The sequence below is a fragment of the Chanos chanos genome, chromosome 3 (genome assembly GCF_902362185.1).
Source record: "Chanos chanos chromosome 3, fChaCha1.1, whole genome shotgun sequence".
Classification (NCBI taxonomy): Eukaryota; Metazoa; Chordata; class Actinopteri; order Gonorynchiformes; family Chanidae; genus Chanos; species Chanos chanos.
Window position 1 is genome coordinate 27462810 of NC_044497.1, and position 140222 is coordinate 27603031.

At 43.3% G+C, this 140222-nt stretch overlaps 11 protein-coding genes across 19 annotated transcripts in view; 7 read left to right on the top strand and 4 right to left on the bottom strand.

Annotated features, from left to right (window-relative positions):
* Window positions 1-2555, bottom strand: part of dhh (desert hedgehog signaling molecule) — a 4797-nt gene extending 2242 nt beyond the window's left edge. Inside the window, exons 1-2 of the mRNA XM_030768839.1 lie at window positions 2388-2555; window positions 1568-1947 (exon numbers count right to left, since the gene is read on the bottom strand). Coding sequence (XP_030624699.1) covers window positions 1568-1882 — 315 coding nt within the window. The 5' untranslated portion in view covers window positions 1883-1947; window positions 2388-2555. The remainder of the gene's footprint in view (window positions 1-1567; window positions 1948-2387) is intronic.
* A 5962-nt stretch (window positions 2556-8517) lies between these two features.
* Window positions 8518-23353, bottom strand: lmbr1l (limb development membrane protein 1-like). Of its 3 annotated transcripts, none has more exons than XM_030768835.1 (17): window positions 22984-23353; window positions 16845-16929; window positions 15380-15413; window positions 14995-15134; window positions 14017-14120; window positions 13742-13865; window positions 13402-13470; window positions 13105-13169; window positions 12717-12789; window positions 12518-12601; window positions 12333-12409; window positions 12152-12229; window positions 11660-11673; window positions 11281-11371; window positions 11132-11198; window positions 10590-10751; window positions 8518-9818 (listed from the first exon to the last, which is right to left on the bottom strand). In XM_030768835.1, the coding sequence occupies exons 1-17, from the start codon at window positions 23044-23046 to the stop codon at window positions 9733-9735; spliced, it is 1416 nt and encodes a 471-aa protein (XP_030624695.1). In that variant the 5' UTR covers window positions 23047-23353; the 3' UTR covers window positions 8518-9732. The 3 variants fall into 3 exon arrangements, with proteins under 3 accessions (XP_030624695.1, XP_030624694.1, XP_030624698.1); XM_030768834.1 differs by having other exon boundaries at window positions 11660-11733; XM_030768838.1 differs by lacking the exons at window positions 14995-15134; window positions 15380-15413 and having other exon boundaries at window positions 11660-11733.
* A 601-nt stretch (window positions 23354-23954) lies between these two features.
* dnajc22 (DnaJ (Hsp40) homolog, subfamily C, member 22) lies at window positions 23955-26120 on the top strand. The gene is made up of 4 exons (XM_030768840.1): window positions 23955-24149; window positions 24502-25078; window positions 25325-25617; window positions 25767-26120. Exons 2-4 carry the CDS (start codon window positions 24529-24531, stop codon window positions 25947-25949), a joined length of 1026 nt encoding a protein of 341 aa, XP_030624700.1. The 5' UTR covers window positions 23955-24149; window positions 24502-24528; the 3' UTR covers window positions 25950-26120.
* Window positions 26121-28423: 2303 nt separating this feature from the next.
* Window positions 28424-32320, top strand: ikzf4 (IKAROS family zinc finger 4). 3 transcript variants are annotated; one of them, XM_030768831.1, is made up of 8 exons: window positions 28439-28478; window positions 28693-28797; window positions 29035-29076; window positions 29146-29340; window positions 29518-29685; window positions 30639-30791; window positions 30906-31037; window positions 31500-32320. In XM_030768831.1, exons 1-8 carry the CDS (start codon window positions 28439-28441, stop codon window positions 32318-32320), a joined length of 1656 nt encoding a protein of 551 aa, XP_030624691.1. The 3 variants fall into 3 exon arrangements, with proteins under 3 accessions (XP_030624692.1, XP_030624693.1, XP_030624691.1); XM_030768832.1 differs by having other exon boundaries at window positions 28424-28478; window positions 29035-29340; XM_030768833.1 differs by having other exon boundaries at window positions 28436-28482; window positions 28697-28797; window positions 29035-29340.
* A 4065-nt stretch (window positions 32321-36385) lies between these two features.
* rps26 (ribosomal protein S26) lies at window positions 36386-37903 on the bottom strand. The gene is made up of 4 exons (XM_030768410.1): window positions 37876-37903; window positions 37044-37221; window positions 36668-36798; window positions 36386-36490 (listed from the first exon to the last, which is right to left on the bottom strand). Exons 1-4 carry the CDS (start codon window positions 37876-37878, stop codon window positions 36455-36457), a joined length of 348 nt encoding a protein of 115 aa, XP_030624270.1. The 5' UTR covers window positions 37879-37903; the 3' UTR covers window positions 36386-36454.
* Window positions 37904-47128: 9225 nt separating this feature from the next.
* On the bottom strand, window positions 47129-50982 carry wnt1 (wingless-type MMTV integration site family, member 1). The gene is made up of 5 exons (XM_030768734.1): window positions 50973-50982; window positions 50425-50530; window positions 48272-48525; window positions 47772-48037; window positions 47129-47620 (listed from the first exon to the last, which is right to left on the bottom strand). The coding sequence occupies exons 1-5, from the start codon at window positions 50980-50982 to the stop codon at window positions 47129-47131; spliced, it is 1128 nt and encodes a 375-aa protein (XP_030624594.1).
* Window positions 50983-54244: 3262 nt separating this feature from the next.
* On the top strand, window positions 54245-57489 carry wnt10b (wingless-type MMTV integration site family, member 10b). Its single transcript, XM_030769675.1, has 4 exons — window positions 54245-54318; window positions 55521-55783; window positions 56354-56787; window positions 56998-57489. The coding sequence occupies exons 1-4, from the start codon at window positions 54245-54247 to the stop codon at window positions 57487-57489; spliced, it is 1263 nt and encodes a 420-aa protein (XP_030625535.1).
* A 1672-nt stretch (window positions 57490-59161) lies between these two features.
* On the top strand, window positions 59162-64813 carry arf3a (ADP-ribosylation factor 3a). Of its 2 annotated transcripts, XM_030770131.1 has the most exons (5): window positions 59162-59176; window positions 63292-63391; window positions 63535-63645; window positions 64146-64270; window positions 64652-64813. In XM_030770131.1, exons 2-5 carry the CDS (start codon window positions 63295-63297, stop codon window positions 64811-64813), a joined length of 495 nt encoding a protein of 164 aa, XP_030625991.1. In that variant the 5' UTR covers window positions 59162-59176; window positions 63292-63294. The 2 variants fall into 2 exon arrangements, with proteins under 2 accessions (XP_030625991.1, XP_030625990.1); XM_030770130.1 differs by lacking the exon at window positions 59162-59176 and having other exon boundaries at window positions 63244-63391.
* Window positions 64814-70464: 5651 nt separating this feature from the next.
* phf8 (PHD finger protein 8) lies at window positions 70465-78828 on the top strand. The gene is made up of 21 exons (XM_030769412.1): window positions 70465-70623; window positions 70752-70837; window positions 71121-71244; window positions 71451-71611; window positions 71801-71942; window positions 72044-72230; window positions 72549-72711; window positions 73032-73119; window positions 73373-73479; window positions 73709-73800; window positions 73957-74046; window positions 74198-74506; window positions 74947-75038; window positions 75138-75310; window positions 75502-75587; window positions 75714-75832; window positions 76000-76322; window positions 76601-76696; window positions 76820-76929; window positions 77288-77663; window positions 77833-78828. Exons 1-21 carry the CDS (start codon window positions 70526-70528, stop codon window positions 77919-77921), a joined length of 3111 nt encoding a protein of 1036 aa, XP_030625272.1. The 5' UTR covers window positions 70465-70525; the 3' UTR covers window positions 77922-78828.
* A 2272-nt stretch (window positions 78829-81100) lies between these two features.
* On the top strand, window positions 81101-118881 carry huwe1 (HECT, UBA and WWE domain containing E3 ubiquitin protein ligase 1). Of its 4 annotated transcripts, none has more exons than XM_030770023.1 (82): window positions 81101-81142; window positions 84782-84831; window positions 85244-85313; window positions 85450-85548; window positions 85680-85886; window positions 86032-86184; window positions 86381-86443; window positions 86581-86658; window positions 86816-86863; window positions 87011-87179; window positions 87336-87436; window positions 87755-87905; window positions 88081-88208; window positions 88340-88480; window positions 88590-88695; window positions 89049-89156; window positions 89247-89348; window positions 89506-89586; window positions 89790-89896; window positions 90407-90584; window positions 90788-90879; window positions 91037-91239; window positions 91428-91485; window positions 91726-91902; window positions 92113-92358; window positions 92560-92693; window positions 92931-93034; window positions 93309-93485; window positions 93742-93958; window positions 94175-94297; window positions 94408-94645; window positions 94800-95144; window positions 95314-95436; window positions 95596-95691; window positions 95938-96207; window positions 96487-96639; window positions 96846-96973; window positions 97246-97327; window positions 97551-97727; window positions 98892-99051; window positions 99555-99961; window positions 100163-100358; window positions 100569-100736; window positions 100906-101054; window positions 101316-101382; window positions 101508-101731; window positions 102122-102333; window positions 102542-102724; window positions 102950-103122; window positions 103222-103361; window positions 103585-103660; window positions 103926-104024; window positions 104406-104533; window positions 104668-104827; window positions 105126-105354; window positions 105943-106121; window positions 106251-106340; window positions 106460-106620; window positions 106781-106826; window positions 107687-108064; window positions 108449-108659; window positions 108815-108939; window positions 109072-109295; window positions 109405-109799; window positions 110142-110808; window positions 110933-111617; window positions 111813-111907; window positions 112051-112207; window positions 112401-112533; window positions 112717-112919; window positions 113125-113393; window positions 114422-114524; window positions 114806-114955; window positions 115252-115497; window positions 115684-115801; window positions 116198-116338; window positions 116684-116971; window positions 117113-117218; window positions 117319-117436; window positions 117654-117835; window positions 118031-118221; window positions 118351-118881. In XM_030770023.1, the coding sequence occupies exons 3-82, from the start codon at window positions 85269-85271 to the stop codon at window positions 118451-118453; spliced, it is 13743 nt and encodes a 4580-aa protein (XP_030625883.1). In that variant the 5' UTR covers window positions 81101-81142; window positions 84782-84831; window positions 85244-85268; the 3' UTR covers window positions 118454-118881. The 4 variants fall into 4 exon arrangements, with proteins under 4 accessions (XP_030625883.1, XP_030625887.1, XP_030625885.1 ...); XM_030770027.1 differs by having other exon boundaries at window positions 113125-113207; XM_030770025.1 differs by having other exon boundaries at window positions 111816-111907.
* A 6525-nt stretch (window positions 118882-125406) lies between these two features.
* Window positions 125407-140222, top strand: part of l1cama (L1 cell adhesion molecule, paralog a) — a 37588-nt gene continuing 22772 nt past the window's right edge. The window contains exon 1 of the mRNA XM_030768294.1: window positions 125407-125527. The gene's annotated coding sequence lies outside the window, so the exon portion shown is untranslated. The remainder of the gene's footprint in view (window positions 125528-140222) is intronic.

The following is a 140222-nucleotide window of genomic DNA, read 5'->3' on the forward strand; positions in this document are numbered from 1 at the left end:
AGCAGGGGAGCTTCTCCGTGCTCTGAAGACAAGGCAGTAACCATGGGAAGGGGCTGTTTTTTGTTTTGTTTTTTAGTAATTACACAATACGGCAAATTAGAGAATATAGAGGCCATTGAGAAAGCAAGTGAATGAGTAAAACGTGAGAGATGGGAGGGTGCAAAAGGCAAGGGAACAGTAAAGGATCAGGGGGTTGAATGTTTGGGCATGCACTCGGGAATGTGACAGCAAGAGTGAGAAATCAAGAGGGCCAGAAAACAAACTGGGGACATTTTTCTCGCAACGCTCTTTGACAGAGGCGTTTCATTGTCAATACTACAATAGAGGCTTTTCCGACGGTGCCATTACTTCAGCAGGCGGGAATTCTGTACAGTCGACCCCGCAGAGCCTTCAGAAGACACACAAAGGATGGCATTCAACGCTGGGCAAGAAGAGGGCACGTACATGCATATACATACATCAAGAGGGTACACACACTCAACTGTAGACACACACATATCGTACTTAATGACTCTTAATAGACTTCCAATGGGAAACACAGACCACCTTCAAATGTCATTGGACCCAAATGCTACTTGCAGGGGTAAACCAGAGTATGTAAGCTGCAGTAATGACTCGGCGACCCAGCTTAACTGAAGTATTTGTGGATTTTTATGTTTCATGTAACTGATATTGCTATGGCTGTCTACATATCAAAGTTTTTCTTGTGTGAATTTCCCTTTGAATTTTCAGTCTGACTGCCAACATAACATGCAAACATGTCCTCCAGCAAAGGCAGCAGAAAAACTTTGGGAGCCCATTTCAGACATCTCGGTGAAATCACAAAACAGTTATTGTTCCATTCCAACAACTGGAAATGCAAAACTCACACTGCGGTTTCCCCAGCAGTCATGAATGAGTAAAGTCTGGACCTGTATGTTTTACCCCAACTCATGTTGTCCCAGACAGAGACAGCATAGGTGAATTCCAAACTCACTAGGCTAAACATAAGGTAATCTGCCTCATCTACAAGTTCTCCTCAAGAAAGTACACTCTCAGACCAGGCAAGTGGAACTGGAGCAGTCATTTCGTAGCTGCGCAACAAAGACTTTAGTTAAAGATTAAATGCTGCTCTCTAAGAAAGTACTGTAATGCTGAATGACTTTTTTTTTTTTTTTTTAGATCTTTCAGTTTGAAGGAATTTCCCATTCTCTATAATGTCAGGTGGGGGGGGGGGGGGGGGGGGGGGGGGTCACACAATTATTGTTTCCCTCACTTAAAATTTAAAATTCAAATTTACATTACGCCGCCTTTATTACGGCTAAGCTGAAGTCTAAGTTTGCCTTTTCATCTCTGTATTTTGTTTATTGTGTTAAGTGCAGCCTTCACATGGATGGTAGAGCATCCTCTTCAATGACAAGTGGCACGTATATACTGATTACACTGCTCTTGGCAGCTCTGAAGAATCTTATATGGGTTTCCTGAAAGAGCTGAAAAGACTATAGGAACAGTCACACCAAATAAAAAAGCAATTAAACAGCTTATTAATAATTAAACTGTCCATGCCATTAAACATGTTCTCCTTTACCTTGGTCATGAACCGGTCAGCCTTGGTGTTTTCCTCGTCTTTGAAGATAATGTCAGGGTTGTAGTTACAGACCAGTTCGTTGAAGCGTTCCGAATTGCGCGTGATCCTGCCCTCTGCCCTGCCGCTCGCGCCAAGGTTGTTCTCCGAGAAATTGGGGAAGTATTGCTTGTAGGCCATAGGTGTGGGACTGCGGTGTCTAGGGCGGGTGCCATAGCCAGGACCCGGCCCGCAGCCCCGAACCAGTAGGAGCCACGTGTACGTACATGCTGTCAGCAGGCCGAACTGAGTCAGCTTGAGCCACGGAGTCAACGTCATTGAGTCTCTGTGTGCCAGGGATCAACGTTCCGCAAAGCTCGCACTATGAGCTTCGTTTCGGATACCTGCTGGCATTTTAACAAGAAACATATTTTCCCACGTCCATATCACGTTTTGGAATTAGTAAGGATATTTTCCTTAAGTATGACTAAATTTTTCACCATTTTTTTTCTCACGACAAACTACATATTAGCACTCTTAATTCAGTCTACCGAAAAATGACAAAAATATAATTGTTTTTATAATTCCTAAACTGTCCAGTTAAATGAGTAAATAAACAAGTGTTGATTTTGTTTAATATCTGATAGAGGCTTCAGATATTCAACTTGCGAATCAAGGAACTATATCTGCTTACTAAATAATTTAAACCGATCTAGTTATGTTTTCTTGTGACAACAGGTTAAACGGTGCTGAAAAAGATAGGTTGGTTCCCTCTGCGTCCTTATGATGTAGACTTGGTAACAGGTGTTTAATCCAGTCATCCACCCCGTCATGATTTCCCCACCTTGGACAGCTCTTGGTTGGATACTGTCTTGTCATGCACCGTTTAGTACGTCTTCCTAAATCATTTCCCTTAGGAACTCGCTCCAGCATAATTTCATTCCTTTAGTCCTGAAGTATTTTTTTCAAATGTTCCCCGTGAAGAAGTGTCCGTCTGTTGTCACAAGCTGAAAGTGAGCGCTCCCAAAGGTTTCGCACAAACCATTGAGTCTTATGTGTAACCGGACAAGATTGCCCTCCCTTCCTGCGCGCTTTGAGGGCGACAGAGGCGCACACGCCTCCAATTCAATTTAGCGCGGCATACAGGATGGCTCGTGTTGCGACCTGACGTTTCCACTCATTCTGCGTAGGTCATTAAACAAAGATTTGGCATCTGCAATGATATATTAAGTTCTTGCAGGCTCATTGATTTAACCTTTCATTCCATAATGCCTCGTAATTCTCAAACCACGGGCTGATGTTTTGGGGAAACCCTGGTTAAAAGCGAGCTCATGGCGCAGGATAGGTTGAGCTGTTTTACTGCGTGGTTTATTAATAGTGCAGACTAAAAGTGAGGGTCTATGAGTCAAAGCCAACTCTCTCCTCAGGAACAGTTTCCTGCTTAAAAACCACACCAGCCCTGACTCAATTTTTCTCTGATTTACTGATCTTTCCCCTTTTGTTTGCCCCTGAACCAAAAGACACTGGCTGACACTTGACATATGTGTACTGAAGACCTTTTAGTGAGTAACACCCACTCTATCCATCAACATAATATTTTTATCCCCTTCAGAACAATAGCTTGTTTTTTTTTTTTTTGAGGGCAAAAAATAGCTACGTGTCAATGATACTGCATGAGAAAGATGACACAAAAAGACAAAACAGCACAGCATTAAAATGACATTAACTTAATGATTGTATCTGTCCAGGTGGCCTAGAGTAAGGAAAGTTTGTGCATACAAACTATCTCACTGCTAAGAGTCTGCTTTCAACTTTACTGAGATAATATGTCACATCCACAATCAATTTATGTCTATGCTTGGTATATTTCATGACACTTTTTGTTTTGGGAGGTAAAATCAAAAACATGACTAAAATTCAACCTCTAATACAAAAGGAACCCTACATTGCTGTAGGAAACTTAAGAAAGTTCTAGATAGCTCAGTAATGCTGAAGGGAGGGGTGTGGAGCAGCATCTTCCTGTCTTTATGACATTCGTTGACCAGAAGAACAACCGGGGCTAGGTCCAAGCACAGAGATCAGAGATATCACAGAATAGCAGCAAAAACAGGGAATGCTATAATCAAAAGAAGAAAACACTTTCATAAGTACAATCAGCAATACAGACGTCGCTCTAAAGGGAAACAGAGAAAATAGAAGCTATTGAACATTAAAGGCATGCGATAACAATGAAAATAAACATCTGCGCGTTTCAAAATGGAAATCGTGTAATTGTTATTAGTTTGCATTTCTGTAGTCCCTGGGCCCCCACCTTCTCCCGGCTCTTAACTGGCCTCACTCCCCCACTTCAGGATGGGAGTATATGGCAGTGTGAATGACCAAGCTTCCTGCGCAGCCACAGCAGAGAAAACGAGATCTTTCCTGCCTGGTTTACGCTAGACTTCTTTGTTCCCCGTCAGCCTACGTTTACACCTGGGTTTACAATCGCAGAGAACAGCAGAGCTTCTCTCGTAGCGTGGCCTTTTGCCTCAGCAAGAATAAATTGCATTGTCACGTGACAAAAAAAAAAGCAAAAAAAGCAAAAAAAAACCAAAAAAACAAATTGTAAGCATTGAGCTTTAGGGCGCCCCACAATTTCAGTTGGCCCCATGAACCCATGAACTTACCTACATAAGATAATCAACATAGAGATATTTCATTATAAAAATGTCAAATCACAAGACCCTCCCTAAAAATATGTGTTTGTGTAACCCAGGCCTGTACGCAGCACTGGTCATGACCATTTGAAAGGGTGTTGGTTAGATTTGTTTAAATAAGAAGCTGAATAGACACTCTGCAGGATCTGCTTCCTGAGACAGAGAGGCTGTTGGCAGGGGCTGGGGGGACGGGGAGGTAGAAAGTCAAGGAGCTGACATTCACCCCCCTCAAACCCCCCCACCCACTGTCAAATCCACCAGGCTATTCCACTGTCTCTTACCCAGTTATCTGTGCCGGAAGAGGGAGGGTGGTGCGTCTTACTGTGCTACACTGAGAATACATGATTTCCGGCTTGAGAACTTCACAGCAACCACACTCCAGCCTCCGATGCCACATTCACTTACAATAACACACTTATCGCAGTTCACAGTGCTGAGGCCAGGGTTTGGTAATAAGTAATGAATGAATAAATAAGTAATAAAATAATAAGTAGCTTTCATGTGACTACCTGGGTTTGAAACAAGCCTGTTATCACTGCCCTGTATCGCTCACAAGCTGCATATTCACAAAGGCTGCGCATAAGTACAACCATAAAATTTGCCAGCGCCGTGACTGCTGTAATGCTAACAATGGACAGGACAATAGCCCACCAGGGTGGATCTTTTGACCTGAAACATGCAGGTCAAAGGTCAGAGGAAGAAAATATGCCTCAGACAATAGACCTGCTATCATAGTCGCCAGATTTACAAGTCCCAGTGCTCCTTGTTAACCTTATATCAAATCGACCATACATCAGCCAAATGTAATTCTTTCCTATTTTACAGTTACTTTTCCAAAGTTATATAGGATATATATTATATAAGATATAAGGATGGTTAAAGTAGATTAATGCCATTCATCTAACAGATGCATATAAGGGTATTGTCTGTTAGGCCTGCTGGCTTGGCTTTAACAATAGTAGGGATCGGGCATGAGCTGGAGAGAATCTGTGCTGTGCATTTGTTGATTGTGTGAAGTGAGTGTGCCATGAGTGTGCAGGCAGGGTGGGGGTGTCCCGGGGCAGCTGGACAGTTCGGCCCATTATCAGTTGATTAGCGAGAACGTCTCGCCTTTTCCTGAGACTCGTTTTCTATTTGCCAACAGTGAACAGTAGGAAAAATAGGTCCTAATGCACTTTGGCACATACTTCAAACGGTCAACTGTCAGGAAAGCTAATCTGCCCCCCCCCCCCCCCCCCCCGCTTCATTCTTGTGTTTTGACAATAAAGATAGCCTATCTCATCCCGTGAAAGGTTGGCTGTCTCCCGCTTTGTGTCTGATACGCTAAAATAATTCTGACCAGTCAAATACCTTCTGTTACCCTGCAGAATGACATATGCATCCACCACCCTCTAACACTGATAATTTGAAGAACAATGTTAACGTCTTAGTTTAAACTATATTACAGCAGGATTTGGAGGAATATTGCTCGTGTCCACATGCAATACAGAAAATATAAATCATGTTCATTCATGATAATTCATGTTATAAACTACACGATACTATAAGGAATTACAATGTATTTCATCAACAAAAGTGAGAAAATTTCAAACTTAGAAGTAGTTCAATCAAAAGACAGCATCATGTCTGGGTAAGATTAACCAGAACACTAATTCCTGGTATGTGTCAGATATAAAATAGATCTGACGGTCAGCTCTTTAATATGCAGATTTCTAAAATACAACTCGATCGAAAGGGGTCAAATATTTGGTGCCTTAACTGCAGATGCATGAATCCTAGAAACTGCACCATTATTTAATAAAATGATGAGACGTGGCTGTGCACTGAACAATGAAAGGTGAACAGAATGAAAAATTATGACAACATCAGCCAAGTAAGTAACCAAAGTAACCCAAAACTGGCTAAGGTTAAACTCACCAAGATGTTCAGACAGACACACAACGGGTGTGCCATTAGAAACAACAAAGCGCGGTCTCAAAAATGACCAAAATGACAACTCTGCGACCAGGTTACAACAGAGACAGAAGACTTTAAGCTTCGTAAGGCTGGTGTTTAAGATAGGCCTCTCGTTCAGAAGTCACATGTAACCCGACCAACGCACCTTGGTGTGATGAACAGACCTCTGATCTCCTGGGCAGTGGAGAAAAAAAAAGTAACATGACCTGCTGAGATGTCTGTTAGTTGTCTCCCTCTATCCAGATGGAATCTTTTTTTTTTTTTTTTTTTTGGTAGAAGGTAATCCACATTACCTGTAACACTCAACTGTTAATCAAAGTCTGAGGTCAGCTAAGGTACAGACAACCATTTTATACAAATCATGGTGTCTGGTGAGCTCTTTGAGCGAATTAATATAACATGGATTCTACTGACTATCTTGCTCACTCTTCAGCACAGACTGAAGAGCTGACTTCCACTTCCTTCATCCCTCAAAGAATTAGAGACATTCCTCCTTGAAAAATAATTCAGTACCTACTAGACACAAATCAGAACTTGTACATGAGCTTTTCAAGAAGGACTAAAGCGGTTCTGAAAGCAAAAGGCAGCACAGACCCTTATTTGTTTCATGTATTGGTTGTGTGTTTTTTTAAATTATTATTATTATTTTTGTCCACCAGTTGTATGCCTACATAAAGACAAATGCAATGATGTTTTCAAGGTAACTGACAATGCAGTATACATTAAAAAACTATTCTTTTCCTTGGTATTTAGTTAATGTCTCCACTGGACACGTTTCCGACAGTTTTCTTACGTCATTTTCTGGGAATGCTCATTATAGACAAATGTCTTGCCAGCAAAGGAAACACAGAGCAAAAACAACAGCAAAATCAAATGAGTTCAATTAAGACATCCAACAAAAGAAGAAAAAATAGAAATGAAAGGCAAACAAAAATCAAGAAGGAGAAATTTAATCAGGGGCCAGGATTTCTTTTTCTGACCAAGAAGAAAGAAAAAAAAGCAACAGCAGGAGAAAAAGGAAATGAACACACAGCAAGGAAAACGAGTAGACAATAAAGGGGTGGAGGGTGAAGGAGAGAAAGCAAGTGACTTGGACTGTCTTCACGATGTAGGATTTTATCTGCCAGGAGCATCCGTGTAGGGAAAACGTGGGCTACAGCGTCTCCATAAGAGGGGCTGCTGACAGACATGGGGCAAAATAAAAGTCCTGATTAAAGCCGGAACCGTGAGGGGGAGTGTATGAGTGTGAGTGTGTGTGTGTGTGTGTCACCAATTTTTGAATGACAGAGCTGCAGTTTGAGGTTGTTGGTCACTGGCCATCTGGTCAGTGACTAATATCATATGTGGTTAACTCAAATTGGATTAAGTTACAGTGGATATTTAGTGTTTCACTGACCTCATATCCATGCCTCATATCCACTGAGTTAATGTTTGTGATGACTTTACAAAGAACGCCGAGTTTAGAAAAAACATCTCAAGTACATTTATTGTTTCATGCTCAAACCTCATTACATTCACAGGAAATATTTAAAAAAAAAAAAAAAAAAAGATTGTCCCATTTTCTAAAATAAACCATTAAAACACTTCAAAGGCCTTATGACATTAAAAGATTTCAACCCCTTTTCACTATTTTCACTGAACGCAGTTCATTTTTTTTTTGTCACTGTGAGTGAAACATTTAAGAAAGCCGACACATTCAAGTCTCATGTACTGAAAAAGAACGTAACTTCACCCTTTCACACCTCCCCATCTGTGAGTGACAAACACAAAGTCTGACTGTATGTAATCCCTCTACCCACACCCAATGTGTGCCACATTACAGCCCTTATCCCCATTATGAAACTACTCTCGTTTCTTTGATGACATCTAGACTTTACTCCTGGATGCCTGCAGCACTATCACTCATTTTCACTACAAGACTCAGATGAGGCTGAACAGGACCCTCAGAGACAGTGGTAACAACCTTTTTCACTCGATTAAGAAGTCACCTGGGACATGGAATTATACCAGCATGGAATTATATAACAGGCCTGTTTCATTGTGAAGAGGGGCTTATAGGGTATGTAAGAAAGGGCAGAGTGGAGATGTGCAGAACAGAACAACATCAGGATGAATTAGAGCTCAAGTATTAGACATGACGGACTGGCTTCTGATGCATTTGGAAGACACTGCCCCCTGCTGGCCACAGCCTGAGAGAAATTATTCTAGGCATGCTGATACAGCAAATAAAAACTTAACCAAAACAAAACCAAAAAAAAAAAAAAAATATTATAAAATAAAATAAAACAAAAACCAACCACCTAACAAAAGAAAAAATATAGATATAAATAACAGTACGTCTCCCAAAAAAAGACAAATCCCATTCACTGTTTAAACAGAACCATTTGAAACATAAGACCAGAGACAGGGACACAGTAGTGTACAGGGTCATTTAGGACGCCCACAGATCACTGGGGTTATTTAAATGGTCCTTAAATGTGCATATCAGACGTATTTTTCCTTATTGCACCGTTCTGCTGAGCTGTTCTCATTCACAAGGTTGAGATTACTTTATTATTTGTTGTTGTTTTTTTTAAGTGGTACCGATGTCACAATTGTCATGTTATCTCCAACCCCCTTTACAACATTGCACATGAGTAAAAGCAGTGAATATCAAATAAACAAACGGAAAAAAAATCAAATGTTCACAGTTTCTTTAGTTTAAGGCAGCTGAAAACCTATACAAACATCTCTGACCGTAGAACCTCAACTATCCACATCACCACAGTAACTAACACTGTTCTTATTTAGTCGAACATTTCTGTACAGATCCTCTTCCTCTCTCGTTTCACGGACATGCTCAGACTATGGAAACCATCCCCTCATCCTGTTCTCCTTAAAGCGCTTACCCTCAACTTTGACACCCTAAAACATCAGACAGTCACAGGACTTCCTCTGATTAACTCCCACTGGCAGTAATGTAGAGCTCTGCTGAGAATTGAGAATAGGACTCTGCAGATTATCCCTAAAAATAGTGATGTTAAAGGGGAAAGCATAGGGGGGGACAGGGTAACAGGACAGAACTCAATCAATTCACAATCAGGAAAAGGAAATGATGTCACAAATATGATGTCATCCACTAAAATTAACTTTGCAGTCACAACATGCATCAAAATTCCAGCTCAAAATCCCCGGCCGTCGTGTTTCTCGCAAGGCATTTGTTTGAGAGTTGTCAAGTGAACTGACATTTTCAGAGACTGGATACAGCCCTGATCCCTTTTTGAAGCACTTAGTGTCTTTTTGGAACCATATCCATACCTGTGACATTTAATGGTAAAAACCACAGTCAAAGAACAAAATACAAAAGGTTTCTCAGGTCAGCCTGCTTTGGACACCCATTCAGTGGCTCTTCTGTTCACCAGACTGCATAAAAACGTTGGGGACCGTGCACCCAATCCACCTTGTGCACCTCTGGTCCAATGAGAGAGGCTTTGGAACTCATTCCGGAATCCTCGGCTTTTTGGCAGCCAATAATAACGGTCAAAGGGCAACCATTCATCACTGAATCTTTGACAGTCCACTGGCTAACAGGAGCTTGAGGGGAATTGTTGAGCGAGACACAGTTCGAGGCAATCGGTCGAGACCTGGAAAAAAACCAAAAACAAAACAAAACCCAATGTAAATGTTTCAATCAGGACCTAAAACAGAGCGCAAGAAGAAAAAGAGCCAAGATTGGGTAGAAAGAAAGCAAAATCAATCAAGAAACAAAAGCCACCAGAGAGGCAAGGAAAAGAACACAGTGGGAGATGCTATCTGGCTCACAGGGTGGGTGGGTGTGCAAGTGTGTGGCGTATCCATGCCTCAGACTTGTTGTTTGTGTTGGGTGGAGGGCAAAGGGTGTGTGTGCTCCAGAAAGGGGCCTGTCGGCTGGGGCTGCTGGCCCCAGGGGGACCTTACTCCCCTCCTGTCCTCTTGCGCTTTCCTGAGAGAATTGTGCTCTTTCTATCTGAGGAAAGAGACCAGCCCATAGGGAAGCATGGCCTACACTGAGAACACACCTAACTTACAGGCTCACTGAAAACACTGACATCCAGCAGTGTGGAACACTCTATTGTCACTCATTACGCAATTCGCCTCGTACTTATCATTCACACACACACACACACACACGCACATGCGCACACACACACATATATACATGCATACATGCGCCAGAGGTCAAATACATGCAGTTCTTGTAACTGTTCTTGTTCTGCCTAACTTGTGAAATATCAGTGACAGCTTAAGCATAATTGAGGGTTTGGTTTTCTAAGATGGAAAATGACAATATCTCCTATCCATTGTGATTAGCAATGTTTTCTTGTTGTTGTTGTTGTTACTGCAGACAGGCACACATGTGTGGGTTACTGACTGACCGAAGGCACTGATGAGCTCTCTCTGCACGGCCCATGTCACAGTCTTGATGAGGCAGGCGGAGGTGAGCCCTGCAAACACCATGTTGTACAAAAAGACGATGTAGAAGTTTCCCAGCCAGTTATAACGTCCAAAGTCTCCAAGCAGATCAAACCTTGTGATTCCTGAAAATGAGAAATAGAGAGACGCCATCGGTTATTTCACTTTCAGTGCAAATGTTCAGTTTGAGTTTGAGATGTCTGTGTTACGGTCATATTGCAAAGTCTGCTACCAACTGCCCTCTAGTGGCCAAAAGCAACAAGTTCAGAGGTTGCGATGTTACTGTCCATGTCTTTCTAATGAGACATGTGTATGACCACAAATCTGTTCATCATTCATGGACCATTTTCTCTACTGTTTCTTATCACACACTCAACCATCCAATACTACCATTACCAAAAAACCTACAAACAAACTCTCTTTCTCACACTCGCGCGCGCGCGCACGCACACACACACACACACACACACACACACACACGGAGTAAAATTCCTAACAAGCTCACCCAGTGTGCGGGAGAAGACAGGAAGAGCAGAGCTGAGAACCAGGAGGCAGACACAGTTGACAATGATCTGTGGACAGGAGCAGAGTGGTGTTAGGGCCACCGTGAGGACCTGCGTTCAGCTGCGTGTGAGTGCACTATCACTACTTTACCTGTGTTAGAGTGGTGTCCCGTGCTCGAGGCAGCAGACTGGTAAAGAGAGGAGAGCTGTAAAAGCCTACCAGTGAAGACACCATCAGATAACTGGCACACGGAGTTAAGGCATGAACAGAAATAGAAGGCAGTGGAAGCAGATGGACAATTGTACCTTAATCTTTTTCCAACCTCTGTGTTAGTGTTGTTGCTGTTACTGCTACTTGTAATCATAATGATGCAAGAGCCAAAAACATAACCACAAAACGACAAAGGCATATGATTTACAGGCATGTGGTGTATTTTGCATAACTGTATAGCCACACACACACAGACACACACAGATTCAGATTATGTGAAGCTGATCTGAGGTGTTACTGAGTGACCGGGAAAGGATACAGGATCAGAACCACCTGCACTGCTGCTCCCAGAGAACCAAACATAGAGAAAGAAGCCATGCCCAAGTGAGGGTCCTGTTTGAGAGGGAGAAACACACAACTTAGTGCCTCATCTGGACTTCAAAAAACCCACAGTTCTATTCTCCATTCACCACTGATAAAACAAATACATCAACTTGTTTCAGATGCTTGAAAATATCATAGGAGAAAGCCATCTACAGTGGATATTATGGAATGCTTCGATGATAAATACAAACACAAGAGGACTTTGCACTAGACTGTTACTTGTCCCTTACAGGTTTTATATATTGCAGGTAAACTTACAAAACATCTATATCTGTTCTTTGTCAACGCTCTGTGAAGTTATTTATACCAAAGCAGAACCTAGGACTTCTGCTTATTTCTCCCATTTGACTACATACGCAGGTGTTTGAAGAAGGTGTCACACTGTAGATTTTTTTTTACAAGCTCATTTCTTTCTCTTAAGTCTCACCTCCATCCCTCTGGGCATGGCAGTCTCATCAAAGAGCAGTTCCAACACGTGGAAACACACCATGAGCACACAAACCATCTGAAACAAGACAAGGAACATTAGAGCCAGATCTATGCCATTCGAATATATATTTAGCCCAGGTGTGGTATGTTCGTGATAGACATCTGCAACTCGGCCTTACCGTTAGCGCTAACAGCAGAAGCATGGCTAGCGGGTAGCCGAGGTTCCGTTGCCATGGAGACGCTTTCCTCCGCATCTCTGGAGAGGAAAAAGAGCGAGAGAGAGAGAGAGAGAGAGAGATGAGAGTCTGCAACTGACGCTTGGTTTCGATCATCTGTAAATACCTCAGCTGGGTCAGGTCCTCACCCAAAGCTACCCGCTTGGCATGCACAGCCAGGTACTGCATCTTCATCGCCTCCACACTGACGCTGAGCCAGCACGGACTGTTACCTGGAAACAGAGAAGGCAACGGATGAGAGGTCAGAAAGGTCCCGTCTGGCCCGATTACTCATTCAGACACTAGACTACATGCCCACGTCTGTCTCGCCCACGCTCTCATACTCACCCTTCAGCTTCCGGGACAGCGAAGCTTCCTCTAACACGGCGCAACTCAACGTTTCCTCCACGTTTTCCAACAGCTGAAGGGACAAGAGACCACAGCGTCACGACTTTGTCACTTCTACTATGTGCTAAACTGATGTTTATGTAACGTTTGCTCTAATAAAATGATATGATACTGATTCAAAGAAAATTTAGTGGTCTGAAGATTTCAATAACTCCTTAAGTATTTTACTGTTGTAAACTTTGTGTTGGCACAGGAAATAAATCAGATAATGTCTGAAGCCTAAAGCATGCTGTCAAAATGCTACATTCTAAACTCAATTTTACATCTCTTAAAAGAGTGTTTTAAAACCCAGCAGGGGGTTAGCTTTATCAAGCTCTCCCACACATACCCTTGGTTTGACCAGTAAGCTCCCGGTGACACTGAACATGCGTGAGAGGCCGAAGGGCGTACACACTGTTGATGGAGGAAAGGAAATGAGATGGTATTGCACTGGATTCACACAGGAAGTACACATAACAAACTGAATCCACAAACATATTATTTCCTAATTACCACTGTAAGGGAAAAAATTCTGTGTCATTTTCCCCATGTGTATGAAAGGGAGTCATCCCATAAGGTCACTTCACGACACACATTTCCAACATGTTTCTGTGCTTTGCAAAAGGGGCATTGACGGTGTACTCACATAAAAGCAGTAGAACTCCGAAAAGAGATATGCCAGAGTACAGATAGGGCAGGTAGTACTCCCACAGGTCTGAGAAAGAAAACAAACAAACAAAACAAACAATACAAAAAACAGACAATTACTCACCGTATAATGCTATTGCGGCTCACATTCCACCAAACACAAATTTACACTTTATAACTGAAATATACACCACTCATATACACCAGCTTATATCTGGAAAAATGTATCAATTATATCAACTTAGATCTGAAATACACTTGTACACAACAGCAATCAAACAAATCACGCTGGAGCTACGCTTGACCCATAGAGAAGAGGATAACCTGGACATACTCACCGTACAGATTCTCCCTGGCGGTGTCACGGTGGAGAAGGGCGGAGGCCACCCACACCATGCCCAGCACCAGCAGACTGAGGAGCAGTAGCATCACAGCCGTCTCATACACCCGCCCCATCACACCCTGCACCAAACACACACACACACACACACATACACACAGACGCTTACTCACTCACATACACGTTAAACGCCGGGATCGGGATGAGGAGGAGGAGGACGTCACAGAACGTTGTCAGTAAAATGAGGAGTCATATTCTGTATGCTGACATTACCTTTTTGGAGCCCACAAAACCCTCTGACTCAGTGAAGAAGTAAGCAAAGGGCATGAGGAAAACGAGGGAGAGGTTGGAAAAGAGGAAGACGAGGTTCCACAGACCTGAAAGACAGCAAGACAAAAATACATGTATAAATATATAAAAATATGCAGCAAAAATAAGTCAGTGTAATGGAACATAAACAAATATAAATATACAGTAGTCAACATCACAGTCTTCAATAAAAGTTCCTGCCATTTTATGCCACTAGGGGGCAAACCTCAGCCAAAACGTGACTGAGCATGTTCACCTGAGAGGCCCATATGGCTTCTTGTTGATGGTTAGCTCTTTTCACTATTACCAGTTTATATTATGTTAGTAGCTGTGTGGACTCTCTACAGCTAAGACTGGACATGTAATTTAAGATAGCCTGCAGTAAAAGGAGCTCATAAAGTAAATGTCACTCTAGATCAGGAAACAATGACAGCTGAAAACACTCTTTTGCAAAAAAGTAATAATCTTAATTCGTCTTCAGAATTCAGCCTCGATGTTTCCGACTACTTGGATTTTGGAATTGAGTGTTTTTCACCTCTGCAGGTGGGTTCATTTCTGTGAGTCACACTTGCCAATGCTGTGTCTCTTAGATGTTTAGGAGATTGGTGTGGATGTCACTTCACAGATGACATTTAAAGGTCACACATACACTTACATACACACACACACACACACACACACACACACACACAAACACATACACACAGTGAGATGCAAGCGTGTCTATTGCCCACATATTCTGACACCATCACTGAGACTTAACTCAGTAATAAGGTATTAAGTATAAATGTGGTTTGGGGAATGGATGCAGTTTTCAATTAATTGCAGAGCTCTGAACAATCCCTTCCTGTCTCAAATGTAATTGTGTGATAAATGGATCTGACTTTGACACTGTAAAAAAATGTGAAATTTCTGTTGTGTGTGTGTGTGTGTGTGTAATACCGCGGATGAGAGATCCGTTCAGCCACTGCATGTAGTAGCTGTGTGGGAAGGTAAGCAGGACTTCATTGGACAATATTGAGATGGGCAGGAGAAGGACTGCACAGACAGCCACCGACAACGTGAAAGTGCATAACCAGAGCCTAGAGAGAGAGACACACACAGAGACAGAAAGATTGACATGAATCCAACTGTGAAGAAAGGGTGATGCAAATTGCCACGGTGGAAGGCCAAAGATCACTCCCGGCCAGCTATAAACATCTAGGGCACACAGATAAGCCAGAAAAGGAGAATGAATACCTGCTCATTTTGTCACTGTGACCAACTCTCTCTCCTAAAACATAGCAATAAGTGGCAGGGCAAATAAGTTAAGCAATCAGTTACTTACGCAATTTTGTTAACAGTGGCATCTTCAATGTCATCTGAAAGATACAAAATAAAAAAAAAAAAGATTAACGGACAGATGAATGACTCTGACCTTTCCAAGCTTCTGCAGAAGAGTTTTATACCTGAATCAGTATATTGCCAAACACTTTCTACCTAACTCAGCAGACATGCAACGTAACAACAACAGAAAATGTCAATACAGTCTATACATATATAAGACATGCATGAAGCTCAGGAGGAAGATAGGGCTTATAGAATCACTAGACCCTTTAGAACTTGGAAGTTATGAGAGAGAGATAGTGTGTGGAGACTGATAACTAAAGGAGACAGAGATAGAATGGAGCAGAAAAGAGTAACTAGCCCATGATGCCAAGATATGCAAGTGTACGCGGTGGCCGAACACACAATTCTAGGGTCAGCAGTTTGGAAGAAAAAAAAACAACAAAAAAAAACAGGTGATTTTATGATGAAAGAGAAACAAAGGTGATCTTCAGATGAGAAGGGGCCTCCCAGACACCTCCAAAGATGTAACCTGACCAGCGTTTCACGTGTGAAAAGAAAAACAAAACTTGTACAGTTCGATAGAGCTGCAAGGCAGCAAGGTATAACTGAAAACACTCGCTGGGAATAAAAAACAACATACAGTGCTAGAGCAGGTTTTTGTAGACTTCCTCAAAGAAAAAGAAAAAAAACAACGCTTATCATGTTGTGACAGCTCCAGTCAAACCTCTGAAAGCCTATAAACACTTGAGGCAGACGTACTACAACATGTACTTCGTTTTTTCAACCTGAGAAGTTAGTGAAGACCAACAGTACATTTTACTTTTGCAAGTGGAAAAGATCTTTTTTTAAAAACTGTTGTGTTAAATTCTGGCTTAACTGAAATCAAACAAAACACATTTTAAGAATAAAAAAGAAAATGAATAAAATACAGCAAATTTGTGACAATTCTGCAAAACTTTTGTTGCATGCGTTATTTTTTGTCGTTAAGGGAAATCAGTTCTTTTACTCATTTTGAGTGTGAGGCAGGGTGAGATAGTTGAAGGAAAAGAGTTTGGGGCAAAGCTTGAGGCCGTGCTAGGTAATTGTCTGTTGCTGTGTTGCATGCCTCACAAACCGTTGCTGACATTACAGAAAACGGGGCTGAAGCTCTTACACAACAGGCTCCCTCAGTAAGCCAGGGCACTGGGTGTTTACTCCACAGAACTACCTTCAGTCAATACAGACACGCTGACATGTCCAAATGTCACAGCACTCAACAGTCATTCAGAAAAGTGGAATGGGTAAGAGCAAACCAATGCTGCATAGAAGAAAAAAAAATGTATACTGAAAGAAATTAGGTAATTGGGAGATAATTGACTGACTGTAAGAAATTTTGAAAAAGGCTGCTGATTACAAAAAACAACAACAACAAAAAATCATAATGAAAGAATTTCAGTTATGAGTTAGTTGAAAATCTCACTTACCAGTGACAAATTCAGCGTTCTTCTTGAAGTGAGTGAGAATGAGGTATGACAAGATGTACAGGCAAATGAAGAGAAGGACGCAAATCTATAAGAAAAAAAAAAAAATTTAGTGTCAAATCACTTCTCCTCTTTTTACACTGGGTTCAGCACAAAGTCACAGAAATTGGAATGATTTTTCTCATGAAGTAGGATCATAAGCAAATCTTAACAGTAAACAGACACACACACACGCAGTATATATATATATATATATATATATATATATATATATATATATATATATATATATATATATATTCACACACACACACATATATACATATATATATATATATATATATATATATATATATATATATATATATATATATATATATATATATATATGTGTGTGTGTGTGTGTGTGTGTGTGTGTGTGTGTGTGTGTGTGTATATATATATATATATATATATACACACACACACACACACACACACACACACATAGCGTTGGAACATCTATTCAAACATGAATGACATCATAAGAGAGAAAAGATAACGAATTATTCTAGGTTATCGGGTCCCCTGTGTTCTTGTATCAGTCAGGGTAGAGTACAGCAGCCACATTGTGTCTGCTTATCACCTCACTCTGTACCGTTGGGCTCATTTACAGCGGGCCCGTGACATAATAATGGCTTATCAGGGTGTATGCACGTCGCAGGGTGAACGAGCACATTTACTGTAGTGGCGAATAGGGCCAGACGAGAGAGAGGGGCAGAGGGTAACATGTATGGAGGACGAAACAGAACAGGATCAAAGATGCTGGATGAAGCAGACAGGGCATTCAGATAAGTCTGGGTGAGGACCAACGTAGGGTAGTGTGACTAAAGCAAGGAAACACACTTCAACACAGGACAGTCCACTGCAGAGGAACTGAGAGGAACTGCAGGTACCAAAAAGCTGGGTTTTGTTTGTTTGTTTGTTTTTTGACAGCACTTCTTTGTGAAAATTTGTATTAATTTGGACAAAAAACAAAAACCTGAGAATAGACAGATGAATGGAAAACCCCCATCACAAAGGGGGCATTAGAAAGACAGAGGGAGTGACAGATGGAGAGAGAAGATTATCTCTTTATCCCAATGGAGAAAGAACTGGGGTGAAAGTAGATAGGGGATTTAAAAGAACAGCAAATGAAGATGCAGCCTCCATTGAGAGGTAGAAATGATGTTTAAAACAATGCCTTATGAGCAAGTACCTCAAAACCTCACGTAAATCTCATTCAGTATCTCCTAGAGTCAAAAATCTGCAATTTAAAGTAATATAGTGTCATGGCCTTTGACGTTCCAAAATTAATCTTCATATTGGCCCAAAAGAGACTGCGTATTTGAATTCTGTGGTATTTGGTTAAAAACACACACACACCCCAAAACAGAACAATATCTTTCACTGTAACATTAACTGGTCTTGTGAGAGGAACCACTGCAATGAAAACATAACATGGCATTTACAGATACAATAGATCCACTTGAGCCATTCCTTTGCACAGGAAGTGAAATTTGTACATGACACTGCACACTGCCAATCACACAGCAGAAAACGGAACTATCTGCTCTCGAAACCGTGTGAGTGATGATCCAAATCTTTTAAATACACGCTGTTAAGACTGAACTCTGATCATTTACTTCCCCACCATCATCTTCTAGAAAAGCTGAGACAACATTTCATAAGTGTTTTGAACTTCAGGAGATATTTATACGTTTGGATGGGATCCTACACAAATTAAAAAGGGAGGGGGAGAGAATAACAAATCAGTGTAAAGGCACCAGACATCCTCTCACTGTTTCAGATGAATGTAGGAAGCCAGGTGAAGGAGGGGGCAGGGGGCAGGAATTTCATCCAAAAGCTGCAAATCAGCAAAAAAAACAAAAAACAAAACGCAGCCAATCCTAAAAAGCCTTAGCTTTGTTATCAAAATGCTGTAACAAACACATGACAACTTGGCCAGAAAACTCCATCCCACTGAAACTGGTTTCAACTCACCGTCCAGTAAATAATAAGAGACTGAAGTAAACAATGTGTCATTTGACCAATCAAATGTGACACTGAATATGTGTTTGACAACCAAGGAGTTTTTAAATATCATCAGATAGACTGGCTTGGTCTATCCAGTACAGTTCAAAGTGGGTTTTGGACCAATCCAGTGTGTTAACTGTCATTTCCTTTTTTTAACCAGCTCATTTGTCCTTTACTTTCACAAGTTCCTTTCGAATGTTAAAATCTGTCTTTTCCCATTTATATTACAGTCAAGGTTGTGAAATACTCTCTTTGACTCATGATAAAACAGAACCAGTGGAACTCGTGGTTAGGTGTTCTCAATTTAACTCGAAATTATTTATTTATTTATCTATTTATTTTTACGCACACAGATACCTTCTTAGAATTAAAAGATGGGACTTTTAAATGATAATAAATCAATGCTGAATGCATGTTTTTATTGGTTGTAAGAAGCCTACTGATAGATGGCTGTGATTAGTCTGTTCCACTGGGGACAAACCGATTGATGGGCAAATTGAGAACTATGCTATTCGCCCAATTAATAAGACCCAATCATATTCATCTTGTCTTTATTCATATGAACATATTTCATAAAAACATCGACTGACTTCTGTTACAGGACACAACAGCCATCAGCTCATCAGGTGTCAACAGAGACTGTACGAGACCACAGTCTTTCACTTTGGTTGATAGCATTATTATTTTGTTCATGTAACCGAGCTACAGCTCTTTTTTCAGAACCATGGTTTGTTTCCCTAAACACTTCAGAGCCTGCAAAGAGAGAGAGAAAAAAGACTGCTGGAGAACAGAACAAAGCTTGCATTTATCTGCAGTGAACAATCTTCACTACAACACTGTAAACTTGGAGTGGGGCCAGATTAACTTCATGTGTTAAAAAAAAAATAAAAATATGCTGCTTAGTAGAATTATCACAAAGGCATAAAGACGGCATTAGCATCTGACGTGTGAATTAAGTCCCACTGTGCTAGGAGCATGTGCCCAGTGCTATTGGCCAATATCATTTTGTCACAACTTCCATACCAGTTACATCAGCAGGATGTTGATGGCAGTGATGGATTCTGTTGCAATGCCAACACTTGTAAAAGGACCAGGGAGACGAAGTCAAGGACTTGAAGCTTTATTTCAGCATGCAACCTGTGCAGGGAGCCACCTCTCAGGCATAGGATCAAGAAGTGACTGCCTGGCAGTCGAAAAGGCGTTGTATATACTGTATACCACACAGATAGTACAGTCAGTATAAATCAGTCAGTCATAATATAAAGAGATGAATAACTTCTACACAGATAGCTACATTGATGCAAGCGGGAACGCTAATCTAAAGCATAGAACAGACAGCGTCGGGTTGTTCACTATACGGCTGTTCCCAGCCTGAGAACTAGATGAGCCCTTGTGAAGTCACCCCCTGGGACAGAGGGGGATGCCTGTGGAGGTGAAAGGGCAGCTGGAAAGGCATTACTTCTTTACTTTAAAACAGGGGACAGTATCTATGGCGAGAGGCTATTTTCTGGGGTACAACAGAACACTTCAATTTACAGGTGGCATAAACAGAAAACCGCAGAAGTTCAGTTCCATCAGCAGTCTAGATGCTGCAATTTCAACAGCTTTTTATATTCTTTCATCTACATATCAAAGTAAGTCATTTAGCTGAACTACCTGATATTTAGAATTAATGACTACAGTGCATATGAATGCTTATTTCCAATTCTGACCTGTGTTTGAGCAGATCCCACTGACTAACTAAAGTGGAATGCGTGAGAATGAGCACTGTAGAATGTGGAACGCTGGAGTTCCATTTATAGAGAAAAAGAAAAAGTTCCATGCTAAACTCACATTCAAATTGAACTGAGCTCCTTTTCAACATTGAAAGGATGAATTATGCCAGAGTGGGCAAAAACATGGATTGCCACATCCCCCGCTACATGAACAGACTACTGCTGCACAATTAACCACACACAGCCACACCCACACACACACACAGCCACACTCACAGAATTCAGAAAACAGTATTATTGTTCTTTGCATAGTCTTAGCAGGTTCAAGCAAGATTTGAACTGACTGAGCTCTGTGCCCAATTTGTGTAACTGTTTGGCTACAAATGGATTAAACTGATAGATTAGATTTCCACGCTGTATCCAAAATATCACAGTCCCTGAGTTTTAATTGCTTATTGTAGTCTCTTTGTGCTCCATGACAGTGCTGAGATTGATCACTCATAACATACATTAACTGAAAAAAAAAAAACAACAACATCTCAAGCACCCTAAGCAAGACGCAAAGAAAACTCAAAAACAGGTCAGTGCACCTTTCAAAGTTACATACCGTCAATTACTCAAACACACAGGAATGTTTCTCCCGTTAAACGTTTGAAATCACACTTGGAACAGGCTCAATGATAAGCTCAGTCTAAGTCTGTTCAATAAACTCTATATTCTCACCAATCCTACGGTGATGACAGTCTAAAAGAGATATGCAAACTGTGAAGTACAATAAACCACATCTTAGTAGAGAGTTTGATATTGGTTGGTCAGGTTTTATCTTTTAGAGCATAATGTCACAGTAAGGGCACTGTAGATCATTTAAAAGGACAATGAAGGGCATTTGATTTATTCAAACATCCATGTGAACTCTCCAACACCCTCCACCTCCCCCCACCAACCCCATGGCGCTTCATTACAGGCCTGATTTCATCAGGCTATAAATGACCACACAAGCCACAGGCAATAGAGTGGATCAATAAGCTTGACCGAAAAGGAACCAGCTGTCATTAAAGCCTACTGTATTCACAGCTTAAGCGAGATGAAGCCAGATTTACATTGGAAGTTGATTTCCATCTGTGCAGCCATTTCAAGTTTCTCTTTGTAGAGGACTGGAGTACCACCTTTCTTTGCCACCTCAAATTAATTAAAAAACAAAGCAAACATATCAATTAGAATCTTAAAATACACCTGAAGGGAGAAATTGGGCAACTTCTGAGATGGCTTTGTGAATACAGTGTGTCAAGCTGACTTGAGAGGTGAAAATTGCTAATGACTCATTATAAATGGCTATGTAATTATATATACATCTGTCTATCACACACAAAGACACACACACAGACACAGGGTGAAGCTTTACCACTGACAGCTTGCTTCAAAGACAAATGCAGGTAGGTTACAACAATGACCACTCACATAACATAACATGAATTCTCGGTACACAGCCGGCTTCACCACGTGTTCATTTTTATTTTAACCACGTCTCTATGATCTTCACATTGCTGACTGTTCACAGGGCGGAAAATGTGCTGTGTGTGACAATTACTGTCCAAGGACGGTACAAAGATTAACACCGGCGTCTCGGAGTACAGGTATGAAATTCAGTTAAAACTTCCGAGTGGCAACTTGGTTTGACAGCCATTAACAACGCGATCAAAGGACGACGTAACTGCTCTATTATATTACTTTCCCTCCACGTCATTTAGCATTTCACAGTTATACTCAATGACATCTTGCAAAGATTTACAAGATGAAAAAGGTATGAAATGCCCTGATCCGACATACCCGCGTTCAACCCCCAAAGGAAAACAAAGACCCCATCAATACCCCCCTGAAACCTTTGTACTGAGAAGCCACTTTCTCATACTCAGCTGTTTAATCGTCATTTCCTTTCTTAAACCTAACTCTCGAATATGCGTTTTTAACACGTCTTGCTCAGTTAGGCCAGGCATTTCCCACAGGACACCTATACAGAAAAGACTGTAAGGACTTCATAGTTTTAACAGCAGTAATTAATATTATTGAAGTAGACAATCAACCATGGCTAATTCCCTAGCGTTTGATTCCTTTAAACGGAAACATCTTTTGAAAACACCAGCCTCTATTTTCATGCATGTTTTTAGGGTTTAAAACAATTTGGGGGCGTAATCCTCAGGGAAATTCTGAAAACCGACATCCGTTTCGCAGATTTATTTAAAAGTGGAATGATTGTACAAAGCAAATATTAATTTGTGTCATCTGAAAGCTTAAAAACTAAATGTGGACGAACAGGCTTCCTAAATGTCTAAACGGCAAGAGTAAAATTTGTCTTCAGAAGAGTATGTACTTACTATGGTCTCTCGAACTCTGTCGTGGAATAGCTGCTCTCTAATCGTCACGTCGTCTGTTTCCATTCTCCGAAGACATATCTTTGGACATGCAAGTTTAGTTAAACCAGGTTTGGTTATTGGCAGATAGCATCCAGAATTTTATTATGAAGCTGCACAACTGTTAGGAGTTAGCAGAGAAAAATAACACTCCTCTCAAAGAGCATCACTTTTCAAATGGCAGTCAACCGGCGAGCTAATATTGAAAAATTTCAACTCTGAAAAGTAGACCAACAAGGTGAGCAGACTAAAACCAAGCCTGTAAACCCGTTTTAAAATCAAGATTTCATGCAGCGGACACAGACATTTCCCGAGCATTCCACTTTAGGGCTTACTACCCAGAAATCATCCTCCGTCAAGCACACCAGTAGACACCTTTTCTTGGGGGTAAGGGGTGGACAAATGGGCGGGACTACAGCCTTGGGGGTGGAGAACATAATAGAACCACAATACAGCAATGACTCGCTGTCTTGGAACAATATTCTAACAAGACAGAAAATTACATTTTGGTTAAAAATGAGAAAGCGACCACAAGGAAAAAAACAAACAAACATAATTTACGCGTCACTGGCGTTGGACTGCAAATGATGGCAGAGTTTTACCGGTGGCCAGTCGTCTTTAGCAAGAAGTTGGTTTTAGTCATCTACACTCAGCTCTTGAGATCCTTGATTAGATTCTCTGTAATTGTCAGTTACCGGGGAGGACAACTGATAGAGTCGATTTAATGAATTGGATGAAGACTCTGCCAGTATATTAAATCGGTTCTCTCAGTCGGTTCAGTGTTTGGCAACACTGACCAATACAGCAACAAGCTGAGTTTAAGAACATGCAACAACACAACGGCATATTTGGTGTGGAGGGGTCAGTCAAGCTAGATTGAAAATTAAAAGTAGATGCAATGTCACTATCGTCATCCAAAGTCCAAATTCCAATGCTGATGCAAACGCGCAACGAGATAGCGAGATTACGGAGGAGCCTTTTGACAATAAATTTGGACAAAGAGTTTGTAATTTATTTCATCATGAAAACGAATAACTGCCTAATCGCAAGAGATGATGGTATCCTGACTTTAAATATGTGAACATTCAACGATAACCCACATTTCTCCGTTTGCTCTCGTCTGTTCACAGGTAAGACAGATTTTGACTGAGAGAAAATGTCGATTCGTGTCATGCCTTTGTCTCGCTAACATAAGATAGAAAAAAGTAACACGAATGGGGGCTCACTAGTAATAATCAATAACGTGTCAGAGCGAGATCTCCCTGATCACGGACATATAGTCGATATCTTTCATTTCGTGGCATTCGCCCTTTCGTAACTCTTGAAATCCCGTTTTTACTTTGACATTTTAGAGAGACTTTTCAGTAGTTACGTGTTTCATCAAGAAATCACTGAAAACGTCATTAAAATGTAATCATGCAGCATAACATCAACTCTATATTCCTCTCAGTTAAGTGTTAAAACTATTCTTCTGCTCTGTAGTCAAGGCACTGACCCTCAAATGACCCCATGACGAAAAGGCTTGTGGTCACCTATGCTCTGTGGGCAGTTGGTGGGCCATTGGGCCTCCACCACCTGTACCTTGGGAGAGACAGCCATGCTCTCTTGTGGATGCTCACAATGGGCGGTTTTGGAATTGGATGGATCAGAGAGTTCTTTCGCCTCCCATCTTACGTGAGTGAGGCCAATAAAGAGACAAAGGGAGTAAGAGGCAAACGTCCTGACACTATCCCACTGGTTAGCCCAACCCGCTTCACTGGTCAGGTTTGTGTGGGGATTTATTTTGGGACTGTGGCCTTAATTGGCCTAAACTCCCTGGATTTCTTCTACCTTCTTGTATTGCCACTCTGTGTGGGTGCTGGAGTGCATCTAGTGTCCTGTGTTGGGGAACAGACGTCTGACCTACAGAAGACCCTCACGGCCTGTATCATAACTTCCCCTATATTTTATGGCAGTAAACTCTCCCCTCTGCCCATCAGCCTTGCTGCCAGCATCACTGCTTCACAACATCGCCGATTCAAGGCTCCTCACCCGGCAGGGACCCCACCAGAACAACTGGGTGGGATGTGTACAAATATTTGTCTAAACATGCTTTTCAGGGTTACTCTTTCTTTATTTGTCATATCAGTTTGCTGTTGTTTTAGAGTATTCTAGCACTTTGCCTTTTAGTACAAACTAATGAATAATTAAAAACTAGTCATTTTAGTATATAATTTACACCATGACTGATTAGCTGTGCTCCACAGTTACTATGTCATCTGTCTTTATTCATTTTTTCCTTTTTTTTTGCTTTTCTGTCCGTTAGGTACCCGGTTATATCGCTTGGGTCTGGTTTGGCTGGCTTTCTCTGCACCACTGGCATTCTGTATTTTCCACAATACCACCGCTACTTTGTATTACATTTCTGACTGTGTGGCAGCATTGCTAGACATGTTCTGGTTCTTTCCCTGGCTCAAAGGGGTTCTGGAGTTCTCTCTGTTGTTACCATACCGGATCCTGTGTGCACTAACAGGGGGAGGTCAAGATGAGGAGAGCTGGAGAAAGGTTCTAGAAATACTTCTCAACGTGTATAATCAAAAAGAGAGGGAAGCACTCAAGGTGAGTCTAAAATGGCTAATAGTGAATATTGCTAGTTTGAACTTTAAATATGTAAGTGTTGCATTGTTATAGACTTTACAGGAAATAAATGATATCTTCACACCCCTCTGATTTTACTTTTACCATTTTGTGACTGTATTGTGTTCTAGGTGTTGTCTGTTTCTGAGGAGGCTTCTCTGGAAGAGATTACACAGACCTACAAAGAGTTAGTTAAAGTGTGGCATCCAGACCATAACCCTACACAGCAACAAGAATCAGAACAGATGTTCATTAAAATCCAGGAGGCGTATGAAATACTGTTAAGAAGACACAGGCCAAAGTCCAGAGAGTGATTTTCAGTGTACAGTGAAAACTGCTTTCAGCAGTTCATTAGTAGACATATCAAGGTCTCCTCACCTCACTGTAAGACAAACACACTGCTCATTGCTCAGTGTTTGATAATCATGATTTGTATGAATACATCAGACAAGGTATTGAACATAAAAGCAATAGCTTTGCAATACTGTGGTGCCTTAAGTTTTCTTGCTGTTTCTAAAGTACATGCTGCTCAAAGAGGGGAAAGCGGAGGCCCTGACCCGGATTCAACTCAGATTAAAAAAAAGCTTTACTGCCATCTTGTGGGTCTAGAGTATAACGGCATGAAGAATTAGAGCTCCCATGAAAATGATTAGAAATTAAGAATGGCTTGCAAAATGTACAGAGCACCAATTGAAAGAATGTGCTCCATATGTTGAAAATAATGTTTCTTCAGTTTCCTAAATGTGAAGAGATTTTTCCTTACATTTTTTAACTGAAATTGCCGCATTATGTTATAGGCGACATAATTTGGAAAACAGTAGATATAATTCAGTCCAGTTATTCATGCTACCCCGTAATCTGGGACAACACCGCTAAATTTTAAATGACGTATATTACCAGGGTGATATAACACATGTTGACAGGGCTTAGTCAGGAGTTCGTGTTTCTTTTTTCTTCCTTTCTTTTTTTCTCTTGAGTGCCTAACTTCACCAAGAATCGATGTTTTCGGCAATCTCATCTGATCAAGGATTCCGTTGTAGGGTTATTCGGGCCTGTATCCCGGCATGGGCCCGGAAGTTGTTTGGGATTTCAGGTAAAAGATCCCGGAGATGCTGCCCTCGCCAGAGAAAATAAACAGTGATCCAGCTATATAAATATAATAACCACAGTTGATCGCCAGGTAAGGAAAGGGACAAAACAGATGTAAACAGTACTTTTTGTTCAAGGAAAAAGATAATAGGACAAATGCTGTGCTCTGTTTGGGTGAGTTTGTGTAGCTAGACGGCATCTGTCGACTGGTGGGTGCCATAGCAACGCCAACGGCTCACAAGAAACATTATTCCGCTTTAGTTAGACACGTCAAAATATCACCTATGTAGACGGCAACCGTTCAATCTCCAAATTTGCTATAAACACAGCACTTAAACCTTCTTTTGGTGCATATTTCAGCCTTGTCCCTTCCTTTTACCGAACTGTCACGTCTCGTTAGCTTGCTAACTACCGTAGCTAGCTTGTTAGCTTCTCCCAAGCCAAACTGGATAGAGCTGAATCTGCTTGTCATGACAAACGGAACACATCAACATAGTAACGATGGAACAGTGACAGTGACACAGATGCAGATAAAAAAACGTCATTTAGAAATTACCGTTCCGCCTCCAGTTATTGTCATGATGTTTGCAAACTGGTTTTGTCCAGATTCGTGGGTTCAGTTAAAATGATAAACTTTGACAGCCATCTAGATAAATGGCGCGTCCTCTTACGTTAGTTACCCCATTTGTCGTTTCCCCTAATTTGTTTTTGTAATGTATGCGTATCCCATGCTTTTCTGTCATGTTTAACTGGAGTATATGCAATCCGAGTACTTACATATTCTCAGAATTATGGTTTGAAATGTTTTTGAGTCAGATATTTAATTTAAAAGAATATGATAAAAGTTGTAATTATAAGCCAAATTAATATAAAAGAAATGTATACTTAAAGACGTGTTTTTTTGTTGTTGTTGTTTTTTTTTTGTTTTTTTACACATTGTGTCCTGGGGTGCCCACTGCACAGCTTCCTGTGTGTAACTTTCATGAACTCTTATTTCAATGTTTATTAGTATTATGAATAAAGTACTAACCTACAAAAATAGAGTATGTGGATTAACTTACAGAATGACTTGTGAGAAAATGCGAGATTGGAGTTTAGGTTTTTCTCAGTTCATTTATTTGTAAGACATGATGGGCAGTTTGATGTTTGATTTCTTGCTCATCCCTTGTACTTGACTTTCGTTTTCTTTCTCTTATCAACACGTGTCACTGATAGGTCAGAGAAAGAGAGGGGGAGTTATTCAGCTATGTACTTCACCTGCATAGATTTCTCTGCTGGGTGGCATTTCCTTCTTTTATGGTTAATAGGTAACCCTCGCTAATAAGACAACTAATAAGATCAGACTGAGACGAAACTGCGCATTTGTGATAGACAGATAGTAATTCAATTACCAAGCATATTCTGCATCAACAAGAAAGCCTACAAACTATCAGGAGGTAAATCTGTTCCTTGACTTGACATCAGAAGCAGAAGTCCTAGATTTTGAATCGTAGAAAGGGCAAGCCACGGTGAGTGGTACATTTCCTCAATGAAAATACATTGAGACCCATTTATTTTATCACTTTTAGGTTATACCTGAATGATGGTGACTGTTTACGATGCTCTAAAATAAAATCGGGATACTTCTTTATTTGGTTTTAAAAGATGTGTTATCTTGTCCGATGGAGAATTTTTTTTTTTTTTTAATTCTCTTCCATAGCCAGCTGGTGTGAGAATGAATGCTGACGATTGCAATGGCCGTTCCTATATGTCAGGTAAGTAGGAAAAAGCGATCCTCACCCAATGATATGAGACACTGATGTTCACTATGTTGGTTTGTGTGTGTGTGTGTATCAAAGAATAATCCCGTGTTGTTAAAAAACAATTCTCACACAGTGATATGAGACAATAATGTTCAGCATGTTAGTGTTGTGTGTGTGTATTGAAGAATAAGCCCATGTTGTATGTGCACTGTGTGCCTGCTCACAGGCAGTGGGGATTCTTCGACAGAAAGAGAGTTTTTCGCAGGACTTAGGGGACCAACCGTAAGCACTCCAAACAGTCAGCACTCCTCTCCTAGCCGCTCCCTCAGTGGTCAGTATTCTGTTAACTGATGTATCCATTACAGTTATCTGTATTTAGTTCACACTTGACAAGACATAATTTTTATTGCTTACGTTATTTCATATTATCTCGTTCCCAATGGCTCAGTAACTCATGCCATGTTTACTGCAGGTGTTGGTTGTTGGTTGTCATTGTTTTTGTCCAGGTCACCAACTTAAACATTTGCAATTGTCCATTACACTCCCTTTGTCTCTATCCTCCATCCAGCTAACTCTATTAAGGTGGAGCTCTACAGTGATGAAGAGCCAGGTGGAGCTCCACTGGCAGAGAGGAGAGGGGGAGAGAGGGAGGAAGGATGGAAAGATGACAAGGGGGAAGTTGCTGAGGAGGGGAATGTCGAGCTGGGTGGAGGTGTGAGGGGACAGGCAGGGAGCGTTTGTGCTGAAATGGCCAGTCCAGAACCAGCATCTCCTGGACCCATCAGACTGCCCAACGGGAAGCTGAAATGCGAGGTGTGTGGTATGATCTGCATCGGTCCAAACGTGCTGATGGTGCACAAGCGCAGCCACACTGGTAAGAACATTATGTGTGAACCACCTCAAAACACCATTTACACTCATTATTTCAAATTCCAATCAATACAAGTACATGGTGATATTTTGTTGTAAGTCAGCTCAATGAATACTGTAAAGTTGGTACTGATGCACTGTTTGAAATTTATGGACTAGCAGATAGGTCGTGTCTTTTTAGGTGAGCGACCATTCCAGTGTAACCAGTGCGGTGCCTCCTTCACTCAGAAAGGTAACTTGTTGCGTCACATCAAGCTACATTCTGGAGAGAAGCCCTTCAAATGCCCCTTTTGTAACTATGCCTGCCGTCGCCGTGACGCCCTGACAGGACATCTTCGTACACACTCTGGTGAGTCTGTGCAGTCCTGGCTGTATTCAAAGGGAATATTAGGAAAGCACAGAAGATGTAGAACCAAGAATATTTGGGTTCAGGAGAGATAAAAATAAAAGAAATTGAAAATATAATGTAACCCAACATCAAACCTTTTCAAAAAACACTTAGCATGTGCAGTGAAGCAGATCGTAAAGCAACAGTAAAATGACTGGAGCGGTTTTGTGCTTGTTCTGAAGAAGTTCTACTGAGGAGCTTTGACACGTCCTCGATTTGTGCAGCAATTAGAAGCTTTTTTTTTCTTTCTCAGAGATGTATAGTAAGATGGCTGTAACTACAGAAAAATGGATCGGCGTATAATATTTTTCAGAGGAAATCAATGGAGAATAACCTCAAAAGCAGTGTACCACATGTCATAGTCTGACATTTACAAGAACATGAAAACAGGAAATCCTGTCGCTGTTTTTAAATGTGTTATACTCAATCACCTGGTTATAGCATGGGCAAGGCAGGGCAGGGTGGGTTTCTTACTGCTCCTCCGAACAATAAAGGCGTGTATTCAAAGAAACGGCTGTTGAGAGTTATGGATTTCACCGAAATGACGCACGCACGTTTCCCTGAGAATCGGGTGGCTGCGGTCAATCAGTGCGATTTTTTTTTTCACACGTCATAGACGAGCAAATCACTGTCTTTTTTTTGGAAACACTGACAAGGGGGGAAGTCCATCACTTAACGAAATTTCACATTTACAGTAATTGCTCCTCTAATTACTTGCTTTTTTGTGTTTTGTTCCATAAATAATAAATGATGGTAAACGAATAATTAATGACGTTAAATGGTGCGTATTTGTGGTGTGATGGTACAGTGATCATTTTAATGTGCATCTGCCTAATGTAACCTGCTCATTTTAAGTAAGTCCGAGTCTTAGTAATCCGAGTCTTAGTAATGACTTGTTTTCTGCATTATCGCAGTATCATCCCCAACTGTAGGGAAACCCTATAAGTGCAGTTACTGTGGCCGCAGCTATAAGCAGCAGAGCACACTGGAGGAACATCGCGAGCGGTGCCACAGTTACCTACAGAGTCTGGACCACCAGCCTGCGCACAGCACTCAGACTGCACAGGGTAACACACGCATGCTCAGCTATCTGCCAATGTCATATCTGAATGTGTGTGTGTGTGTGTGTGTTTGGTTTCTTTGCAATTCTCAGACTCCTCCACGTTTTTCCGTTTTTCCAGGTGAAGAGCCACGTAATCTGGAGGCGATGCCCGAAACTGTGCTCCAGCCCTCTTCGGAAAAGTTAACGTTTATCGATCGGCTGGCCAACAGCATCACAAAGAGGAAAAGATCCACACCCCAGAAATTCCTAGGTAAGTTTATCCTAATACCCATCCCCAAATGCTTCTACATAAAGCCCAGTTCGGTCCTAACTGAAGGCTGTTGAGTGTTCCTCTTGATGATGATCTTTGATCAGTCTCACTGTAGGATGTCTGTGTCTCTATAGGGGAAAAGCACGTTTGACTGAACATGTCTGTGTCTCTATAGGCGAAAAGCACGTTTGACTGAACATGTCTGTGTCTCTATAGGGGAAAAGCACGTTTGACTGAACATGTCTGTGTCTCTATAGGGGAAAAGCACGTTTGACTGAACATGTCTGTGTCTCTATAGGCGAAAAGCACGTTTGACTGAACATGTCTGTGTCTCTATGGGGGAAAAGCACGTTTGACTGAACATGTCTGTGTCTCTATAGGGGAAAAGCACGTTTGACTGAACATGTCTGTGTTTCTATAGGGAAAAAGCACGTTTGACTGAACATGTCTGTGTCTCTATAGGGGAAAAGCACATGCGACTGAACATGTCTGATGCACCTTACGAGCTGAGTCTCAGCCCTGAGAAAGAAGGCGACCCGTTGGGGTCACACGCTGGCTCGGGGGGAGACACAGCCGGTCTAGTGGGCGTGGGAGGGCGCTATCTCCGGGGGCCTAGGGTGAGTGGTGAGGATGTCGACACCGCCCGGGCACTGCGGCTGCCCCCTCCTCACCCCTCCTGTCTGTCAGAGTTCACTCCTGTCATCAGCTCTGTCTATTCCCACCTCCCCCCCTTGGGTCAGCGCCTAAACTGCGGAGGGAGCGTCTCCATCAGCCTGGCGGGACGAGAAGCCGGAGAGGGTCACGAAGACACACCCTCCGGCCGCAGCCACGCAGCCTCACCCAGTAACGGTTGCCACGACTCCACGGACACAGAGAGCATGGCGGAGGAGCAGTGCACCATCGCCGCGGCGCCACCCAGCAACTCCAACCATCGTGGGCGTGATCGGCACAGCCCCAGTCAAGCCAAAGAGATGGACTTGGAAGGGGAGAGGGGGGAAAGGGGAGGCCCGGCAGGTGTGTCGGTGGGCACAGCCAAGGGGAGTCCGCGTTCGCCCCACTCCTCCAGGGAGGCCATGCAGCTGGTGGACGGGGAGGGGCGGCCGGTGCGCTCCTTCCGCTGCGAGCATTGCCGCATCTTCTTCCTGGACCATGTCATGTTCACCATCCACATGGGCTGCCACGGATTCCGCCAGCCCTTCGAGTGCAACATCTGCGGCCACCGCAGCCAGGACCGCTATGAGTTCTCCTCCCACATTGTCCGTGGGGAGCACCAGGTGGGCTGAGGAGGAGAAGGAGGCCTAAGAGGTGGGATGAAGGGGTAAGGGGAGGGAGCGAGAGGGAGGGAATACACAGATAGACGTCTGCTGCTTTAAGATAACGCGGTGTCTGGGTTTGATCTGCACCAAGTTTGGCGCGGGGCACTTAAGCACTTGTTTTTATGGTTTGTAGACATTAGGTTCTGCTATTTGAAGGCTAACTGATGGAGGTTCAAAAAATTAAGATTGCGTGGACTTGCACCCACCATTTAGAGGGATCAATTGTATAGTAGAGTAGATAAAACTAGAACAAAGGGACAAATCCCCCCCCTTTGATTGCACTCCCAAAATCAATCCATTTGGCAAGACAGCTGTTTTGCTTTAGAAGTGCCTTCCTTCAGTGAGGTTTACCTTTTATCTATAAGGTGGCAAAACGTGGTGCTTGTTAGGCTCCTTCAGGAGGCTCAATGTCTTGGCCGGAGAAGTCTGGTCTGATCAGTACTGGCACAGAGTCTGTAAGAGAGATGCGTGTGTGTGTGTGTGTGTGTGTGCGTGCGTGCGTGCGTGCGCATGTGTGCGTAAGAATATTTAAGCAAGAGACGAGCTGAAAGCTTGCTGTGTAGAGCCAACCTGAGGTTCACAGGTACTATGAAGACTGTTTGTCCAGAATTGCTTGTGGTATTTCTGGACATCTGTGGTAATGCTGGAAAGGACTCAGAGACGATTACATGTGAGAGAGAGATAGACAGTGATAGAGAGGAGCAGAGACGATTACATATGAGAGAGATAGACAGTGATAGAGAGAAGCAGAGCCTCTCTAAGGCTGGTAGACAAGGGGATAGTTGAGTGCTAGCCATATACTGTAAGCGGAGCACAGACATATATATTGCCTTAATAGTTGCTTTATCTGAACCCTGTTTGATATATAGCTGTGGAATTGCACATGGTTTTAATGCTGGACATTTTCGGGGAGATACAGTATTGTCCTGCGGCCGCTCGCCTAATTATGTCAGTCTTTAGCATTGAGATATAGCCCTCAATTTTTAAGTAAGACCGACAATTAGACATAGGCGTGGACTGTTGCAGTTTCTCTAAACTTGGTTGTGCGTTGACGTCTTATTTAAGTGGAGATGAACTTGAAACATTTTGCCTTAGTTTTTGAGTATTGCAGCCGTGGATAATCTTTGTCATAAAGAACCTGTTTGGGGCTTGCTGCTTCCCTCGTGCCTCTGATTTTGAGTGTTGTTTTCAAAAAAAAAAAAAAAAATCATTCTACAGGTAGACTTTAGTTTTACAGTAACCATAAGGTCTGTTAAAAAATAGACACCTTTAGCTTTTGATCATCCAGAGATTTCCCCTCTACCCCTTAATCAGTCTCTGCTCTGGACCAAGTCATCAGATAGAGCGATGACCAGGTCTAACTCGCTATGGCACATTAGATTCCTCATTTTGACGTGGGGTACAAAACAGAATTTGGGGAGTGAAAATGCGGTGCAGTGAAAGAAAGCCTTAATTTTGCTGGTGCAGATCAAACACAGACCCGTGTTGTGTGTGGTGACTGGGGGGAGGGGAGGGGGGACAGGGGTTGTTACCTCGATGGAGCATTGCACTTTTCTAACTCTGCTTAAATGTGAGTGTTTTGCTGGGGCTGTTTGGGTGGGCTTTTAAACCGAGGGGAGGGGGGGGGGGTCTAAAGGCTTTAGGGGATCACACGGTTCTGACTGATGACTGAGCTTTGAAACATATTCTTTTGTTTTGTTTTTGTTTTGTTTTTGTTTCTTTTTTTGTTTATTTTCTGAAATTGCTCTATTGCACTGATTTCTGATATATTAAAAAATGCTATTTAGAAGAAAAAAAAAAAACAAGTAACAATTTGATACATGAACATGTAGGTCATTAAGACCAGATCAACAGTGTGTCGTTTTTAAAGTTCTATAAATGCTATTTTCCTAAACGAAAGGGGTCATTGTCACAAAGGATGCCGAACAGAAATCTTTCCCCTCGCTGTAAAATTGGTGCTTGGTTGTTTGTGTGACCTTAATATTCGATTTAACTTGTGTCCTGTGCGCTTGTGTCTTGTGATGATGTCACTTAAGTTAATGCACCAAGGTACGCTTGATCCCCAATAACGATGAAATTGCTGCTTGATCCAAGGGAAAAGAGTGACAAAATATTGCATCATTTTGTACCGTCCTGCCAAGGTCTATGTATTGTGGCCTGTTCTACCAGAGGACATATCTTGCACAAATTGAGACAAAAACAAACATATATATATATATATATATATATATATATATATATAGTTATAACTATAACTATATATAACTATATAGTTCTAGTTATATACGTAAAACCTAAAGCACCAATGAATGAATTTTGTCAATGTCAGAGCTTTTGTTTTTAAAGATTGTTTGTTATCACCTTTTGTAAAGTGGACAGTGATTAAGGGTACCTGGGTTTTGTAGCATGCGTCTAACTTTGGCCTTTGTGAAGGTGGTCAGCTATTTCCCAAACTTGCTTGTTGTGTAATCCACTGGTTACACCTATTGCTAATTTTAAAAGCATCTGGAAACCTCTTAACATGTATGTTTGGGTTCACATACATTTGAAAGTCTATAGTGTATACTATAAATGGTTGAGTTGGGGAATATAAATGAGACCAAATTCAGTATTTATTTTCGACTAATGACTTTGCGTCCTACGTAATTTCAGATAATTTAGTCTCTTTTTCTCTGCAAACATTATGATGATGTACTTGAAAATATTTTAAAGAAAGATAAATATATATGATAGATACGAATGCACTTATTGGTTGAAAAACAAACTGATGTAAATACCTTATGTATGATGAGTGAGAAAAGGTGGCACACATGCTTGTCTGTTTGCGAGGGATCAAGACCTGTACAACTTGTGTGGAAAATTAGCTGCGAATTTTGCCCATTTCCTCTACCCCAACCCACCAGCTGTTTCTCCCCCAGATTTTCCTTCAGTCCCATTTATGTGTGATGAACTTAAATTAATTTTTTAACGAACTGTGAAAAGACCTTAACAAGCAGCAACAGAGAAAGAGAGAAAGAAAATGAAAAAAAAAAGATATTGGGGGGGATAGGGGTTGGTCTCCCTGTCATTAGATACTTGGGCTTTCTCCTGGGTTCAATGTTTTTAAATATTTTGTGAGAAAAAAAAATGTATATGACAAAGAAAAAACTCTTTACCTCAAATTTGTTAAAATATATAAAACTGCCTCATGTTCTTTGAAAAGGTGTGTTGGTTTCCAGAGGTCTTGTTTATTGATTTTGTTTTAAAGAGGAGTGTAACCCAACATTCAGTTGAAGTAATTTTTCATGTCAAATAAAGTAATATTTGTTGTAAAATATTGTCCACAGATTTAGAGAGAAACGAAAAACTTTTGGGGGAAAAAAACAAATTTCCACTCTCATTACACTGCCAATGCTAGGTCATCCTCAGAAAAACATCAGCAGGCAGACGAGATAAAATTAAAAAAAAAAAGTTAGTTCATTCTCTGTTCATTTCCATGAATACATCAGCTTTCAGTCTGTAGATACACCACACATGCAATACAGGTTAAATATTACAGATAAAAGTGCATTTAAGTGCATTGTCAACACATGCTCCATTCTCTGACATTTATTCAATTATTAAATTTTGTAGTGTTTAAGGCCTTCGTGTTCTAATCTCAAACACTGCACATTTAGTGCTTAATTCTAGTTAGTTCAAAACATACTATGGTATCCAAGGTTTTTTTTTTTTTTCTTTATCACAAAGCTCACTAAAGTCACTGCAGCAGGAACTGCTTTAATAAAAATATATTTCCTGTAATATGTCATCATTCATTCTGCTGAAGACTAATTATTTTGGTCTGAACAGGGCATGACCTGAGATAATATTCAAGGTAAGGCAGAGAATTCTAGACTGAATGCAGACAAACTGCCATCATTTGGGATAATTACAGAGGCCAAGACAAAGTTGTTCATTTGAATGTGGACAGAGCAAATGTGCAGTCTGTGAAACTTCGACCCTCCTTGTCATTTCCAATTAGAATTGCTATTCAATCATTAAACAACACACTGCTTTTTGTTCCACCAAATCTCTTTATTTTTTTTTTTTATTTTTAACACAAAAATGTTAAATTAATCCATATCACATGGGCTTCGGTGGAGCTCTTGGGGCAGCACCCTGAAACGAAAGGAGAGATTCAATGATAAATGAGGACAACAGCGAACCAGGATCTTGCAAGTTCGGTTTATTCCTTAACATAATTACATTATAATTCTAAACTGTGTGTTAATCACAGTCGAAGCAAAAAAACCCTGCAGATCATTAAACTGCACACAGGCATCAAATTCAACTTACACTGGGCCTGAACCGTGGAGGTGGGGTGCGGTCCTTTCGGGCATCACGTGAGCGGTTTCTCACTACTTTGCTGTGAATGGCACAGCTCACACAGTAGTGCAGCTTCACATACAGCTTGGGCAACACATATGCTGTTGAAAGAACAACAAGCTTTAGTTTTGGAGTTTTCCACACATCAACTTACTGTCACATTAAACCGCCTATGTAATATTCTTTTCACGGAGGCCTTCGTCTGTTTAGTGTCTATTCCACTGCAAAACAGAGACGTAGCGCACCGCCAGAACCTAAACCTGACGAAAAAAACGCTCATTCACATATTAAGGATGTTCCTGATTAGATGAAACATCTTTGTCTTGAAATGATGCCATCTACTCACCGTCAAAAACGCTGGCCTCTGAGATGTCTCTGACTGCAGCTGCCTCTACAATGTTTCTGATGACAAACTTCTTGATGGCCTTGTCCTTAGGGACACAACGGGCACAGTTAGTGCAGCGGATGGGCTGGACATGTCCACGTCCCTTCTTAGCACGTCCGTTATTCCTTCTCTTCTTGGTCTGTAAAATGAAAAAATTATTAGTTCACACTCTGAAACCCTCATCCAGCTCAATATGACGAAGCATGACTGCGTGCAAAACAGACGCAAGTGGTGATGACTTCGCTCCTTCTCCTGTGGCTTTGTTACTCAAAAGTTAAATACTCTATTTGTCGAGACTACTAAGCTACCAAGACATCGTGTAGCAATGCCCTTCCCCGTAAATTATCGTTGTAGACACACCATTTTATATCAGGGAAAGTCAGAGTTAAGGCCGGGAATTAACCACGGGTTGTTCCGATTTCAAGGGGGCATCGAATTTGAAATTAATGCCTCCGTGAGAGACTATAACGTAGTGCAACAGTAAAACAGAAAGAAATGTAACGATTGATTTACATATTTTACAGAAACTTCATTCAATGTAGCAAACTTCGTAATAACACGAGAACTGCTGAGCTAGCCAACTAGCTAGCTAATGTTCGACTGAAATGCTCGCGGGAGTAAGCATTCTAAACTCATTACACAGTGATGGCAAACTGAATAATTTTACATATTAAATTGAAGTGACTATCGAGGTTAAATATTTTATGCAAGAATATCACATTTAAGTCGATATTCAGCACGTCAGATACTAAAACGCAAGATGGACATGTGCTCGACCAAGAAACACACTCACCATCTTGATTTCAGAGGCAGGAGAAAGGACCGGAAGCTGTTTTACGTCAATTTTATAATGCCGCTCTGCTGGCGGAAGTTCGCAACGCCTCAACGCAAAATCGCATAATGCCATGCTTTGGCCAACCTATACAAGCTGTTAGTTTCCGCAAAATGCAGAATAGTTTAGATAAATGTAAAAGTAAATTCTACATTAAGGACCTTCTTAGGGAACATATACTTTGGGTAAATGTTACATGCTTGGTGCACAATCACCGCTAGATGTCAGCGGAGGTCCTGTTATCGAAAGTTAAACTCCGGGCCCGTCAATACAAAAAAAAAAAATCAAACTGGTTGCTGTCCATTTGTCATCACGTAACATGGAAGCTTATACGCACACTTTCTGCATCCATAGCACTTCTCTTCTAGAATCATGCAAACTGCAATGTCAGATATGGGGATCACGAGTTGGACAGATCAGAGACTACACAATGAACAGGTATCTACATTTCAGTAAGTATGTTGTGTACAAAAGAGAAAAAAAAGACACATGCTAAATGATTGCCTGCTGGCTAATGCCACAGTCTAAAAGAGGGACTGATCTGTCTCTGGAAACTATTATAGAGTTGGGTGTATTGAGAGAAAGTGGGGCAATCAGGGATGTGTTTGTATGCATGTGTGTGCGCGCGCGTGTGTGTGTGTGTGCATGCACGCACGTGCTTGTGTGTGGTGTGTGTATGTGTGCGTGTGTGTGTATGTGTGTGTGTGTGTGTGTGCATGTGTGCGCGCGTGCATGTGTGTGTGCATATGTGTTGGAGTGGGAGGAGAGAGATGTCCCGTTATGCAAGCGGATCTCAGCATGCATGCAGACTGGAGGGAGAGATGGTGTGGCTCCTGCGGTTGGCTGTCCCCTGTGTCACTGCTGTTAGGAAGCAGTTGCCAAAAGAAATGTCTCCTTCACAGGCTTAGCTACCAGATGCAGAGGGATCATGCATGAGATGAGAGCAAGAGTCCAATAATGAAAAAACGTCTGTGCAATCAAATTCACACCCACACATATAATGCCCCTGAATAGTTGTGGCTGTCATCTTCCGGAAAACAACGAGTGGTCTTCAGCACAAAAACATGCTAAACATTACCATCAAGACAGAGGCTTATGATACTGGAATACTGCATGTAGCAAGAGAGAGGGGGAGAGAGAGAGAGGGGAAGAGAGAGGGAGAGAGGAAGAGAGGGAGAGAGAGAGATTCAGATGGAGTGACACAGGAATGTGTCAGTGCTCCTTCAGTGTTCCTGTGAGCCACTACGTTCCTAAACTGCAGCAAATAAACATTCCTCTGCCCATGTGTCAGAGTTGAAAACTTGCCCAATGTTGCTGTAAAAAGAGCCAATAATTAAAACCAAAAAGTCCAGAACTTTCCCCCTTTGTCTTAAATGATATTTTTCCAGTGGATTTCCCTTAGGCAATGTACCACTGATATTACCCTTTTTCTAATCTGGAGCTCTTGGAGGTATATATGCAGTGTGCAGCATTAATATGGATGTGAAATAGAATCAGCTAAGGTTTGGGTAGTACTATCTAAAAACATAAAGAAGATACACACACTCTCACATGTTAGAAATCAAAGTAAAAAAGACACAGTATGTGCTGCACGCACACTCTTAAAATCTCAAAATCAGTTTTAACTGTTATGTTGAAAGAACGTGTCTTTCAATCTATCACTGCAAAACGCATTCACTTGTAGAATAACAGTGCACTGAGATGTTGTGTCTGAAGACATAGTTTTGACAGTCACATGGTTGCAGAAGATTGAGTGAAAATTGGCCCAACTGGGAACAGGCTGTCATGTCAGTGGAGTCAATCACGAGGTCGTGGTCTGTTTGTGTGTGGGGTCGATAACACAGTGTAAATTATTACAGTCACCCCCGCCCAACCTCCGCCACCCACGTTACCCACACACATGCAAGAAACAAGGATATCTCTCACACTTCTCTCTCTCTCTCTCTCTCTCTCTCTCTCTCTCTCTCTTTTTCTGTTTCTCACACTATTGTATGCACACACAAACACATTTGGAGTCCTCCCACCTAAATTACACTCCATCTCGCACATTTCGATCCTCAGAGGCGCGTGAGTGTTTAGTGTGGTCTGGTGGTCTGTCAACATTTCCCACCCTGATTTTCTACTCAGAGCAAACACATCTCCAGAAAAGTGCTGCTTTTAAAGTGTCTGGGGCCTGTCTAACAATTCTGTAAGTCTTTGGTTTTCCACAGTCTCACATCTTCCTCACTTCCTCACATGCAAACCATGCCAAGTGTGTTGTGATGTCACTTGTTTTTTTTTTTTCGTTTTTATCCTTTTTCACCTCCACTGACTCAATTCTGCTTCAGAGTTATACAACTACTTTTTACTTACTAACTAATTAACTAAGTCCCAAATTAAGACTGTGTAATTATACTCAGAATAAATGTAATTTTTTTTTAACTCCATTGGTGTGCAAACAGTCCAGCCATAATCAATACTGTTCTTTATCCATCTTTGACATGTAATAATGGTCTAAACACATAGAGGGATTTCATTGCCTGTCATGTGTGCCATGATTCTGTCTTGTTGTTCTGTAAGAAGGCCATTGATAGACTGTTGATGAGAGAATGATGGAGATGTTACCAAACCAAAGCCATTGTGATGCAAGATGACTGTTTCTTTGGAGCCACCATCTGCTGAGAGGGTCAGGCAGTGCTTAGGGCTCAATTCTTTTTTGGAGTCAGCCTGCCTCCCAGCTGCTGTGCCCGGGCACTCCCAAAAATCCGCATACGACCACACTCACACACCTCCTAATTACTGCACACTTGCCAACACGAATGATTCACGACACCCGGTTTTGATGAAAACCATGTCAGCGTTCAGTGCTATTTCTTTGTTTGTACTTGTTTCAGCACCGAACAAATTTTCTTTCTCCCCTTACAGACTACTGTGCTATCCTCTCGCTCTGGCAAAACTCAAGTACCCGAAGCCCACGCTCAGTCCTCGGCAACCTCTCCGCGGTACATGTTATTCAATGTGGTGACCCGGAGTGTATTCACATTCCACATACCCTCTTTGGCCCGTTTTGCCCCGACGGCCCCTGCCCCCTTCAACCCCTTCCACAGGCCCCGAGCCCTCGCAAGGGAAAACAATCTTCCACAATTTCACTGGAATTTTAATAAGAAGCTATGACCCAAGCTGTTGTGCTTTTTTTTTTTTCGTGGTCAGTATATCATCCTCCGAAGCCCGCCGAAATTGACCTGTTTGCTGTACGGTTCCCTCGAGCCCAATCCTGTCGAGTGATGAGAGTCTCTTTTCTCGATCTAATAACAACAGTAGGAGAAACTCTCTTCGGAAAAAAAAGCTTGTCTGAAAGAACCGCGCTCAGCCAATGCCTCTCTCTCACTCCAGGGCAGTGTGGTTTTGTCTTGGCCAATTATCAAGTGGCTTAATTTGTGCAGTTATTCAATTAGCCTCAAACCACTTTTAGCCATAAATTTTGTTGGTTTAGTTCCTTCTCAAGTCGAAGGTTCTTAAGAGACTCCTCTGAGCATTTAAATAAGAATTAACAGCGATGCCCTCCGTCCAATTAAAAGGGGGAGGCAATTAGTAAATCTTTCACTAGGGAAAGCCTAGATATGCAAAGACGGTCTTGCAGTTGTCTACCCTCTTTCTGAGTATTTACCCATCCATCCTGCATCCCTCCTCCCTTTCGTTCTTTACCAGTCCTCTTTCTCCGTCTTGCTTGTACCGTGCTATTTCTTTGGATCGCGGAGATGATGAATCGATCATTATTGAAGACTTGTTTTTTGTGTTCCTCTTAACCACATCTCTCTTTCCCAGCTTTCCTCCCTGCTTACCGCCTGGCAGGCCCGTGTGTCAAAGGTGGCTGCAGGAGAACAGACTGTGGGAACAGCCGGTCAGCCTCTCTTGCTCCCTTGCTCCCCAACCAGAGGGGCAGCCATCAATCCAAGCCTGCGTGAACCCCTCCTCCTCCTCCTCCTCCCCCTCCCCTCCTGCCTCCTCATGCACACAACCCCTCAACCCACACACCCGCTCCCCAATAATCCGCGGAAGCAATTTCATCTCCACTCGGGTGGCGGCCCATTGTCGCCAGCCCCTTCAATCTTTCCTAATTAACTCTCGCTTTGTCCCATATCCGAGCTCCTGGACTCATCTCTCCGACATTCCGATCAGGGCCGGTCCCTGCACTCCCAGGCAACCCCCGTACCCTAATCCCAACACCCCCTCCCTTCGCGAAACTCTTTCCATTTTTTTCTTCCAACCTGCCGATCACCTACTTACAGAGTTAGGTAGGGGCATTAACTCCTTAGGTTTTTTTTTTTTTTTTGAAAAGATAGACCAAGGGAGGGGGTAAGGAGGTGGGGGCCAGAAAGTGACTCCAACCCAGACAATTAGAACAATGGGCCAGGCCAGTAGGGGGCTAACTCGCAGCGTCACGCCTGGACGGTGGGGTATTTTGTCGGTTTAATGAATTGTCCGTCAGTCCTTGGCCACATCAGAGTCCGTGCAGGGAGAGGACAGCAGGGACCCAGACACTAAGTCAGTATTTATTACGCTGCCTTTGTCACTAATTGAGCTAATTATCACTGACTCCTTAGCACTCCCACAATGACAGAAACCCTCCACCACCTCCTTCATCCCTCCAGTGCCTGGGAATTCAACCTCACTTTGCCTCTTTGTCCATGCAACTCTCTCTCTCTCTCTCTCGCTCTCTGTCTCTCTCTCTCTCTCTCTCGCTCTCTGTCTCTCTCTCTCTTTGGTTCTTTTGGTGAGTGTCTCTCTCCCCCTCAAACTGCCTTTCACATGCACATCTTACCTCCTTTCTCTCTCTCTCTCTGTCTCTCTCTCTCTTCTCTCTCACTCTTTCATACAACTTCATAGTTCTTTGCAAAATAAATTCCTATCTTGGTAAATATGCAAAATTTAACATTATCTTCTCTATCATTATCGTTGTCATCATTATCATCGTTATTATTACTAGTTGTGGTCGTAGGAAGTATGGGAAGTATGTAAATAAATAAATAAATCTAAACAAAGAATATGCTTCTCACAGAGCTCAGAGAGATGTATTGGAGCAACCAGAGCAACATAACTTGTGATAGGCTAATGTAGACACTAGGAGCTCTGTCTACGAAAACATTGCCCAATCTCTATTTTGGCTTTGAAAATGGAATAAATAAAAGTTTTCAGTTGGTCAAATGACCTAAGTGTCTGGTTTGGCAAGGGCCAGGGGTTAAGAAATCATAGACACACTCTTAAACCAGAACATGTCCATCATTAAAAGTAAAGAAAATAATTTAAATCCATCCTTAAACTGACTGGTAGCCAGACAATGTGAGTGAGCCTGGGCCTTATGTAACATCTCTTTTTGCACTGGTACGGAGCAAGGACCTTGCTGTAGACCAAACTTTTGGACAGATATGTGAGGAGTTGCAGTAGTAAAGCCCAGGAGATGTAAATTTGTCAAAAACATTCTCTAAATCTGACGCTTAATGAACTAATTATCTGATTTCTGACAAAAAAATATCCAGATACTGACAAACAGAGTTTACATTTGAAATAAGTACACCAAGGTTAGATATGATTTTATTTGTTCACACACTCTTGCCCAACATCAAAAGTTCAGATTTTTTCGGTATCCAACTAATGAAAATCCAACACTCCTCAAAAAAAGCTTAAATGGTTGTGAAGATAGTACTGTGTCATCTGAATTAAAATGAAAAGGAGTGTCACATCTCCAGATGCTTTGGCCAAGTGGATGCTGAGAAAAACGGGAGCTGAGTTGAAAACAGGATGAGGTCCGTGACTGAGTATTGAGGGACGCCACAAGGTTTGCTGCTGATGATACTTAAGTCACTCACAGTCAGTGGAAAATGCCTTTCTGGGGCTTGAATCACTCGGGAGCTACAGCAGTTACGCCCACACGATTTCTTAGGGCCTTAATAAGAATGGAGTGATGGATTATGTCATAGAGGTCACTTGGATGAAAAAGGAAGAGGAACGAAGATTCTCTAACAGTCGACGGCCATGAGCAAGACACATCATTTTAAAGAGAACATTTCTAACTAAACAGACTGAAATCTCTCAAAATGTAGGATTCTGACACAGAAGAGTTATCAATTGTTTGGAAGGACCCCTTTTATTTTCCAAAACTAATCAGCTTTTTTCCGAAACCTCAGATGAAAAGGGTGGCTTTGAAATAAACCTATAATTATTCATAATGGAAGAATTTAACTTGTAAAAAAAATGCAACTGTAATTGTTAAAACAAATAAATTAACTGTCATTGTAAAAATACCCACATTTCAATTTAAAAGCTGTAAATAGTTATTGTAGAGGGCAGAGAACGTATCTATAATTAGACTTATGATTCTAAATATTTCTTATCTCATTTTTCCATTCATTCTTCTTTTAACCACAGTGGGTATATTCAGTTCCCATTCCCATAATCTTTCTAGCATCACAATCTCTCTATTTTACACATCCCTTCATGCCTACCATCGTCAAATACACAACACTCATTCATTTTTCATTGTGTCCTTCCATCTCTTCTCCTCTTTTGTGTCGTCATGGTTCTTGTCTGATCTATCTCCCTGTCTCTCTTTCTCTCTCTTCCTCACCATCTCGATGCTCTGCTCTGTGTTGCAGTGTGGGTGCGGATGTGCTGGCTATTCTCTTGGTGTGGCCAAGTGGTGCTTTTGTCTGGCTGACCCTTGGTAGCCAGCCGCTATACTGCAGCAGACTGGAGAGAGAAGTATCTAGGCTTCCAGACTCTTGTGGTTGAGTGTGCCTGCCAGGGGGCGGGGGGAGGAGGGGGGGGGGACAGGCTGTCATTATTTCTTTTTACTATTTCTTTATTTTTTTCCAACACAGAATAAATGTAGCAAAGCCGCTCATGTTGTAAAAGCACACAGAACTGATCCTCTGTATGTCTTTACCCAGGATCCCTCTGTGGTTCCCCTGGAGCTGAGATCCTTGAGTGCAGGGCAGAGTGGGCTGCTTTTGGACATTTAGTGGTGTCGGGCTTGGTTTTGCAAGAACCAGGAAACACCGTATGTTCACTTTGTGGATACATGTCAAGGAATTTCTTGCCATGTCAGAGGTGCTAGTGGTAAAATATGAGTGAGGGATGGAGAGTGGAGTGAAAATGATGTATGAGTTTGCCAAGGATCTTCGAAGTCTGAGGAAACTGGATGATTGAATAAAAGTGTGAGTACATAAGGCGCAAAAGCGTCATGACAGATGAAATCAACAGAGAGCATAACTGAAAATATAAACTTTTACTGTTCTATTACACTGTAAGAAATAACAATAGCCTTTATTCTAAACTGCTAAAATACTTCATTTTCACTGTTTTCACTGTTTTCCCCACCAATGTAGTCAACCACGGTCATAAATATTTTCTATTTACAAAAAAAACAAAAAACAAAAAAAGTAGATCATTTTCAGTGCATGTACAACACGGGATTTCGAACAGGAAACAAACATACAAGGCAGCCATGACACTAACAAATGTTTCACTTTGACTGCTTCATGAAGTCCACTTCATACTCTTGTGACATCTCATAAATTAACACACAAATGAATGACAATGTGAACTTTTTTTTTTTCCAAGAAAAAAACCCTTAACATTTTCCTCCACCAATGGACTCGATGGTCATTTCCATAAATTGCATGTCACATCACCATAAATATATAATTATCTTTGTATATTATTTACAGCATTTTGGTTCATTCAGCTGATATACAACACAGTTCTTATTGCAGTGGTTGTTTTTTATTATTATTATTATTTTTTAATACTCTTTCTGTATGGTGTCCCACACTTTGTTTCCACTGAAAACTAGAGTAGTTAGGTAGTAAAAAGTAAAAGATTATCTTATACAAATCCCATCGCTCACCTTCAGGACACATGTTCTAACTCTTCCTTTAAAACTGACATGTGCTGTTCTATGAGAGTTCTTGTGGGGAACACTGCACTTATAATTTTGAGGCATCAGAAAATATTGGTTGTGATTACATTTGTCTTGAGAGATACAATACACTACCGTATGTTCCTTCTACACTGCAGATATTATTTCAATTTTCAAATTCTATTCTCAACAACTACATCATTGCATCATGATATGTTTGCTGGATTCATTGTAGGAATACTACATTCAGACTACTCCGTGCTCTCCCTCTCTTCTCATTTTTTTGTTTCAGATATACACCCAATAATTTTCTATCAGTACCTTGGTATGGTAAACCACATCATGGTAAATTCTGGTAACGTTGGGAAGAAAATTCTGAGAATAGATTGGCAGCATGGTAAGTCTGGATGGGAAATCGTAAGACAGTTGAGACGGATCCAAAAATCCTCAACGTAGTAATTGGAAAAGGACAGCACATCCCGTGAGATGTGCTTCACACAGTTTTATGTGAGAAGAGTAGAACTGTAGCTAAAGAAAACAAAACACTGATATTTTAAATTACCACCCTAAAGTAAGAGTTTTTCACCGGTTTATGAGAGAACATGCTTGTGGTTCTCCAGCCACAGAAACATCTGTCAGACATTGTGTCCAGTTCCTTCTCCCCAGTTTCCTCCTTCCCCGATGGATCTGAGACCAAGGGAGGAGGAGAGAGGGTAGTGGAACTTGGAGATTAGTGGTATGTAGGAAAGTAAGCAAAGGGAAAAAGGTTCTGAGCTTAAATCATCAAGTACTACTGGGTTGTCTGCCACTCTCTCTCTTTCCTGGAATAGAGTGCATAGTGGTTCTTATCCCGTATCGGCCCATTGGGTTTGATAGAACTGTGTAAACCCATTTACATATGCCTGACATGTGGAAGAAAGTAACTGCGCTATTTGACTGAAATACATATGTTTTGTACATACTGTGGGGAACTGATTTTGAAGATGCACAGCAACAAAGGTACCTTCATCAGAATAAGGGATTGAATTTTTTGCCCTGTCCAACCAAACTTGGAAGTCATTATGGAGTAACAAATCCACCATTTCTAGTCAAAACTACCCCCTGTGTCTATGTCTTTCACCCTGTTCAAACCCTCACATTTTCCCAGAACTTTAGCTCCTATTTCCATATTTAATCTTCATCTGTAAAGTAACCGTCAGATACCCCTATACTGTACTGACATCAAAATAGGTTTATCAGCTTTTTTGTTGTTGTTTTGATAAACCCTTCACATCCTATAGCACCATATTACAATACTGATTTCCTTGTCCACTCTGATCAAAGGCACTGGTGTAATGTCTGTGTGCTGGTGCAGTTGAGGCAGCTGACATGGCAGCACCAGTGGAAGGTGCAGTGACATCTCTCTGTCACCTTTTCAGTCTGGGTTTTATAGCCCCTCCCACAACACAGCAGTTCACACCCATCCAGTCCCGGCGATGAACTGTTGCAGGTTCGCCCCGAAGTGCCATGAGTACCGGTTTTGCCATTGTAGGAACAGAAGTTGGGTGACTTCTCAAAGTAGACCAGGTCTCTAGCCGATGGGGGTTTATGTGCTGGGTTTTCAGGTTCCAGGTGACGGGGATCGGCCCTGTGTGAGGCCCGGTTGCTGCCCTTGTTGGCGTAAACGACACGGGAAGCTCCGTCAAACCGATCTTTCAGAAAATCTCCTACCGCCCTGAAGCTGGGCAGTCTCATCCAGCACGTGCGGACAGTGCAGGATCCCGACATTCCATGGCATTTGCATTCCTGGCGCATCTCTGAAGAAACTGTCTGAAAGGGAGTAGGACACAGGGTTTTTCCAAGAAAAAAGAAATTTCATGCCAACATTCCCAACAATATTCCCGTGCAGGAATGTTTGCTTCCAATGAAAATATCTAATTTATCTGAACATGAACTGTGTTTCAGTGGTCCTCTTCCTTACCATTCTTCCAGCCTCGTTATTGTGCAGGTTGATGAGGTACCGTAAATCCCTGCCTCTCTCGCTGGAGTCCACGAACTCCCGTCCAAACATCCTGCCAAAGTCCACATTGTCACTGCAGCCTCCCCAGTGCCAGTCTGGGCCTCCAGGACCACGACGACGGTAGTCACAGGTGCACGATTCGATGGCCCCCTCAGAACAAGACCGAGCTACTGCATGGGTAACGCCCGCACTTGTGATGGCAAACACAAATGCCGTCTCTCGGCAACCTGTCAAGACAACGCGAGCAATTCTCTTCAGGGATCCCCACTGAGCCTGTTATAAGTGGATAAACAGCCAGGCAAAGCTTCCCTGACAGTCATCCACTTTCTCACTGGAAAAAAATGCTGTATATCAGCACTTTTTTTTCTTTTCAGCTTATAGAAGTTCCAAAAAGCTCAACAGGTTGGCTAGAGAAATTCCATTATATCATGAGTGCTCAGTAAGCGACAAGATAAGCTCACCTCTGTTGACGATTTTTCCAAAGACTGTGGGACTGTGGGTGGTCGGGCAATTCCAGCGCCTGTTGCGGAACTGCCACTTGCACTCTTTTATTGCAGTATGCAGGCCTGCTGCAATGGCATGCAGAATTCCCGGGTTCTGTCGGATCAGTCTCCTCTGGCGACGACTGAGCAGCGCCAAACTTGGATCCAGAACCAACTGCACGTTCTTGGAATTGGTCAGGAGATTGGCAGACGATGCCACATTCACAATGCCCCTGTCAAAGCAAAGACGTGGTGATTCAGTTATGAAGACTTTTCACTGATCATTCCAAAACACTTCAAAGACCTCACCAAAAGTTCATACAATGAGCAATTTTAACAAAAGTTTATGTAACATTTTTTTAACACGTATGAAATGATCCTAAATAATATTATTCATAATTTCTTGTTAGACTGTTCAGAGTAAATTGCAAAAGTGCTTTGAGAACTGTGGCATGATCACTGTGTGCAAGAGTAGTAAACCTCTAGTAAACAAAATAATTACTTAATGGGAATGTCCATATGAGACAGAGTACAATAATAATCATAGTGCCAAATTCAGATTGGCAAGTGCTTCATATTAGTGACCACAAAATCAAATAAATATATTCCCGCTTCTTAACTTTGACCTCCGATTACTTTGTCATAACTGTATATTTACGGAAACCAAGTGATTTGAAGCTATAACTTTAATGAGCTCTGGAAATTTCACCATCTAAAATAATCATATTGATAAGATATTTACATTTGGTCAGCGTCGTACGATACAAAGATCGTCAGATGTTATTTTTGACCGTCAGTGGTTTAATTGCAAATATTTGTAGAATCCTCTAAATCATTTACTAACGTGGTGTCATATCTTGCTTAGAAATATACATTTAGGGAACAGGACCATTAACATAACTAGCCAAGGAGTTTTAGTGAAATTATGTAATGATCGATCGCGTTATACATGCGTTTGAAAAACTGTGCACGATAAAACACCAGATTATAAAAAGCATGATTTAAGTACCCAAGTACCGCGGTGTATCAACATAACCAATGCAAAACATGTATTTTTTAATTTCTTCGAAAACATTTTTCGAAGTAAGATCTAAAATGATGTTAAACAGTCTCTCATTTTCTTGTATTTATTTGCGCGGCTGACAAACGTTTCTTCTATAGTGTTTGATGTGAGGTATGTCCTATCTACACTAATAAACACGATCGTCATTAGCCAATTCGTTAATAACAAATCTCTGTAGATGTTGGCAAGTATAAGCACATGTAAGTTACAGTTTAACCTACACTGGAATGTTCAGCACATTTCGAAAATACGACCCCCGAATACGACCTGGAATGGAATTGCTTTCAGCCATGTTATAAATCCACATTTAATTTATCCCACATTGGACTGAAAAATTTTGTCTCGTGTTCAAGCCACACTGTCAAAATGACATGGAGAGAGAGAGCGAGAGAGAGAGAGTGAGAGAGAGAACGCGCGCGCGCGCGAGAGAGAGAGAGCGCAAATAGACATCGTTTGAGCCACCTTTTCAACATGCAAAAAATTACAAATAGTGTTCCCTCTGTTTGTGATAATAACTGACACCCTAGTTTGACGAATGGCTGGAGAAATTGCTATATAAAACTAATGTACGTGAAGTCATTAAAATGTCGCTTAATCGTGTTGTAAAACCCATCAGTTATCTCGCCTTATCACCTGCTCACCTTATAAAAGTAATGCACACTAAATTAAAATTTTTAAAAATGGAAATGACATAATAAGGCTAGCACTATCTTTCATTTATCGCACTTATCAATACATCTTCTAATTTGACCTCCGTCGACAGACATGATAAATGTGGCAGCATTTCAGGTTGACCATTGTGTTGTGGTAGTTTTGTAAAAACGAGGGGTTAATATTTCCAGTTATTCCAAACTGTGAACGTAGTGTTGTAAATTCCGGACCTTTCGGGAGATCGCATCGCTCCGATGACTTCATAATAAACAGTGATCAGTGCATTCCACAGTCAATATAACTGTAACTACTCGAGATTACAAAAGGTTCACAGTTGCTCACATCAACCCAATACATTAAAGTGAGCATGTGAGGCCCATGTAATGGAATGAATACATCACGTATTAACTCAACTTACCACCACCGGCCGCTATTGTTCACCGCCCCCGTGCCAGAGAGTGAGGATACCAGCAGGATGCAGGCGGCTTTAACCCCGAGGAGCAGCGCGAATATGCGCATGGTATCTCGATAAGCAAAATGAGAAGAATAGTTACATTTTTGCACGAAAATAAACCTTCCTCAATTACCATCGAAATATTTATTTTACTCAATGGCGTCAAAAAAGAAAGAAAGAAAGAAAGAATGAGAGACTCTTAAATTCAAAGCCGGACAGATCCTCCTCGAATCACAAGATTGATCGCAGAGTCGGTGATGGTTGCATTAATAACATTAAAATATTCATATATTCTGTAGTGGGTACCAGGGTTTCAGTTTACGTGGGAGAAAGCTATCAGTGCTTCATATGTTGAGGTTCCGACATACCTATCTGCCACACTTGCTATTCACTTGGGACATTAATCAAATGATGCATGCTTTTAAACGCACATATGATAAGAATAATAACGAGGATAGCAATAATAAAGCTAAAAACAGCTTTTCCAACAGGTACCCGCAATGTCCACTTACCACTCCACATTCCAATGAAACTGGTCCAAAGAGGGGAAAATATTTTTGAAAATGGTGGGGGAAAAAATAGCCTTTGTCTTCAGATCAAATTGTCTGATGGTAACCAAGAGGGTCCCGGGAGGGATGCTGCTGTTGCTGCTGCTGCTCCAGTCCTCTTCACTCTCTGTGTCTGAGTGATGCTCTGCACAGCGCATTGAGCGCGTGGGACAGTCCTGTAGACTTGATCCCCTCGGTGACTGATAGGCGACACATTGTTCACTTATTGAGCGCTACAAGAGGAATAAAAAAGGGATTTGCTGCTCTCATCTCCTTCTGTTTTTTTCCTACTGCTTTTGAAAAGGATTGAAAGGACGGATGGGTTAATTCTCTTCATAAGGCACAATGAATAAAGAAAACAAAACCGAAAAAAGGAGTGAATGCGAAGAAAAAACAGGTCCTCCATGCACGTCGTGAGCTACATATTACTCAGGAAATCGGTTCCAAAGATGCTACAGAGAAATACAACGATATTATGAGACATTGTCCATCCTCACTACCTCCTCCAAATGCAATCTGAAGCGATTTATTTCTTCAAAAGACCAGGGACTGTGCATTGCCGTGGGTATGCACACATGATGTCTATTCAGTGCCTTGCGCATAGCTGGTGTCACGGCACAGTACAGTTACAGCTGAATATGAAACATCTAATCTGCCCTTTTTACCCGGAGTGGTTGGATTACTCCCTTAACCGCGTCTCCTCCCTCTCACTCAGACTTAAAAAACGATGTTTTCATAGATCCAAACTAATATCCCTCAATTCTCCATTCACCCATCATTCTTCCAATTGAATAATAAACACAATTCTTCTCTATCTGCTTTTTGTCAAACGTGTGCGCCTCGAGTAGATTTTACAAATATTGCAGTGAAGAGTCTATGGGCGCCAAACAGTGAGATAATAGTGAGTGCAAGAGATTAAAATGGTAAAAGTACTAAATAAAAACAGATTAAGCTATATCATAACGTGGACATACATTAGTTTTCGAATGAAACGACGATTTTACTGAGTGATTTAAATTGTTTGTTGGAAAAAAAGGTTGAAATGGTGACATCAAGAGAAAAGAGAGCTAAATCGAGATAAAAAAAAAAAGTTCCAACATCTGGACAACAGACCTCCCTCGAACGCATATGGCCAGTTGAGCTGTGGCACGAGCCCGACTGCACTATTGCCATCAATTTATCTATCTAAACTCGTGCACAATGGACCGCTCTTGGGGCCAAATCACAGTAGAGTGTGCAACCATGTTCTTCGAGGCTGTTTAATGTTATACGCATTTTACAGTATGGGGTTCTCTCTCTCTCTCTGTCTCTCTCTCTTACACACACACACACACACACACACAGGGGCACACACACTCGTGCGCTCGTAGTTACGTGTTTTCAACGGTTTAAAGCAATTGGCAGCTATAGGAAGTGCGCTTTTGTTGAGGGGTTTTAATAAGTGCTATCCTGCGCCTTTTCTCAGCTCCCGAAGGTGCTTAAACGGGTTTCCTGAAGCAGTCATGCAACGCAGAGCAGATTAGTGGCAATCCGGTTAAAGGGATGCCTTTTATATACAAATCAACTTCAAATCACTTTTTAAGCCACTTAGATATACATGCCATAGCGAAATGCTAATGCACTTTTCATTGCCAGAGCTTAGAGATCGGAATAGAAGAGATTAAAAGAAGGATTGCTTGTCAGTAGCTCATGTAAGTGGCGGTTATGTGAGGTTTTAACTCAATTTTGTGAAACGAGTACAGCGTTTTGTGGTATAGTCTAAAATGCGTAACTGAATATCTGTATATAACACGTGCAAACGAATGTTCTCTTATTCTCTTATAAGCATGCATCCACACGTACGGGTACATAAATACAATAGGCAAAATATGTAAGGACATTAATCTCTTCCAAATATGGCCTATGAGTTCAATGCGACTCTGTTCACTTAAGAGTCGGTGAAAATGTATCACCTCGTGAGCGACGACGTTGGATGTTCAGGCCTACGACAGTTATACACACTAATCTGTTGCGTCAAAATGTCAAGAACTGAGTTCGAAATATACCACACCCGGGACAACATACACCAAAATATTTTTCCTGGCCAAAAAAATTGCTTTATTTAACGGTGTTTCTGAAGCGCGAAATATCTCTTTAAACAGTCATAAAATGATTAGATTTCTGTACACATTTCAGTTTTGCTGACACATGTGCATTAAGGTTTTAAATGTAGCCCCCGAGTCTTACACCAAATAATTATGAAAGGAAGGGATTTAAGGTATGAATGTAATTTTGCCACTGGTTTCAGCAGATTGCAGTACAATATTATGTGACCAAACGCCATTAGCTTTGTTTTGGTAACTCGCAGCTCTGATCGACCACACAAAATCTTTTTCTAGACCCTAGTGAACCTACCTTGAGGCCAAAAAGGTGCAAAAAAAAAAAACCAAAACAAAAAAAGAACATTTAAAGTAGCACTACTCGCTCTAATAATCTATTTTGGGTTTAGAGTGCCGTTAGATTTTTTTGAAGACCCTCTATAAGTTGCAATTAAGTCTAAGTGTCACTCACTCTGGATGACAGTTGGTTCTTGAGGGGAGGATGGGTGAACACATGATCATGCACATGATCGGGCTGAGTATTGTTCCAGTGAGGAGAGCTGTACGCCTGCCTGCTGCTGTCCCGCAGTTCAACAACTAAGACCAATAAATCTAAGTGATTTACCAAGAAAATAGCATAGTTTCAGCATTTCATCCCCAAAATATACTTACCATTTCGCATTCCCTTTGTTCCATAATCAATTTATATTGTCACCTGATCAAATTTCAGCAAGTGAAACTGATACAGGGAACACGATATGATTTTAATTTTGGTTCGATGACGTCTTGAGAACAGTATGATCGAATCAATTTTTCATAGTGATGATACCAGCTCAGCCAAGATGAATGTTGTTGGTAGTTGAGCGAAGGGCAGAGAAATCGTTTTCAATACATGTGTCAGACTTAAGTCACTATCAATTTATCATTTTTGACTTTCTTCACTGCATCTACTCTGAAAACAACCGCCTGAGGCGGTGTTTGCCCACCCTCAGTTTACCCCCTCCTCCTCGGTTACACGCTCACAAGCCAACTAGCCTGCTCTTTACTTTGCGCCTGCTCTTCACAGAAACGATTGTAAGTGCTCGTCTTTCTAATTCATTGTTGAAGCGACTATTACACCGGTGTATTAATGACACGTCAGGAAAAGCGCTTAACAAAATGGAGATATCACATAAACACCGCTGGGAACGAGTCCTGATTTTAGCCGCGGCACTTCTGTCACCTGCGATCACGTAAGTACGGAGGTATTGCATCTTCAAAGAAAGAGGAGTCTTGACTCTGTTCGATTTTAACTTGTGATGTGGAACATACAGAAAGAAAAAAAGAACAAACTATTAATTGTTGTAGACGGGCGCAGACAGACGAATAGGTTGTTCTCATAACTGAAATGTCTTCTGCCAAATATCAGTTTTTGACTATAATCGGTCTTAATGCGATTACGGTCTGTACTAATTGTAACGGTTTCAGCTGCTAATTCAGCATTTACCCTTAGTTTCAACTCTATGTCCTTTCATATTGTCACTTCTATTGCCCCCCAGCATAAACATGGATACTAAAACATCCCATGTGATGTTTTCAGTCGCAATTGAAACACTGTAGATTCTGGACTCGCACAGAGGCACACACGTTAATCAAAACCACTCGTTATGTGTGAGTCGGATAACTATGTGTTAGAAACAAGCTTTTCTGTACGCACTGCTCCAACTGTCAACGGCTACAATTTTTCACTAATAACAATATTATGCTTTGGACACATCACTTTCCAAAGGCCTTTTCAGCTGAGCCGTAGTTTTACAGAAATAAGACAAGGCTTTGGAATGTAAGTTAGTTTGTTTGTAAGCTTTAGGGTCATGACCTTTTCCATGTATCCTGAGAATACGAGTCTGAAAATAATGGGAAAAAGATAGATATTCACAATTAATACTGTATTGGAGTTTTCAGTATTTATTGTGCTCAGGTTAATGCTTTAAGACACAAATTACAGCAATTTTGTCAAGTCTAATTTAGATCATTCAGAATTTATTTTTTTCTATTTATCCATTCAACCTATTCCACCAAGAACACAAAAAAGACATTTAACACAGTTCAGCTCTTTTTTGACAGTTTGATTGAAACAGTTCTTCATATTTAAATATTTGTTGCACAAATATTTAAAATCAAAGATTTGATTATCTCTAAATTTAATTCATGGTTAATTCACAGAAAGGAGTGCATCACCCCTAAAGAAAACATAACTGTAAAACAGAGATATTGACTGAAAGGAACGAAATTGTTTTGGCTTAATTTCAGTAGGTCCTTACTGTTTATCTACCACACACCTAGCCATGTATGAATAGACTGAAATAACCAAAGTGATGTGTTGGCAACCTTTGCCTTTTCATATGAAGATATGATGCCCAGTGTAATTAATTATTTCCCTCCTGCCTTCCCACAGGGTATTATGCAATGACATTCTTGGCCTGAAGGTGGCAGGAGAGCCAGTGTTGACCCCCAGTGCGGTGTGTTTACGGCTGGCAGGCTTAAGCAAACGACAGATGCGTCTGTGTGTTCGCAGCCCGGATGTCACGGCCTCAGCCCTGCAGGGCATTCAGGTTGCTATTCACGAATGCCAGCACCAACTCCGTGATCAGCGCTGGAACTGCTCCTCATTGGAGAGCCATGGGAAACTGCCCCATCAGAGCATCATCCTGAACAGGGGTGAGTTATGGGCAGAGGGGACCAGTGAAGCATTGCTGTGCTGTGGGGTTAAGTCAAGATTAACCTCCTCAGTTGACATGGCTACTGGTAGTATCTGGCTTATTTGCTGAGTAAGTTAACCTTGCAGGGAAGAAAACTGAAATATTGAAATACTCAGGTTCCATATTCTCAAGAGCCCAAGTGGCTTCCAGATATTGGTTTGTATCAAAATCTGCAAGCATGTACCTCTGCAATACCAATGTTGGCCTTCTCTACTCTTCTAGATATACATTGGCTGAGCATGTCCAAAACGCTTCTAACACATTGTATTTATCAGTGTCATAATTAGACATGTTGATGACTCAGTTTCCATATGAGAATGTGATTCAATGTGGTGCATGAGTTGCTGTGTTGGCAGCATAAGGCAGACAGACAGGAGTACAGACAGACTGGCAGACAGACAGAGACATATCAATTTTTATTGAGTTATTTGAGTTACTTGCTATCTTTTTTATACAGTGTTTTTACACTGTAGCTCGATGCAGTCAGTTGATCGTATGGTCACTGAAGCAGATGTTCTCTCTCCCTCAGGTTTCAGAGAGAGCGCCTTCATTCAGTCTCTGCTGGCAGCAGGAGTGGCACACTCTGTGGCATCTGCTTGCAGTCTGGGTAAACTGCGTGGGTGCGGCTGCGACCCCAAGCGTCGTTTGGACGATGACAAAATCCGCCTTAAGCTCACCCAGCTCCAGCTGCAGACCTTGCAGAGGGGTGGAGTGGGAGTAGCACCAGGCACCAGCCCTCAACACAGTGATCTGCCAGCCAGTCTCCACTCCGCACACCCTGGTTCTCTTCTCAAACCCTTACCAGAAGACGTCACCTCTGTGCAAGAGACCTGGGAGTGGGGAGGCTGCAGCCATGATGCCCGCTTTGGCGTACGATTTTCCAGAGATTGGTTGGATAGCAGGGGATCTCCCCGTGACATCCACGCCCGCATGAAGATCCACAACAATCGAGTTGGCAGACAGGTACAACAATCACTTCTAACAATAATTATCAATCTATATGCCTAAATCTGTTCACTAATTTTTGGCTATTCAAGGGTACTTTTGTTGTTTGTCAACAGGCGTGGTTAAGCCTGCAATTTTAAGTATGAGAACTACACCAGGAGCATGATCAAAGTTGCAAGTCTTCTGATGAATATAGACATGTAGAGTTTTTTCTCTTTCCACATATAGGTTGTGATTGACAACATGAAGAGAAAATGCAAGTGCCATGGGACCTCTGGCAGTTGCCAGTTCAAAACTTGCTGGTACGTTTCCCCCGAGTTCCGGCTGGTGGGTTCTCTCCTGCGGGAGAAATTTCTCTCCGCCGTATTCATCAACTCTCAGAACAAGAACAGCGGCGTTTTCAACCCACGGGTGGCCTTGGCCGCTGGCTCGGGGCCTGGGAGGGGCAGGCGACGCAGCATCTCGCGCGAGCTCGTCTACTTCGAGAAGTCTCCAGACTTCTGCGAGCGCGAGCCGGCGGTGGACTCCCTGGGCACACAGGGACGCATTTGCAACAAGAGCAGCCCCAGCATGGACGGATGCGGCTCGCTGTGCTGTGGCCGCGGGCACAACATCCTGAAGCAGACGCGGAGCGAACGCTGCCACTGCCGCTTCCACTGGTGCTGTTACGTGCTCTGCGAAGAGTGTCGGGTCACGGAGTGGGTCAATGTGTGCAAATGACGAGTCGGTGCCATTTTACCCCTTCACCACTGGACAATAGACGGAGATGGAGAGAAAGAGAGAGAGAGAAAGAGAGAGAGAGAGAGAGAGAATGGATCCTAAGGAGGTGATGATGTCTACTCTCCTCTTTCACACTGAGCGCTTTTTTTTTTTTTTTAAGTCTTTCTTTGTTTCTCCCTCTACCGCTCCTCTTCATTTACCCCCATCATCTGGGATCCATTTGCTTTCTGTTGCTGTTGTTATTCTTGAAATGCCAAGTCAGAGATTGAGGAGGAGGTGACTCATGTCATTTGTCTTTTTTCTCCCTGTTTGGACTCTGCCTCTTCAAGCATGAAAATACCCTGAACGCCATCTGCATTCCTCTCACAAACAAGGCACAACAGCAGGAACAAATTATTATTTAAAAGAATAGGCGCTGCCGTAAAGTACAGTTTTGTGTATGTTTGCATCTCCGAGTATGCATACTTGATGAAGTCTTCATGCCTTGGCCGTCGCATAGCGCGTTTACGAGAGGGAGTCATTTAAAAGTTGTTTAGATGGTGAAACCCATGCCATCAGACACAAAGCATGTAGAAAACTGGAGCTTTTGGAACTTTGGGAGTTCACTTGTGGCATCTTTCCAGCTCTAGGACAACTGAGCGGTAGACATAGACGTGACATTCAACCTCACCTGCAGCTCAACAGATGAATGACAAATCAGAGGGTTTGGGGCATAAAACAATGGGAGAGAAAGAGTCCAATTGGAGAACACTTGTGCTTCCCATGGATTTTATTGGTCAGATTAAAAACAGACACATTTTGTTTCATGGGGAAACCAGTGTACAGTATTTGATGCCAGACATCTTTAATGCAATGATGGAAGACTTTAAGGCTTTCAAATCAAACTGTATTTAGCAAGTTGCTGAAATGATTACAATCATACTCCTGAGGTTGTCTCATTTATTTTTTTAACTTCTGTTTTGTGAAGATGTTTCTTTTTTAGTGTATTAATAATAATTGTAACGTCAAAACAACTTTGGCCTCAACTGTAGATGCTTTAATCTTTTTCGGTTACGAGTGGTTGGTTTCAACAAAAGCCATTTATTGCCTCACTTACTTCACCAGGAGACACAAATAAGTCTAATTTCTGCAGTGAAATAAAAAAAAAAGAAACACATGGTTTGGTCCCTCTTCAGCAAATTATGGAGAGAATGACCTACTATAATTGTTAACTGGGATAATATTTCCTTTTGGAATAAATTTTCCAAATGAAGACAGGATTCACGGGAGGAATGATGCTCGACTTAGCAGGATCAGCTGTACAAAGCTGACAGCCAGGGGAGACTGCGGTGGAGGACTGTTTGTCCCGTCTGTGCATCTGTGTCTGACACAGACTGGACTACTGTGTTGTTTACTAATTCAACACAGGCTCTTGCGTTAGCACAGCGCTAACATCTCCATCTTGTGAGAACCCGTAAATGCGTACTTTGTATCCGGAGTGCATATCTGTATATCTTAACGAACCAAACAACCCCAGGCTTTCATGACCAGAGTGGTTTGTTGCAGTGGTGAATTGGTTTAAAAGTGCAGAGCGGAGTTAGAGAGAGAGAGAGAGAGGGAGAGGGGAACTTTCCCAGTGGTTGCTCCCTGTTCTCATCTCATAGCATTTATGGCTCACAGTAAAGGAGAAGTGAGACAGAGTGAGAGAGTGGTGTGGAATGATAAAGTGCTGGATTTCTGGTTTGCATTTCTTCATTCCTTTATCATTTCACCCTGGAGCTGCTTCAAAAGGGAATTTCCTGTCGCTGTTTCTCCCATGTGTGAGACAGAGAGATTGGACAGCCCTAGATCTCTCTCTCTCACTCTCTCTCTTTCTCTCTCTCTCCCCCTTTCCCCCTCTCCCTCTCTCTCTGTCTCTCTCAGTGCAGCCACTGACACACACAAAGTAACACACTGACTGAGTCTGGAGTAATGACAACCAGACTCTGCAAAATTAAAGAGAAAGAAGGAATGGGATAATGCAGATAGAAGTTCTGATGCTAGGCAGTAGACAGGAAGATTGTTTGTTTTGCTACCACACATAGATAGATATATAAATAGATATATTGATATTTGCAAGCACACGCATTCATGCTGTATTTCCTTACACACATCAAAAGAGATGAAAAAAATGAAACAGCTGGAAACATCTGCTTTTGGGCTTCTCGTCCAGCCTCCCCTTCCATTTTGATGTGGGACACGGAGAAAAAGAGAAAGGGGAGAGAAAACACAAGGAGCCAGCTACCCAGAACATCAAAGCCCTTGCCTCAACGTGCAAGCGCTCATTAGTTCTGCAAGCCTAACCGACCCGACTTGTGATTGTGTTTGCTAGGGTGCGCTTTGGCAAATACTTCAGAGGAAAGGCTCCTTTAAAATTATAACTCTCTCTCCCACCCTCACCCCCCCCCCTCCCAGTTCTCCATACCACCACCCCTACCCACTGTAACCCCCCTGTAACCTCCACAAACTCCCAACACACACAAACACAGCATGCTCCCCCTCTCTACTCCACCCCATAATCTGGAGTGCAGCTGCAAACATCTGCTCTGCTCTCTCTCTCTCTCTTTCTGTCTCTCTTTTTCTCTCTCTTTCGCTCTCTCTTTCTCTTTTCCTCATCCGCTGAATCGATAAACACATCCATCACAAACCCGCTGACAGATGACGAGGCATGTGACGTGACACAGGGAAAGATAATTCTAATGTATCAACATACCATTTGGGGCAAATATGTCAGTCATGTCACAAACAGAGTCTACAACTGCTTAGTGTGTGGCAGGGAAAAAAACTGCCACTGGTATTTTATTTTTCATCTCTTAAATTCTTATATATATTTCTGAGAAAGCTATTGCACTGAGGAGTAAATTCCCAAGTAAAAAATGGGGGGGTGTTCCGGATCAGTGTTTTAAATTCTCTTTGGATGGATATCCTTTGTAATGTACATTGTCATTGTGCTTTCTTCAGACCCTTATGATTTCATCCTCTAAAGTATCAATGCAAGTTCTGCTGCTGTCCCCCTCTCTGGAGGAGAAATTTCCTTTGCCTGTTTTGCTGCAGTCACAATATGACTGCCAAATCCTCTAATCTGCCAACATATTGTAGATTACTTATTCATTGGATCCCTCATGGCTGAATTATTCATTACAATATGGGTTTGCCTCAAGTATAAGGAATCAGCACTCAAAGACATGATAGAAAAATGTGCCTTGAAAGACATTCAAATCTATATCGCAGATCGGTAACTCCATATATTCTTGACATTGATAATGCTGAGTGTTGAGAAACATTCTCATCTTGTTATAAAAAGCCTGCAGAGGTAATTAAATGAAACAGTTAGTTTCAGCTTGCTACCTTATTACATTGTTACACATCTGACACATCCTGGCACCACGGAAGCCAATACCATTGACTTATGCGTACTATATGAAAGCAAACCGTTGCGTCGGAAACCATTTGAATGGATTCTGTTAGTCGTAAGAATAATCTCGCGAGATCCCAAAACAACCCAGATTTATACACGTTTTGTAGCACATATCGCGAGAGTGTCGCCTTGTGACTTGACTGAAATTGTCCGGCGTCACCGTCAGAGGTAAGTAAGGATGCAGTGGAAATGGGGAAAATGGAAAATAAAATAACCTTACGAAAGTTATCCAAGTAAAGATAAATGACAACCTACTGTATACAATAACACGGGTGTAAAAGCTGTTCTTGGTGTATTTTTCAAGACGTGAATATGTAGGCCATGTTGTCAGCTGCCTCAATTGTCAGTTGTCGTGACTGTGGAAAACGTGAAAATTGTTTTGCTGATAATAGTTGCCATCGTATTCATGGAGCATACACCATGTCCAATTTAATCGATGAAAGCGTAAGTATATATTGAGATATGCTCGTGTTTCGTCAGTTACATCTATCGGAGCGCATCGGTAGAATAACATCTACCCATCACAATCTGCCCGCTGTGTGGGCTGACATAACCTACGTAATTATTCCTGTTCAAGGATACCCATTCATTTACATAGTTTTCAGGATTGTGTTCCACGGTAAAATCAAGACACCGTCGTATTTTTTTCTACAAATTATTTATCTCTATGGAACGCAGTTTGTTGAAGTCTACGTCACTTGGAATGAAAGGGGGGAAGCGCCTAGGTTGATACTCACCTGCCAAATGACATGCCTTCTTTTGTAGAGATTTCCCTTCTCCAGCGAAAGGAAGTCCGTTAATTGTCAGGTCATCCTGTGAATCTACCAGCTTTTACAGGTAAAATTACAGTCGTTCGCCACCGAAGTCAAATATACAAAATATAAAAGCAAATTAAAGATATTTCTATTTTTTTGCGTATAATGGAGAAATGTGAGTTTGTTATATATTTCCTATACGTAGTGTCTGCCTAGTGTTTAGACTACACCAGTGAGCACACTGCATTTGCTATGTATTGTGTTCTTCTGAGGGCTGATTCAGAAAATGATAATTTTGATGATGCCACACAATATTTCGACAAAGTACTGACTCAGTCCAGCCAGTCCAACAGCTCTGATGTTCTTCTAATGTCACCAATAAAGTTGTTGCTAAGGGGGGGGGCAGAGATAATGTGTGATCTTGCGTAAGTCTGTGAGTGCTGAATATTTTTCCTCCGTTGTCTTAGTGATGTGACATGCTGTACTTTACTTACGTAAATGTTGTCAAGTTCTGGACTAAAGAAGAAAGATGCTTTTGTCACTTTTCATTTTGTTCACCCATGAACTAATGTTATTCATTTAACTGGGATAGCCTGACACTTGCTCTCAGCTGTTGTAAGTGCCTAGGTGATTGTATTGGATATTCTTTTTAACTACATTTAAATCAATTTAATAAAAAAAAAAAAAAGAAAAAAAAGAAAAACATAATTTCCTTCCACAGCCACCACCAGTGTTTTGCATAACCAAAAGTTACACCTCTGTGGCAGGTCTCCGTGCTTATTTTCAGACTTGGCTACATGAAGGACAACGGCCTGCAGAGGTGTGAAGTGTGCTCTCTTAGTTTGCCTCTTAGCTGGTTTGTGGTCATAAGGAGGTGTTAATGCTCTGAATTACTGTAAATGTTGCGGTGTATGTAATGCCCATTTTTGTGGTTCTGTTTTCGAGGTGACTGCTCAAATTGCTCTGCACTCAGTCTGTGAAACTGGAAGAGGAAGAATAGGGGTAAAATGAGGCATGGCTCTGAGCCCAGTGCAATGGAAGTGGTGATGGAACTTTAGTTTATGAAATATGATACCTGTGATTTAAATTCTTACTGTTAATGTTCAAGTTGTTTCAGCTGCAGTGAAGCTTAAAGGACATTCTGCGCAATTAAGCAGTTTCAGTTGTGGTTGGATTTGGGTTCTATTGAGTCAAATTCTACAACTGACCAATGCAACAACGGATGAAGTACAGGTTCCAGAATCTTAAAAATCAGTTCAAGAATCTTAAAAATCAAGAATAAAAGTTTTTGAAGCTGCAGGAATTTGTGGCAAGTTAAAGAAAAATACAAAACCAGTAAAGAATGAGAGGTACTCTTTGTCAGGATTAGCACTTTTTATGACAAGTCTTGGGACTGTTAGATAAAAAAATCATGGTAAGCTAGGGAGTTTTTATTATGAGTCTTTGTGGTATTCACTGAAATCATGTTAAATGTTCAAATGCAAACTACTCACTAGTGCCCGATAATTTAGTGAAGCCCAGACTGTTCCTCTGTCCACAGCTAGAAGAAGCTAGCCAGCTACCATGGGGAACATTTTTGGCAACCTCTTGAAGAGTCTTATTGGGAAAAAGGAGATGCGGATTTTGATGGTTGGCCTGGATGCCGCTGGGAAAACAACAATCCTGTACAAACTGAAACTCGGAGAGATAGTAACAACCATTCCCACTATTGGTACAGAGTATACTCATGCAATGACCTCCATCCAGATATAAATTAGCTTTTGTGAGCATTTGTGATAAAATGCATCCTTTAAAATACACACAAGGCTTTGCCAACAATGCAACTTGCTTCACTGGTTTTCTGTCCTGGCTCAGGGTTCAATGTGGAGACGGTGGAGTACAAAAATATCAGCTTCACTGTGTGGGATGTGGGCGGCCAGGACAAGATCAGGCCCCTGTGGAGGCACTATTTCCAGAACACCCAGGGTGAGTGAAGTGCAGTCAATTAGGCCGCGAGCGTAGGGTTTTTGCGACAAACGCCGTGTGATGATCTCATTGATGCTGAGAAACTCCAGGCGCTGAAATGACTCAATCCTGGGAAGCACACATCAGCCTTGAATCGTCAAGAGAGCCGCTCTGAGTCAACCTTTTAATATGTGGCTCATGAGCCGTGGGAATAATAAAAACCAGTGCTCTTAACCACAGGTTGTCCAAAATGTAGGATTATCTGGATAAGAAAAAGTTTGATTTATAGAGATAGAAGAATTCAATCGTGATGTACCGCCTATTAATATACCAATTAGTACACCACGAGTGTATGTTTCAGTTCCTCTCAAGCATTGTTCCTTGTTCTTTTCGTCTAAAATGTCAGATGCTTTTGATTAGTGATTTGACTCACTAACAGTGTCAGATATAGTTTTGAAGGTTACATATGGTGGTGATCTGTATAACCTCCAGGTTTTGGCTTGTCTCTCGCGTGTATGCAGGTCTGATATTCGTGGTGGACAGTAATGATCGTGAGCGGGTGAACGAGGCCAGAGAGGAGCTGATGAGGATGCTGGCTGAGGACGAGCTGAGAGATGCTGTGCTGCTCGTCTTTGCCAACAAACAGGCAAGACAGTGTCTCAGACTCACCTGCTTGACTTTCATGCCTATAGACACCTACAGGCATAAATACCTACATCCCACAGTGTGCTTTTTCACATAACTATACTGTGCTACTTCACAGTATTTACTTCAGTCAGATGACATTTGTATGTCTTACCCTGTCCTTGTCTCACACTCTTCTTTGTTTTTATAACCCTCTTTCGTTTAGCTTGAAAAACGTGCATCACTTCTTTATAAAAAAAAACCCCAATTGTTTTCTGTTTTCATTTTTTTTTTTAATCTTTGACCAAATTGATCCCAGTGCTGCACCAAAGGCCTCTCTTTTACAGCATATTTTTTTCTGTCCATCTCACTCTCTCTCTCTGACTCTACTCTTGTTCTGTAGGACCTGCCCAACGCCATGAATGCTGCCGAGATCACGGATAAACTTGGCCTTCACTCGCTGCGCCACCGTAACTGGTACATCCAGGCTACCTGTGCTACCAGCGGTGACGGGCTTTACGAAGGCCTGGACTGGCTGGCCAACCAGCTCAAGAATAAGAAATGAGCGCATGCGGGTCCCGGGAGAGTGTGCGAGAAGCACCTGAGCTACAGCTCGTCAGGGAGAGAGCCAATGTTTGGAGTTTCTTTCATTCTGTTTACATGCTAATGACTGGAGAGCAGTGGCTATCCCGGAATTAACTCGACATTCCCTCCACTCCGCAATGTTTTTTCTTGTCCTTGAAATGTCACTTGTGATACTGCTAGTTCATTTTCAATATTCTGCAATGACAGAAAAAAAATGGGAGAAATTAAGTAGTTTTATGCATATTCAGAACTTTCTCATCATTCCCTGTTTGCAGGAATTGAAATAATTTCAGAATCCACATTTGGGAGATGACATTCTCCTGTCCCAAGTCTCTAAATTTATTAAAACACTAATTGAGAATGAACAGAATGGTTAATGTACAAGTGCTACTGTGGCATATTGTAATTATTGTTAAATGCAGGTCATTTAAACTGTCATAAAAAAACGTATTAGTGGCTGAGAACTTTGTGGGCTGAAGTTTTCAAAAGTTATAAGTGCAGCGAATGAACACAGGAGTAGTTTTCTCTGAAAGTCCCAGCACAGCTTTTAAACTGTTGAGGAATCTCAGAGATCGACCTGTGTTTTAGAATTTTTTTTATAAGTTCTAATATTGTTCTGTCAAACGTTTGATTTATTTGATTATATTTTATGTTTTTGCTGTGATGCTGTCCTGAAGATTTTACAGTGAGGTTATTGGCATAATAGCAAGGCTTCAGACCATGGCTGCTACGCGGTGGCACTGGTGTAATAGACAGTGGATGTAGAACCTTAGACTGCATGAGCGTTACCTTCTGTTGTCACTTTTTTGTTATTGTGATGACCTCGGTGTCCTTAAAGCTTTTTAAAGTTGTCTTTGGGAGAATAGGTGACTAGCCCAGTAGTTTTGGTTCGCTTGCCCTTGCATGTGTTTCTGTACAGTGTGGTTAAATAAAAAAAAAAAAACATACCTTATGTAGTTCTGACAGCTCACTAACTAGGAAACTACATCCTGTTTATGCACTTCATGTGTTTTCTCTACTCTTGCATGACTATGTGGCTTCTTTATGTGGTAGTATAGGTTCATTCTCATGCTGGATGGACGCTTGCTCAGGTCTTGTGTTTGTCCGCCCTCCTCCCCCTTTCCTTACACTGCATGTGTTCAACAAGTGTTGTGGATGAACCGTAAGAGCTTAGCATGTTGCTTGGCTCACTCAATGGTGTTGCTCAATGGTGTAAAGTATTTGCTGTACATATTATTTATATCAGAGCTTAGATACAGTGCATTTATATATATTTTTTGTTACATTATGTTGTGATGAGGTTCAGCTGTTTAGTACTAGGTAACGTACATGTACAACCACTCAGAATTGTTCATGTTTGAATGATTGTGTGTGTGTGTGTGTGTGTGTTTGAGTGTACTGTTTGTGTTAGTAAAGTATTTGCTACATTTTGCCATATGAATATCTTTTGTTTGAAGCTCCAGATGAAAGGATTTCCTGTAAATTATCAAGTTATAATATAATATGTTAATTATTTATGTTCCCTGTACTGGGAATCTATTGAAAAACTGAATATCGACCAAACATTAAAGCAGTGATGTTTACTTGGAAGAGAGGAACTTGACAATCCCCTTTTTTGTCATTTGTCTCTTTGTTCATCTCTTCATTTGCTCTCTTGTCTGTCAGTCTGTTAGTCCATTCATTTGTCCATCCACCTACTCATCTGTCCATCAATACATCCAGCAGATTAGCATTCCATCTGACTCTGTCTCCCACAGCAACTCAGCTAATATTAAACAAAGCAATTTAATATTATTTAGGTAAACTAAAGTTTTTAGATGAGTGAGTGGATGAACACATTTATTATATGCCACCAAAAACTTAATAATCCTGTTCATGAGAAGTTGTTGTGCTCTTTAACTGATAATACACGAAGTCGTAATCAAGGATGTTACTCTAGAGAATGATGGAATATTTTACTTGGTCTAATCTGCTTCTAATGTGGGTTCTGTGGCCTTACGGTTATGATGTTAAAACATGTTTTCATCTTATTTAAGCTTTATTTATGTTTAATTTATGACATTTTCTCCTATTACAAAAATGAAGATATATGAATAATTTTACATGTATTGATGTAAAATGAAATAGATGCTTTGAAGTGGTGAACATGTACACAGATTGTTTAGTATTATTCTGCAGGACCAGTGGCATGTTCGATATTTGAAAAACAATGATGGTCCAAGAAAATGATTGACAGCCATTAATGGACATGTTTATGAAATGCCTGTTTTCCAGAAATGCAATGTATTTATTGTTTCAGCACACTATTGAAGTTATCAAACAAAACTGCCCAAATAAATTCTGTTTGGCCCAGCGGAACCACTGTGGACCCCTCTGAAATGTTGGTTTTGTAATCCGTTTGACTTCATTTATGGTTATTGGACTTATCTGTATTTTAGTTCAGAGTGTGTTGAATGTATGGTTGTGTATGTGGCTGGGTGTTTTGGTATTTCAGCAGATCAGTCACTCAGGAATTCTTCAATAATCGAATGCGTACAAAAGTAATATGGTATGAAATCAAATAATGTTTTAAACCTTTTCATACAACGCATGTTCAGCATTCAGCTAGAGCGATCATATATAGGAATTTGGGGGTTTGAACATTTTTAATTGTTCTTTAAAAAAACACCTCAACTCTGTTTATGGTCACTTGAGTTTCAGTTGTTCAGTCAAGTCAGGAAAAAAAGTCTGAAATGAAAAAAAAAGTCTGCTAGACAAGGTGCCAACCTCACTCGCTTCATTATTTTTTGTTTTACTGGTTCCCTCACACACACACACACACACACACACACACACCACACCCCCACACTTGGACTAAGAGCGTGTCTCCAGGGGTGTGACAGCAGTATGTGGGTCAGGGCTGCTCCCTGGGCTGCCAGCCCCTGTGGCCCCCTGCAGGTTGCTCACAATGGCGGCACCACGGCGAATGCCATTTCTCAGATTCTCTCCTGTAACCGAGGCGCCCTTGCCCAGGGCACAGACTCACTGGCAGCAGCGACTCAATCAATTCATCAATCTGGGCCGAGACTGGTGTTGGTGGTGACGGTGGTGGTGGAGGTGGTGGGTGAGAGGTGGCTGACCACTGAAGCCAGGCTAGCCCACCCCCACAGCCAACCAGGCCAACACCATTGAAAGCTTGTGCTGAGGCAGAGATGGCTGAGCCATCATAAACTGGATGAGCTGTTGTGTTGCTCTGAATGAAAGTGTGACATATTGTCATTATGGCTCATGGGTATATTCCAGATTCTAAATATTCAAATTTAAATTTGGCTGTGCTAGACACTTCAACAATTAATTGTGATACTAAATGACCCAATAAGCTGTTTTCAGAAATGGTAAAATCTTCATTAATTACTATATTAATATTAAATGATAGTAAAAAATCGAATTATTAGCAACTAAAATATTAAAATTCAGTTATTAAAAAACCAACAAAAAAGAATTTAAGATCACCAGTTCGGACGGGATTTGTTAGTATTTAGTACTAAACTTACTGTAAAGCCAGTAATTTTGATTATATTGATTTTAAAGGTGTTGAAATGATCCAGGTTCACGTCACTGTCCATAATCTATCCAAATTTTTGCCAAGATTAATTTTGTACGGTTCGACTCAATTCATTTAGTAAGCCAAATTCAGACAATGTTTGCGCCAGATGCAATCGATTCTTGGCTAATGTCTCCCTCTGTTGGACACAAACAATAATTCAGAAAAATAAAAATATCAACAAATCATTTTGTTGCCCGTTAGCTGGCAAGACATTTCTTAAATTAAGCTTCTGATGTCAAAACCACGCTTCAAACACTTTTAGTGACACTGAAAATATTTCTCCTTTTACAGAGACAGATTTTCCATGTCAGACAGATAAGTAATTTAAGTTACTGAAGAGGACTTGTGAGGGAAATAATTTAAAAGAATTCCAATCGTCACATTTCAAATTGTAAAACAGTGTGTGTAATACTATGGATAACCTCATCAGTTTATAAGATAGTTCTTTATTGAACGCGACCCATATAGCTCATCGTAGGTTCAATAGAACTCTGAAACAGCTTTCACAGGACGACATGCGATGTAAACCAACTTTATTGTTCCATCCGCTGCAGACAGTGGTCGTTGCAGGGACAGATTGAAATGGAACAGCTGCGCCGCGAACATCTATTTTATAAATTGTATGAATTCATTACTTTGTACGTGTTGTTTTTTACATTAATGTAATTTTGCATATGTTAACCACAAACTACCGCCAACTGAACATTGACAAAATAATGAATTAACAAGAGTGGGAAAACAACTTGCTGTCACTGAGTAGGCCTCACACTGCCTCGGGATTTCCTGCGAATTCCGAACGCTATGACTCGCTTGGCCCTGCGGCAGCAGTTCAGATTCTACCCTCGGTAAGATCTTAATAACTGTGTTTCCTCTGTAAACATCTTCTAGGTCAGTTTCCTCAGATGTGTTATGATTCTCAACGTGTTAATATTGTATCAACGTACAAAATGTAGCTCACAAACTGAAGTTAAGTGAGTTTGTTATGTTACACTTCGCTAGCTAACGATAATTAGCCCGCCATGTATTCTAGCTTAATGTTTGCTACGTTAGCAGACTAACTCCGTACTTAGTCTAAAGCGTTATAAGATAATTGTTTAATGAACACCTTTTCCTCATTGAAAGTGCATTAACGATTATGTAAATGTAAATGTAACCAGCATATTCATCCTGTTAGTCTGTGTGCTTGAGTCTGTAATGCAAGCGGTTACATGTACACTTTGTTTAATATTACTTATCCAGACCGCTAGCTTTAGCAGTGCTGTTGTGCCTGTATTCAGCTCACTGGCTAGCTTTCAGTGCACCTACTTTTTGAATATAACGTGACAGGCTGTTACACATGAAAAGCTGACCAAGTATACGTTTGTTGCAACTGTAACGCAGGTTGTAATGTACACAACACTGCATAAATGCTGACTTCTGTGAATGTCGAAACGCATTTAGTACGTACATGTGACTAGGACTAGGAATGATCAACTTAATACAAAGATTACTAGCTAGCCTAATTTAGCCAAGTATAGCTGATTGCTAATAACAGCACAGCCTAAGCTAGCTAATATATAATTCCATTATGCTCTCCTATAGTAGGGAACATCAAGTGAAATTTTCCAGTTGTCCAGGGACTGCTGAGCATGTTTGATCTGATGGCTGTATCAATAATCAAATCTCCTGCAAACAGCAGTTAAACATATCTAATATTGCAGGTTATTTTTAACAGTTTGGATAAATGATTCTGTATCTTATTTACAATCCTATACCATGTCAGTGAGTCATGGAGACCATATTGTTAACGTTCATCTGACTAGTACTTCTTTTCTACAAACTTCTTCCATAGGTGCCAAACCATGGACAGAATTTTGTGCCTGGTTTGACTGCAGTGGTTACTGGAGCTGAACTCTGCAAGCTGCCAACAGCCAAGTGTGAATGCTCTTGATGCAGCCTTTCACTGAATATCTTTGAGAGGAAAATACAGTTTTTTCATTGTTGACACAACTCAGTCCATCTCTGTTATTTACACGCCAAGTGGTGCTCAACTGTTTTTTTTTTGTACAAAGTTTGATCTGTATTGCTCCACATCACGCGCTGATATTTTCTCCATACCACATCATTATGGCATCAGTTCCTGTTTATTGTTTGTGTCGCCTGCCCTATGATGTCACACGGTTCATGATTGAATGCGATGTGTGCCAAGACTGGTTTCACGGCAGGTGAGTTTTGTCACATATTCAGTTTATTTACGTTAATGATCACAGCCCAGCTTCTTATAAATATATGGCCACAGAGAAGCAGAGTGAGTCATCTGAGCTGATAACACCACTGTTGTTTTTGTGCACAGTTGTGTTGGCGTGGAGGAAGACAAAGCTGCAGAGATTGACCTGTATCACTGTCCAAACTGCCAGGTCACACATGGCCCCTCTGTCAGTAGGTGTCTCTCTGTCTGTTGTCTCACTCTACTGTTTCTCTCCTAATTGTTCATAACTTAGACTGTCCTCAGGGCTTGTTTTCAAACAATGAACAAGACAAAACTCCTTAGAATTGGGAGGGCTTGCATATTGCATTAACTCAGAATTGTTGCCGGCTTTACCAAAAAGCCTTACTGTATTATACAAAACTGCTGACAAGTGGAATGACCAAATGCTTTAATTATGTGAGGCTGTTAGAAGATTTTTCCATAACAGTCCTCTCTTTTTTCAAACCGTTTCAGTGCGGAAGCGACGTGGGGGTTCAAAGCAAGCGGACACAGGAGGAATGGGGAGAGATTCGGGTCGACCTGTGAAGACAGGTAGTCCTCAGTTCGTCAGAGAGTTACGCAGCCGCACGTTTCCCAGGTAACTGTCAGTCATCCATCACTCCCATTGCACTCAGTACTGCTTGTTATTCAAACATGTATCTCCATCTTTTTAATAGAGATGTACTTGTAAACACTGCAGAGCAGGCCGCTTGTTCATCAGTACATACCTTTCCTAGAGCGACACTTAATGATTGTGATGATTACTCTGTAATTAAGGTGTCTTTCACATTGTGTGTGTGTTAGTGCCGATGAGGTTCTGCTGAAGCCGTCCGGGGCCCAGCTTACAGTCGAGTTCCTAGAGGAGCGCTCCTTCAGCGTTCCTGTCCTGGTTCTGAGGAGGGACGGTTTGGGGATGAGCCTACCTCCATCTTCCTTCTCTGTCTCTGACGTGGAGCATTATATTGGTAAATGTCCTCACGCAGTCTGTGCTGTGAATCATAACCATACAATTTAACTGAAATGTCAAATCATTCCCCTGTGCTCTTTTAATTGAATTTCACTCCCCTCTATTGAGTCAGTGTTTTATTCAGTAATGGATTTGTATGTGTGTGTGTGTGTGTGTTTTTTTTTTTGTTTTTTTTTTCTGATTTTAGGCGGGGACAAAGAAATTGACGTGATTGATGTTTGCCGTCAGGCAGATCTGAAGATGCGCCTCGGGGACTTTGTTGAGTACTATAATAGCCCAAACAGAGACCGAGTGCTCAACGTGATAAGCCTTGAGTTCTCAGACACCAGGTACAGAAGTCCCTTCTCTCTCTGTCCACAGCCTAAAGTAAAATCACGTGAACTCACCACAATGAAATATGAAAATCCCCTCCCTCAATGATTGTCTGTAGGTTGTCCAACCTGGTGGAGACACCAAAGATTGTAAGGAAGCTGTCATGGGTGGAGAACCTGTGGCCAGAGGAATCTGTGTTTGAACGGCCGAATGTCCAGAAATACTGTCTGATGGGGGTGAAGGACAGCTACACGGACTTCCACATTGACTTTGGGGGAACCTCAGTGTGGTACCATGTGCTTCGGGTGAGCCATGTGATCGTCTTGTTTATTCTGTAAAAACAGGATTTGTGTGAAGATGAGAGGGAGAGTAACATTAATGCTCAGCTGAAATTTTGAAGAACATTCAACAATTTTTTTTCCTTTTTTTTGCGCTTCTGTAGAGCAGTTCATTACATTTGATTACCAAGATGTTCTCATCACTCATGTTAATAGAGACTTCCCCTTTATAAGGCCATTTTTTTATTTATTTACTTTTTTTTTTGGAGGGGGGGGGGTAAATATTTTGGGAAAAGGTGTGTGTGTGCAGCACAGAGATTGGTGGATACTTTGTGTTACACTCAGGGTGAGAAGATCTTTTACCTGATCCGTCCCACTCCTGCCAACCTGGCCCTATTTGAGCGCTGGAGCTCCTCCTCCAATCAGAATGAGATGTTCTTTGGGGACCAGGTGGACATGTGCTTCAAGTGCTCAGTCAAGCAAGGCAACACACTCTTCATTCCAACAGGTACATATCTCTGCATTACAAAGGCCACATTACAGACACGTAGCTACAGCGCTGTGACCAATAGGATTATAATGACACAAGACTTAAGATGACTAAAGGGTTTAAAGTTTTAACTGACAGATGTGTAAACAATTAGTTTTTACTCTGCATAGAGATCATGGGCAGTACAGTTCCTTTGTTGTGCACAGCTTTAAAGAATGGCTGCCTCTTTGTTATTATCAGCCAATTACATGTCTGACATTTGTATAGAGACAAAAGAATGTGACAGGAGTAATAGTTTTCATACGTCTTGAATTTGTTTGGCTAATGTTGTACCTTAGGGTGGATCCATGCAGTGCTGACCCCAGTGGACTGCCTGGCTTTTGGTGGAAATTTCCTTCACAGTCTCAACATCGACATGCAGCTTCGGTGAGAAGCTCGTCCTTGTGATGTATTTGAGAGCAGTTTTCAGGTGCATCAGGTGCAGTAGTGCTGTAGTGACAAGGGAAGCAGCCCAGTAAAGCAAACGCTAAGCAGGACAGTTCACTGCACGTGGGCCAGAGATGTGTGGCCTTTGACATAGAAAGTAGTGATTTTAAATCGCTTTGGATGAGAGCCTCAGTCTAGAAGGAAAGAAAGATGTGTTATCAACACAGTATCACAGTCTCCTTTTTCCTCTTAGCGCATATGAAATAGAGAAGAGGCTGAGTACAGCAGACTTATTCAAGTTCCCAAACTTTGAGACGGTGTGCTGGTACGTTGGCAAGCACTTACTGGACACTTTCAGAGGTGAGACTTAAAGATGCATATTTTAAAAATTGTGAATAATGACACTAGGACTCTTGTTCTTTGCCTGTGTTTATATCACACTAACACAATTTAGAAGTAATTAAAAAGAAAAAAACAACAATCAGGAAGCAGTTCCACCATTACTTACTTGCACAGTGTGAGGAATATATTTGTGCATGTTGGTAAGACTTTTATGTGTGTGTGGTTTATACTATCCCACCTTTCTTAGGTCTGAGGGAAAATCGTCGACATCCTGCAACTTACCTGGTCCATGGAGCCAAGGCTCTGAACAATGCCTTTCGTTCTTGGACCCGCAAAGAGGTAATCTCAGAACTTAATGCTGAACCTTTTAGGTCTTTTAAAAGTTAGAACATCTATTTTAAAATAAAATATGAGGCAGTTGGACAGTTCAAGAGAGATTTTAGGACCAGTCGGAGCACCAAGTTTGTTGTATGTGACTGTTCTGTCTTTGTCTAGTCCTTGGCTGAGCATGAGGATGAGATTCCAGATAACATAAAGACCCAGCAGCTGGTGAAAGACCTGGCTAAAGAGATCCGTCTGGTGGAGGTCAGTGTTTCTCTGCCACATTTAATTAGACAAGATGTCCAAAAACAGTCATTTGGATAGTCATTTGAATTTGAGATTTAATTTTGGCCTGTATCAATGTCACATTGTTGACTTGTTCAGAGTAAAATGCCTCCAACTGTCCTCCTGACAGGATATCTTCCAGCAGAACATTGGCAGAGGAGGAGCTCCCTTCGGAGGCTCGCAGGGTCTCCCATCTCCTCTCCCTAAAGCCCCGTTAAACACCTCCCTCAACACAGGCAGACCCCCGGGCAAAAAGAGAGGCCCTAAACCCAAAGAGGGAGGTGTGGCCGGCGGCGTTGGCCTCACAGGGCCAAAGAAAAAGGGTCCCAAGGGCAAGGAGATAAAAACAGAGGCAGGAGAGTTGGACCTACTGGAGATTCACACCAAACACACCCTAAAGAAATTCCAGCCTGGAAGCAAGGCCAAGAACAAGAACAAGGTGTGGTTTTTACCACTGTAACTGGGAGCTGCATGTTCTTGACACAAGGGACTTTAGATATGAGAAAAAATGACTAGATAAAACTTGATTATGATGTAGGACTACATGATGTTTTTAGTGCCTTTTTCATCATTTTACGATGACAAATTAAAGCTGTTATAGCATAGATTTCAGTTGATTCATTAAGCTGTCACTGAAATTGCATTTCCAAAAGAATTTGATTTCTGGAGCAACCTTTCTGAAGAGGCATGTTATGTGCAGTGAAGCTGTCTTAGTTTACTGCACTAGATTTAAAATGTAACACAAACTAGTTTGTCTTAGCAGTAGATGGAACTAGCAAGAAAAGTAAGAATGATATCCTAATAACATTAAACCAAATTGCATTTTCAGGATGCACATAATGTTAAAGGTAAAAAAGCCTTCTCTCTGTCTCATTCCAGCTGGAGCTGCCTACAGCCTGCCTGGATGACTTTGAAGGGAAACTGAACAAAAGCAAGCTCAAACTGGTGCTGACCAATGGGAAAATACAGGGGTAAGGACAGCATATCACAACTTCCTCCGTTCTCATGTCTGAAACTGATGCTGCTCTTTCTGAAGTGATTTACTCACGACTCTCTTCCTCCCGTTTCAGGAAGAAGGGAGGTCGCTCAGGGAGCAGTAACGGGGCGGGACGTGCCGCTCATATGCAGCCTCTGGTTGGCAGCTCGGCCTTGTCAGATTTTGAGTCCGAAGATGAGCTCCAGATCGACGAGACTCCACCCCCTCGACGCAGGGCAGCCCCTTCTAATAAGAAGAAACTGGCAGGTTCGACCTTTTCCCTTTTGTTTTGTTTTTTCTGATCACCCTTCTGAGATGATTTAGCAGAAATGAAATGAAGTTAAATGTTAATTATATTATGGCTGAAACCGTGTAGCAGCACATACACTGGACCAGCCTTGCCTTGTCCATAATGTGTGGGTTTGAACATCTTTTTTTTTTTACCTTGAACTCCATAGGTCTGCCCAGGAAGCTGCCCCGGGCCAAGCCGTGCTCTGACCCACACAGAGTCAGAGAGCCAGGAGAGGTGGACTTTGACATTGAGGTAAGTCCAAAGTGATGCTTGTCTTTGGATCATATCATGATGAGGTAGTTACAAGGTTAGAGCAAAGAGAAGCTTTCAGATGTGATAGTGTTAGCAAAACATCTTCCCCCTCCCCATGTTCCATAGGAGGATTACACCACAGATGAGGAGACCCTCACTATGCAGGGAGTAAAGGGAGGAGCAGGGGGCATTCTGGACTTACTCAAAGCCAGCAAACAGGTCGCTGGTCTGGACTCTGCTCTGAGGTACTGTGCTACTATGCATGTGAATCTGCCGTATTTGTGCTTTGTTACATCACTAACGTAGCCTAAGAGTAAATTCTGTAAGAAAAGTGTTCATGTGTGTCTAGAAGATGAGTGCTGTTAATCTATTTGGACTAATTTTCTGGAATATTTTTCCCCCTGTTCTGCAGTGAGGAAGCTCCAGCCTCACCCAGTACACGAGATGCTATCCAAGGCATGCTGTCAATGGCCAATCCTCCTTCCTCCTCCTCCTCTTCGGCCTCCTCTTCTCCTCTCTCTGTGTCTGGAGGTGCACGCGAAGGAACAGGAACGATGAAGGAGAAAGGAGGGAGAACTGCGTGGGCATCAGGTGGAGCCAAGAAGAGCGAGAAGAAAACCACCATTCAGAGGCCTGGGAAACGGCCAATCAAACGGCCTGCCCGTCACCTTAGCGACGAAGAGAGTCCAGATGAGCAGGAGACTCTGGGGACGTGTTTTAAGGACTCCGAATACGGTAAGCATAGTGAGTACGGTAAGCATAGTGCTAGAAGTAGGAACATCTCAGACATTCCTTGCCTCTTGCTTTGTAAGTAAGGTATGGTTTACCACTTTGAATCTGTATGGATGATTTTGTGCTTGTCATCAAGTCCAAACGTAACTCTGGTATTTCATTTGCAGCCTGTAATTGATGGATTATTTGTGAGAGGAACTGGAGAAATTTGTCATTGAATATCCACCCAGGTTGAAAAGCTCCTGAGAGAATGTTATTCTCATATTGCTCTTGTCTTTTAGTGTATCCCTCTTTAGAGTCCGATGAGGAGGATCACACGGTCAAATCCAAAATGAAAAGAAAAAGAAACTGGGATGACACACCATGGAGTCCCAAAGGTACCATAACCTCACGAACGAAAGAGCGCCAGCCCAGCAGCAATAAAACAGTGTTGTTTGTCTGAACCTTTCTTAATTTAACTGCAATTGTGCCCGCTTATGTAAACTTCATCATGCCTCCAGCTCGTGTCCAGCCTACGTTGCCCAAACAGGAGAGACCTGTGAGGGAGGGAGTCAGAGTGGCATCTGTGGAGACTGGGCTTGCCGCTGCCGCTGCCAAGTTGGCACAACAGGTAAATGTAGGTGGAGGAGTTCAGGATATATAAATAAAGTGGTAAAAACACAGCGTCTTTATGTGTTACAGTATAGTGAGAGGTTGGCACAGGGATGACGGAAATGAATTTGTTGTACATAGTATAAGAAAATCTTTGCCTTGTCAGCACATGGAACATGCTCAAGAAAAGAGTTTTATTTTTATATAGGGATTTCTGTCCCTGCATGGAACTACTCACCAATTCTTCTGAACTATTTCAAGTTTAACTGCAATTTCACTTGAATTATAAATGTCCTAAAATGATTTTTAGACATCACTTAGTTGAAACAAGGTTTTTTTTTGTCCCACAACTTTCCTCACTCTGTCTTGGTAACAAGGAGCACCAGAAAACCACCACCAAGAGGAAATACACAAAAAAGAAGGTCCCTCAAGAGAAGACGCAAGCCGTGGCAGCCCAGCCCAAGTCGGACCCTGGGCCCGTCTCTCCACACGTGCCATCGGAGCCCCCCGTGGACTGTATCACCGAGGAGAGAAGGGTGGAGGCTTACTCCGCCAGCCTGCTGGACCATGAGTACACTGCAGGACCAGGCCCCTTTGGTCCAGGAGGGCCCCGCGGAAACGCCGCCATGGCCCCCGGAGTCTTCCTTACGTCCAGACGGCCTTCTCTCTCGCCCCAGAACAGCAGCAGCTACTCCCCCACCGCCCCGTCGCCGGCAGGCCTGGCCAGCCCTGGGGCCACTGGGGCCGGACAAGGTAAACCCAGGAACGAACTTCTGCTCATGTGCATGCACACAAGCAAACATACAATAAATAGCATAACATGACGTAACATGACATGGCATAAAATATATACACACACACACACACACACACGTATTATGCATTCAACTCATTTTCAAGTTGTTCACTGCTCTTTTTACAGGGAAGCGTCCGAAGAAAGGACTTGCCACTGCTAAGCAGAGACTGGGCAAAATCCTGAAAATACACCGCAATGGCAAACTCCTACTGTGAGAGAAGACAGGAGATGGGGAGATGGAGATGGGGAACTGAGTAGAAGAAAAGATGTGGAGGTTGAGTCGCCGACTGAAGAGTGAGAGAGGAGAGTATGATAAGATGACAGAAAGACTAGTTATTTTGTTATAGTTCATGTGCTCTATGCTTCTCACCTTTTGCTAGCTTCAGTTTCCCCCTTTTTTTACAGAGATTGTGATCATTCCTATATTGACATTAGCATTATATTTCCTGACACAATCACGTATTAATTTGTTTTGTCTTTACACCCTAATGAAATACCGGAAAGGCATCAAAGCACTCAAGAAGAGGTGTTTACTAAGAAGTTTGGCTATAGTTGGAAAGTAAAAAATGAAAATAACTGACAAATCTTAAATAACAGTGTATAATGTTATTTACTTTTAATGACTATTTATTTGTAATGGTAGTTGTTAAAACGTTTACCAAGCAGCAAGCATCAAGGTTTTGTTTTTACAGGATAACTGCTCTGAGTTAATAATCACAAAATGGTACTTTGAGAAGACAAAAGCCTGATTTTGAAATGGTTCAAATCAAGATGTTTAAGTGTCTGACACGCGCATGTTCACATCTTCTGACCTGCTTACAGCAGAGAAGTGTGGATTCAGTCAAAGGGAAATCAATGAGACCATTTCAGATTCAGTAGATTGTCTGTCTGTCTCTGGTACCCTCTCTGTCTTTGTCAACCTGCCCCAAGTGCATGTCCATTGCATAACTTATTTTTATTAACCTTCTCTGCTTATTGGGTGTGAAAATCGGTTCTCGTACCAAACAGATCTACATCACTCCCAGTATATACCTGAAATGCTGTAAATATTGTTATTGTTACAAAACCTGTGTACCAAGACCTTTCTGCTAGCTCGTTTGATACATTTTTTACCGTAGTAATCTCATGTATTTGTATTTTTGGGGTGGGCGGGGTGGGGAGGGAGGGTGTAGATGTGTATATTTTTTTTATCCAGTTGTCCAGCTCAAACAGTAGGCTGTGTTAATGTGATGAGGCTGGTTGCTAGCACCTTTCTGTTCATATCTGCTTTCAACCAAGTGTCTAAGTCCGGAAAGCACCGTGCATACTCCTTCAGCAGAGAAGCAGTGTGTTTTTGATGATGCCGATGTTCTCTAGGTGAAGAAATGAATGTGTGTAGACTGGGAACATCAAGGGTTTGAGTAGGATTTAGTGTAAATAATTAGTGTAATTTTGTTTTTATGGTTTAAAAGAAGGCTTTTGTTTCATTTTAATCTTTCTTAGCATTGTTTGTATAAACAAACATTAAATGTTTTGAGAAATATAAGAAATAGATGAACAAAAAAAGTTTAGTTGGTTTTTATTTGTATGAAGTAATTATGCTGTTATTTTTTTAGTTTGGTCATGTTTTATTGGTAATGTGATTATGAAGTTAATAGCTTTTCTCATTTTGTTGCTGTTCATTTTGTGCTTCTCATCTTCACTTATTTGACACTATTAATAGTTATGTCATTATATTAGATTTTATTCCTTATATTTGCTGCAGAGATGTTAAATAGCAAATAAGTTTTAACTAAATGATTAATTTCATATAATTTTCACAGTTTGATTTGGGCTTTTTTGTATTTGACCATAAACTCTGCTTTAACACCAAACAAACAAAAAAAGGAATGGTAGTCTTTACATCAGTGGGCCAGTAGTATCTTTTTTCCCCCCTCACTGTGCAATTCTTTTCTATTCTGTAGTTGGCATTGCTGTCTGCTGTTAACCCTGTTATGTCATTTTGAGAATAATGAGTGGAAAAGTAAGTGCTCGACATTGTAAAAAAAAATACCCACACAAACAACAACAAAAAAAAAGTTAAACATTCATTGTAACAGCATCACAATGATACATGTTCAGGCTAAAATTATTTTTTTGTATCAAAATTTTCATAAATTTTGATATTTTTGCAGATGTCTTTGACAAACTTTGTTACTTGTAATTTTAGTTATTCTGTCCTCTTAGGAGGCCTCCGCTCACTGTATATTTAGTATGTATCATTTATCCATTGTAATGTTCTCTGTATTTCATGTTTCGGTTTGGAAAAAAATAGTGTGGATTACACAGTTCTCTCAGGGTTTATGTCATATCTGTTATCATTTTGATGGAATAATGAAAATAGCATCTGTAAAATATAAGTACACAGCTTAAACCACTTTACGAACAAGTTAAAACTGAATTCATGTTCCGATTGATACAATGTCACACTTATTGTCATCATTTTTGTTTTCAGAAGGCTTGAAGTTTTTTCAAATGAGCTCAATTAAACAGTTTTCTAAAAGTTTTATGACATTTTATGCATCTTTGTCATGCACTTTATTTCCTTATGTAATAAATTCCATTTTGGATTTTCACTATAAGTTTCAATAGTACAGTGATGTTCTCACCAGGTTTCACTAAATTTGAAGCCTTATTGGATGCACTGGGTACTCCAAGAAAAACAAACAAACAAACAACAGAAAGAGAAGCAACGAATCATGACCCAAAAGAAATCATCATATGCCCCTTTCCCTGAGATAGTGTCATATAAAAATAGCCTAGGAATTATGGCAGCTATCAGTTGGCATGCTCCCAGTATAATAATAAAAACAAAATACGTCTGACTAGTATATCACTTAGCAATACTTTTTTGGTGATGGCAAACACAAGTCATGAAAATGTAAAAATATGTATTTTCCATAACAACTTCGATCACGTGAGAAGAAAATGGGACACTTTTGGGTAAGGCGTACAGAAATGGCAGTATTTTCTCAAAAGCAAAGGTGGAGAACGCCAGCGATACGACTAATACGAGCAATGTCAGGACATACAAAGTATTTTGGGGCAACAGAATTAAGAACATTTTTAGAATACACACAAATGTGTACGTATAATTCAGTGCTTTGTTTAAAAATATATTCGTGCTTATTCCCAAGTTCACAACGTCCCCATGTCTAAGCAGGGAGAAATACTAATATCAATATTTATATTAAAAAGAGTTTAGGATGAGGGTCTTTATATACAGTAGTTTTCGGTATGCCTATTCTTTCTGAAACACTAGCTCCCAGCCTCGTTTGGAATGAAATGTTTGACGACACTGGATGTGCCCTAAACGCTTGCTGGGGAAGCTCTAAGGGCATCATCGCGAGATTTTGCTTAGAAACCAATCCTGTTCACTGCTGTAAGATGGAGAAGTTAAAATTGAGGCGCATTCAAGGTAAGTGATTAAATTCACTCCTGTTCGTGAACTTGACATTTGCGCGACGTGTGATTCAGAGTAATGGTTAGTACCATCAATAGGATTTGAAGTGTGCTGCATACGCGATCCAGGTCCTTTAAAGTAGAGTTTTGGGTGCAAAGTCCGGACATTCTACTATATGAACCGCCATTTTTAATTTGCGGTTCGACTGAAGAGCATTGTGGTGCTGTATGCACGCGCTATGTGTGCGCGCATATAGACTCACTCTATGCTATTTACATTGTAGTGTTTGCAGAATTTCTTTGGTATATGTTCATAGTATTTTTCATCGATAGACAAGGAAAACAATCTCAGCTGCATTGTTGGGAATCTGCATTCGGTCACGAGATGACGATATAAGAGGCCTTGGAGCTGTGTGATTACATGTGCTCATGTGAGAGATGGAGCAAATAAATCTGAGCTAACCTTAGCTAATATTAGAAAATCACGTATCTTAAATGGTTTTCTATTTGATAGCAGTTAAAATAGTTAGAGAGCTGCTATTGTATGAGCATGCCTAGTGTTTGCTATTTCTTCACCCCCACTTATGATCTGAAAAGGACCCAAAGATGACTCCTCCAACTTAACTTGGCTTCTTCGAATCGGCCCAGACACCTGCGTTAGCAAGCTAACAACATATTTTCTAGTTTTTGCACAGGTCGAACAAAGTGACCGAGAATATGTTCACGTTGGATGATATGTTTCCTTCAGTGATGGGCTATGTCTGTTGCGAGCCTTATTTTTTAAACCATGCTCTCACATATCAATGTAAAAAGAATGCTTGACTTCATGTACTTGGCTTGCCTATGTGTGGGTGCAGGATGTTTTTGGCTGTGTCACTTAAATTCCTAAGATGGTAAAAATGTTTATGGTGCACACCTTTCTTACATATTTCGTTGCTCCACATAGCCAATTCTGGCCGTAGTTCGTACAACAAAGCGTCTATAATGTACCAGTTTTGAGTCCAGTCTTTATGAAATACTGGCGCTGAACACTGTAGTGTTTTTCATTTTCTTCCCCTTTAGATTCAGTAACACTGAAGGGTCTGATGGGGTTCTTAACATAAAGGTAGCCTTTTTGTCTGCCTGACTGGCATCAAAAGCAAATTATTAGCAGTGTGGACACTTATCACAGCAATGGAACCGGGAAAGTTTGATGTTGGAGGACCTTTTCCCCAGTTCGCGTGAATGTAAATGCATCGTTTTGAAATGTGAATTCAGTTTGAATTGTTGGAGAGAACATTGCTGGAGAATTAAACGAACAAGGAAACCTGTTTATGTTCAGTGAAAAAATCAGTTGGCTCTTTATGGCATCAAATAGATTGCACAGACAGTTGATACATGTAAAGATGCAGGCGATGCTGTAGGTCGCTTAAAATGATTTTTTTACTTACTTTATAAATGATGACGTTCCATGGAAATCCATTTAGTAAATATAAGTGGCCAGACATTCTGATTTGGGATAAATGTAGGCTACCACAAAAATTAATTACAAATTATTGATGCTATAATTGCACAGCTCAACATTCTGACAACACTGTTGCACAGTTTTATTTTATTTTTTGTAAAAGTACTTTTGGGAAAGATTAATTATCAGTGACGCATTCAAACTAGAACATGATTCTGTCCCACGAAAAACCAACGCCACGATACTCAGGTAGCTACGCACAACTGCTGCAGTAAAACTCCACAACACATCACCCCTCAGTGTCATGCTAGGCCCGAATGGAGAATGATTCAGCGGGATATTATGCGTTTCTCAGCTAGCAAGCAAACCAACCAACCAGAGAACGCATGTCGGAAGCCGTATCTTTGAGCATCTGTTAGCTTATGAAAAACGATTCACAGCTACTCACGGTTTCATTCACCGAGTGTGTAACAGTAATAAATCCAGGTATGGTGTGACATTTCCTAATAATGTTTATGTGTGTGTCTTTATGGATCGGTTATCAGCAAACTATTGATACAAGAGTAATTTGCGGGCTTTTAGACAGGCCTGTCGCAGCCGGGCGCTAGATTTGTCAACTAAACATGCGGAGCCAAGTTAAGAAGTGGCTTGGTATGGTTGAACCTATCGGATTACGTCTCCCAATTTGTCTGTGTTTCGTTGCACAGTAGTCATAGCAGTTTAACATTTGTGGATTAAACTAAACAACCTTGACTACAAGGTTGGGATGTATTGTTATTTGGGTTGAGTTTGAGATGAGCAGAGTTTTGTTGACATTGTAAGGATCATCGACTGCACCAACTAGCTGTGAAGCTATTTAGCAATTTAAGCGATTTGGTAGGTATCCCTGGGCAGGTATGTTAGCATAACATTTGAGATAGCTAAGCTGGCTAACACAGCAAGGCTAACGCTAGTTAGTGATCACTAACTGGCTTTATGTGTAAGATTTGTAAATAAATGTCCTCGTAAATCTCATAGTGACGGGTTTTTCATGTAATTTGGTTCGAATGTTGGCTAATCGCAATGGACTTCACAGCATCCTTGTTTTGGTTTAAGTTACTGATGAAGTGTTATTTGCCAACCTATCTAGCTAAGCTAGCTAGCAAGAAAGTTAGCAACCACAAGCCAGGGAAAGCTAACAGCTACAGTGGCTATCAACTAGCGAAGTGCCTCCCGGTCTCTGTGTTTTCACTTTGTAGGTTATCCCAGTTTGGGAGAGGTCAGGTAATGGGTTCCATTTCCATCACATTTCGTCACTTAATGTCTTATATTTTTCGCTTAGATCTTGAAATCGAGGAAAATGGGAGAGTTTATTGGACAGCTAACATTAAAGGAGGTGGTCGTACGTCATGTTCATTTCGTTTTTGCAGTTAGCCAGCTACCCGTGACATGGTTTACGGCTAACTAAATGGCTATTGTATTGTTTCCACTGCTCAATAGCCGAAGAGAGAGCTTGTATTTCTAACAATACTACCACTTTTCTGGGTTTTACATGAACACGGAAGTATTGCGGCTATTGTGCTTGCGTATGTGTGCGAAAGTAGTATGCCATATATTGGTTGGTTTTGCCACTGCTGTTTCCTTTGATCCACAGCCAGAAACAAGCCCTAGGTTCAGATGCGCCTTCTATTAGTAAAGTTAGTAAGTAGCGTAGATAGCGTTTGTTTGGGTGTGTTGAACAATATTTTTACGGTGAAGATATCTGAGAGGATGTGGTTGAGAAACAACCGTTTCTCAACCCCCTACATTGATTTTAAGTGACATCTCCTGGGCTGTCATTTCTCCTCTGGCCTGCTAGTCCTCCTTCAGCCCTGTGTAAACAACTTAGAGTTGCAGTTAAATTAAAGAAAAATATTCGAGTCACAATTATATAGTTTGCTACAAAACAAGATGGTTTTTGCTTTGTCTAATAAGAGGCGTGTGGGAGTCTACATTCCTGTCATAAATATCCTTCAACACTTAGACTGGGGAAGGTTTTTTTCTGTATCTCTTCTGTTTTACTTACCTTCACTTTAAAATGACAGAATTCATATTTGTAGACTGAATACTTCAGGTATATTGATGACTTAAATCACAGCCAACAGTTAGAAGGGCTGTGTTGGTGTAATTAAGTTTTTTGTGTCTGTGTGTGTGTGTGTGCAATCTGCTGACACAGTTTTTGTTTCTTTGTAGGTATTGTATATGAAAGATGCTGTTAAGTTGGAATTGCCAAAATACTTATCGTAAGTACTCAGAGTGTCTGTTGATGATGTTGACAATCCGTCTCTGCTGCATACACAAACATTTCACTTATTCTTCACTTTTATCTTAATGTAGTTTGCATTGGCTTATGATTTAAGTTTGTTTTATGAATGAATTCACTCTTAAGAAATTCATGCATCATACATAGGTCCTTTTGGGGGGAGGGGAAAAAGATTTTTAGTTCCCTTAGCTCGTGGCTTTTGTCACATCTACCCGATGATACCAATTGGGTGCTGCGGTGCCTATGAATTGGGCACTGGCATTTCAGAGTCTCGAGCCAGTGAACACTGAGCATTGTTCCATTGGCACGTACTTTGTGCCATGTTGGTGACTAAGTTTAATGCATTTTGTCTGTTAGCTAACTTTTTTTTCTGTTTTTTTTTTTTAAATAAGGATCAGTGTGTAGAAACTAGTGACCATGAAGGTTGACAGAAGCAAATTAAAGAAAACCCCCACAGAAGCGGTCAGTATGTCCATTTATTGCTCTCTTTCTCTCTCACTTTCTCTCTCTCTCTCTCTCTCTCTCTGCTTGTGTGAATGCCTGCACTTAGTGTCCCTGCTCTATTGACTTGTCCTTTACCTCCTCCCTCTCTCCTCAGCCTGCTGACTGCAGGACGCTCATAGAGAAGTTGAAAGGATGCAGTGACGAGCAGCTGCTGCTGGAACTGCAGCAAATCAAAACCTGGAATATAGGAAAGGTGAGCACAGCAGCCGGACTGGTGGGGCGTCTGAACTCTCGCTGACCTCTGTAATCCGAAGAAATTCCAGATATCCAAGTCTCCAAGTTCAAGTCCTTGAATGTTTCCTCTCTCTCTCTCTGTCTGGGCAGTGTGAGTTGTACCACTGGGTGGACCTGTTGGACCGCTTTGATGGGATTCTCTGCGATGCTGGCCAGACAGTGGAGAACATGTCTTGGCTGCTGGTGTGTGACCGGCCGGACAACGGGCAGCTCAAAGCTTTGCTGTTGGCCGTGCTCAATTTCACAGCCCTGCTGATTGAGTACAGCTTCTCCAGACACCTGTACAGCTCTATAGAGGTAAAACAACTGGAGCCTCTCTCTCTCTCTCTCTCTAACTTTCTGGCCTTGACAGCTAACGCAGAATCTTGTTATACCTCTTATGTCATGTCATGTTTCAATCAATGTCTGATTTTATTTTCCATCCCCCTCTCTCTCTCTGCAGCACTTAACCACCTTGTTAGCCTCCTGTGACATGCAGGTGGTTCTGTCTGTGCTGAACCTGCTCTATGTGTTCAGCAAGCGCTCTAATTACATTACCAGACTGAGCTCAGACAAGAGGAGCCCTCTGCTGGCACGCCTGCAACACCTGGCCGAGGTACGGCACCCCTCTTTTGATCTGTTTACTAATTAATTATTCATAAGGTTGGGAGAACAGGAAAAAAGTCTACGATATTGACATTGGGGCTCTCATTTTTATCTACTTGAAGAAAGATCATTTCCAGTTGTGTGTGCTCTTCTCCATTTTTCATTGTTCTCGTTTGTTCTTGGTGAATATTTTTGGTGATCTGTAGAGCTGGGGAGGGAAGGAGAACGGCTTTGGTTTGGCAGAATGCTGCAGAGATCTGCCTATGTCGGTGAGTTCCTCTAATCGCTCTTTCACAGCAGTCGCTGAGTTTTATTTTTGATCATCTGATAACTGTCACACAGTGACACTGCCCCTATATTCATTCCTTTACCTTCTCTGACTGTACTGGTGTAATTGTTCATGTAGAAATACCCACCCAGTGCCACAACCCTGCACTTTGAGTTCTATGCTGAGCCCAGCTCTGAAGTCAAAGTAGAAAGAAAGGTATGAAATCATGTCTGCTACGATTTCTGATAGCTTCACTTTGCCCTCACAGCAGTAATGACAGTTTTAGCTATTTGTGTTTATGTTTTTATAGCATCATAGTGTCGTTTTTCCTGTGTAAATCTAATAACATTTCTCATAATTCTCTGTTTAACAGTCCAGCAGCAACACACTACACTACATACACATTGAGCAACTTGACAAGGTGCGTGAAGTTTCTCGCCGCTGGTGTTACTAGTGCCGTGCTCTGTGATGGAGCTGATGACTGCTTACATATGTTAACGGGCGTCTGATTGTGTTGTGAATTGAACTGTGGAGTTTTTTTTGTTTTTTTTTTCTTGCTCATGCCCAGATCTCGGAGAGCCCTTCAGAGATCATGGAGTCGCTGACGGTCATGTACAACATCCCTAAGGACAAGCAGACGCTGCTGTTCACACACATCCGTCTGGCCCATAGCTTCTCCAACCACAAGAAGAGGCTGCAGGCTGTCCAGGCCAGGCTGCACGCTATCTCTATATTAGGTAATTGAGCCAAGCTGGGCCCTTGACTTTTACGCAGACCCCATTCATATTCATCATGAGGCACCAGAGGGCTGTCTCTCTCTCTGTCTCTCTCTGTCTCTCTCACTTGTTCTCTGTGCATCTGCTGAGGTCGATGTTTTGTTGCTGTATGTGTAGTGTACTCCAACGCCCTCCAGGAGTCAGCCAACAGTATCCTCTACAACGGGCTGATCGAGGAGCTGGTGGATGTTCTGCAGATCACTGACAAACAGCTGGTGGTGAGAGAGCCTTTTACCTCATTTTTCTTTCTCTCTGTCGGCCTCTCACATGAGTTTCAGCCAAAAAAATGTTTCGGGGTACTCTTTACTGGTGTATGATATTCTGCTGCTTTTACCAGCCCAAACTTGACAGGGTATTACAAGACAAGATCTCCAGTAGGACTCAGCTAACTTATATTTGCAGAACATTACAGTCATTAGTACTCAAAGTTTAACATGCATGCTGCAGTTAGTTTTCAAATGCTAAGGCACATCAAAGATCTGAAAGTGCCGAGTTTGAATGCTCATCTTGTTTTTAATCATCCGTGTTTATCGCAGGACATCAAAGCCGCCTCCTTGCGCACTTTGACGTCAATCGTCCACTTGGAACGGACACCCAAACTGTCCAACATCATCGACTGCACTGGCACGGCCTCCTACCATGGCTTTCTGCCCGTGCTGGTGCGCAACTGCATACAGGCCATGATTGGTGAGTTAAAAGCACCACGGTGTTTCACTGCGTATCGCATAGAACAACCGAAGGACATAACGGCGCTCAGTACAGGGAAATGTACGAGGTTGTATTTCGAGGGGAATTATTTGGTTCTGTGCTCTGTTCGCTTTGATGGTAACCGTTGCCGTTGTGTCTTTTGTCAAAACACCAGACCCGTTGATGGAGCCCTACCCGCACCAGTTTGCCACAGCCCTCTTCTCCTTTCTCTACCACTTGGCCAGTTACGATGCTGGTGGAGAGGCGCTGGTCTCCTGTGGAATGATGGAAGCTCTGCTGAAGGTAGATGCTCATTTGTCTTTCCTTGCCTTCTTACCTCATTCTCATCTTTTTAAATCGGGCCTTCCTGTTTGTGTGTCTCGGGTCTGAGTCCGTGAGGCGTGATGGAAAGGCGCTCTCCTCTCTGTCCTCAGGTGATTAAGTTTCTGGGAGATGAGCAGGACCAGATTACCTTTGTGACGCGGGCGGTGCGTGTGGTGGACCTCATCACCAACTTGGACATGGCTGCCTTTCAGTCCCATAGCGGCCTTTCCATCTTCATCTGCAGACTGGAGGTACAGTCACTCTGATATTGGATGTTTAATCCCCCTCCCTGCTCTGGCAAATCTCTAACCACTGTGCCCCTCTCTGTGTGTGTGTGTGTGTGTGTGTGTGTATACACAGCATGAGGTGGACCTGTCTCGGAAAGAGTGCCCTTTTGTTATCAAGCCAAAGATCCAGAGACCCAGTGCTGCTGCAGACACAGAGGACATGGACACAGACATGGACAGTCAGTGCCTTCCTTTCACTGTTTTTTTTTTTGTTGCTGGTTTTTTTTTTTTTAATGCTACAGTAACTCTCACGACAGAAATGAATCCCAGGCTCCTGTTTAATTTTCTGTTTTGCTAAAGCATTATTTTTAAGAGTGCCGATTAAAATTAGTGAACTATTTGTATTGTTTTACATTTTCCCCATGTCAAGATAAAATAATATTTCCCCTGTCATGTTCTTTTTCTAGACAGTGTAACGTGTGTTGATAGTAGCTGATACTGACTATAACAGGTCTAAGAGTTTGGTGAGAAGGAGCAGTAACTGTTTCTCAGTGTTTATTAGTATTGATTGTAGATGTTGTCGGTTGTGCAGTGTCTGAAGTTGCCATGGAGAGCAGCCCCGGGCCATCCACCTCCACAGGCTCCAGAGCCGACACAGACCCACGGACACAGAGCAGCACGGCTAGCGCACCCAGAGCAGGTAAATCACGCACAGCCCTGCGCTCTATAGGACTACAGGAGAAAGACTGTTTGTCCACATGTTTGGCTAATGGGCTGCTTTCTCTAACAGGTGTGCAGTGCATTCCACAGAGGGCAGCTCTGTTGAAGTCTATGCTCAACTTCTTGAAGAAGGCGATACAAGACCCTGCCTTTTCTGATGGCATACGTCATGGTAAAGCCTGACTCTTAGTGTTTTGTGTGTGTGTGGACGAGTCATGTTGTGATTGAAATTTTTTAATCATATTTCATCTTTTAATGCTCGCGGATGCAATGTTGGTGTCAGTATCTGGTGAATCTGTATGATGTAGGGTTTTTTTCTCTCTCTGTAGTAATGGATGGGTCCTTGCCTACCTCGCTGAAGCACATCATCAGTAATGCAGAGTATTACGGCCCTTCACTTTTCCTCTTGGGTGAGCACACACATACACGCACGCACGCACACACACATACAGAGTAACGCGTCTAACTTTTACAGCTCTGGACCTGTGAAGCCTTTCTTATTACACCCAGACGTAGACATTGACACGTCTCAAAATGCAAAATATTCTTCAAACTGGCTCAGGCTCTTATGAAAAGTTTTGCACCTCTCTCTCTCTCTCTGTTGTTTTCTCAGCTACGGAGGTGGTGACAGTGTTTGTGTTCCAGGAGCCCTCTCTTCTCTCCTCTCTGCAGGACAACGGCCTCACTGATGTTATGCTTCACGCGTTACTCATCAAAGACGTGAGTCTACAGTCATGGCCTTGCATTCTTCCTTTTTTTGTCTGTCTGCCTCTCTCTCTCTCTCTCTCTCTCTCTCTGTCTTTGTTTCTCACTTTCCTTTCATCTGTCTTTCGCTTTACATCTGTCTCTTGGCACTTTCTTTTACTTTCACTTTTACGCACACGCTCAGAACCTGCTCTGCCTGCTAAAATGTCGTCTCGGCAGTTCACTCAGAGGGTCTTGGCTTTGCTCGATGGAGACGTCATCTGAAGACACTCATCTGTTCCCTGTTTTACTCCCACGGCCTCACCTTAAAAAACTTGTAACACATCCATTCACTCTTCAGTATGTCCACACTTGTCACCTCTCTGCCGTTGGAGTCTCTAGGAGGCTTTTGTTTCCCAGCATTCCCTCTCCGACTCTGCCCGTTTCCCTTGCCACTCTGTCTCTCACTTGCTTTCTCTTCTTTTTCCTCCCCTGCTTTTTTTTTTCTTTCTCCATTTCTCTCTCTCACAGTCTTTCTCTCTGCAGGTCCCTGCCACCAGAGAAGTGCTGGGCTCCCTTCCCAATGTGTTCAGTGCCCTGTGCCTCAACGCCCGTGGCCTGCACTCCTTCGTTCAGTGTCAACCCTTCGAACGCCTGTTCAAGGTGCTGCTCTCGCCCGACTACCTGCCCGCCATGCGCCGCCGCCGCAGCTCTGACCCGCTGGGTGAGTTTCAGAAACAGGCCAAGAAAAAGAAGGCCTTTTTGAAGTGTTCCTTTTTTACGTTTTTTTTTTCCCCTTCAGTTTTACACTGTTAGTGACGGCTTGTCGGACAGTGCCAGGTTTCTCTTAAGACTGAAGCTTGCGTTGAATGTTTAAACGTGCATGTATGGGGTTCTGTCTATTTAAACGTTGGTTTTGATCCTCAGGGGACACGGCCTCTAATTTGGGCAGCGCTGTGGACGAGCTGATGAGACACCAGCCAACGCTAAAGACAGACGCCACCACCGCCATCATCAAGGTAGGTCGTCCAGCGGTCATACCCCCCCCCCCCAACCCCCCCCCGCCGGCCTGTCTGAGTGGGATTTTTTTTTTCCATTTTGGGTTGTTTGAGTTGTCATATATTGGTGATAATTTGTGTGTTTGGCAAATCTACGCCGAACTTTTTTCCTTTGCAGTTACTGGAGGAGATCTGTAACTTGGGCAGAGCACCTGAATACATTTGCCAGAAGCCATCCATCCAGAAAGCAGACGGCACGGTCACAGTGCCCCCCGCCCGCTCCAACCACGCCGCCGAAGAGGCCTCCAGTGAGGACGAGGAGGAGGAAGAGGCACTGCACACCTTCAGTCAGCAGCAGGGGGAGCCAGAGAGCAATAGACAGTCAGTACTTTCTCTCTCTCTCTCTCTCTCTCAGTATTGCTGCACTGGTAACAGACCTTAATGATCAGTAATTATTAATAACCAATGAGACAATGTCATCTCTGTGTAAAAACCTACCTTGGTGTGGATTTGTTTAGATTTTGCTGAGGATGACGTGAGTCACCAGGGTGATTGATTTGTTTTTGCAGGGTGGTTGGCACAGAGGAGCGGATACCCATTCCCCTTATGGATTACATTCTGAATGTGGTAAGAGCTGAATCAGCGAGTCATGAATCAGACGCCCAGAGTCTCTCAGTTCAGTCTTAATTTTTACGTCGCTGTGACTCTCCATTTTTCAATGCCAGATGTACTTACTTTCTCCCTGCTAAGGACAGCTGTGGTTATTTACTAAGAAGTCCAAAAAAACGTCATTCTAAATTAGATTAACCCTCTGTAAAAGGCCAGGAGAAAACTGCACTCATTGGTTTTTCACCCCCTGTTTTCCAGATGAAATTTGTGGAGTCTATTCTCAGTAACAACACCACTGATGACCACTGTCAGGAGTTTGTCACCCAGAAAGGACTCCTGCCATTGGTTTCCATTCTGGGCCTACCAAACCTTCCCATTGACTTTCCCACATCTGCCGCCTGCCAGGCTGTGGCGGGCGTCTGCAAATCCATCCTGGTGAGACTTCCAAAAAGACATCTGTTACAAAGATATCATCACCTTTCCAGCTTTTATTATATAACTTTCATAAAGTCAGAGACATTCCATGTATAAGCAGTGAATTCAGCTCTATCCTGCCAAAACCTGTTTTCTGTTGTTGTTGTTGTTTTTAAATATCGTAAAATGAAGTGAAAAAATGTCTGAACCTCCTCTTTGTTCTCCTGGTAGACTTTATCCCATGAGCCGAAGGTACTGCAGGAGGGCCTGTGTCAGTTAGACAGCATTCTCTCGGCTCTGGAGCCTTTGCACAGACCCATCGAAGTGCCAGGAGGCTCCGTGCTGCTGAGAGAGCTGGCCAACGCCGGCCACGTCACGGACGCCACCCTGTCTGCCCGCGCCACGCCCCTGCTGCACGCCCTCACCGCTGCACACGCCTACATCCTCATGTTCGTCCACACCTGCAGAGTCGGACAGGTGAGGCACCTCCGGAAACATTACACTGATATCTTAAAGAAAAAAAAAAAAAGACCTATTCGTTGTGTTGGAGATGTAGGTTGAGAGAGAGCGAGTCATTATTTTTCCATACAAATGTGTTGATAGAGTTGAAGTGAATGTGTCAGTGTGGTTGATCTCATGTTGACTTTTACATTATAAGGCGTTCTCTCTCTCTCTCAGAGCGAGATCCGGGCTATCTCAGTGAACCAGTGGGGCTCCCAGCTGGGTCTAAGTGTGCTGAACAAGCTGAGTCAGCTCTACTGCTCTCTGGTGTGGGAAAGCACCGTCTTACTATCCCTCTGCACACCCAACAGGTCAGCAGTTTACTCACATTACATGCTCAGTCTGTCTGTTTTGTCTTGTTTTTTTACCCTTAGCATACAGTTGCAGTACCTGTTACAGAGCCTTTTGTCTGGCCCGTCTCCTGTTTGACCGTCACTATAGCCCTGAGTGCTAGCAGTGTTCCCGGGCCAGGCTGAGTCTGTTTCGTGTTTGCTGGAGCCGTGTTATCTGTTCCATCTGTACAATATGTTTTTGTGTCTGCGCTGCAGTCTGCCTCCTGGCTGTGAGTTTGGCCAGGCCGACATGCAGAAACTGGTGCCTAAGGAGGAAAAACCGTCCACCAGCACAGCTGCTAGCGGAGCCAGAAGAACTGGTAAAAAAAACAAAAAAACCCACACACACACTCACGCAGCTATGGTGTCTGTCTTCCAATGGTACTGCAGTTCTCTCCCAGTTTAAGTCCGTTAAGTAATTGTCAAGATTTTCCGCTTTGTTTCCTTCAAATTGAATCAGAGACCTGCCCTGTCACTGCTTCCAGTAATGACTTCATTTCCTAGAGCCTTTTAATAAGCTGTCGAGTGTGTAGCTGGAAGCTGTTTTATTGTATTTTCTCTCTTTCTCTCTCTCTCTCTCTCTCTCTCCTGTAGCAGAAACAGAGACTCTGGATCCCTCAGCCCAAGGTCTGCTGGAGGGTATGGGATTGGACGGAGACACTCTCGCTCCCATGGAGACGGATGAACCCACCGCCACGGACCCCAAAACCAAGTCCAAACTCACCCCTGCCATGGCAACACGCATCAAGCAGATCAAACCTCTGCTCTCTGGTGTGTGTCAGCATGACTTCAACAATTCCAGTCTCTGCTCTTGTGTAATCTAAATTTGATCTGCGTCGAAGGCATTAGTGTTTGTATCGGCATATTCCTCTGTGTTTTGTCCTTTTCATCAACAGCTTGTTAGCACACGAAGATTAAAATATTAATGATGATGGCTAATTGGTAGCCATTGCTGATTAAATGATATGTGGGGAGACAGTGACTGTGTGACACATTCTCTCTGAGCCGTACTGCCTCTGGTCCGCAGCGTCGTCTCGTCTGGGCCGGGCTCTGGCCGAGCTCTTTGGGCTGCTGGTGAAGCTCTGTGTGGGTTCACCCGTCCGGCTCCGACGCTCTCATCACACCACCAGCACGGGCACTGCCCCCACGCCAGCCGCCCGTGCCACCGCGTCCTCACTCACCAAACTCCTGACTAAAGGCCTGAGCTGGCAGCCACCCCCCTACACGCCAACCCCACGCTTCAGGTAGACACACCCACCACCGCTACCATCACCTCCACCTCCTCCAGAGTCGTAGTGAGACTAGAACTGCTATGTGGGAGTTGCCTGACTGCTGTCTGAACTGTCTTGTCTCTCTCTCCCTCCCTCTTTCTCTCGCTCTCTCGCTGTCTCTTCCTCGCTCTCGCTCTCGTTCTCTCTCTCTCTCTCTCTCTTTCGCTCTCGCTCTCTGTCTCTCTTTAGGCTGACGTTCTTCATTTGCTCTGTGGGTTTCACCTCTCCCATGCTGTTTGATGAGAGAAAATACCCTTACCACCTCATGCTGCAGAAGTTCTTCTGCTCTGGTGGACACGACGCTCTGTTTGAGTGAGTGGAAAGAAATGACAGACCAAAGACACACCCAGATGAGCAGTGATACCTCTCTTTGACTACCACAAGGCATTCTCATCTTCCCTCTCTCTCTCTCTGCTGTTCAGGACCTTTAACTGGGCCCTGTCCATGGGGGGCAAGGTGCCAGTTTCAGAGGGGCTGGAGCACTCTGACCTGCCTGACGGTACGGGGGAGTTTCTGGACGCCTGGCTCATGCTGGTGGAGAAGATGGTGAACCCCAGCACGGTGCTGGACTCGCCTCACTCCCTCCCTGCCAAAGTGCCCGGGGCTACGCCCACCACCCCTCAGTTCAGTGCCCTTCGCTTCCTCATCGTCACACAGAAGGCAAGGACACAGGCTGAGCCTTGTTTTTTGACTTCTACAGATGATTATTATAAAACCAAAAAAAACATCCTGTTCTATCCCAGCAACATAAATAATGAAAGGTTTACTTATGAAACATTTAACGCTATGCGTTCCCCCCCGTTCCCCCCTCCAGGCTGCTTTTAACTGCATCCGCAGCCTGTGGAACCGGAAACCGCTGAAGGTGTACGGAGGACGGATGGCCGAATCCATGCTCGCCATCCTGTGTCACATCCTGCGCGGAGAGCCCATCATCCAGGAACGCCTGGCCAAAGAGAGAGAGGGCTCCGCACGCCCTGACGACGAGGGCAGCTCCTCTGGCCCGGGAGGAACCAGCGGAGCTCCTGGCACGGGAGGAGCGGTGGGCGAGGGAGCGTCGGGGGCGGGTACGGCCGGCGCAGGGACCGGAGGATCCGGAGAGGACGGGAGCAGCTCCACCCCCCGCAGAGAGCCACAGGTCAACCAGGCCCAGCTCACTCAGGTAACGGACCAGACACACACACACACACACACACACACACACGCGCGCGCGCCACTGCTGGACCTGTTCGTTATTTTCAACCCTTCAGCTCTGTTTCCAGTGCCTTAGGACTGTGTTACGTTTCCTTATGTTTTACCCTCGTTTTTGTGTTTTTCTGCCGTCGGTTCAGCTGATGGACATGGGCTTCTCCAGAGAGCATGCTATGGAAGCCCTGCTCAACACCAGCACCATGGAACAGGCCACAGAGTATCTGCTCACTCACCCACCCCCACTCCTCAGTGCAGCCGTCAGGGTAAGAACTCAACCTGGCATACGGGCTTAATCCCCTCACCACACTCAAATTCACAGACAGGGTTATGCCCAGTGATAGGTGAAAAGTGTATTTTGGTATGTCTGTAGTAGTTTATAGAGAGAGTATGCAGAAGTTATTACAGTAAGCTTTGTTCTTTAGGAATTCACCATGTCTGAAGAAGACCAGATGATGAGAGCCATTGCTATGTCTCTGGGACAGGAAGTCAGCATGGAACAGCGCTCTGACTCACCTGAGGTGAGTAGTCACGTGTGTGTGCTCCTGTACACACATGCACCAGCGCACACACATGGCACACTCTCCCCTTTCACTTACATTTTCTTCTCACCCAGACTTTACCTCAGAGAGTTATCACATTATCATAAATGTCTCACACTTAAAGCACTGAAGGAGTTTGTAACACGGCTTCTAAACGTTGAACCTTTACGTGGGTTTGTGAGGAATAATTACAATATTTGGCTGCTGCCTGTTTTGCGTACCCAGGAGGCAGCCCGCAGGCGTGAGGAGGAGGAGAGGAGAGCGAGGGAGCGGGCAGAGGAGGAGGAGGCTCGTTGCTTGGAGCGGTTCTTAGAAGCCGAGCCTTTGGACAGTACCGAGCTGCATGCCTTCACTGACACCATGCTTCCAGGCTGTTTCCATCTGCTGGACGAGCTACCAGACACAGTGTACAGACTCTGCGACCTCCTAATGACAGCCATCAAGAGAAACGGCCCGGAGTACAGAGACCTCATCCTCAGACAGGTCGTCAACCAGGTCAGTACTGAAACAACTCTGCGACAGCACACTCAAACTTCCACCACACATCTATTGCAAAAAAACAACTCTCTTCAAACTCTGCTGTATCAAAGCTTTAGCATTTAATGTCTTAAACAGTAGTCCCATACTGTTTTGTTAGTCTTACAGTCGAAGTGAAAGAATTGCAATAAAAAATGTGTTATATTTATTATGCCACCACTGTCAGGAGTTTGCTGTTAATGTCCTTGCTCACAGGCTCTGTGTGTGTTTGTGTGTGTGTGTGTGTGTGTTTTGCAGGTGTGGGAGGCGGCGGACGTGTTGATTAAAGCTGCGGTTCCACTCACCACCAGTGACACTAAGACTGTGTCTGAGTGGACCAGACAGATGGCAACCCTGCCCCAGGCCTCCAACCTGGCAACCCGCATCCTGCTGCTAACACTGCTCTTTGAGGTACACAAACATCTACACACACATCTACATTAATGCAAACACACGCACACTCACACACTTCTGCACGGTCACATAAACACACATAGACACATACACACACTCTTTTCGTTCAAGCGTTTCCACACAGCTGTCATATGTGTTCACACTGAACTTCACATGCTGGGGTTCATTGGCTGAATTTGTGTGTATGTGTGTGTGTGTTTTAGGAGCTGAAGCTGTCGTGTGCGCGGGTAGTGGAGAGCAGCGGGGTCCTGACGGTGTTGATTAAGCTCCTGGAAGTGGTGCAGCCCTGTCTGCAGGCTGCCAAAGAGCAGAAAGACATCCAGACGCCCAAGTGAGTGGCCACAGACTCTGTCTAGTGTGTGTCTGCATATGACTGATTGCCCAAAACTATTTCTCAACTTCTCAAGCTTTTTTCCCTGAGGTTCTGCTCGGCTGATGCTAGCACTTTTGATATTGATGTACCTACTTAACAAACAACCAAAGACGTGTTAATGTATCATATCAGTGGGGTTTTTTTTACTGTGTCTTCATGGTCCCTGGGCTTGTACTATGTCTTATTGGGCTGAGGATGTGCTCTTGACTGTTTTCATTCACTCAATGTAGATGGATCACCCCAGTGCTTCTGATCATAGACTTCTATGAAAAAATGGCTGTTTCATCCAAACGACGAGCCCAGATGAACAAGGTCTGTATCGGTCACCTTCCTATAGACATTTGACTGTTTCAGTAATGTCTGTCACATGAACTGTGAGACATACATGTTGATTTGTTTGCTCAGACAAGTTGAAAATGCATTGTGAAACATCAGAATGTGATTATGAGTCCTGTATATGGAACTGTGTGTGTGTGAGTGTGCATGCGAAACAGAGAGAGGTAAAATGGTGGTTCTTGTCCTCTACCTGTGGCAGTACCTACAGCCCAATGGAAATAATTGGCGCTGGTTTGACGATCGCTCAGGCCGCTGGTGCAGCTACAGCGCCAGTAACAACAGCACCATCGACTCAGCCTGGAGGGCAGGAGAGACCAGTGTCCGCTTTACCGCCGGCCGCAGGAGGTACACCGTCCAGTTCAACACCATGGTACAGGTAAGACTCACAAGTCAACATGAGCCCAACAACGACTTAACATATCAGTGTGAATATGTCGTGTGTGTGTGTGTGTGTGTGTGTATGTATGTATATATATATATATATATATATATACTATAAAATCATGTCATTTTAAATATATAAATATAATTCATGAAAATCTAATTATAATTCCCAAGTATATAAATATAAACCTAAAGGTATAAATATAGAACTTTAGTCTGATGAAGATCTCTGGGTGTCATGTTGAGGTCCTAAATCAGTCACATGATCAGTTGGCACCACCACCATTTTATTTGCGTAGCTGTTTCATTACCACAGTTAGAGAAGTTTGGTCCATCTAGAAAAGAGATTCTTTACTATTTCTCTAGCTCTTTGGGCCATCTCTTCACCAGCTCCCTGTGAAATTTGGCTCCCCTACTTGAAAGGTCCAAATATGAAGAAAATAAGGACCCCATAATGAAGTCCAAAATATTGCCTCATTCAAATTTAAATTATTTAATGTTTTTGTTTGATTATCTTTGATTAGTGTCAGTAAAATTTTACTGTAAACTTGTTTTGCTCACTCAGTAGCCTATGAAGAAAAAAAATGGAATTATTTAAAAATAAAAAATTAGTCTTGTGACAAGCCTGAATATAACTTTTATGTATTCAGGAGTTACATTTATATATTCAAGAATTATATTTATGTATTCGGGAATTGTATTTATACATTCAGCTTTATATATTTCCTGTTTGGTCTCTCATAATTAGTAAATATTAATTAATAGTAAAAAAAAATTGTGTGTGTGTGAATGTATATATGTGTATACATACACACACACACACACACACACACATATGTATATATAGGTATGGGTGTGTATGTATAGGGTGTGTGTGTGTGTGTGTGTGTGTGTGTATATATATATATATATATATATATATATATATATATATACATATATTGTTAGTTAGTTATTTTTTACACATGCACACATACACAGACACATAACTGTATATATATTGAGGTATTTAATATATATATTGCGGTATTTAATGTTTTGACAGTGCTGCAGTGGTTAGATAAGCAGAGCCCTCCTCTTCTCCTTGTTTCTAAGTCTGGCTGCGTCTTTCCTTCCTTCTCTCTCTCTCTCTCTCTCGCTCTCTCTCTCCCTGCAGGTGAACGAGGAGACGGGGAACAGGCGGCCTGTGATGCTGACGTTGCAGAGAGTGCCCCGAGTGGCCAAGCCCTCTAAGACAGGCAGCGTGACTGACGCTGAGAGAGAGGAGGCAGACAGGGAGCAGAGAGCCAAGACTGACGAGTCCCACACAGACACCGGTAAACATGGCTTAACTCTCAGTGGACCCACTGCTCTCTGGATAGCTGACACAGGAGACAAGCATGCATTTTTGGTTTTGGCTTGCGCTGGCTGAAAATTCTGTTTTATTGGCATGTTGTGACAGAGTGGTTTTTAATTAGATTCGTTTGTCTCAGTGGACATTTGCCTTATGTTTCTCAGCAAAGGACAATAATTATAAAACTATGCAGAGCACATGTGGAATAAAATGCAATACAGATGATCTCTTAGCAGCAGATAACATGATAAATCAAAGGAGAACATAAAGTGGTCTTAGTGGAAACAGCTTTCAGTCTCTCAGCCAGCTGTGGTGTATGGTTTTTAAACATGTCTGTAGCACAGTGTACTGTAGTATATAGCACAAGAAGTACATATTTTTGGCCCATATATTTTCATTTCTTTTGTGTTTCCTTTCTTTGTCTTTGTCTCTTCGTCTGCTGATAGAAACTCACTCACTCTTTGTCCTCCCTTTTCTCCTCCTCAGAGTCTGGCTCTGTTGCCGTGGAAATGGCTCCCCCTAAAGACGAGACGGAGCAGAAGGAGACGTCTGGCGCCGCCCCGGCGCCTCCCTCGGCCTCTCAGGACCCTTCGTCGTCCGGTGGCATCGTGGTGCAGGGCCTGACGGAGGAGATGACCACGGTGCTGATCCGCGCCTGCGTCAGCATGATCAGCGTTCCCGTGGATCCGGACACGCTGCACGCCACACTGCGTCTCTGCCTGCGTCTCACGAGGAACCACCACTACGCCATGATGTTCGCCGAGCTCAAGAGCACCCGCATGATCCTGGGCCTCACCCAGAGCTCTGGCTTCAACGGCTTCACGCCGCTTGTCACCCTCCTCTTTCGCCACATCATCGAGGACCCTGCCACCCTGCGCCACACCATGGAGAAGGTACCGGCAGCCTGAACATTCTTTCAGCACTTCAGGGTTTTTTTTTGGGGGGGGGGGGGTGCTCTGGTCTTGCTGAGAATGGAATGAGAATGGAATGTTTGTCCACTCAAACTCACCACCGAACCCGTCTTTCTCTCTCTCTCTCTCTCTCTCTCTCTCTCTCTCTTTTTCTCTCTCTCTCTCTCTCTCTCACTTTCTCAGGTGGTGAGGTCTGCTGTGACCAGTGGAGCAGGTAGCACCACCTCAGGTGTGGTGTCTGGAAGTCTTGGCTCACGGGAGATCAACTACATCCTGCGTGTGCTCGGCCCGGCCGCCTGCCGCAACCCGGAGTGTTTTACAGACGTGGCCACCAGCTGCGTGCGCATTGCCCTGCCCGCGCCCAGGGGTGCTGGGACTGGTGAGTTTGTCTTCTCTCTGTGAGGAGTCAAAGACCCATCCAGTCTCAACAAAGCCAAGAACAAATACGTCTGCACATGTCTGCAGACCATGTCAAACCTAAGTATAATGCAGTTAAGTGTATGACTGTAGACAGAGAAACAGCTGAAACGTGATGTCATGTCCATATTACATTGCACTCTGGTGACCGCCTCTGCTCATTTTTTTTCAGCCTCCGACGACGAATTTGAAAACCTGAGAATCAAAGGACCCAACGCAGTACAGCTGGTGAAAACCACCCCACTGAAGTTGTCTCCATTGCCCCCCATCCCAGACACCATTAAAGAAGTCATCTACGATATGCTCAATGCTCTGGCAGCGTACCATGCTCCTGAGGAAGGTAAGACCAACACTGAGGGAGAAATATACACTCTATTCTCCTGGGCTGCGTTTTGGCAGCACTGCAACTCTGTGCTCATATCTAACTCTATCTCCATCCTCCTCCCTTTTTTTCTCTCTGGCTCTCTCTCTCTCTCCCTCACTCTCTCTGTCTGTTGACGTTCTGCCAGCAGAGAGAGGAGAGGAGAGGGTGGTGACGGTGCCTGGGGGTCAGGACCTGTGTCAGATCCTGCAGGATGTCGGGGATGACGTGTACCAGCAGTACAGACTCACGCGACAGGGCAGCGACTTTGACTCGCAGTCTGCTTTTCACATCAACGTGAGTGATAGAGGTTTAGCACGTGGGTGAATGTGAGTGTGTGTTTGTAGGTGTGTGTTAATTTTCTTATACAGAAGGAATGTGCGGTTTGCGTGTCTCTTTGTTTTCAGGATGTTTGATGAGTGAGGATGCTTGAAGAATACAGCCTGAACGATTGTTTGCTCTTTGTAAAGTGGATGGGTGTTTATGGTTCTCATCATTGACTGTTTGTGTGTGTGTGTGTGTGTGTGTGTGTGTGTGTGCGTGTTTTTTTTCCCTCAGACTCAGGTGTTTGCTGCAGATGGCGCTGTAGCTGAGTCATCTCAGTCTGGTACACCCCAAGGAGAAGGTAAGGCTTTACGACACACACACACACACACACACTCACTCTCTCTCCTCCACACACACACACACACACACCCCCACCCTTGCCCGTCCTCGTCATCATTACAACCCTCCGTTATCCTCTCACAGCTTCAACGCCTGAGGAGATGCGTGAGGAGAAGAAGGAGCAGGAGGGGGAGAGGGGAGCGACCTCAGAGGAGAGCCGAGCGGCCAAAGCCAAGGCGAGCAAGCCCCTAATGCCCACCTCCACCATCCTGCGTCTCCTGGCCGAGCTGGTCCGCTCCTACGTGGGCATTGCCACGCTCATCGCCTCCTACTGCTACACGGCTGGCCAATCAGAGCTCATTAAAGAGGTGGGTTGGACAAGAGCACACTTCCTGGCCCCTGTCCACTTCTGCTGAAATTGATTATTACAGTCTCGACTGGCTTACTTCCACTTCTGGTCCACTCACTGTCATTAAAGATAAATGGTATCTTGAGTCAAGTGCTTTTAGAGAATGTACTTTGGAAAGGGAAGATATAAAAAGAGAAAAAAATCTGCTTCTATTTAAAAACGTACTGCAGACTCTCATTTCAATATTTCACTCCAGCTTTTCGCATGGAATGTTAAATTGTATCTTGGGCATTAATCTAATGAAATTATATTCTGCTTCGGTCCAAAAACACAGTATGTCACTTATTTAATGACTGATGTCAGGATTTTTTTTTTAGTCTTGACTCAACATCTGTATGTCTCTGTGCAGGACTGCAGTGTGTTGGCCTTCGTATTGGACCACCTACTGCCTCACACCCAGAACTCGGAGGACAAGGACACACCCGCCCTAGCACGCCTCTTCTTGGCCAGCCTGGCAGCAGCTGGCACCGGCACTGATGCCCAGGTAGCCCTGGTCAACGAGGTGAAGGCCGCCCTTAGTCGGGCCCTGGCCATGGCAGAGGGCACGGAGAAACACGCTCGGTGAGTCAGAGTCACATGACAGACAAGACCTCCGCCAGTCCTGGATGTGTGGAAAATTAGCATGGTTAAATAAGGAGCAAATAGAGGTGTAGATTACATGATGTGATGAACCAGATCATGAAAGAAACAGTCATGTTTCTTTGTCCTGTCAAATGTTCGGACTGAAGTCTCTCCTTTCTTTCTTTTTTTTTTTTTTTAACCTCCTCAGGCTCCAGGCGGTGATGTGCATCATCAGCACCATCATGGAGTCCTGCCCTTCCACCTCCAGCTTCTACAGCACCGCTACAGCCAAGACGCAGCACAACGGAATGAATAACATTATCCGCCTCTTCCTCAAGAAGGGCCTGGTCAACGACCTCGCCCGCGTGCCCCACAGCCTCGACCTGTCCAGGTACGACTGCACACACACACACACAGACACATGCACATGCATAAACACACGCGGGCACACACACACAAATATTATTCAGGGTACAGTTGAGTTCTGTGGGGCACACCCTGCCTCCTCCTCAGGCCTGGCTTGTTCCTTTGTTTATTTGATTGTCTCTGCTGGCTGTTCTTTAACATGCTGTGATGCCTGATTCTTGTCTGTCTTTCTTTTTTTTTCCGGCCACAGTCCCAACATGGCAAACACGGTGAACGCTGCACTGAAACCTCTGGAGACGCTCTCTCGCATAGTCAACCAGCCTAGCAGCCTATTCGGAGGCAAAGGAGGTTCCAGCAAGAACAAAACGGAACATGACACCGTGGGCACCACCCGAGACAGTAACAGCAGCACACAGGACCAGGGTAATGCACCGTTTCATTGTGACTCCAGAACAAAGACCTATCTGTGCACACACCTTCCAGGAGTGTATGTATGTTTGTAATGGTGTGTCTTGTCTCCAGGGGAGGCAGGCGAGGCTGAGCCTGTTGAGAGCAGGCATCGGGGCCAGGGGACGGACGGAGATTTGATGGATGGAGAGACAGAGGGTGACACGGTGGTCATCGCTGGTCAGCCTGAGGTCCTCAGCACGCAGGCCATGCAGGTAAACAGGTCTCTCCCTGCATACAGACTAACACAGTCAACATAACAAACCAATCACATTCACTGCAAGACTTAATAAGACGCTCTTTTGTTTTGTGACCTATTGTTACTCTGTTTATTAATGCCATGTATGCATATATATGTATGTATGTATTTATATGTTTGTGTGTGTGTGTGTGTCTGTGTGTGTGTGTGTGTGTGTGTTTTTTTGCAATCGCACGTAGGTGGAGAATGAGTTGGTGGATTTGATTGACGAACTTCTGGAGAGAGATGCAGGGACTGTTAATAGCACTATCATCGGTGGGTAGTTTACAGATCTGACCGTTTAAGTCACAGATCTAAAAAAGGCCACCAAAAGATAAGGACAGATTTGTCATGCGAAGGAGTGTCTTGAACTTTTCCCTTGCTTTGTTTTGCATATAAGTTTCATCTCATTTCTTTGTTTATCAGTTAAGTGTTTCTGTGGTTGGGTTTCTTTTGTTTTTTTTAGTCAGTCTAACCTCTTCCCTCTAACAGCGTTCTTTAGTAAGGGTTAACCATAACAGATGTCTGTTGTGTTGTTCAGTTGGACGAAGTGGTGAGGATGAATCACAGGAAGACGTGCTGATGGATGAAGCTCCCTCCAATATGAGTCAGGCCTCCACCCTCCAGGCCAACAGAGAAGGTACAACCTTTTCAGTGCAGTCTCTGTAGAACTTTTTCCCTCTGTACTAATATGATATCAGTGTAGGTCATGACCAGAGACTGTTGTCCTCTTTGTGTCTGTCTTGGAACTTTGGATAAAAGCGTGTGCTAAATGAATGGGTAATGGGTAATTACATATAGATACATTGTGAAGATAAACTTGAAAAAGGCAAGTGCAGTGTTGGTGTGAAATAGAGAGGCTTCAGTCATGTGTTGAAATGTAGAGACAGACTTGTTCAGTGCGTTTGGTCCTTTTTAGGCATGTGACGTGTCCTTTGAGAGGACAGCCTAAACATTTCATGTAGCAAATGTTTATGCTGTCTTCTCATTTCTCTGTCGTCTCCTCCCTCCCCTCTCTCAGACTCCATGAACATTCTGGAACCTGAGGACGAGGAGCACACTCAGGAGGAAGACTCCAGTGGCAGCAATGAAGATGAAGACAGTCAGGATGAGGAAGAGGAGGAAGAAGAAGAAGAGGAGGAGGATCAGGTTAGGATGGTGGTTCAGGAGTGGGGTTTTGTGTTTTGTTTTTGTTTTTTTCCTCCTTTAGCTGTGACACACACCGACTTCTGAAGTCTGTGTGCCTGACTCTGAACATTTCAATGGATCCCTCTCTCTTTCAGGATGATGAAGAGGGAGATGAGGATGATGATGATGAAGGCTCAGAGATGGAGCTGGACGAAGATTTCCCGGACATCAACGCTGCTCCACACATACGTTTTGAGAGATTCGATCGGGATGATGACCTCATAATTGAGTTTGACAACATGTTCTCCACTTCAGGTGAATCATCGTTTTAATATCTGTTCTTAGTTTAATTTTTTTTATTCTGAATTGACTGCTTTGAAATGGAAACACTTTTGACAGTTGTCAGATGGTGACTTAAAAATTGGCTTTTTTCCTTTTCTTTAAAAGAAAAGCCAAGGAGCCATATGAGTAATCAAATGTATTGATATAATCTTTCTTTTATAAAATACAGGGGAATGTTTTTGCTTTGACTGATATGTTTAAAATGGGAACAGATCCTGTTGTTCTCTAACGTTTATTGTTTTTGTCTTCTCTGTTTCTCCTATTGCTTTAGCCGACATCCCTCCATCACCAGGAAATATCCCCAGCTCCCATCCACTGATGGTACGTCACGCTGATCATGGCTCACTCACCCTGGGTGGAGCTGGCACCAGCAGCAGGTTGGCACAGGGCATGGGTCGCAGCCAACGCACCCTCCGTCAGCTCTCCGCCAACACCGGCCACACCATCCACGTCCATTACCCTGGCAACCGCCAGCCTAACCCCCCACTCATTTTGCAGAGGTGAGCAAATGCTTCAGATTTTGACCTTTCGATACAGTGAGAAAAGAAGAAGAGGAGGAGGAAGGTGTACCTGAATAATCTGGACACATTTGTATCTCTCTTAGTGCACTGGCATTGACCAAGAATGATGATTGACTCTGGACGTTTTGATCCCTCTCTCTCTCTCTCTCTCCCCTTCTCTTTCACACTCTCTCTCTCTCTCCTTCTATTTTTCACTCTGTTTCTCTCACTCTCTCTCTCTCTCTCTGTCTCTCTTTCTCTCCCTTTTTCTCTCTCTCTCTCCTTCTATTTTTCACTCTGTTTCTCTCACTCTCTCTCTCTCTCTGTCTCTCTTTCTCTCCCTTTTTCTCTCTCTCTCTCTCTCTCTCTCTCCTTCTATTTTTCACTCTGTTTCTCTCACTCTCTCTCTCTCTCTCTGTCTCTCTTTCTCTCCCTTTTTCTCTCTCTCTCTCTCTCTCTCTCTCTCTCTCTCTCCTTCTATTTTTCACTCTGTTTCTCTCACTCTCTCTCTCTCTCTCTCTGTCTCTCTTTCTCTCCCTTTCACTCTCTCTCTCTCTCTCTCTCTCTCTCTCTCTGTCTCTCTCTCAGGTTGTTGGGGCCCAGTGCTGCAGCAGACATCTTGCAGCTCTCCAGCTCTTTACCTCTGCAGTCCCGTGGCCGCGCCCGCCTGCTGGTTGGCAACGAGGATGTTCACATCATCGCCCGTTCTGACGACGAGCTGCTGGACGACTTCTTCCATGAACAGAGCAGCACAGGAGGACAAGCCGGTCCGTCACAACCCCACAGTAAAACTGAGCGAAAATACACCAGCCCATGCTTCTGCACACACTCTCACTGGGATACACACACGCACACACACACACACACACTCAGTTTTCTCTCTCTTTCTCCTTCAGGAACCCTGTCCAGCATACCTACAGCCTTAACCAGATGGACAGATGAGTGTAAAGTGTTGGATGCAGAGAGCATGCATGACTGTGTGGCAGGTACAGCAAATGAAAGCTCTGTTATGAAGATCTTTTACCTTCCCTTTAACACACGCACACACACACATGCTCACACACACACACACAACTTGACTTCACTATCTCTGTGTGTCTGTCAGTGGTGAAAGTGCCCATCCTGCAACACTTGGAGAATCTGAGAGATGAAGAGCTTGAGGAGCGTAGGGAGAAGAGGAGGAGGCAGCTGGCCGAGGAAGAGGAGGCCAAGCAAAACGAGAGGAGCGCCTCAGCCACAGAGGAGAGCAGGGAGCAGAGCCTACAGGTGAGAGGGAGAAGGAGATCATTATGAGCATAGACAGGGCGTGAAGCGAAGGGAATCAGCAGATCAATATTTCATTAAGATCAGGGCACAGAGGAGCAGCCAACCAGAGACGGGCACTATTGCTCTCATGTTTTTCACGCTGTTGCTTCTCCCTCCACAGGGTTCTGGCCTGGGAACTGGGAATGGAGCCGGAGAGAACACAGCTGGTACTGTCACCATATTTTATATTATAGCTCATTTAATTAATCCATCACTGTCTTTTTTTACACTGAACAAGCTACCCATTAACAACATCTTAAAAATGTTTTTTGTGCATTCTTTATACTCTCCCTGTTCACGACCATATATGTTCCTGCTCCATTCGATTAACTTTGTAATTCCCTGGGCCCTGATTGGCTGTTGGACGTTCTGTGAGCGGTCTTCGTTGGCCAGGCTGCTTCTGCGTGCTGTGGGCTGAGGTAGTAGTTTGTATAGTTTAGGATCACACCAGATCTGGGAGATAACTATACAGTCTACTGTCTTTCCCACGGCAACCGCATGACGACGGAAAGGAGATTACCCGGGAGACCGTGCTGCTTCGATCCGTGCTGTTGCCGGGTAGCTGCTGCTAGGCAACAGAAAAAGAACTGCAATATAATCGCATTTATTAGCCATAAAATGTTTTTTCCCCTTTTTTCCTTGTGTTACTGCCCAATTTGTATTTTAGACTTTTTTGCCCTACTGATGCGTGTCAGGTTGCCTTGTTCATTCTCGTTTGGTTGGATTTGTGCGGTGGTTGATTGTTGTGACTAATGAGAAGCTGATGGATAATGGAGGGAGTGAGGATGCTCCTTTTGGCTGTGCTGCAGTGAGGTAGTAAGTTGTGTTGTTGTTGGGGATCAGGATAGTGTGGCCCTTGAAGGAGATAACTATACAACTTACTGCCTTCCACATTACAGCCACTGCGACAGACTGGAATATTCCCTCTGCTCTCTTAACTCTACAGTCCTGAAATCCTAAAAGAGTGGATGAAATTTTTTTCTGCCTCTTCCATTTATCCCTCTTTCTTTCTCTTGCCTCTCTTCAGAAGGAGAGCAAGCGCAGGGTGGGGTTTCTTCTTGTTTGGATCCTCCCCGCACGTCAGAGGGTTTCCTCACTGCGCCTCCATCAGGAGAGGTCACCCCCACCACCCCTGCTCCTCACGAACAGGCCCTGGTGTCCTTGGAGACAGCCATCAGCCAGCAAGTGCACCAGCCAATCGCTGAGCTCCTGCTGGCTGACTCGAATGCCGATTCGCTCGGGGCCTTGGCTGGGACAGGACTGCCCCAGCTTTCGGCGCCCGACAGGCCAAATTGCGAAGCCGAGGCGTCCCAGATGGAAATGTCCCCCGCGCCCACTATCGGTGAGGGAGGAGGAGGAGGTGGAGGAGGAGGAGGAGGAGAAGCATTGGATGCAGTCAGGGAAGGTAGACATTAAAATTTAAATTTCAAACCAACTTTAATCACTGTGTTTTACACAGAAGGAGGGGCATACACATCCATTCTTGACTGCCCCCCCCACCACTCCCTTCCAGAACAGCTATTTCTTGCAGCATCCAGTTTCTCCCAAGTTATTTGGTTCTTAAATGATAACTCACATGGGCTGTGATCCAGCTGCACTTAACATGCGTTCCGTGCATGTCTCATTTTGTCACAAATGTTAATGTTTATTCAGTAGGTTGAAGGTTTGTGAAGTGACCATTTATCCTAATTTTGTTTCCATTTGTAAGCCATAATTGGTGTTGACTAGGGAATCTCTTGACGCTTTTTTGTTGCAAAAACAGTTATACTCTCTCTGATGTTTTTCCCAGCTTCACTCAGTCCAGATATAGCAGAGAGTTCAGAGCCTGTTCCTGTCGGCATTTCACAACTGGAAGGGTCTCCCATGGATACCAGTAGCCCCGCCTCTGCAACGCAGGAAGAGCCCGCCCCTAGCTCGGCACAGCCGAATCACATGTCCCAGGAACTGTCTGGAAGTGGTGACAGTGGGCTGACAGACAGGCAAACAGATGCAGAGACTGGGTGAGTTGTTTTTAATTTTTTTTTGTGTGTGTTTTATTTATTTATTTATTTATTTATTTATTATCAGAATAACGTTCATTAGTAAACGAACTTGAAGCGGCTCTATTTGTTTTTCTTTGTGGATTGACGCAAAACTACTCCATCTACCCTCTCAGCTCCACGTCTGTCTCTTCACCTGGAGAGACTATGCCTAGGAGTGACAGCGCAGACAGCCAATCTCAGGCCATTCAGGAGGAGCCCCTCCCATCCACCAGCAACGAAGAGGACGACCCTCTAGCAGGTGAGTGGCAGAATGAAAGCCAGCGAGCCACCTTAACCATTGAGACAAAAGGGGTCAAAGTCATGCGTTTTCTCCGGAATCTCTCCTGCTTTTCTCCTTCTGTCTCGCATTTTGATTGCTCTCTGGTTGCAGGCATTAGTCTGCCAGAGGGCGTAGATCCCTCATTTTTGGCCGCCCTTCCTGAGGATATCCGAAGGGAGGTTCTCCAAAACCAGCTGGGAATCAGACCTCCATCTCGTCCCCCTGCTTCCTCCTCCCTGTCCTCCTCAGCAGCCCCAGTGCTGGGTGGAGGTGCAGGAGTGACTGAGGTCAGCCCGGAGTTCCTCGCCGCCTTACCACCTGCCATACAGGAAGAGGTGAGAATCAGAGAGCAGGTTTTAACAGTTCTGTACTGTGGTATTCGGTTTCTCGCGTGAAAATAAAAAACGATTCATCTGTTCTTTTGCCTCAATCTTTGTGTCTCAGGTTCTGGCCCAACAACGTGCGGAGCAGCAGCGGCGGGAACTGGCCCAGCAGCCCCCTCCGGGTGACCAGCCTCTCGACCCGGTCACCTTCATCCAGACCCTGCCGTCGGAGCTGCGCCGCTCCGTGCTGGAGGACATGGAAGACAGCGTGCTGGCCGTGATGCCCCCCGACATCGCGGCCGAAGCGGCGGCGCTGCGGCGTGAGCAGGAGGCCAGGCAGAGGCAGCTGATGCACGAGCGTCTGTTCGGCCACAGCTCCTCCTCTGCCCTGTCGGCCATCCTGCGCTCTCCCGCCTTCACCAGCCGACTGGGCGGAAACCGTGGGGTGCAGTACACCCGCCTGGCCGTGCAGAGAGGAGGAACATTCCAGATGGGTGGCAGCGCCAACCACAGTCGGTGAGTGAGTGTGTGTATGTGTGTAAGAGCACATTTTGAAAAGTGCAACAGGAAGTGGAATTTGCTCACTTCTTAATGACTGGTTTGGTTTTATCTCTGCTGGACCACAGAGCTGCTCCTGTTGGTCCAGGGATAAGTTTCTTACTCAGCCAGATAATTTGAGCCAGAAGTCAGGACTGTCTAATACAAATGTTACATAACTGTTCTCCTATTAGACAGTTTTTACTTTGGACTGAAGTTACCTGAGAAGTCCTGCTTTGTGGAAGAATTCCCCTTTAAGGTCACATTTAACTAGGTGTTTAATTCTCCTGTTGTTGTGTTTCTGTGGGGGTTTTTTTGCAGTCCCTCCAGCTCCAGTGTGGACTCTTTGCTCCGTCTGCGTGGGCGTCTCCTGCTGGACCATGAAGCTCTCTCCTGCTTGTTGGTTCTGCTCTTCGTGGACGAGCCCAAGCTGAACACCAGCCGGCTGCACAGGGTATTGCGTAACCTGTGCTACCACTCTCAGACGCGCGGCTGGGTTATCCGCAGCCTGCTGTCCATTCTGCAGCGTAGCAGTGAGAGCGAACTGTGCCTGGAGACGGCTCGGCTCGACGAGGCCCGCGGCAAACGCTCCATAGGCCAGGGCTCATCAGGCGGGAGCAAGGGTTCGGCCTCCGCCTCCCAAGCCGCCATGGCTTCTTCATCCTCGTCCTCCTCGTTGGAGTTGTTAAACCGAGTGGAGTCGCGGAGCTCCAGCCAGCTGTCCTGGCTCTCGGTTTCCATGGACGCAGCCTTGGGCTGCCGGACCAACATCTTCCAGATCCAGCGAGCCTCCAGCCGGAAGCATGCCGAGCGGCACTCCGCTGGAGGGTCCGTGGGATCGGGAGGGATGGGCGGAGGAGGTGTTTCGGGGACTGGAACTGGAGTGGCCTGCACAGGGAGTGGAGGAGGATCCACAGTACACATACACCCACAGGCTGCACCTGTCGTGTGTCGGCATGTGTTAGACACTCTCATCCAGCTGGCCAAGGTACATGTGCTTTACATTTAAGCCTTATACGTAAGCCATTTTGTATGGGTTAAACCCAGTTTATTTATGGGAGCTGATGTATTTGTCCTGTTTTTTTTAACATGATCTTTGTCCCTCTGTATAGGTATTCCCAAGTCACTTCACTCAGCAGCGCTGTAAGGACCCCCTGTCCTCTTCCTCCTCTGACCTGGACTCTCGTCTGTGTAGTGGCACCATCTCCACTACCGGGGGGTGCAGGACAGGAGGCGCATCCCAAACCAACCCCTCCGGAACTCCCGGCACCCCCTCTTCCACCCACAACTCCCTGAGCTCCTCCTCGGCCACGCCCCAGTCCCTGGGAATCTCCACCGATTTCTGGGACCTGCTGGTCAAGCTGGACAACATGAATGTGAGCCGTAAGGGCAAGGCCTCCATGAAGACAGTGCCTCTGGGCAGCGCCAGCGACGCAGACGGCGCCCAGCTCAGCCTGGAGGCGTCTCCTCTGGGCCAGCTGATGAACATGCTCTCTCACCCTGTGATCCGACGCAGCTCCCTGCTCACCGAGAAGCTGCTACGCCTGCTCTCCCTCATCTCCATCGCCCTGCCCGACAACAAAGCCACCGAGGTGCCCGCAGCCCACCCCGTGCCCCAGGCCTCCGCCACCGCCGCCACCGCCCAGCCTGCCACGGGCTCCGGGGCGGTCACCACCGCAGCCAATCAAGGCGCTGCCTCAGGGACAGTCCTGGCGCCAGCCCAGCCCTCCACTACTGCTGCTCCAACTACTGCTACTACTGTGGCTACCACCACCACTACCACAGGGACCAGTGCTGGTAAAAACTGCACGCACAACACTCTGATACACTCACCTGGACTCACTGTTAGACTCAATATGTATTAATGAAGCGTTCAGGCACTTTGTTTCAATTTCTTCCTCGTGTGTTTTTTCCTTTTGTTTGTTTTTATTTGTGACATTTTAATGCTTTTAGCTGTAGCCACAGACATTTGAATTGTTGTTTCTGTATAAGCAGGAAAACAGAAGGTGGCAGCGCCCACCACAGACACCGACGCCAAGTTGGCTTCCACTGGGCTAACAGAGAAACAGCTGCAGCTTGCTGTGGAGGTACGACACACACACACACGCGCACACACTCAGCATGATGAGTTATTGTTGGGCTTCAGTGGCAGGCCAGCTCCCCAGCACTGACCCAGAACAAGCCCAGAGCTGGTTCTGTATTTGTTAACTCCCTGTCACATCTCCCCCAGGTGCTGACCTCCCACTCCTGTTCGGAGGAAGGGCTGGAAGACGCGGCCAACATCCTGCTACAGCTCTCCAGAGGTGACGCCCAGACGCGCGACACTGTGCTACGACTCCTGCTCAGTGGGGCTCGCCATCTCGGTTACACTCTCTGCAAACAAATCGGTCAGTCGCTCTACTCTACCCACATCCACGTTTACACAACCTCGCTGTGGTTTGTCATGTTGAAGTCTCACCTTCATTTGTCCTTCTCTCTCTCTCTCTCTCTCTCTCTCTCTCTCTGTCTCTGTCTGTGTGTGTCTCTCTCTCTCTCTCTCTCTGTCTCTCTCTGTGTCTGTCTGTCTCTCTCTGTCTGTAGGCACTTTACTGGCAGAGCTGAGGGAGTATAATCTGGAGCAGCAGAGGAGAGCACGGGCCGACGCCCAGTCTCCTGAAGCGTCTCACGAGGACCCGTCCATCTCAGCCCGTCTCAAGGGCAAAATGACCAGCAGGTTAGTGCACACTGACACCACAAAGAGTAAGGAGGAGCAAAAAAAAAGTATTGTAGTTTTCCCTCACTAGAATGTTTTCCTCTAGAGTTCAGGTAAATTATTCTGTCACGCATCAGTAAGTAAACAGAAAACTAAATGCATTCTTTAACCTTGTATTCTTATTCCTATACGTGATCTCTTTAGATTTGATGGGACAGAGAGCGTGGTGATTGTGGCTGCTCAGAAGCGCACTCTGGGCGGGCGGGAGCTGCAGTTACCCTGCATGAGCTCCCTCACCTCCAAGACCTCCACGCAGAAGTTCTTCCTCCGCGTCCTACAGGTCATCATTCAGCTCCGAGAGGACACACGCCGCGCCAACAAAAAGGCCAAGCAAACTGGCCGACTGAGTGAGTCTCACACACACACACACACACACACACACACACACCTTATCTATCCTACTACTTAATCTGGATGGATTTGGGCTCTAATCTACGTATCACTTACTACATATCCATAAAATTGTGTATGTTTTTTAAGGGCCAGTATTGAATGCCATGCTTGATTCAGTCTTGAGAAGCTGAACATTGACTGTTTCTCTGCTCTCTACAGGCTCCACCAGTCTGGGTTCTGCCAGCAGCATCCAGGCGGCCGTGCGGCAGCTGGAAGCCGAGGCCGACGCCATCATTCAGATGGTGAGAGAGGGGCAACGGGCTCGCCGGCTACAGCAGGCCCCTCCGCCCTCCTCCTCTTCATCGTCCTCTTCCGCCGTCGCCGCTGCCGCCGCCGCTGCTACCGCTGGATCGTCTGCGGCAGCTGCCCACGCCCCGGGCACTGCCGCAGCCAACAACCCCCCCGCCAGCACGGCCAGCGCTGCCACGGTTAGCATGGGCCACACTGACAGCAGGCAGACTGCCACTCACACGACTTACCATTCATCACGCGCAAACACAGCTAAACTCACAGAACTGATCACCGCTCACCATACCTGACAAACAAACAAAAAATATCCACTGTAACAGAACTGACTATAGAGATGACCTCTGTGCATGCTCTATAGTCTGTTCTGTAAGACATAACAATATTGCTGACCTTTTATGACCTCCTGTTTTATATAGCAAAGCTAATGTAGGATATTTTTGTATTAATGCTGAAACTGTAAATTTAGATTCCTGGTTTCATTTCCCGCTTCTGGTCACTTGAATAGCATTGACTTCCTCTATAGAACAACAGCAATAGCACTGTGCTGACTGCCACATGTTCCTAAACTGTAAATTTCGTTTGTTCTCACCCCACTGACCCACACTTTTTTTATAAGCTCACGTTTTATAACTTGCCTCACTGTCAAATGTGTCTTTACTCAAACACAAAACCAAATTTCTGCTTCTGTCACATCAAGACACTTTTCTTTATCTAGCTGTACTTATACTACAGCTGTACACTACACTGCAGACCTTCAGCCTGTCATGCCAATGTTGTGTGTGACGTTTTGTTATGGCAGTGTCATGTGAAGTTTTGAATGTGCTTTGTGCTTTTTCTAAGATACAGCATCTCTGAATGTTACGCCTGATGGTTTTGGCTGGCTGTCATGGCTTTAGCGCTTCTGCTCCCTCTCTCCCTCTCTCTTACTCACTCTCTCTCCCTCTCTTTTACTCGCTCTCTCTCTCTCTGTCTCTCTCCCTCTCTCTCGCCGTTCCTCTCTTGACGATTTCTCTGGATGTGCATGTCACACACTTGTCTGGTCCTGCTTTGCTGTATCGTATACCTTAACTCTAAAACCCTGCCTCTTGCCTTCCCTTTCACTGCACACTTTCTCTTCTCCTGTGTGTGTGTGTGTGTGTGCGCGCGCGCGCGTGTGCGTGCATGTTCATGGAATCTCATCCTGTTCCTTCCCTTCCCCCTCATTCAGTCGGAGGTCCATTCGGCTACGGAGCCTCCATCGGCCCAGAGAGACGACTCCCCCATGGATGTGGACCAGCCTTCACCTCTGGAGCAGGACTCCGCACCTCTGGGTGAGCCTGTCAATTCAACTGACCACCAGACAAATCCTAACTAATACTGATTTGTGTTTTTCATCACCATTATAAATTAGTTAAACAGCGTTTAGTGAAATTAGTTAGTGGTGGTCGGTTTATCGCAGCATGTCTTACAGGAGTAATGTAAATGTCTTACATTAGTGGGGTAAATGTTACATCTTCCAGTCTGTGAGGGATAGTGATGGTGTGGTTCTGTGTAAGTCCGAGTTTGGCGCGGAGCTGTAGCCGTAGCTGATTGCGTCTCCTCTGTGCTGTAGGTGAGGAGAGCAGTAGCCAGCAGGAGCAGGAGGAGAGGGTTCCTGACCTCCCACTGTTGAGTGAGCAGCTCCTGTTGGATGAGTTGTGGGACATGCTTGGGGAGTGTCTGAAGGAGCTGGAGGAGTCACATGATCAGCACGCCGTTCTGGGTACCTGCCCTGACACATTTATATTTATGCTAATCTTGTTTCAGTGACATTTTACATGCTCTTGCGACAAGACTGGGAAGTCCAACTTTGACAGTTTTATTTTGGTTGTATTCCACTCTTGCTTTGCTTTGAATGTTTTTGAGCTTGGCTTTCGCAGGATTTGCAGAGTTCTTAATAACTCATTTTTTTGTATGGATTTCTCCACCTCTCTCTTTTTTACAGTCATTCAGGTTTTTTGTTGTTCTGTACCCTTTAACCATTTCTCTCCTTCTCCTTTTCCCTTGCCTGTCTCTCAGTGCTGCAGCCGGCAGTAGAGGCCTTTTTCCTGGTGCATGCCACAGAGCGAGAGAGTAAACCTCCAGTCAGGGACACCAGAGAGAGCCAGCTGTCCCACATCAAAGATGAACCACCCCCTCTTTCTCCCGCACCTCTCACCCCAGCCACCCCCTCCTCTCTGGACCCCTTCTTCTCCAGAGAACCCTCTTCCATGCACATCTCCTCCAACCTGCCCCCCGACACACAGAAGTTCTTACGCTTTGCTGGTAAGTATCTCTCTCTCTCACTTTTACTCACACACTCATGCATAAAATATGACAGCAAAAACCAGAATCAGACTTCCTGTTTCCTGTCTGTAGAAGATGACAAAATATGAGACCTCTTTGGATAAATGGACAATTGATTAATGGTTAATTAAATTTGCTGGCTGTGCCTCTCTCTCTCTCTGACAGAAACCCATCGCACTGTGCTCAATCAGATCTTGCGTCAGTCCACCACTCACCTGGCCGACGGTCCGTTTGCCGTTCTGGTGGACTACATCCGCATCCTTGACTTTGATGTCAAGCGCAAGTAAGGCCTTTCTCTTGCCTCCCCCTCACATTGTCTGTCTGTCTCTCTCTCTCTCTCTCTCTCGTCTCATCCTTTTCTCTTCGCTCTGCTCTTTGTTTGTCTCACCTGTTTGTTTTTATTCTCTCCCTAAGGTTTTTCTCTTTGTTTTTTAGTTTATTTTTTGCTCTTTGTTTTTTTCTCCCCATCACGTTCTCTTTTTCTTCTCCCTCTATCTTTCGACCTGGTTTCATTCCTCTTTTTGAAGATGTGTGCCTGCAGCACGGTGTGGCTCTGAGGAGACGAGCGTCTGTGTTTGTGTTTCTCCTCCCTCTGTATCTCTGTTTGTGTGTGTGTGTGTGTGTGAGAGAGAGAGAGGGTGGGGCTGGTTTGATCTGAATCGGCGTGTGTTTCCCTCAGGTATTTCCGGCAGGAGCTGGAGCGTCTGGACGAGGGTCTGAGAAAGGAGGACATGGCCGTTCATGTGAGGAGAGATCATGTCTTTGAGGATTCATACAGAGAACTGCACCGCAAGAGCCCAGAGGACATGAAGAATAGACTGTGAGTTTAACTAACACACACACACACACACGCACGCACAAACGGCAACGGGACTTTGAGCTCTCAGAGGACGCACGGAAACCAATTCAGCCGTTCCACTTTCACTCAGACACAAGCCTTCCATAGCACACCAATAAACCTGTGGATGCTGAAGAGGTGCTTGTAAGCTTGACACATCCATTCTCCTACAGATAACTGCACTTACAGGTCTCAGTGGATATGCTGAAACCATTAGCACACACAACTGCTCATGCTGTCGTCCCCCAAGCAAACACAGATGAAAATCCTGTGCTGTGGTTTCCACTCAACCTTCTCTCTCTCTCTTTTATTCCTTTCTTTCCACAGTTATATAGTTTTTGAAGGAGAAGAGGGACAGGATGCAGGTGGGTTGCTGAGGGAGTGGTACATGATCATCTCCAGGGAGATGTTTAACCCGATGTATGCCCTGTTCCGTACGTCGCCCGGCGACCGCGTCACGTACACTATCAACCCCTCGTCTCACTGCAACCCCAACCACCTCAGCTACTTTAAGTTTGTGGGTCGTGTGGTGGCCAAAGCTGTCTACGACAACCGACTGCTGGAGTGCTACTTCACACGCAGTTTCTACAAACACATCCTGGGCAAAAGCGTCAGGTACTTCACCCATGGAAAACTTCACAAAGCTCTGTCGGCTTTGGTCGCTTAGTGACTTTAAAGCTGAAAGGGTTATGCGGTATACCTCGGGTGAAATGCGTTGAATTTACCGTTAATTTCCACCTTTGTTGTCCTAATCAGGTACACCGACATGGAGAGTGAGGACTATCCGTTTTTCCAAGGCTTGGTTTACCTGCTGGAGAACGATGTATCCACTCTGGGCTATGAACTGACATTCAGTACCGAGGTACCTCTCTCCTCTCTTTCTTTACTTTCTCTCTCACACATTCTTAGATTGGTAACGTCAGGGATGGACCTTTGACTCCTTTCCCCTCTTGTGTTTGCAGGTCCAGGAGTTTGGGGTGTGTGAGGTCAGAGATCTCAAACCTAACGGGGCAAACATTCTGGTCACTGAAGAGAACAAGAAGGAGTATGTGCATCTGGTCTGTCAGATGAAGATGACTGGTACGATACCCCGTTCTGACATAACGTGATCCCACAAAGCTTCTGCCAAAAGGATTTCAACCAAATGGCCCAACACATCTCCATTAGCATAGTCTGGTATTTCCCAAAGTCTGGGGGGGGGGATTTTTGGAGTGTTGGACCAGGTAGATTCTCCCTTTTTTCGGAGGCTCAGTTGTTTTTTTTTCTCATTTCCACTGATCTGTCGTTCCATGTCCAGGTGCCATCCGTAAACAGCTGGCGGCCTTCCTGGAGGGTTTCTACGAGATAATTCCCAAAAGACTCATCTCCATCTTCACCGAGCAGGAACTGGAGCTGCTCATTTCTGGTCTCCCCACCATCGATATCGATGACCTCAAGGCTAACACAGAGTACCACAAATACCAGTCTAGCTCTATACAGGTAAACATACTGAGTCAAAGCATCAAAGTAGACACAGCTCTGCAGCTTGCCTCAGTGAGTCCCGCATTCGCAGGCACCAAAAGGCTTTATGTCCAAATTCACAAAAATGTCCTCATTCCACGGTCAGGCAGTTTGGCAGAAATTGCTGATGGTTTGAAAACATGCCCTGTTGATTGTTGATTGTTTTGTCCACAGATCCAGTGGTTCTGGCGGGCTCTGCGTTCCTTCGACCAGGCTGACCGGGCCAAATTCCTGCAGTTTGTGACGGGAACGTCCAAAGTGCCACTGCAAGGCTTCGCTGCCCTGGAGGGCATGAACGGCATCCAGAAGTTCCAGATTCACCGTGACGACCGCTCCACTGACCGCCTGCCCTCTGCACACACTTGGTAAACATTCTGGAGATGCCTCTGTTTTGTGTCTCATTATAACTTCGTTATAATACTCAGACTTTGAGTTGTAATGTAATCATTTCTAACCACCACCCCCCTCTCTCCCTCTCTCTCTCTCTCTCTCAGCTTTAACCAGCTGGACCTTCCAGCCTATGAGAGCTATGAGAAGCTGAGACACATGCTGCTGCTGGCCATTCAGGAGTGCTCCGAGGGCTTCGGTCTGGCCTAGAGACTCTCCCTAAACCCAATATGGACACACACACACACCCACACCAGACATGCGTTCAACACACATACACACACACACACATACGCACACGTACATACACACTGGTTTAGACTTACACATTGTTAACTTATGACATGCATATTCGCACTATAGTAGACATGGCCAAGACCTCCTTGTTTCTAATCCATGTAAGAAGACAGGCAGATTTTTGGAGGGCTAAGCGAATGAGACAGACGTTATGTCATTGCCTACTACACACAAAGCCTCTCATTGACACACAGAACTGTATTTGGTATATTTGTGTGTCTTTATCTTCCCTAATAAATCGCAAACCCAAGAAACCCAAGAGAAGATACCGAGGATGAGCGTGGACTAATATAAAAAGACATTTTCTCCATTTAGTTTGTTTTCTCTGTACAAAAGGTTTGGGAGTTTATTATGTTTAATCTTTTTTTTTTTTTTTGTTCTTTTTTCTTTCTTTTTTTTTTGTTCTCTGGCTGTGTAAAAAAAAAAAAAAAACGAGAGAGAACGTTGTTTGTGTGTGAACAGGATGGTGATAAAACCTTTTGGGGGAAAAAATGTTGATTGTTCTCTGTTGCTAATTTGTGACCTCACTTGCTTTGCATATGGGAACCTTATTCTGGGGTTGGGGGCGGGGGGATTGGAGGGGCCAGGTTTGGGTTTTGGTGAAGTTGAGAAATAAAAAATGCAGGGACTTTTCAAAAGGGTGACATTTTTAGGCAAATTTTGTGGTATTTTTGGGAAGGATTACATAAAGTTTAAGAGAACAAGTGAAGGACTGAGAACTGAACCACAGACGTTTAATGACAGAGATGTTCCGACTGCTGAACCAGCTTGTCAGCAGCCAATCAGAGAATTAATTGCTACATAAATAAATGCGTAAAAATGAGCTCAATGTGTCTTTTAAAATTGTCTTTTGACCAAAGCATTGCAAAATGTCACAATGACAAGTCTTAAATAACAATCACACTCTAACAAATATTTGAAGGTTGAAAAGTTTTCACTTGGTATTGTTTGCAACATAAAAACACATTATGGGATGCAAACCTTGTTTTCTTGACTTTAATAAATGTGGAGCTCTTGGATACTGAGGGGACGCTGGAGTTGGAATGTGATCGGTGGCATCAACATTGAGGTAGCCTGTATCAGACACTGCTGTCATAGCCCAGGGAAGGATTGTGTCTGTGTCTGGGCCTGTGTTTGTGTATGTGTGTGTGAATGTGTATATGTGCGCGTGCGTGCACACACCCGCTCCTGTTGCTGGCGTTGATGTTTTTTGTGCTGCACACACACACTGGATTGTCCCACAGCTGAGAAACGGGAAGAGACATTGACACACACAAGCTCTGGGCCACTCCTACCAGAGTTACTGACGATTAATCCAGAAGTCATTTTTATTAGCCCATATATGTCAACTTTATGAAATGACGTCAGCTGTGTCATTGAACTGCTGTGACCCGTGTGCGTCTGTGGCCGTGGGTATGTGACATGCGTTATTGCCGACAGGCTGGCCGTCGACTGACTCTCCGTTAGAGATTTAACCATTGTTCTGGCCGCCGTTGTGTCAGGCTGTCTGGACACACCAGTAAGGTCTTGGGTCTCCCCTGGTGCTGTCAAGACACTGTACATCACCCAGGCCCCTTGTCTCTGTCCCAGAGGAGTCTAGCTGCCAACCAGGCTCTCCTCTCTCTCTCTCCCTCCCTCCCTCCCTCCCATTCCTGCCAGGCTCTAGTCAGACTGGGTGGCTCCACACAGCCGCACAAACTGCCCTCTTTTTTAAGTGACATGATGCAAGGTGAGACCGGTTTGTGTGTGTGTGTCAGTTACAAAATGTTGCTGTCTCGTTTTTATGCTCGGCTATAAAACTGTTTTCTTCTTGCCTCCCCCACTCTTAATGGTGTCTTCTCTTAAATATATTCTCACCTTCACTCTTGCTCTTTATTTCTCTTTCAATCTCTCATGTTTCATGGAGGTCCTTTGTCTCCACCTCCATGTTAAAATGCTTTGCAGCTGCTCTAGGCATGGGTTCACTTTACACAAAGTCATATCAAATGAATCCTTTGAGAAGTCTGTGCACTTCAAACAACAGGCCCCACATCCATTTGCAAGTAATTAGTTATTTTATGGTTAATACATTACATGACAGCACCAGCTGTTTTGGTAACGAAATTCAGATGAAATCCTAACCACTCTCGGGTGTTCCAGAGCAAGTACACATCAGGGGATTTACTTCACCAGAAGCATTCAGGTCTGGGTTGCAGTGGATTGTAAAGGATTTACTATTTGAATCAAGCTGTGGAAAAGCAGGATCAGATTTAAGCTTTTTGGGGTGTAATTTTTGAGGGTATAAAACATGCTAACCAGGCACAAAAATGTCATAAAAATTTATCATTGCATCTTGATTCTGAAGGTGTGTGTGTTGTATTTAATGGAGTATTTAAAGATCAGGGATATATGACAAGATTTCTAAAAAACACTGAAAATGATTCTCTCGACCAGTAGGTGGAGCTATTTATACTGAGAAATGGTTCTGTCATAGTTCGCATAGTGCGCGTTTCTAAACTGCATGATCAAAATAGTTTTTGCTGGTATATCAATCATTCCTTCTTGGGGTCTATATATATAAAATGAATATTTGATTATCATTACAGCCAGCTAGCTGTATGCGCAGTCAACTCTTCCGCTTCCTAATCTAAATAATGCAGATTCTTGTGTTCTATGCTAAGTAAGGTCGATAAACAAATCAATAATTATGATTAATAATGCAAAAAGACCACAAAACAGCAGACATAAGAAATCTCTACACTTGGCTTTCAGCGAGGAGGGACACGTCGGGACAAAAGGAGCGGTTTTCTTTGTTTTTGTGACACTTTTCCTTTTCGTTATTTATGGCTTATGAGTTGTGACGAAAGAACTGATACATGGAAGGAAGGGGGGCGGGGGGTATGGGGAGGGCTCGTTGATAGAGGACCACCTTTGAGAGCGCGCTAGAACACACTCAGTTTAATACAGTGTGTTGCAGCTCTTCATAAATCAGCCGATCCCTCACATCAAAACGATGAGGCAACGACTAAATGTTCCTCCGCGCGCAATTCTTAGACGAACAGGAGGCATGTGCACAGTTCATTAGGCTAATTGCCCTCGTGTACGGAATAATTTCTTATTCTTGAAACTGGTTCTAGTGATTTACCATTTGCTGTGTTGTAGACAGAACCAACAACTCATTTCCGAGGTCCTAAGTCTGAGATTCGTCTTGAGAAGTGAGTTCATAGGTTGTATATCACCTATTGAGTATTTAATGTTTTAGTGAATTTCAAATTAAGCAACATTTGTCAAACACAGTAAAAAATCTATAAAATGGTGAAGAGGTTTCACAACTTAAGGAAATTGAATAGAGAACCTTGATGTTCACTCAACACACACGCACACACACAAGCTTTGGTTAACCTTGCAATGAACACAGTAAATACCATGTTTTTTTCAGTTTCTGATTTGAAATCAGATATTCTGGAAGTTTCAAAGATCAAAATATGCTATATTGCCACAGACCGTCTCTAACACAGTGATGCAGTTCTCCCTGTCCATCAGCTGTCTTTGGCAGTTCTCACTTGTCTCTTTTCCACTACGACGGTGCTGGTGCCCGTGCCCGTGCCGGTGCGGAGCCAGTGCTGCCTTGGTGCCTTTTGAGAACCGGCCCGCATTTCCACTGGTTTGGGAACCGAACGCTACATAGCGAAAGTTTGGGTAATTTCCGTGGGGAAAAAATAATATCGGACAGAACGCATTGCTTGCTCTTTATAAATTTACTTTTACGCTAGGCTTCCACACAGCGAAACACCTCACGAATTTTGTCCCAGAAGTTTTCGCTCTGGGGGCAAAATTCATGAAAATATTAAGTCTGTCACCTAGCTCAAAAGTTAAAACGAGCGTTTAAATGAAGGTCTGCATGAAGTGGTTTAATTGCACCAGCCAGAGCCGCGAGAGAGAGTGTCTTTTTCTACCACTCTGGGTCCGACTACGTTCATGTAACATGTAAACAACAGCCAGTATTGATGTAGACACAAATTGTTACTCATGCATCTTTTAATCATATACATATTTTCATGCTACAAATATCCTTTAGCCTACCGCTACTTGATCAGACGTTTTTTGTTACTCCCGCCTCTCTAAAGAACGTCACGTATCAAACGCTGAACTGATTGGTTCTCGCGTGGTTTTTATTTGCATAGCCTCTGACGTCAGCGGTTCCAACTTTTGGGACCAGCATTTCTGTGGTGCCGTGCCGGTGCCAGCTTTTCGGCTCCGGCACCAGTATTTTGTCAGTGGAAAAGCGCGGGTGCCGGTGCTCGATCGGGCACCGGCACCGGCACCGCGGCAGTGGAAAAGGGGTAACTGACATCCTCAGACTCCACAAGCAGAGATATGCTCTTTATACACAGAGAAGCAGGCGCCAGTAATGATCATCTGATTTTACTTTCAAATTACCCAACCAAGCAGACAGACCAGCAACACAGCCTAATGTATGACAAAACCACTTGCTTCTCCTTCCCGTCTCTCTCTCTCTCTCTCTTTTTGTCGAATGTTTTCAAGGACCTGCTTCTTACAGCGGTGCACAGTAATAGGAGACCTCCAGAGAGGAACACTAACGTCACAGCCTGTCCTACTTTGAATCCACAAGATTTTTCTGTCTTATAGACAGAGCCGAATGAAACCTACAATGTTTGTCTGTGTGTGAGTGTGTTTTGGAGAGGGAGAGAGAGCCAAACAACCAAAGTCAAGTCTTCGGACTGCAGTTGAGTCAATGCTGGGAAATGGGGCATGGTTCCACTGAGCAGACTAAAATATTGACCTGCAATGCAGTTAGTGGCAAATGCTACATAAACGGGTTATAGGGTTTTCCAGTGAGAGAAAGGGAAAAAACAACTTAGACCCATCTAAATGTACTATTTTAAACAAGTCATGAGCTAGTTTAACCACTTTGTTGAAGCCCTGCGCAGAGGCGAGTTACTGGCGATGCGAGGTTATTTTCTGCTGTGCCTTGGTCGTTAATTGATTAATCGGATTCATTACATGGATGTAAGGTCATCTTGGCAGTTTGACCTGTTGATAATCAGTCAGTAATTGAAGGGTAATGACGAAGGAAAATCAGGACCATATAGGCTCCTTTTGAGCTTCTTTATGATCGCAAACTTTGGCATGCGTTCAATTGTTCTGATTTTTTTATTCTTAAATGACCGTTTTTAACGTCATCCAGCTTGGAATGAAAGAAGGAAAGACTTTTATTTGTGCATCTCATCGCAGGAGACTGAGAGCCAAACTCTCAGCGCGAGGGGAATGATGGCACAGAAATACAGAAAAACAAACGGAGAACTAGCAACAAATTGTTAACAGAAATATAAGTTAACCGGAACTTGCTTTATCCCCTCGTACATTTGTGAAATGTTTTCGATTCTTTTGACATTCTTCTATAATACTTGCAAATTAAGTACATGTAAAACCCTGTTTTGCATAACATTTGTCATTAAATTATTTCGCGGTTTGAACAAGAATCCGGTTCCCAGCACGAAGTACCGTGAGGTGAGCCGGACTTCTGCCACTCTGAATGAGTCACTATGTGTTTAACCAGGACGTTCCAAAAACCAAACGCAGGAAGGTCCCTTTAGCAATGGTCTGGGTTTTTGTTTCCAGATTAAAAACCGCATCTCTCGACGTCATGTGAAAAAACTGTTGATCACAAACCAGCAGGTTGTGGCAGGGCGCCCTGGGGGGACGACTGTTCATGTGGGAGGGGATGGAGGATTGTTCTGTTGTGATAGTACATAGACATAAACCGAGTGTGTGTTTGTTTAGAAACTCACACGCATACAATGACCTTTACAATACAGACAAAGTGTCGCATCTATTTTGTCTCTTGCCCCCTTGTGTGCGTGTGAGACAGATGCAGAGAGAGAGAGAGAGAGCAAAATATCAGTCTAAAAAGGAGGCATTGGTATTCATCTACAGCAGATACCCTAGGCTCAGGATCTTCCTGATAGTGACATTTTACGTTGTCTTTTTTCTTTTTTTGGTAAATCACGCACTCCTTGAGTATTATCGCTTGAGTGTTCATTCAGCATTCACGTGTCTGAAAGGAGACTCCTCAAGTCACAAAAATGTAAAAGCTTTGAGCTTTTGTGGATGTACTCCCCTTTTTGGAAGTGTTTTCCTCAGAGTGTTTCTACAGAGAAGCTGTCTTTTTCTGCCTCTCATTAGTATGGCACATAAAGATAGTGAAATATCTGGTATTGATTTTGTGTGTCTCCATATCTTTAACTGTCTTTCCCCAACAATTCATCGTACCCCGACAATCTCTGCACCCCCCCCCCCCCCCCTCCATCCGTGCGGCCCAATCCATCTCCTCCAGTATCAGTGCGGCTGGCTTCCAACAGTCTGTTGCCAGAGAGGGAGAGAGATCGTCCTATGCAGCCATGCAAATGAAGTATAACAATGCCTTCATTAGCATAGCTTATATCTCTCCAGCCCTGTGGCTCATGTCTCCGATGCGTTACTGTACATATAGCTTTCAAACGCTTCTCCAAATCCATATAATGCATGTGTTTCTGGACTTGATTGCATTTCTCCCCTTAGTCATCAAATTCTTCCAACTAATCGAGTCATAGACATATTGGGTTGGGCACTGAGGGAAATAGAGAGAGGAGGACGGTATGAAGACAATAAAGGAATGGTCAGAGAGCAGTGAGGGAGGGAGGGAGGGATGGAGAAGAGGAAAGAGAGCAGGGGAGAGGCAGAGAAAGAGAGAGAGAGAGAGAGAGAGAGAGAGAGGGAAAAAAGGGTGATGTCACCTCTACCCAGCAGCGAATCAGAATGAGGGAGGGAGAGAGAGGGAGACCAAGAGGGTGTGTTTTTGTATCACTGCAGCATCAGCACAGAAGAGAGGGCACAATCAATTTGATAGAGTGGAAGAAAAGCAAGAATTCACTTCAGGGAGGAGGAAAAAAAGCAAAACACGAGAGGAGAAAGAGAAAAACCTGAGAGTAATCCAAACGTGAAGCGGTAAGAGCAGAACAGTAGTCATTCTTAAATATCATTACAGTTGACATTTAAAAGGAAATGGCTGATGGGTTTTTTTTCTTACCTCTACTTGTAGTTACATGATCACACCTAAACATTTTTCCACAGGCTGGCACTTCAGTTGTTCTCAGTAATGGTTTTAAAAATGTAACATTCGCATTTCAGTGCAGAAATTGCAGTAAATGCATTGTCATGTGCGCTAAAACATTGGCACTTGTCATTATTCATCATTAAGAGGCTCTGATCAGTGAAACAGAATCTGCATTACAATGTCTGTATGAACTTACATGTCTTCAGCTTTGTCAACGTGCCAATTAAAAGCTGCGATTTCTTTCTAAGATGTTAGCTGTTGATATCTTGTTATTAGATATTTTTTTGTGATGACAGATGATCAGCATTACGGTTGCTGAATGTTGAGGGAGAAAAAAAAAGCCAAAAACATTTGTTACTCCCGAGCTGTCAGCGGAAATGAACTACTCATGTCTGTCTTGCAAGCTTTTGCTGAGTGTACATTTAGTGTAATGCATGCAACAGGGTCTGTCCTTTTCCAATATTAATGCAATGCACTTAAGTCTCGCATGCTGTTCTGATCTCTCTGTATTTTCAGTGTTTGTGCTGCAGGCTGTACTGATCTGATCACCCTCTTTATTGACACTGTGTCTGAGTAAATGATCTCTATTTGACAGAACCACTTTATTTGTTTAATATCACAGATCCTATTTGAATTACATTGTTCATTTCTCTGAGTTGATTAGGCATTGTGTTATCATGTCATAAAGTGCCATGAAGCATACTTAATTGGTCTTACTGGTTTTGCTACCCTTACTGGTCATAATGTTTAATCAAATTTCTTCATCTTTTAAAATTACTCAGGTTTGGTGTTTTGTTTTTTCCTATTTGTATTTTATTTCTATATTTCTATATTTTTTTCCTTCTCACTGTCCCGCCCCCCTCCTCCTGCCTTTTGCTCTGTGTAATAAATTGTGTTAATTGCTGGTTGTGCTGGGGTTTTGCTGCTGTGGCTCACAGTGGAATGGGCAGATTTGTCTTCAGTCATTCGGACTCTTTCCCTCTTTCTTTTTCTTGTGCCATCTCATCATCTCACAGTGTTTCTTTAAGGCTGTGGACTGTGGGTGGAAGGAAACAGGGGGAAACTAACTGCAGTTTGATGGGACAGAGGGAGATGACTAGCAGTTCTGTCCAGCAAGGAGTGGGTGGGTGTGAGTGGGTGTGTGTGTGGGGGGGTGGTGGTAGGGGTAGAGATATCAGACAGAGAAGGGTGGGGTTTGGATTCCTTCTCAGGGTTATAGCAATACTGAGGCTTTGCTCACCTGGAAAACGGGTATGAATTTCTGTGCAGGACATGTTTGAGGATTACTCATTATCAATAACTGGCAGACATACAAGGCCTGTTTTGATATTACGCAGCAGATGAAACGATCTTTTGAGTGCAACATTTTAGAAGCATTGGACTACTGTTGAGTTGATTCTATTCGCTTTCACAGGTCTCATCAGAAGAGAACCTGCAGGGTTGCTGTTGAATCTGAGATAAGGGGTTAAAATAGGACTAATTTCCTCGTTAATGACATTGCACACAAGCAATTACTGTTGAGTACTTTCTTGGTCAAGAGTGTATAGTCATTTGAGGCCCCTTGGCAGCCAGTTATTATTGCCTTTATGCTTGGACTTGCAACAGTTTGTTTGGTTCATTGTTATACCCTTCTGTCATATCCCAGCGTGTCAAATATCTCTGTGCGTGCATTGCTCTTACAAAACAAAAAAAAAACAACCTCCTCTGACATCCTTAAGGCATAAGCTTTAATTGAGCTGTATTCACAGATGGATGGATGGGTTGAGAGATCAAAGAGGGATGCAAGAAAGAAAGAGAGAGCGAGAGAGGGTGGGGTCATGTTTGACAAGCAAAGCTCTTCCACAGGCCAGTAATATATGTGTGCCTTAGATATATAGTCAGGGGTAAGACAGGGATCAACAGCGAGGGAGGGAGAGAGAGAGAGAGAGAGAGAGAGAGAGACAAGGTGCAAGGTCAGAGGGGGAAGGGCTTTCAGACGGGGTGGTTGGAGGAGAGATTGAAAAAAAAAGAAAGAGATTGAAAGGGCGAGAATTTTTTTTTTAATCGCAGTTTATGCAAACATATACATTTGTCATAGTGCATTATTGAACACAGCACCATTGATGACTGCGACATATTCTGTTCTGATGGTCAAAAAAAAAAAAAAAAAAAGGAAAACCTTACAGACAATAGTGAGTTTCCACTCCGCATCTGTCAGTTACAGAGAACTCAAAATGTGAACTATGTTCCAGACAAAACTCCACCTGTTTTTGCCTGGGGGTCTGTGGCTACAGGTGTTCCTCCCACATCTCAGGAACTAACACAGAGAAGAGAAGGTCTCACAGCCTCCTACTCTAAATTATCGATGTAAAGTAAGGACTCTCACTATCACTCTGTGCAGTCAGAGTTTGTCTCTGGTGAGGAACTCGTGCATTAGTGAAACACACATTTGTAATCTCTTGTCCTGGTGGGGCATGGTTTGAATTACATTGCACAGATGGAGCTGAAGAAGACAAGTGGCAGGGCAGACCATGAGACACCAAATTGGAAGTGGTGGAAAAGAGTGAGCGAGAGAGAGAGAGGGAGAGAGAGAGAGAGAGAGAGAGAGAGAGAATACATTACTTTCAGCACACTACTCATGCTCTTGAAACAAAGCCAAGCAAACCTAGGCAGGGCAAAATAATTAAAAATTGGGAGAGGCTTCCTGCATTTGGTCTAAATTCCTCAAATGTCTCTAATAAAAGACTTGATAGCAAAGAAGGGATATGAACTTTGAACATGAGCTTGGAAATGTTAAAGTTATTTTGAGACTGTCATTTGAGAGTCATTTGTCTTCCGTATCATAACTGAAACTGAGAAACAGAAGAACTAAACCAATCATTTGAGAAGAAGAATGTGAAAATAAGTGAACTGAGAAATCGGATTTGTAACCCTATAGTATGAAGTGATCTTAACGCATAGGCGTCAATTAAGGAGAGAGCATCTGTCTGCCCTGAGACTCTACTGCTCTTAATGGTGATTTCCTTTGTAAATGTGCTCTTATCATGTCATGTCAACGTTCGCCAGAAGAAAAAAAAAACTGTAATCAGAGTAATGGATTTTGTGAATGAATTTCACGTCACGGAGAACCATGAACAAAGCCCCATAAAATGAAGTCAATCATACCGCTGATTCCGCAATGAAGGTGGTCTCAGACCACAGACATAAATGTGCCAAAGAAAGTAATTGAAGGAAATCATTTCAAATCCCACTTTTCTCCTCCACCTTAATCATAGATCCAGTGGTGGAAACAATCGGCTATGTTCTGACTAATGTTTTTTTTTTAATACAATTTTTTGGGGGGAAAGGGGCAATGCCACTTTTCTGTTTTAATAAAGGTAGATCAAACTTTTCTTTCCCCTTTCGTGTCTGTAACTCTAAAACTATTTTTTAGCTTTGGGTTTAATGCACTCCACTCAACTTTGAACAGGATGACGCCCTGCTGATTCTGAACCTAGCGATAACTATCCTTAATGATCTCCGCTGTTCTGTTGTCATTGTTGCTATATGAAAGCAACGGCTAAATGAAAGATTTATCTTTTTAATCATCGTTTGGCATGTCATCATTATCATCTTCATCTCGACTGTGAATAAGCCATTAACAGACTGGCCTAAATGATAACATAAACAAGGGTATCACAGCGTACTGGTGCTACGGTAGTAAGACGCAAACTGCAGTCTCTTGAGAATAGCGTTGGCTAGCGTACGTGCTGAAGCATGGACGTCTAAATTATCTGCCTCTCTTGCAGAAGCATGTTTGCTAAGCCTCTGAATTTTGCTAACTCTGAACACACAACAATCTCATCTTAAGCAGGGCATTTTGCCTTCAAGGTATAACATTGGTATCAAGAGAAAGCTAAGTCAATATATATATATATATATATATATATATATATATATATATATATATATATATATATATATATATATATATATATATACTCTATATATATGTGTGTGTGTGTGTGTGTGTAGGTTGGCAGGGGATACGGATGTTGGCGTAGTGGAGTGTGCGTGAGTGTTGAGGATGCATTTGTGTTAATGAGAAAGATTTTGTCACACCTGCATATTATACGAGACAGCAGGCGTGTCTTCAGAGCAGTGGTTTGTGTAGTGTTCAGAAGGATATCAGACTCCAGTTAGAGAGTTAAGAGCTTTAAAAATGTATCCACATGCTCACCCTGATCATGATCAGGGGGATTTTCCAAATATGTGGTTTAGTGACTAACCCGGATATGTCAGAGTAAGTAGTAAACCTCCTAGGAGAATGAAGCCATAGGGCTCTTCTATTAGGAGGTTTACTTCTTACTCTGAGTTCATTTATCCGGGTTAGTCACTGAACCACGTACTTGGTCTGTAAATAGTAAGAATGAACACACCTTTAAACACACAGATATTAGGCCTACTAGCACAGTCCTTGATATGAACAAACAGGATAAGCAATATAAGTATACTATACCATAAGAAACACTATATTGTAATTGTATTCCCTAATAAACGGTAAACTAGGCACTTCAAATCGTTACAGACCTATGTATAGCTCACCATCATTCTCGGTCATAACTAGCTTAGCAACAAATAGCAGGCAGCTAACCAGTTCACGTTCGGTGAGCGAAGATAAACAACACAAACTACTTCAGAATGAAATGCGTTAAATATAAGATATCACAACTTAATGACCTGCTCACTTTTTCCCAGTAACGCACAAACATGTAAGTACATGTGGAACGGAAGGACACCTTGCAGCATTAATAACACACATGCCGACAATGCGGAGCTCTGACTGAAAGACAAAACCTAAACTTAATTGAGTGTTGATTCTTTGCACACAGTTCTGATGCTGGGTAGAATTTTTTGACAGGAGTGGGGCAGATAAAACATCAGTTGGCTTCATTAACCAGAAAAAAATAAAGGCAGTCATGCAGGGCACCAAGGCCACAGTGGCCAGTCAGCATGCGATTTTCAAAGGCGCATCAGGGCCAGAGAGAGGAACAACAACGGCCATGGCCGCCGTACCGTCGGTGAAATTCCTGCACTGTCCCAGACGTGGTACTTTCGTGTCTACGTCATTTGTTCTGTAGATTGAAAAAAAGGGACAAGTCAAAGATGAAAAACCAAGCGCTGACAATTCACATTCTATCGCGTCTGAAACAGGTTTATCAACCAAAAACCAAATGCAAACAGAGAAAAAAACAAAATGGGAGGAGTGCCAAGAGAAGAGAGACCAGGACAGGGGAAGATTTTTTTTTAGAAAGAGGAGATGCCAAGAATCTGAGCCTGACCTCTGAGTAGTTTAATGTCCCATTTCCTCCCCTGTTCTATCTAATAAAATAGTGCCTTTGTCTGACAGCTGGTGGCTGAATTGTCCTTGTCTTCCTGCTCCTCTTATCACTCTGCACTGGATTCAAAGGCACATTATTGGCCAAATCAGTGACTAAATTTATCCTGAATAACAGCAGTGTGATACTGCAGCCAGTGATGAACTGTACTTTTGTGAGTTGTTCTTTAGACTATTTACGAATAGTTTGTCATGTTTGAGTAATCAGAATTCTGAACAGTTCTGAAGGAGCTTTTGCGTAATGTCAAAACCTGTTTATACCAACCATCAGCTGCTTTGTAGAAGTCATCTCTGTATGATGCATTGTTGTAGGGGTTGAATGTTTGCTGCTTAGTAAATGTCATGTGAAAATTTATTGTGTTTGACTCAAGGATTATCTTGACTCAGTATGGTGGCTGCAGAGAATGCTTGCTTGTGGTTGTGAAATATAATGGATTCTTTTCTTTCTTTCTTTTTCTTTCTTACAAAGAAAGAAAAACCCAAAGAAAGCAACCTATTTGTACATCAAATGAAACTTCAGAAATAAATTCCTAACATGATTTTCTAAGTTTAAAAATATAACCATAATATCATAAATGAAAGTAATTAATGTGTAATAAGTAACAGAGATCATCCACCAATATGGAACACTGTGGGACTTGAGTGATTGGTCTGAATGAACCTAACCAATGAATTCAAAGCTTTTGCTCTTACAGATACTGTTCTGCCATAACAGAGGATCCACAGCAGTATTTATATATATATTTTTTTCTGTATGTTTTTATTCTGTGTTATCAGAAGCTGATGGGATTGGTCAGCACTTATCTGGACGTACAGGAAGTTCCTTGTCAGCCAAGATATGTTCATTAGCATTGAATTATGGGATGTAGGCGGGGATAAGCACAGCAGTGAGTGTAATCCACATTCACTGGTCTAATTTAATCTCACCTAGTGTGCCATCCTATTACACAGTGACACCCACCTACTCCTCAGACACGGGAGGTAGGGGCAAGTAAGGAGAGTAATCTTTACTCAGTCATTGAGATATTGCTCTGGTGCAGTGAAGGGACAAGGCCTGGAAAATCTAAATTCTGTGCTTGTAGGCAGTGCACCCGCAGAGAGGCGAGAGTGAGTGAGAAGGAGAGAGAGAGAGAGAGAGAGTGAGTCAGACACGTCCAACTGTCATGTTTGAAGAGGTCCTTGAATACATTTGAATCAATTATGCATTAATTGTTATTTTCGTGCACTGACAAAAGCTAAATCATAAATGTTTTCTTAAAAACCTCCTGCTTCTGTTTCTGTGATTACCCGCAGACATCTTTCAAAACATTATGACAGTTATACAACAGACGTTTACAGAATTACATGTCTGAGGGAACTTGTGCGTCGGGTGCACAGCTAAAACGCATCACACCTTTCAGTGTGGGTCGTACATCTGGAATTCACTGTCTGACACCTGGCTGTGGTGCGTCTCTGGCCTGGGGCGGGAGGCTGGGGGCCGGGGAGGGGGGGGGGGGTGTTGAGAAACCTCGTGCTAGTAAGAGGTTCTCTCCAGTTTATTGGCTGTCCATATAGATTTGAGATGCCTGTTGAATTAAGAGTTTTATGTGCAAGGGCAATTGACCCTTTGATATTTGGAGGAAAAGGACAGAGGGGGAACTGTAATGCTTATATGATACACACCAACATTTAATTGTCTAATAGTCAAATAACAACGTAATAATGTCTCATAGTCAAACACCTCAGCATTGTCAGCACTGTGCCCACATCACCCAAAACAATACCAAAGCAGAGATTTGCTTACTCATACCTCATACTGCTAGCCAACATTCTTCATTAGTGTGTGTTTGTGTGTGTGTGTCTTTCAGTACCTTTAACTTCTTGTTGCTTTTTAAAGCATTATCTGTCAGAAAGACCACACTTTTTTATATTGAGGAAATAGAAGAATAAATTTGATAGCTGAACTAAACCTTGTCTAAACGAGGACACGGATCTCTGCAATAAAAATAAAGTGTGTGTGTGTGTGTGTGTGTGTGCCAGCAGCCTCCGTACTTCACAGGGCAGATCCTCGACACTGGAAAAACACTTCCTCCGTTTCAACACACTCTTCAGGGAAATACGCGAGTGCAAACATCAACATGAGAGACAGCAACACTCACACACAGACAGATAGACAGCATTGAACAACAAGATAAAAACCCGCACTGGCAGAGAAGAAGGAGGACGGGTTATATAAAAGAAAGTAGCTAATGGGGGCAAAACGGGAGAGGTGGCTGTGCTGTAAAAACCGAGGAAAGAGATGCTGTTGGAAAAAAAAAAAAAAAACAATCAGGGAAGAGGAGACGCTAGGCGACGGACAGTGCTAACGAGCCTAATGAGATAATTATGCGGTTAGACCGCTGAGTGACCTTAGCCTAAAAGGAATGGGCGGAGCTTAAGCAAAGGCCATTATTAAAAGAATGACAGAGCATTGTGAGGAAGGAAGCAGAAACTGAAAAAGAAAGCTAGAGAGAGGAACTGCTGAGGAGGACAAAGGGTTTATATAAGGAATGAGAGAGAAAGGTGGATCAAGAGATAGAAGGAGGGGGTGGATTCTGTTTGTAGGACAAAAGATCAAAGAATAGAGCTGAAGAGGGTGAATGTAACATTAAAATTTATATGTGTGTGTGTGTGTGTGTGTGTGTGTGTGTGTGTGCGCACGTGTGTGTGTTTGTGTTTGTGTGTGTGTGTGTGTGTGTGCGTGTGTGTGTGTCATGTGTGGTGATGAAGTAGGTGTGAGTTTGTGTGCATATTTCAGAGAGAGAAAAAAAAGTGAAAAGGTGGGAATGTCGATGCCTGCAGCCATTGAAATGTCATGACTGATGCTGACAAACTCTGACAAACTGTGTACAAAAGTCATGCACACACAGTTTGTCATCAAAAGCACACAGTCGCGCAGGCACATCGATGTTCTTTACTCTGCTGCAGGGAGACCATGTTTTTCCTTATCAGACTCTGACTCTAATTAGAAAACAACCTTCTCCAAAAGCTAACGGCTTAAAATGCGTACAGTCCACTACTTGGACAAAGTTTATTTTACTGAAAGCTACTGGGGCCACAGTTGCTGCTGTGTTCATTGTCATAAACACTATTTCTTAATTGCCATCCCATAACTCTCTCTCTCTTTCTTTCTCTCTCTCTCTCTTTTTTCATCCAAGTACCCAGCTGGCGTTTCCCTCTCTCTTGGCCACAGTACTGCGGAGCCACCTGAGTATTTTGTTTTCAGGGATTAGACTAGCGGTCATGCTCTTCTCTGGTCTTAAGAAACATTAATGAAGTGTGAATTCCTCTGACGGTGCAACTATTCTGCTGTCTCTTACACACACACACACACACACAATAAGAAGGCCCACATGTTCTCTATGTTTCCCTTAGTACTCTAGTTTTCACCTAATCACAACAACCTGGGTGGCAATTGCAGTAGTGGTGATATAAATGATGAAGATTATGATTGTTGGTAATAATAATTAATCTTGTTTTGACTGTTGAGCTAGTTTAAAAGAGTGCAGGCTGAATGCCTGTATGGGAAACTGACCAACTCAATCCATCTTTTGCTCTTTGAACCAGAATGGATTATAGAGGCCATCAGTGCATCATAATTGAGTTTGGGAATGGCAATATACTGGTGCCCTCTTATCCCATTTGTTTTATTACTCTTATGTGTGAGAGTAGGAATGAGAGAGACAGAGAGAGAGAGAGGAGAGAGAGACAGACAGACAGAGAGAGAGGGAGAAAGAGAGAGAGAGAGAGAGAGAGAGAGAGAGAAAGAGGGAGAGAGAAATGTGTGACGGAGGGCTGTTTGGATATGCATTGTGTATGTGTGTGTGCTTGTGTGTGTGTGTATGTGTGTGTGTGCAGTCTGTGTATACAGTGTGTATGAACAGTGTCAAACCTACTTAGCCAAACTCTCTATCTATAGCTCCTCAGCTGGTCCTCTAACAGCAGGGAAAGGTCATTGCAGTTCTCTATGCATTTCTCCCTCTCTCTCTCTCTCTTTCCTCATTTCCCCCTTGTGTATGCTCTGAGCTGGCTCAGCCAGGAATCAGGGCCAACTACCGCTGTCACATCTCATCAGCCAAGAGAGAACGCGGTGAAAGGGAGAAGAGAGACAGAGACCTGTGGACACAGCTGGGCCGCCTACGCCCAGAAAGAACAGCGACGACAGGGCATGACAGTCTCGCATTAGACGTGTGATTGGAGGAATCAAAGAGGATTTGGGGAATACGCTCCACACACCTTACAGTGTATTTGAGATGGATCCCTGCCACTGTACATAAGATTAGCACAAATGGATTGAGCTGTCGTATTGTAGGATGGGTATAGAGTTGACTTCTGAGTTTTGATTCTTTATGGGCGAGGTTTATATCTATTTTAGCCTGGGTATAAGAGGAGAAAAGCAGTGTCATTTCACCATGCTTGATCCCCGACAACGTCGATGCGAGATGATTGTGTGAGGACTTTGACACAGGCAAGGCGGAGCTGCTACTGACAGATAACACCTCGTCTTTTGATGGGTCCAAACCCGGCGAGCCGCTGCAGGGAAGGGGCTGCTGAGACTGAAATAGAATTCTGTACCGTCTTCTGTTGGCCATTGGATTTGCAGCTGGAAGTGAAGTCGTTCCTTTGCGGTGACACATATTTATGGTTTGAAAAAGAAAGATGTGAAGGAAGCCATGCTGTGTTATAACTGTTTCTCTTCTGTAAATCCCCCCCAGACTGGATTTCAACAGGAAAGTTCTGTGATGTCTACTTAGGTTCACAGGGTTGATAGAGTAATTTCTTGTAGAGGAAGTATTACATGTAAAAATTCAGGAAGCTTTTAGGGAAAAATAGGCATTAATGCCATTCTTGATAACGTAAGGAGAGGTCTCTTGAGAGTTTAATGAAAGCTTGACGATCACAGAGTAGTTTCAGCGTTACTATACAGAGAGCAAAAGAAGAGAAAAACGGTGATTCAGTTTGAGAGACAGAGGTAAGGAAGGATAAGTCCTAATGGGAAACGAAAGAGGCATTTACAAGAGTAAGGAGGAGAGAGAGAGAAAGAGAGAGAGAGAGGGTGAGAGAGAGAGAGAGAGAGTGCTTTGGAGGTAGAAGGATACAATAAAAATGTAGGTGGAGATGGACATTTAGAGAGCGGAAATCGTTCTAGCTCAAATAACATTTAAAGGCTACAGAGTAATGAGGAATGATGGGTGCTGCAAACAGAAGTAGGAAGGAAGAATGTGAAGTTCATGCAAGAAGAAAGGAGCAATGAATGTGTAGAGAGAGAGGTACAGAGAGAGAGAGAGAGAGAGAGAGAGAGAGAGAGGTACAGGCAGAGAGAGAGAGGTACAGGCAGAGAGAGAGAGAGAGAGAGAGAGGTACAGGCAGAGAGAGAGAGAGAGTGGGGGATGGTGGGATGGGGGAAGGGACAAGTGTTACTGCATGCTGCTGGAGTCAGGAGGTTGTCATGGTGATCAGGGTGAAAAATAGGAAGGCAAGCTTGTATTGACACTTTACCTACATCCACAGCATTGAGATCCACACCCTGCTACACATACTCTACAGCACAGCTCAATGACTCATTGAACCTATGTTATTGTTCTCTCTGCTATCTCTGCAACAAAAGCCCCAGATACTCTCAGCAGTGTGCCAACACTCTCAGTATGGTGTTTAGCAGGCAGTGTGTGCATTTCACAAGGCAAAGTCTCAGCCAATGTGACCTCGTTTACTCACTGTCTTCACTAAACAACATTTGAATGCCAGTCAAATCACTCTGAACCGATTCTGCTTTTCAACCCATCACTCATTGTATGTGGTCCACCAGCGGGTGGGTCTCTGTGTCCGTGTGTCCGTGTATGTGTGTGTGTGCGTGTGCATGTGTCATAGACACAACTTGAGGCAAACATGCGGTTTTATGGTCTGATGTGGATGAAGATGGATGTGTGGAAAAGCAGTTCCTCTGGCAGGATTGAACTCTCAGCTCTCCCACTTTCATAACCCTTAACTCTTCATCATGACTCTGTTGAGGAGACTCGCCAGTGACTGTGGGCGTAGAGGTCGCTCCAAACAAATGATTCTCTTCTCACCCATTATGGCGTCGAGAGGGTTCTTCATTTGATTACATCAGCGGCACTCAGAAGTAAGTGCTGCTTGTGCAACTTTTACCAAAGTTAATGGGGCCTGCAGAAAAGTGCTACTCTGACCTGATTGATCAAGATTTGGTGTGCAGGAAATAAATATCTGATAATGCAAACCTCAGACTCCCAGTCTCTGTCTGTGGCTGCTGAATTAGTCTTCACATTTCCTGCGTTTGCCGTGAGATGCATCTTTAAAAATAAGCTTAAAATTCTCTTCCCTTCCAGCTCATATTATTATTATTGTTATTATCATCATCACTATTATTAGTATTAGTAGTAGTAGTAGTAGTATTGTTGTTGTTGTTGCAAATGCATTGATGCTTCTAACATGAGCTCAAATAACAAGGCTTTTACTGAAACTCTGCACTGTGTGGTCATGATGTGTTAGTGCTAATACGCAGCTTTCTCGACTATAACTTGTGGCTTTAATCACTATCAAGGTTCGCCTGCATTTTCCCACACTGTAGATGTGGGCCCTGGGCGTAGCATGCAAATGCTGTGAATACAAAAGCCGGTCTGATCTTGTCCTGTCAATACATCTCATTTCCATGTGGGAGGAGAGAATTGGCAGGGATTAGAAGGAACCTGCAAAGCGCTTGTAAATATTTTCCTCTTAGCTCTAAAAAGCTGGATTGGAGTAAGTCCACAGTTTCAATGATCTATTTTCACCTGATGAACCATTGAGAGTATTATGAACTGTGGGCTCATCATACATGATGTAGACACAGGGCAGGTTGCTCTAAAGAACTGCTGAATGGACATGGTATTGCTGAATGGTATAATATACTGCAGTGTTTTGATACTTGTGCCCGTGTTGTGGGCGCTCTAGTTGACATTAAAATGTGCGGGCGTGTAATGTAATAACTGTTAGTGAACATGGCTGCGCTCGTTGAGGAGATGTCCGACAGCGGACTGTTCACGAGGGCGTCGCTACCGCTCCCCTGAGGAATCGATAACCTGCCTCTGCATGTCACACAACCCTGTGACAGCTGTGTGCACCTCACAGAAGCCCACTTATCACTCTGCCCAGGGGACCTCTCACACCCCCACACGTGCACACACAGAGCTCCACCCAGCTATGGCATTGAGCCTGTCTGTTGCAATGGTGGGATGGTGTAACCATATGCTTTTTTTAAGTGTTACTTACCACACTGTTCTTTGGCACGTTTAGGTAGGGGATGGTATCAGGTGGAAGGTGCGCTGCCTTCCTTGTGTTAATCCCGAGGCCCCCATGTCTAACCTCTCAAATCTCTGACAGACAGGCCAGTGAGGCAGAAATACTCCTCCGAGAACTGACAGTGGTAGAAAGCACAGGCACGTTTTTCAAAAGGAAAAAATACAGATGAAGGTCGAAGCTGTCGTCAGAATGGAGCTAACAAGAAAGCAGCTGTACGCGTTGAGGTGGAAAAGTGCACGTTTGAGATAAAGGGAAAGTGCGAACCACAAGAGGAGGCGTCGGCGGGGAGGTCGGGGGTGGGGGGGTACAGGGAAGGTTCGCTAGTAATGGGTTTTCCGCTTAATTTCATAATGTCATGATTGCTCGTATTTACTGGGGTGAACGATGTCTTGTGCTTTTTTTGTCTTTATGTCGACAAGCGCGACATAAAGACAAAGTCGACCAGCGAGACGTCACTGGTTTTATCAGTCATCTTCTAAACGATTCTTTTCCCACCCTTTTGGGATTAACGTTCTTGTATTCGGTTCGCTTAATGTGACATGTCTAACTGGAAGACTTTCGATGTGTTCAAGTCACGCATCAGCCCAAAGCACCTGAGGTGTTCCCTTAATGAGGGCTCTTGTTCTACAGTCAGGCTCTGTCATTACGGGTGACACTAGGAGAGTGAGCGCGGCCCATTTAGGAATACTGGGCTGTGAGTCATGGCGTCGGCTCCCGTCTACGGCAGTTTCGGCGTGTGGCGAGAGACTGACATTGCCTGTTCCCATGTGCACTCAACCCTTTTTTTCCCCCCTATTACTTTGCCGTCGCTCTTAATTTCATTAGGTATCACACTAACACGGTTCCACCTTTTCTCTCCCCAAGATGTCGGTTTGTTTTTCTTTATTTGTTAATCTAATTAATTTTGTGCGTGTGCATGTTCTTCTTTGCCATCTGTCCTCGATATATCCTATTTCAATGGCGATTGCTAACAGATTAGCAATATACACACCCACGCAGGCTGCAGTGAAAAGACACTCTTATTTGCCTGAAAACTTGTACCGTGTTTTTAATTATGTTGCCTCGGTTTTTGTCGATGGTATCCTCCCTTTTCTATCTATTTTGTTCGCATAGTGTAACCATCTAATTAATCTTTAATAGCATTATTCTAACACAATATTTCTTTGATGTGGAACCATCTCTGTCGTCTTTTCCGTTCACTCGTCCCTCCTCCCCTGGTTTTAAACCTTTTTCGACATGACCGTATCCACCCTCCACCTCTGTGAAGTCCATGTTCATTCTAATGAGTCCACTGTCTGCTTTAATTATTTACTACTTCTTTTATTCCTCCATTTTTATTGTGTCTTGAGGGGGAGAAACATCAATAAATAAATAAAACCGACTGTTGCTTCTGCATCTTAAAACAGATACTTAGAGAACAGGGAGGAGGGCACGTTGTAAGACGGAGAGTGAGATGAGCGGTTTGTGTTTCTATGTGTCCCGGACTGCTTGTCCACCTCTTTGATTTTGATTGCAGTTAATGGCTAATCATTTCGGGCAAACAAAAACAATCTGGACTGCATTTTTTGTCATAGCGGTTCTGTGCGCCTGTGTCTCTCTGTGTCCCTGCGCGCGTGTATCTATCAAGTAGCTGCCTGTTGGCGTCCGTGTGTATGAATAACTGAATTTTGTATGTGAGTGCGTGTATGTATTGGGAGGGGGTATATGGAGATCCTGTTGTCATGGAAACATGGACAGAGAGAGTGGATGGTACCCCCTTCTGACAACCTTTATTTTGTACAGATTTTTGTCGTTCCGGCATTAACCCTTAACCCTGAAAGAAGAGAGAGAGATGCAGAGAGATAAAGAGAGAGAAGAGGGGTTTTTTTTTAGATAATGAGATGGACATAAAAATGAAGAGAAAAGCTCAATTTCAT

Excerpts from the sequence above, each read along its gene's own strand:
- arf3a (XM_030770130.1), top strand. The coding sequence starts at position 63,244 with ATGGGGAACATTTTTGGCAACCTCTTGAAGAGTCTTATTGGGAAAAAG. Across the intron at positions 63,392-63,534 it reads AACAACCATTCCCACTATTG|GGTTCAATGTGGAGACGGTG; the intron begins GTACAGAGTATA and ends GTCCTGGCTCAG. Across the intron at positions 64,271-64,651 it reads TCGTCTTTGCCAACAAACAG|GACCTGCCCAACGCCATGAA; the intron begins GCAAGACAGTGT and ends CTTGTTCTGTAG.
- wnt10b (XM_030769675.1), top strand. The coding sequence starts at position 54,245 with ATGGAGATATCACATAAACACCGCTGGGAACGAGTCCTGATTTTAGCC. Across the intron at positions 55,784-56,353 it reads GAGCATCATCCTGAACAGGG|GTTTCAGAGAGAGCGCCTTC; the intron begins GTGAGTTATGGG and ends TCTCTCCCTCAG. Across the intron at positions 56,788-56,997 it reads ACAATCGAGTTGGCAGACAG|GTTGTGATTGACAACATGAA; the intron begins GTACAACAATCA and ends TTCCACATATAG.
- ikzf4 (XM_030768832.1), top strand. The coding sequence starts at position 28,439 with ATGAATGCTGACGATTGCAATGGCCGTTCCTATATGTCAG. Across the intron at positions 28,479-28,692 it reads TGGCCGTTCCTATATGTCAG|GCAGTGGGGATTCTTCGACA; the intron begins GTAAGTAGGAAA and ends GCCTGCTCACAG. Across the intron at positions 31,038-31,499 it reads CACACCCCAGAAATTCCTAG|GGGAAAAGCACATGCGACTG; the intron begins GTAAGTTTATCC and ends GTGTCTCTATAG.
- phf8 (XM_030769412.1), top strand. The coding sequence starts at position 70,526 with ATGGCATCAGTTCCTGTTTATTGTTTGTGTCGCCTGCCCTATGATGTC. Across the intron at positions 72,231-72,548 it reads TGTGGTACCATGTGCTTCGG|GGTGAGAAGATCTTTTACCT; the intron begins GTGAGCCATGTG and ends TGTTACACTCAG. Across the intron at positions 73,480-73,708 it reads CTTACTGGACACTTTCAGAG|GTCTGAGGGAAAATCGTCGA; the intron begins GTGAGACTTAAA and ends CACCTTTCTTAG.
- dnajc22 (XM_030768840.1), top strand. The coding sequence starts at position 24,529 with ATGACGAAAAGGCTTGTGGTCACCTATGCTCTGTGGGCAGTTGGTGGG. Across the intron at positions 25,079-25,324 it reads GACCCCACCAGAACAACTGG|GTACCCGGTTATATCGCTTG; the intron begins GTGGGATGTGTA and ends TCTGTCCGTTAG. Across the intron at positions 25,618-25,766 it reads AAGAGAGGGAAGCACTCAAG|GTGTTGTCTGTTTCTGAGGA; the intron begins GTGAGTCTAAAA and ends ATTGTGTTCTAG.
- wnt1 (XM_030768734.1), bottom strand. Across the intron at positions 48,038-48,271 it reads TGGAAAAATCGTCAACAGAG|GTTGCCGAGAGACGGCATTT; the intron begins GTGAGCTTATCT and ends TTGTCTTGACAG. Across the intron at positions 47,621-47,771 it reads ATAACGAGGCTGGAAGAATG|ACAGTTTCTTCAGAGATGCG; the intron begins GTAAGGAAGAGG and ends ACTCCCTTTCAG.
- rps26 (XM_030768410.1), bottom strand. Across the intron at positions 36,799-37,043 it reads AGAGGCCAGCGTTTTTGACG|CATATGTGTTGCCCAAGCTG; the intron begins GTGAGTAGATGG and ends TTCTTTCAACAG. Across the intron at positions 36,491-36,667 it reads CTCCACGGTTCAGGCCCAGT|GGTGCTGCCCCAAGAGCTCC; the intron begins GTAAGTTGAATT and ends CTTTCGTTTCAG.
- lmbr1l (XM_030768834.1), bottom strand. The coding sequence starts at position 23,046 with ATGGAAACAGACGACGTGACGATTAGAGAGCAGCTATTCCACGACAGA. Across the intron at positions 16,930-22,983 it reads ACAGAGTTCGAGAGACCATA|ATTTGCGTCCTTCTCTTCAT; the intron begins GTAAGTACATAC and ends TTTTTCTTATAG. Across the intron at positions 15,135-15,379 it reads GCCACTGTTAACAAAATTGC|GCTCTGGTTATGCACTTTCA; the intron begins GTAAGTAACTGA and ends CTCTCTCTCTAG.
- huwe1 (XM_030770023.1), top strand. The coding sequence starts at position 85,269 with ATGAAGGTTGACAGAAGCAAATTAAAGAAAACCCCCACAGAAGCG. Across the intron at positions 94,298-94,407 it reads GGACACGACGCTCTGTTTGA|GACCTTTAACTGGGCCCTGT; the intron begins GTGAGTGGAAAG and ends TCTGCTGTTCAG. Across the intron at positions 96,208-96,486 it reads TCAGACAGGTCGTCAACCAG|GTGTGGGAGGCGGCGGACGT; the intron begins GTCAGTACTGAA and ends TGTGTTTTGCAG.